Here is a 133,046-nt window from a genome sequence, read left to right as displayed (position 1 = left end):
CACTAACACATTTTGGACACTAAGTTCATGTCTAGATGGGACAAGGAAAAAATAAAAACTCCTCAAAATAGTCACAGCTAATGCCAGAACAGCAATACTTGCAGGGTCCCTAACTGAATATTTTCATTCTCATGTTGTATAATCATGCCAAATTGGTAGCCTACTCTCCAAATGCTTGACATTGTAAATGGATAATTTCTAGGGGCCCATGAGATAGCCCACCTCAGATGGTGTCTGTTTTGCCATACGTAGAACCCAAGTTTTAGCTTTTGGAAGAAGGGCAAACTCTAGAAGAAGAAGAAGAAGAAGCTTTTGGCATAACACATACAAAAACTACAGGTTGGAAAGGAAAATACTAAAGCAGCATAAGTACTAAAAACAAAGCAAGAGATAGATTAACATAATAATCATTGTATGCACAAGTGGTTTCCTCCTCTTCCTCAACAGTCCTGCACTTATACTGGCTGATACAATAACTGAAATGCATATCCTTAGGCAAGAATCATCAAAAACTTATTATTGGGTATGTGATATATTCTGTTCTAAGGAGGCGGGAATTCTGTGATAAGTTTGGGGTGGGGAGCTGGGTGGTGGTGCAATCTGCTAAGCACACAGAATCACATGGATTCAAGACCCCACTCCACACCTGCAGGGGTCTGCCTCAGGAGCAGTGAAGCAAGTCTTCATGTGTCTATCTTTCCTCTCCCTCTCTCAGTTTCTCTGTCCTAATAAAAATTAGAAAGGAAAAAAATTGAGTGTTGTTTCAGTAAAGTACTTAAAACTTTCATGTTAATATATTCAATAGTGGATATCTTGGGGATTTATATTATGGAGAATGCAAAGCCTAGTGATTTCATTGAAAGACAAAGCACATTTTCTAATGACATCAAATATCGCTTACCATTTCCCATTCAGATTCAACTTAAAACATAGTGTTTAAAATAAATGTATCTCTGATTACATCTAACTGGAAATGTAACAGAAATTTTCTCAGAAGACCCTCATACAAAGAGATTCCCAAGGGTGTGATGGTGTACTGCTGAAAACAGAGGGCAAACCTCATCTCTATGTTCCCTTTCCTCCCCACTGCTTACATTTGCTTCTCATAATCATAAAGCTAAAACTAAAGGATTATTACTTATAGAATGCATACTACTACCAAGTGGCACCAATCCCATCTTAATTGTAGTTATATGTAAAAAGTAAAAGCTTCAGGTCTCATTGCACTACTTCTTCCTATATAAACATTAACATAAGAAAGGCCTTTATAATCATGGATAACCTAACACAAACAATAAGTATTCAATGTTTCCAGTTTGCTATTTATTTCTCATAAGTTTTATGAAAAAGAATAAAACTTGCAGTATGTACAAGATGTTGCTTACACAAATGCCAGAAAGGGAAGCAAAATGAACAGTTGGGCCATATGGCAGTGAGCTGACAGCATAAAGAAACTAGCTCTGCATGTGCAACCAGGAACATCTTGAAATATACCAGACATATGTGTTTTAGGAAGAAGACTGAAGTGTTTCACAATAAAAGCAGGACAAAGTGAACCATGAGAGTTGAATAAAGTTTTAATTAAAAATGGATTTGTAGCCTTCAATGTGAATATCCAATATGCTTCCCAGATGGATTTTATATTTAAGTTTTATCCAAACCAAAAAGTAAGTGAGACAAATAAAGCTTCTGAAAATGGCACAGAGGCTAAAATGTATGTAAACAATAGAGGGTTCTAGTACAAACAAGGAAGAAAAGTATCATCCATTTTCTGCTTACACATTGCGTAAGTACATCACATGACACTCTACCTTTGGTGCAGAAATGCTTTTCCTTGGTTTAAATATACAACAGACGCAATTAGGAAGTGACCTAAATATCTAACCACAAAGGGATGGTCACACTACTTTAGGGTAAATCACTGTAATATTAGCCACTTGCATATGTGTGTGTGTAGTGTTGGAAAAATGAATAATTTAGCTATTAACATTAAAAAAGTGAGATATAAAATTTGTAGAAAAAATTCAACTCTGTGGAGATACATAGAACTAAATACTTGGTAGAAATGCATGTCATATTGCAATCAAATGTTTAAGAATATTACTGTTATCTCAGGCTTTACTTTCTTGAATACTTCTACCATCTTATACCTTCATGTGGTATTGTATTTTAAAATCAAATATTAATATTTGGAAATCTATATTAAAGATGAAATATTATGTGGAACATTAATATAAACCACCAATTCTAAGGTTATTAGAATACATGTTTGATTTATATCAATCTTAATGTCTAGATAATAGTGTCCCTTATCTACAAACTGTAGTTCCTAGTCCAATGCTAGAAGAAATTATTCCTAAAATTCATCACATATAGGCAAACACTGGATAAAACACAGACCTGTAGTAGATGAAAATATTATGTGTACAATGAATGGTTATTCATTTTTTATCTTTCCTTAACAGCAGCAAAAAAATTCTAAACCATAAAAGGCAATCGCAAGCTCCTCCCAATGAATTTGAACAGCATAAGTTATCTAAGAGTATCTTAATGCCAAGGCATACTTCCATTTAACAAAATATTTAACTTTATAGGTTCAGCTAAGGCTTGAGTTATATGTGACATTTTTTTCTTTTCTTTTTACCTCCAGGGTTATTGCTGGGGCTCAGTGCCTTCACCATGATTCCACTGGTCCTGGAGGGCATTTTTTTCCATTTTGTTGTCCTTGCTATTGTTGATGTTGGATAGGATAGATAGAAATAGAGGAGGGAAAAACCTTCACTGCTTGTAAAGCAACCTCCTTGCATGTGGGGAGCCAGGGTCTCTAACCAGGATCCTTAAGCCGGTTTTTGCGCTTCGCACCATGTGCGTTTGACCTGCCTGGTCACCTTTTCGTGACATTTTCAATTGGATCAAAAGTAAATTCAGAAGGTCTTTCTTACAGCTTCTGACAGTTTCATATCACTTACAAGCCATATTTATTTATTGTCAATAGCAATTGATATGTTCCACAACATGAAACTTTAGCTCTAGGCAAGCCATCAACTCACTGCTTTCTACACACTTCATTTAAATGTTATCTCCACAGCTTTTTGTCATAGCTCATTTTTTCTAAAATACTTCTTTCCCTCCTTACTTAGTCCAATTCAATTTATGCTGAAGACTAAATTTGTCTTTCTTGTTATTCATATCCCACTTTTAGATAAATGACTTAGTTCTCTCCACCTTTGGGATTTTTACCAACTCACTCTTTAGCAATTGTGGATCCTTTGTGATATCTTACTGTGCTTTTTTTTTTTCTCAAATAATTGTGTCATCTACATCGAAAGTATGTGAATAACACTTGAGAATCAATGCTATGTTTTATGTCCTAGAGCTTAACATGTTGAACAGTGAAAACTGGTTGGAGAAACAAAGACTACAAAAATCTGACCTGTAAATCTTTATGTGACCATTGGGGTGTCAGATATATTTGCTTAATGATACTATGAGAATGTGATGACATTATCTGAACACCCAAGTCTATTTCTGGTATGAAGAGAGAATTCAAATTCTATGGTTAAGTTTCTTGATGTTATTTCAGTGTACATCCCATCTTTATCTCAGACCCCAATTTCACCATACCCCATTATTGAATCATACTGCATCTCTGGCAGAGTACGCTATACTTCTTTCATGTTCATGTAAGATCCGATGCCTTGTCTCTCCTCTTTTGGATAAAAAAAGAAGAAAAAAATCATCCTTTAGGATGGAGGTGACTGACTCTCTATAGTGACATCTTTCATTAAGGAAGTATTTGTTCCTCATATCCCTCATATACTTATATAGTTTGTATTTATCACAAGCTGTTGCCATTTGTTTGTGAAGCCCAGGTATATATATTTGTCCACTGTCACTCACAACATCTAGTTCACAGCAGGTACACAATGTTTGTTTAAAGAATGCATAAATAAATAATCATGTGAACTGCTTAGGCAAAGGAAAAAGAAAAAATGCTGGTAACTCAGGGCCTGGTGGGGTGGTGGAGCACCTGGCAGAGTACATATTATAAGGTACAAGAACCCAGGTTTGAGTCCCCAGTTCCCAGCTGCAGAGGGAAGAGTGCTACAGGTCTCTCTCTCTCTCTCCTCTCTCTCTCTCTCTCCTCTATCTTTTCCTTTCCTCTCAATTTCTGGCTGTCTCTTTCCAATAAATAAATAGATAATTTTTTTTAAATGTTGGTAACTTAAGATCAGCCATGAGATATTTTACTCACATGTAAATCAAGAGTCAATGGTTATTCTTAGAGTTCAAGACATTTATGCCTAAAGTTAAATATAGACAACAAAAAGGAAAAACTGTGAAGATGTCAAAAGAAGAAACATAAGTCCACAAGCCATCTTACATATTCTTTATCTCAGAGATAGCCCTAAGTAGGTGCTAGATTCTTGGTCTTCAAACATAGACAATCACCTTAGTGAGACTTACAAATGCAGTTAAATTCACTGTATCAAGATCTCCAGAGGTTGAGCTAAGAAAACTATAATATGCTTCCTGAGTGATTCTGATCAATCAGGACTCACAACCATCGAACTTAAACAAGTCAAAATAGTCAAGCACTTTAAAAATATATTTTATTAATGAGGTCAATATTAGGTATGTCTTTAACATTATTTCTGAGTACTATACCAAGGAAAAGTTATTCACTACTTATGACCATTTCTGATGCTTGGTGGAAACTAGATCACTGAGTTCTTTAAATCTCATGGATTTTTTTTTTCCCTTCAAGGTTATTTCGGGGCTTGGTGCCTGCACTACAAATCTACTGCTCCTGGTGGCCATTTTTTTTTTCGTTCCATTGTATTGGATAGGACAGAAGGAAATGGAGAGAGGAGGGAAGACACAGAGGGGAAGAGAAAGATAGACACCTGCAGACCTGCTTCACCACTTGTGAAGTGACTCCCCCATAGCTGGGGAGCCAGGGGCTCGAATCAGGATCCTTATTCAGGTCCTTGCACTCTGTGCCACGTGTCCTTAACCTGCTGCAGTATTCGACCCCCAGACAATCTCTTTTCTCCACAACCTTGCCAACATGTCATTTCCTGGTTTTTATTAGTTATTTAATACTGAGTTACAAAATTATGAGATAACAGGGGTATAATTCCACACCATTCCAATCACCAGTTATGTGTCCCAATTCCCTCCACTGGAAACTGTAGTCTTTCTCTTAAGGTCACAGATATGGGTTGAATATTGTTCTATTTTTATTATTATTTATATCGTAGTACTTTTAAAAAATCAAATAACCACACAGTTCTTTATAATAAGTGAAAGAAACTGATTTCTTGATTTGTGTCTTAGTTAAACTCTGACTTCAAGAGACACTTAACCCATACTTTGAGTTCTCTCATTTGTAAAAATGCAGTTTATAGTACATGCCCTACACAATTCACAAATACATAATATAGAGCTAACAAACAAAATGGCATATAAAAGTGCTTAAGATTGTTAACAAGCAATATAAAATATGTTATTAATATAATGATGTTTAATATATTTGTTTTTTCCAGGCTTCCATGTTTGGTAGATAAAAAATAATCACTAAAGTCCAATATTATTTTGCTTCCATGTCCCCACAATAAACACTTGAAAATACTTCCTAATTCAAAATCTGGCATCTTTTCTTTCATCTGGCAAAACAATACACGCCCCTTGGATTTCCAGAATTGAAATGACTTTGTTTTTGTTTAAGATTCTCAACAAAATCCTTTCCAAATTATGCACCTTTTATGCCAAAACACATTCTTTATGCAGCACAGCTGTGGGGATGTATCATATGCGAACAACTGATGGGCCTCAAAATAGAAGCAGGATAGCATGATCTTTCTGTTCTTTAAAACATGCAGAATAGTTTAACATCTTTTTGTTGATTAGAGTGGTAGATTTCTTTTCAATATTAATGTTTCACTAACAGAATATTATGAAGAGCAAGAGGAAAGGAACTGTGCTAAGAAATTATCTAAGAAAATATGTTTTATGTGAGTCCAAAAAACAATCATTCCACTATCATCATCATTGCAACAGTAGATATATAATAAATTAAAACATTTAAAAAGTCCTTATTGAGTCTTAAGTATTGTTTTAAACTTGTTAACTAGTTTAATCTTTATAAGAGCCCCAGTGTACTGGTAGTATATTTTCATTTTACAGACGACAAAACCAAGATACAAAGGTACCAGGAATGGCTGGGGAGATTATTGAAGTTATATCCTTCTGCCTGTAGTTCTGTCTCTCTTCCAATAACTCATTTCACTCTCATATAATAAAATAAAATCTTTTACAAAATATGGTTTATTTTTAAAAATGGTTAATTTTTGAACTAGGAGGTGACACAGTGGATAAGGTTATGAACTCTGGAGCATTAAGTCTGAGCTTGATCTTTGGCATCACATGTCAAAGGGATACTCAATTTTTCCATCTCCCTCACATTCTTAAATCTTCAAAATAATGTTAATTTTCCTAATATCACAGCTATAAAGTTTATGATGGTGGGTTTTGAAATTAAGCAGCTTAATTCTGAAAGCTGATATTTAACAACTACATTATTTTTCTGAACAGTGAATGAATCATATGCACTAAATGCATATGATTTAACACTTAATGCTTTTGCATTGAGCTACCCTAGTAGTGAGATGCTCACATATCCAGTCTGAGATTACCGATACCTACATTTTCTCACAGATTTGTAAAAGTCAAATGAGATAGGGCCTGTGGTGGCATACCTGGTTGAGTGGACATGTCACCATGTACAAGGACCTGGGTGTTAGCCCCTGGTCCCCACCTGCATGGGATGGGGAGACAAGTAGTTGAAGTAGTGCTAAAGGTCTTTCTCCTTGCTCTCTCTCCCACATCTTCCCTTTGCCTCTTAATTTCTGTCATCATCCATTAAAAAATATAAAAAAATAGGGGCTGGGTGGTGGCGCACCTGGTTAAGCACATGTATTACAATGTGCAAGGACGGGTTCAAGCCCCTGGTCCCCTCCTGCAGGGGGAAAGCTTTACGAGTGGTGAAGCAGGGCTGCAGGTGTCTCTCTATCACCCCCTTCCCTCTTGATTTCTGGCTGTCTCTGTCCAATAAATAAAGACAATAAAATTTTTTTAAATATATAAAAAATAAGATAAAATGCATTTAACACATATTGTACTACTTATTTTTCCCCCTCCCATCAAGGTTTTGGTGGAACATCACTCTGCCACAATTAATTACTCCACTCCTAAAGATTTTTTTTCTGTCCAGATAAAAAAGGTGAAAGCCAGAGAGGAAGAGAGCCAGAGTGAAGGGAAGGCCACTGTACAACTCTGCGACTTGTGAAGCTTTCCTTTATGCATGTTCACATATATGTTCCCATATATAGAATCAAGGTCTTTGCTTACTGCTAAATGTGTGCTCTACCAGATGAGCTATCTCCCGGCCAGCATATGATCGCTTTTAGTATTAGTTTCATGGCTGGATGGTAGCACACCTCGCAAAGTGCACACATTACCACACAAGAGGACCCACCATAGTCCCTGATGCCTCTCTGCAGGGAGGCAGCTTCATGAGCTGTGGTGCAGTGCTGCAGGTGTCCATGCTTCTGTCTTTCACCTTAGTAGAAAAAAGGTCATCCGGAGTAGTGTTGTTGTACAAGCATGGAGCACCAGAGGTAATTCTGGTTTCATAATAAGTAACAGCAGCTTCAATTCCTTGTTATTTCAAAACCTAAAGATGATAAGGTGGGGCTGAGAGGTAAAAAGGAAAAAAAATCAACCCAAAGCATTTAATATATAATTCTGTTCAATAAAGCAACAAAAAACTTCACTCCTGTAGCTAGTCATATATTATAAAAATTAGAGAGGAAGGCAGGCATTCTCTTCTATGGGGCTCATTTGTGTAAATCAAAAGTTAGAACACATACTATAATTTAAAATACTATTTAAAAAATCTCCACTGCAACAGCTTTGCTTAAATATTCACAAAAATACCTGGTATACTAATATTCTTGGTCAAAAGAGCCCTCTATCTATACTGAACAGGTTGGCTACCTTGGATGGCCAGAAGATATACTTATTCAATCCTTGAGTCAAAAATGCACTGCTTTGTGAATAACAAAAGATAAGACCTTGAAAAGGAAAATATTTAAGACTTATCGGGACTAACAAATTTGCATTTCACAGAGTAATTTAAATTTCACTGGAATAAAAGGTGCTTCAAACACTTACAGGCAACTGTTTCCTTGATCCACTGCCTGCCCCACTATTATTAACCCTTGGTGTAGCAGCTGACCTAGCCCTCATCACCTGAACACTATGTATTCTAGTTTAGCCAAGTAGTAAACAAAAATAAGCTTTCATAAGACTTGACTTTCTAAAATTAATTTAAGAGTACTCCTGGGCAGATAACCCCACCAATGTGTCCTAGAGCTCCATTCCGCCAGAGCCCAGTCCCACTAGGGAAAGAGAGAGACAGGCTGGAGTATGGATTGACCTGCCAACGCCCATGTTCAGTGGGGAAACAATGACAGAAGCCAGACTGTCCATCTTCTGCACTCCATAATGACCCTGGGCCCATACTCCTAGAAGGATAAAGAATAGGAAAGCTATCAGGGGAGGCAATGGAATATGGAGTTCTGGTGGGGGGAATTGTGTGGATTGTACCCCTCTTATCCTATGGTTTTTGTGTCTCCTTTTTATAAATAAAATTTTTTTAAAAAAGAGCACTCCTTAAAACAACAACAACAAAACAGATTTCACTATGGCCTTTTCAACAGACAAGCCATTTCATCTTGAGAAACTTGATATAACATTTTTTTTCCATTTTTATCTTTTTTGACTCAACTTATAATAAAAATCTTGTCAGGTCTTCCCATTTCTTTCAAAAGGTTAGATAAGAGACACTTGCAGAAAAGTGTTAGGCTTTGCACAGATTTTAGTGGTCATTCAAGCAGTCATCAAGAAAAAAACATATATATGAGAAATTCCAGCTGTGTTCTATAAAGTAGAACATACTGATGGGACTGGATGGTGACTTGGTGCCTTCCACACATAAAACCTTGGGTTCAATCCCAAGCTCCACACTGGAAGCTCCACAGGTCATACCAAGCATGAAAACAGGCAGAACTCTGTAAATGCTCATGTGTTTTGGTACCTCTACCTCTGTCCTTCACACTGCCTTCCCTTCACTTTCTATTTCTAAAAATACAGAATAAAAAATTGGGTCAACCCTGCAGTTTATCAGTATCCTATATGTTTGAGATCCTGTGTTCTTTTCTGAACACTGTATTAAAAAACAAAAACCAAAAACAAGGTCTAGACCAATAGAAGGGGAAAAATACTAAAATAAGATAATTAATAATTCAGTTTTCTAAGTGCTCTAATAATAATATTCTAGACTATGGGGCTAGGGATACAAAGATGATAGAAAATTGAACAAATAAATGTTAAGAGAGTCTGCACAGAACATGATTATCGTTTGCAACAGTATTTACTGATATTATGGATTTAAGATATTTCACATATCACAGCTTGCCATATAAAAACCGCTAACAAAAAGTTTAAAGTTCAAGAATTAGATTATATATTTTCCATAATACAAAAATAAGTCTGATGTACAGCATGTTAAGTATCTTCTCCCATTTTGTAAGAAGTCTGATTGGATGGAAGTTTCTTTTGCTGTGCAGAAATTTTTCGATTTGATATAGTCCCATGGATTTATTTTTGATTTTGTATTATTGATACCAATAAAATGTGGATGAAACACAGTGCTGCTAATATTTTCTTCTAAGTATTTGATAATTTCTGGTCTAACATCCAATTCTGGAACATCAGTTTGGAATTTACTTTTGTGTCTGGTGACATGTAGTGGTTCAGTTTCATTCTGCATGTTTCAACCCAATTTTCCCAACATCATTTGTTGATAGCTTGTTTTCAATTTCACTTGATTCTAGGAACATTTTAATTTCTTCTTAATATTTCCTCTTTCACCAGTAGTTGTTAAGTAGTATACTGTTGAGTTCCCATACTTTGGGACTTTTGCTAATTTTTGGTTGTTAAGTATTAGTTTGATTCCACTGTGGTCTGAGAAGATGCTTGGGATGATTGCTCTTGAATTTGTCAACACTGTCTTTGTGGCCTAACATACTGTCTATCCTTGAGAATGCCCCATGTGGACTCAGATTCTGTATTCCAATTTCCTGGGGTTAAGGACACTGGAAATGTCAAATAGTTCTAGTATGTCTATCTTCATTTAGTTCTGTTTATTCTCTGCCTAGATATTCAGTCAATTTGAAAGAGAGAGGTGTTGAATTATTTTTTTAATTATCTTTATTTATTGGATAGAGACAGAAATTGAGATGGTGGGAGAGATAGAGAGGGAGAGAGACAGAGATACCTACAGTACTGCTTCACCACTCACAAAGCTTTTTCCTTATAGGATGGCACCAGGGGCTTGAACCCAGGTCCTCGTGCATTGTAACATGTGTGCTCAACCAGATGTGCCACCACCCAGTTGAATTCGCTTATCATACTTGTGTTGCTGTTGATACATTTTTGTAGCTCATTCAATGTATTTAGATGCCTTTACAATGGATGCACAGATGTTAATAATTGTTGGCTCTACATTGGATGCACAGGTGTTAATAATTGTTAAGTCCTCTTGGATAACTGATCCCCTGAGCATTATGTAAAGTCCATCTCTATCTTTTTTTTTAATTTTTGTTTATAAAAAAGAAACACTGGCAAAAACCATAGTATTAGAGAGGTTCAACTCTACACAATTCCCCCTACCAGAACTCTGTATCCCATCGTCTTTTCCTATTCTTTATTCCTCTGGGAGTATGGACCCAGGGTCATTATGGGGTGCAGAAGGCTCCTGTCATTGTTTCCCCACTGAACATGGGCATTGGCAGGTCGATCCATACTCCCAGCCTGTCTCTCTTTCCCTAGTTGGACAGGGCTCTAGAGGAGTGGGGCTCCAGAACACATTGGTGGAGTCATCTGCCCAGGGAAGTCACATTGGCATCATGGTAGCATCTGGAACCTGGTGGCCTCTCTATGTGTCTGATATATAAATAGCTGATCCTGGCCTTTTTTTGTATGGTCCATTAACTTGTATGATAACCTTTCACTTTAAGTCTGGATTTGTCCTGTTGAGTTAGGTGAGATTCCAGCAGACAACATATGGTTGGGTTGTGTTTTCTGATCCATCTTTTTACTCTGCATCTTAATGGGTGAATTCAGGCCACTGACATTTACTGATAATGTGGATTTAATATATTTCACATATCACAGCTTGCCATATACAAAATGTTTTAAGACCAAGTTTAAAGTTCAAGGATTAAATAACTACTATATATTTTTCCTAATACAAATATAAGTCACTCAATTCTCCATGATAATTACAACTTTATGTGCTAAATTAATTTCAATTTAAATGGAGTTCAAGTCAATATTTTTTTAAATTAGCATTTTATAATTAACCAAAGATGAGGTCAATGACAAAGCATTACCTTGTAGCCAACTCTTCAAGTTTGCAAGCCAAGTTTATTTTTTTCTACTTTTTTCTTTCCTTTCATTTACTTTCTGGTAAATATTGGGTAGCTGGTTGTTCTTTAAATCATCACAGGTTACAGAGATGGTTGTCTTAGAGGGGGTGGCGCCTTTATTAATCAATAGATTGTCCAGTGTCTACTAAAGAGTTCTGTAACATTTTACTTTCCTTTCTGGTTTCAAGCATCATCTAAAGGAAGGAGACTACTTTTGGAGAACATATGGTACCTATGAATACTCCAAAGTGCTAAACTAAAGTATGATTTCCTTATTCTTTTATGAGCCTTTGCACACTAACAAAGGCTATTTTCTGATTCTCATTGTGCTAAAAGATACTAGGTACTAGAAGAAAGTCCTGAAAATAAAATAATTCTATCTTTAAAACTCAACTGCTCACATTTTGGACCACTGTTATTTCTAGTTCATTGTTAAACATTTCAGGCAAACATTTCTTTCAGAGAAAGAGTGAATGACTACACAAACTAAAAGGAGGACTATTCTTATGAGCTAAGAAATATAAATAGCTCTTTTCTGAGAAGAAAAATGGAAGAAACTACTAGTTCCAATAGCTTTTTTATTTATTTTTTATTGTCACCAAGATAGGGCTCAGTGCCTGCACTACAAATCCACTGCTTCCAGCAGCTATTTTTCATTTTACTCTTTTAAGGTTGGATAGAGAGAAATTGAGAGCAGGCAGGGAGATAAAGACAGAGTTAGAGAGAGAGACAGAGATAGATATAGACATAAAGAGGCACCTGCAGACCTACTTTACCTCTTGTGAAGTCTCCCACCTGCAGTTGGGGAACAGGGGGTTCCAACCCATGTATTTGAGCTTGATAATGTGTGTGTTCCACTGCCAAGCCCCCAGTTTAAACAAGTTTTAAACTCTTGGGAAACTAATTTCTGAAAACTGTCATTTTGCTTATTGTCAACAAAAGTAATCTGGTATTAATTAAATCTTAACCAGACAAGATTATCAGTTAAGCAGCTAATAAATGATACAAGAAGGTAACTACGGAAGAATATTTGATGACAGAACTGATACTTGGATACTGTTGTTGGTGATATAAAATGCATATATAAGAAACTCCTTTCTAAGTAGAAGTTGTTATTAGGTTGCAGAGAAAGGATTTTAAAACAGTGTTCTCTTCTGTGGTAAAAGAATAAAGTTTGTCTTTTATAATTTGTCATTTAAAGCCATGAAATTATTTAAGTCTCACTACTATATTCAACCAAAATACCTAATGAAAAAATAAGAGTACAGATAATAGCTCATCACATCAATCTTTTTCATTGACAAGTTGACATGGACATTCATGCTTTCATGGATGGTTCTCAAAAGCTTTCCTGTGTATGAGAAACAGAACTGCAGGCCTTCTTATATAAGTTCCTGTACAGTTTATCCATGGTGTTCTCAAAGATGGGTCGATGGGATTTTCCTTTACAAGAGACTGCCCTGTTGGACCAGTATTCACCATCATCCAAATGGAGAGTGCCACGTGGCCGTTGAAATGAGCTAAAAAAAAAGAAAAGAAATTGAAAAAAGTATTTAAATGGTTAAAAACAAGGGTGGAGCTAAATTAGAAGTAGTAGTGCTGACACCCCAGAACAGTGACCACTCAGCACCACCTTCCACTGTTACTTCCGCTGGATGTGAGTGTGATTTGAGGGACAGGAAGTTGGGTCTGCAGTAGTCAGTTTAAGAAATCTCTGAAGGAAGAAGAGAGAGGCTGTTCCCTTGGAGCTGCTGAGAATTCTGGGAGCTGAACTGGGAATTTCCAGGGGAAAGGCTACAGAGTAGCAGCAGCTGAGTTTCCCTCCTCTCCTCTCCTCTCCTCACCCCAGTCAACTAGAAATACCAAAAGAAATCACCTAGAACTGCAACAAGACAGGGTTAGAACTACTTTGGGAACCCACCAAATCACCAATGAGTGCAAAACACGTGTGGCTCATGGACAGAGAGAAGCCTAAGGAGGGATTCCTAGGGCTATAGCCCATATCTACTCCTGAGCAGCTAGTAACAGTCTGGCAGTTAGCCAGTTGAGTTTTACCAATAAAAAGACTGCTGAAAGCAACTAAGTTTCACCAAATGCAACTGTGAGTCTTCACTGCTACTGCCCCTAGGATAATGGAACATCAGCCAGGAGGCCCTATCATGACATGGGGGGAAGAGAACTGGCCAGGAAACTCAGGAGAAGATCTATACCCCAAAGACTGGATGTGGGGCTGTATAGTGAGAGCCTTTCCACATTGTTCTTCTGATGAACTGAAAGACACAGTGAATAATTGCCACAGAACCCACAGAGTATAAATGGGATTTGTTTGGAATCTCATAGGGCAAAGTAGTATTGATAGCTTGGCTCTAGCTTCTGGAAGAGCAGCTGAACTGAGCCTGGGGATTTGGATCCTTGGGGAAAGGGAGTATCTTTGCATAACCACTGTGCTATCTCTCCCCCACCCTAATTTATCTCTTGTGGTTAGGAGTGAGTGATTAAGCTAAAAACCCTACTTATAGTTAAAAAGCCCTCAGGCTCCCATAGCCTACAGTGAAGAAAAAGAACAAAAGAGACTTTAACAGCCACTGTGCTTCAATTCAGGGGTTGAGATAATATTGAAACAACTGTTAATTTCTACAACTGTGAACTCTTTATGTACCTTACTTAGACACAAGTCAATTCAGGCAAGAGTGATCAGTAGACTGAAAAGTACAGAGAGAGGGACCTCATAACACATTATATACAATGGTTAAACCAAGAAGAAACATTGGAGAAATGAACCAGGACAAAAATCTCAGCTAAAAGCCCCCAAAGGTAGAAGTACAGAAGAATGAGGTTAACACCAAAGGCTAACTGAGAAGTTAGTTACAGGAATGAGGAAAGAGTTTGCAAGTAAAGTCATCAGAAATGGGGAAATAACAAATGAGACTCTGAAAGAAAACACTAACTATCTCAAGGTAATCAGAGAGCTGAAAGCCGAAATAGCTGAACTAAGAGCACAACTAGCTGAACAAACTAGTACAGTATCAGAAAAGGGTAACAAAATAGCTGAGCTACAGAAAAAAACAGAGGGGAGAGAGAATAAATGAGTCGGAAAGTAGAATTAGTAAGATCAAGGATAAATTTGAGGAAACTAAGAAGAAAGCTCAAAAGAGATTAAGAGATACTGAAAACAGAGACGTGGGATGACTTCAAAAGAAATAATATATATTCATTACTTGCTTATCAGAGGAAGAAAAAGAGGGAAGGGAAGAAAGCATTCTACAGGACATAATAGCTGAGAACTTCTCCAGTCTAGACAACATAAAAGACATAAAGGTTCAAGAAGCCCAGAGGGTCCCAAACAATTGATCCAGACTTAAAGACACCAAGACACATCATATTTGGAATGGAAAGGAATAAGGATAAAAGAAGGATTCTGAGGGTTGCAAGACAAAAATCAAGAGTCATTATGTTAAAATTTTGCTTCAGACCATACCCATTACAAACCAAAACAAACTGAGGCCAACACAAGAAATAGATTAAGTTGAAGTATTTATTCACACAAGCACATAGAATAGTCAGTAAAAAGACACAAACTTACACAGGTAAAGACACAGGGGGCACAGCTGAGGGGTAGACACACAGGAGGGTATCAACTGAGAAGCTCACAAGCCGGAATGCCAAAAAGCCCCATAGCTTGTAAACTGTTTAGCCCTTCTTCTTCTAGCGTTTGCCCTTCTTCCGTAGCCAGTCAACAGGTCAGGTTGAAAGCTTTCAGGAGCTGCTTGTTGCTGGCTTTGAAAGTGACTGGGATCCATGTGGATTCAGTCGGCTAGGAAGGATCGTCAGTTTCCCCAATGAATTAGCCCTAAAAACTAGGATCTCTTATATCCTCTGAGATGGAGGCATTCATTCTTATCTAAGGTTCATTCTTATCTAAGGGGATCAGTGGTTAACCAGACAGTGTCCCCTCTTGCAGCATGGTGCATGGGTAAACATTCACATCCTGTATATATAGGCTAAACGAAAAGGTAGTAATCTCTGGAATTCCAGCCTCTTCAAACAAAAGGGTAATAAAAATCTCTGGAATGCCAGCCTCTCCACAAGCAGGGTAAACCACCACTTAACAACCCTATGGTACCTACCTGGGTTTAAGCATCCCCCTTGTAAACCTGAAAATATTTTCCTAAACCCTTCAGTTGGCCCTGGTAAGGGAGGGGGGTTCCTTAACTTCCCCTCACCTGTGGCAGCTTTGGCTCTGAAATGGAGAACTTTAAAGAAATTTGTTCAATAAACTCACTTTCTTACAATTTACAGAGGAAAACACGTAATACTAGCAGCAGATGCAACAGATTCTCCACAAAGACACTAAAGGACAGAAAGGAGTGGCAAGATATTTATTGAGTGTTCAATGAGAAAGGCTTTCAACCAAGACTAGTGTATCCTGCTAAACTGTCATTCAAACTAGATGGAGGAAAAAAAAAACCTCAGACAAGCAACAGTTGAAGGAATCAACTATCACCAAGCCTGCCCTGAAAGACATTCTGAAAGGTCTCCTATATACAATCAGAGTACCATAAATATGCCATATATGAGAACACTCTATTGGCATTAAAACATCTTCATTCTCTAATAACAATTGTCAATGGCCTGAATTCGCCTATTAAAAGATGGAAGATGGATCAGAAAACACAACTCAACCATAACCTGTCTGCAGAAAGCCCTCCTAACTCAACAAACACAGATTCAAATTGAAAGGATAGAAAACTATCATAAAAGACAATGGACCACAAAAAGGGAGGGATAGCTATTCTCATATCTGATATTATAGACCTTAAAATAAATAAAGTTTTAAAAGATAGGGATAGACATTACATAATGCTCAGAGGAAGAGTCATACAAGAGGTCTTAAAAATTCTTAGCATCTATTCACCCAATGGGAGGCCATTTGAATACATCAAACATCTACTGAAAGATCTACAATAATATATTAACAGCAACACAGTAATAGTAGGGGACTTCAACACCCCACTCTCTCAATTTGACAGATCATCCAGACAGGAAATCAATAAAGAAAAAAGGGAGATAAATGAAGAGATATATAAACTAGAACTATTGGACATTTTATTCAAGTACATCTGAGTCATTCTCAAGGATAGACCATATGTTAGGCCACAAAGACAACATTAGCAAATTCAGGGGAATTGAAATCACCCAAAGCATCTTCTCAGACCACAGTGGAATTAAGTTAACACTTAGCAATAAACAAACAAAAAAAAAATAGGAAAAGTACCAAAAAATGGAAACTCAACAGTACACCACTTAACAACTACTGAGTCAAAGAGGAAAGGAAGAAATCAAAATGTTTCAAGAGTTCAATAAAAATGAAGACACAAGCTATCAAAATATTTGGGACACACAGCTAAGGCGGTACTGAGAGGGAAGTTCATAGCCATACAGCACACATTAGGAAGTAAGAAAAAGCTCAAATAAACAACCTGATTGCACACCTTAAAGACTTAGAAGAAAAAGAACAAAGGAACCCTAAAGCAATCAGAATGACAGAAATAACTAAAGTTAGGGCACAAATAAAGAATATTGAAAATAAGAAAACCATACAAAAGATCAACGAAAGTAAATGTTGGTTCTTGAAAGTGTAAACAAAATCATCAAACCATTAGCCAGAGTCACAAAACAAAAAAGGGAGAAAACCCAAATAAATCAGATAGTAAATGAAAGGAGATAACACAACAGACACCACAGAAATTCAACATATATCATGAAAGGTTTCTATGAACAACTATATGCCACCAAGTTAGAGAGCCTGGAAAAAATGGACAATTTCCTAGATACCTACAAACTTCCAAAATTAAATGAAGAGGAGCTAGATAATATGTACAGGCCCATCACAGCCAACAAAATTGAAACAGTTATCAAAAACCTTTCCAAGAATAAAAGTCCTGGACCATATGGTTTTACAAATGACTTCTACAAAACCTTCAAGGAAGAGTTAATACCTCTACTTTTAAAAGTCTTCCAGAAGATTGAAGACACAGGAATACTCCCAGCTTCTATGAAGCCAGCATCACTCTGATACCAAAAACAGACAGGGATACAATAAAAAAAAAAAAAAGAAAATTACAGACTGATATCTCTGATGAACATAGATGGTAAAACATAGAACAAAATTCTAGCCAACCAGATACAACAGTATATTAAAAAGATTGTTCATCATGACCAAGTGGGATTTATCCCAGGGATACAAGGTTGGTTTCATATATGTAAATCAATCAACATGATCCACCACATCAAACACAAGACCAAAAACATTATGGTTATATCAATAGATGCAGAGAAAGCCTTTGACAAAATCCAACATCCCTTTATGATCAAAATGCTACAAAAAATGAGGATAGATGGAAAGTTCCTCAAGTGGAACCCGTATATAGGAAACCTACAGCCAACATCATACTTACAGCCAACATCATACTTAATGGTGAAAAACTGGAAGCATTTTCCTTCAGACCAGGTACTAGACAGGGCTGCCCACTATCACCATTACTATTCAACATAGTGTTGGAAGTTCTTGCCATAGCAATCAGGTAGGAGCAAGGAATTAAAGGGGTACAGATTGGAAGAGAAGAAGTCAAACTCTTCCTGCTTGAAGATGATAGTATACATAGAAAAACCTAAAAAATCCAGTAGGAAGCTTTTGGAAATTATCAGGCAATACAGTAAGGTGTTAGGCTACAAAATTAACATTCAAAAGTCAGTGGCATTCCTTTATGCAAACACGAAGTTGGAAGAAGATGAAATCCAGAAACCAATTCCTTTCACTATAGCAACAAAAATAATAAAATACCTAGGAATAAACCTAACCAAAGAAGTGAAAGACCTTTATACTGAAAATCATAAGTCACTACTCAAGGAGATAGAAAAGGACACAAAGAAGTGGAAAGATATTCCATGTGCATGGGTTGAAGAATTAACATCATTAAGATGAATATACTACCCAGAGCTATATACAAATTTAATGCAGTTCTCATTAAGATCCCAACCACTTTTCTTTTAGGAGAATATAACAAAAGCTACAAATGTTTATCTGGAACCAGAAAAGACCTAGAATTGCCAAAACAATCTTGAGAAGAAAGAACAGAACTGGAGGCATCACACTCCCAGATCTCAAATTGTATTATAGGGCCATTGTAATCAAAACTGCTTGGTACTGGAATATAAACAGATACACTAAAATATTGAACAAAATTCTAGCCAAATGGATACATCAGTATATTAAAAAGATTATTCATCATGGCCATGTGGGATTTATTCCAGGGATGCAAGGTTTTTTTAATATACATAAATCAATCAATGTGATCCACCACATCAATAAATGAGAAAAAGGGCTTGGTGCCTGCACTACGAATCCACTGCTCCTGGGAGCCATCTTCTCCATTTTGTTCCCTTTGTTGTTATTATTATTGTTGTTGTCATTACTGTTGTTGGATAGGATAGAGAGGAGGGGAAACATAGAGGGGGAGAGAAAGACAGGCACCTGCAGACCTGCTTCACCACCTATGAAGTGACCCCCCAGCAGGTGAGGAGCCAGGGGCTTGAACCAGGATCCTTATGCTTGTCCTTGCACTTTGCACCATGTTTGCTTAACCTCCAAATTAAATCTTTATCGAAATCTTTATTTTATGGATATATGGCAGTCTGCTCAGACTATGAGAAAAAAAAGCCACAAAGTAAGACCTGTGATTTTGAAGAATAAAATAATTATAAAATAACTGTCCTTTGGTAATGAAACAATCACACATATACACACAAACAAACATTAAGATTCAAAAAGAATATCAGAAAAGAAAACACAAGTAGAACCTGAACTGGAGTTGATGTATTGCACCAAAATAAAAGACTTTGGGGTGGGGGGGGGGAGAGTACAGGTCCTGGAAAAGGATGATAGAGGACCTTGTGGGGGGTTGTATTGTTATATGGAAATCTGAGAAATGTTATGCATATACAAACTATTTTATTTGCTGTGGACTGTAAAACATTAATCCCCTAATAAGTAAAAAAAAATATATTCAAAAAGAAGAGAGTAAAAGCAAATAACTGTGGTATCACAAAAAGTAGAGGATTGATGGTGTTATATGTCCAGTAAGAGTGCCATATCTGGCAAACCAGAAACTAAATTCCAGTTAAGCTTTTTTTTTTTTTTTTCTTAAACCAAAGCACTATTCAGCTCTGGCTTATGGTGGTGGTGGGGACTGAACCTAGGACTTTGGAACTTCAGGCATGAAAGTCTCTTTGCATAAGCATTATGCTATCTACCTTGTCCTCCCAGTTCAATCTTTTATATCTGTGGAACAACAGGCAGTTTAGTTAACTGTTGGGTCTCCGCTTCAATAACTGTAGTTTTGCAGCCTTGTTTTATAAATCAAGAGAAAATATATAATATAATGGCTGCCTTGCCCATAGACATGACTAAGTGTGAGGCACTAAACTACTAGGTATTGTATATATCAATAGCTCTTGATAACCCTATGAATATAGGAACTATAGAAATTGAGACTGGGTCATGTAATTTGAACTAGCTTTTGATCAAACAATCAGTCTTAAAAATTTTTTTGACATGGCCCAGTAAGTGGTAAGATGACTCCTAGTTACCTCAATAAAATTCTTACACATATATAAGCATGTGAAAAATGTGCATAACTGTCTTAATAATGGTTAAAAATCAGAAGCAACCTAAGTACTCATGCATAGTAGAACAAATAAAATTGTGGAATATGCATAAAATAGTATAGTGTACGGCAGGAAAAATAAATTACAATTTTCAACATGGGTATAATGAAAAAGCCAATTAAGAGGATAACAAAACAAGATTCAAATCTAATAATTACCTATAGATAATTCAAAACTGGGACAATATAACAAAGCTTACTTCTGTTTGGTTTTCATTGAGGAAATTCTGTTTTCCAAAATAACTGACATTTTAGGAGTAGGATTTCACACCTCTTCAAAATGTTAGCACACTTTGCCCAACACTAGGCACTGGAGTCCCCTTTGTTTCGAACCCTGCTCTCTAACCATAGATAAGTTTACCAGGGGCAAGATCAGAGGACTGGGTCCAAAGACAGTAGTGCATTTTCATTATATGAATTTTTTTTCTTTTAGAGAGATACAGAGAGGAAGAGGCAGAGAAAGAAAGAGACAGTAAAAGAGATTACAGCACCAATGCTTCCTTCAATACAGTGGGGGCCAGATTTGAACCTGGACTGCGTATATGGCAAACCAGCTTCTTATCCTGTGAGTTATTTCACCTGTTCTCAGAGGTCTTTTTTTATTTTGTTTACTTTTTCTTACGTTTTTTTCATTAGTGAACTTAGGAAAGTTGAAAAAGTCATATAGTAGCCAATGTTATAACATTAAGTAGTTCAGGGTAAACTTTAATTATATACACAGATAACTAAATTTTTATAACCCCTTTTTCTTTTTTGCTTCCAGGTTTATTGCTGGGGCTTGGTGACTGCACTATGAATCCACTGTTTCTGGTAGCCATTTTTTCCATTTTTGTTGTTGGATAGCACAGAGAGAAATTGAGAAAGGAGGGGTTATAAAAATTTAGTTATCTGTGTATATAATTAAAGTTTACCCTGAACTACTTAATGTTATAACATGGTCGAGTAATATGGGGGATGTCATTTGTATTAAAATATCCTGAATGAACTCACAGACACGTAGATTCAAAAAGACAGTGAAACATATTACAGTTGTAGACAGGATGAAGGACATCACCATTAGTTGACTACACTTGCTGTCCTTAAAGTTTTCAGTAATGTAAATATTTAAAATAGCGTTTTAGATAGTTATAATAATTACCAACATATAACTATTATTAACTCTAAATTCCCATCAAATTCAGCAGACTTTCTAAATCAGGTTACTTTTAGACTATGAAAAACAGCTATATACAAGTATAAGTGAAGGCCTTACCTATACTCTGGGTCACTGTCGTAGGCAGGGTCTCGGTATAAAAGACTTCGTTTAATGTCCAGTTCATCTTCTTTATCTGGGTCTCTCTCATCCTGAGAAATTAAAATATGTTTATTAATTCATATCATAATTAAAGTAATACTTAGATTTTTTCAAGGTAAATGGTTTTCCCTACCCTTGTTACAGGAAACTGAGTGAAATGTTTGGATTTTTTTGGAAAGAAACAAAAGGCTAAATGAGACTTCACTATTCAGTTCACTAAAATTAATATAGTTTTATTATATTTTGCTAATAAATTTATCAAAGACAAGGCACCAGTAGATGTTTCCTTAACAATGAATTAAGAGGAAAAGATACTGTGTCAAGGTATGTGATATGTATTATCTCCCACATTGTTATGTGAACTAAAATATTGTGCCTGTGCTTTGAAAGATAAGTGTTGAAGGTAAATTACACAGGAGCAAGCATTCAAACACATATCTATGATTACAAAGGGAAAGATTTAGAATTATTTGCATAAGCCAAATGAATCACAAAAGATCAAAATGAAAGACAAGGCAGTTGGAAATAAAACACATGGCATTGCCTCAATTTACAGCTCAGCTTTCCCCCCCCCCCCACTATTCATATAGGAAATGGGATTCCAAAGAGATGGCTTTGTAAATTATATTATTCATGTTTAATTATGACCTTTGATGTAACTGTATATAATTCAGTAGCAAATATTCTTCTCAATTACTTGCCAAAATTCTTGTGCCTTAATAAAGCAGGAACAAAAATAAAGCAAACTTAGAATAAAACGAACTAGTGAGCACATATATGCTGTCATAATCATTATCATTAGTAAGAGTTTATTCACTCTATGTAAGACATCAGATTACATAGATTATGAAGAAAAATGTTTTTAATGTATTTATGGCATGCATGAAATTGGAAAGAGAGCAGTCAAATATGAGCAATAAATAATAGGGCACATTTAAAAGTTATGGGTAATGTGATTATCTATCTACAAATATTTATAGCTTTTTTAATATTTTATTTTATTTATTTATTCCCTTTTGTTGCCCTTGTTGTTTTATTGTTGTAGTTATTATTGTTGTTGTCGTCGTTGGTGGATAGGACAGAGAGAAACGGAGAGGAGGGGAAGACAGAGAGGGGGAGAGAAAGATAGACACCTGCAGACCTGCTTCACCGCCTGTGAAGCAACTCCCCTGCAGGTGGGGAGCCGGGGTTCGAACCGGGATCCTTATGCCGGTCCTTGTGCTTTGCGCCACCTGCGCTTAACCCGCTGCGCTACAGCCCGACTCCCAGCTTCTTTTTTTTAATCAGAACACTGCTCAGCTCAGGCTTATTGTACAGGAGAATATTAACCTGGGACTTGGAGCCTCAGGTATGACAGTCTCTTTGCATAATCATTATGCTATCTACCCCCTTTTCATTTATTGCTTCTAAATTAATTGAACCCTGTCATTATGAATTCAAATAATTTCTAATTTTTCTGTTTTCTCAACATATTTTGGTTTATAGCACCACAATTTTTGTTCAAGGTATCTGCACATTCAGAGAGTCAGGGCTTGTATTAGGATAAGGCTATGGCTGTGATACAGAGAAACAACAAAACTTTTGATAATTGTGTGAGAGTAGGATGACAAAACATAGCCAGATTCTCAGACACAATATTGACATAGGAAGGTGCATAAGACTGACAGGTATAAAGCTAACCCCCAAATATCTGAGAAGCAAAATGGATGGCCTCATAGTCTTAATGTGATTAAAAGATAAAGATCTGGGGACTGGGAGGGTTAAGTGCACATGGCACAAAGCTCAAGGACCGGAGTAAGGATCCTGGTTCGGTTCGAGCCCCAGGCTCCCCACCTGCAGGTGGGTCATCACGAGCAGTGAAGCAGGTTTGCAGGTGTCTGTCTTTCTCTCTCCGTCTCTGTCTTCGCCTCCTCTCTCTATTTCTCTCTGTCCTATCCAGCAACAATGACAGCAATAATAATAATAACAACAACGATAAACAACAAGGGCAACAAAAGGGAAAAAATAGCCTCCAGGAGCAGTGGATGCGTAGTGCAAGCTCCAAGCCCCAACAATAACCCTGGAGACCAAATAATAATAATAATAAAAATAAAATAAAATAAAAAATAAAAATAAAAAGCTAAAGATCTACGAGGATGAAGAGACCTAAAAACACTAGTGATAATAACTTAAGGACCTCTAACTATCTTTAAATTAGAGGCAAGCAAGATATCAATAAGCAAACAAATCTGGCCTTTACTCAAGCAAGGGTTATTTTGTGGGAAAATGTATTTAGCATTTTTCCTTTTTTTTTTTTTTTAAATAGAGCAATCTAGAGAGGTTAAACTGAAAATTGAAACTGAAAGGTCCTCAAACCATATGCTTGATGAAAACTTGATAAATTTGGGGGCTATGCCAGGCTGTAAGCAAATGCACAATAATACAAAAATGACTAAAAATCAAAGTTAATATGCCAATCAGGTGATACTTAAAAGAAAGTAGGAAATCAATGAAAATTGAAAGTCTTGAAAAGTATGAATCAAGGAAGTTGAGCAGTAGCGCAGCGGGTTAAGCACATGTGGTGCAAAGCGCAAGGACCAGCATAATGATCCCGGTTTGAGGCCCCAGCTCTCCACCTATTGGGGAGTTGCTTCACAAGTGGTGAAGCAGGTCTGCAGGTGTCTTACCTTTCTCTCCCCGTCTTCCCCTCCTCTCTCCATTTCTCTCTGTCCTATCCAATGATGACACCATCATTAACAACAATAATAACTACATCAATAAAACAAGGGCAACAAAAGGGAAAATAAATATTTTTTTTAAATAAGTGAATAAAAAAAGTATTAATCAACACTCATTTGCCCTCATTTAAACAACAAGATGTGACAGAGAAACCAGCTGACATCTTGGTGAATATGCAGAATTGGTGTCACAAATAAAGAAACAGGACTCAACTATAAAGATAATGAAGTCTGAACCTTCCTAGTATGGAAATATAAAGAAAACAACTTAAAGTTTCTGATGAGCAGGACAAAAATAACCTCACCTTCTTGGTTCTAATTATAAAATTTCCAGCTTTGGACCTTCCAGTCTGAAAGGCATTGATTTAAAATCTGTACAGACTGGGCTGTGGCATATCTGACAGGTCACACATATCTTTAAGGACTCAGGTTCAAGTCCCTAGTCCCCGGCTTCAGGAGGAATGCTTCACAAGCAATGATCCTACAATACCACTCCTAGGCATATATAACCAAATGATATGAAAACACTAATACAAAGAAACAAAAATACCCTGTGTATGATATGTACAAACATACATAAAGCTCAAAGCTGTTTTATTCACAGTTGATAAGGAGTGGAAGAAACCCAATGCTCACTGACAGATGACTAGATAAATTATGAGGCAAATATTCAATGAAGTACTACTGTGCAACTTTAAAAGATGATATTGTGTCCTTCAGGACAAAAAGGATGGAACTGGAACTGATGATGCTAAGTGAAGTAAGGAAGTGAGAGATAACTACTGGATAGTTTTGCTCATATATGAAGTATAGGAATGAATAAACTAACTAAAAAAAATTAGGACCAGGAGGCTGGGCAGTAATGCAGCGGGTTACGCGCACATGGTGCAAAGCTCAAGGACTGGCTAAGGATCTGGGTTTGAGCCCAGGGTTCCCAACCTACAGGTGGGTCGCTTCACGAGCAATGAAGCAGGTCTGCAGGTGTCTATCTTTCACTGTTCCTCTGTTTTCCCCTCTTCTCTCCATTTCTCTCTGTCTTACCCAACAACAATGACATCAATAACAACAATAATAACAACAACAAAACAAAAAATCCATGGGCAACAAAAGGGAAAAAATAGCCTCCAGGAGCAGTGGATTTGTGGTACAGGCTCTGAGCCCCAGCAATAACCCTGGAGGCAAAAAAAAAAAAGTACAAAAAAAAAAATTAGGACCAAATCTCTAAGACTTTGTGAAAAATATAGTGGTTGTCATTGGGGAGTGGGGGCCATAGAACATAGAGGCTGTGGTTGAGGTGTGAAATTATTACCCTATAATCTTATAAATCATTACGAAATTGCTAATAGAAAACAGAAAAATAATTAAGAAAACCATCTACCAACACAGACAGCTATATATCCTTGAGGAAGAATTATTCATTGACTTAGATAAGTAATTAAAATGTGAATCTTTTCCTGTTTGCATGTTTGCACTAAAAAATGGGAGTAGACTAAGTACTTCATGAAAAAACAGTATACATGCTCAGTTTTGGGGGTTGCATGGTCTTTGTTCATACTTATCTATATTGATATAGGCTAAGAACACCACAAATAACATATAATCAAATAAGCCTCTATAGTCTAATAAAATTTTAAAGAAAAAAATTGTCAGTGTGCTGACTCCTACAATAAAAATTAGCTCATGAGTGTTGAAAACAAAAACAAGCCAGATTCAAAAGAGGACAAAGTTGTATATTTCTACTTATAAAATGTACAAAGCCAAACTCAGCAGACTGATAGATATTACAATACAGCGAGTGATGTGATGAATGAAACATAGTACCAGAAGCAGTTCTGTAATGCTGGTATCCTCATGGCTCTAACCTAAATACTATCCGACAAGGGTTCACTTAGTGAGAAAAACCAGTGTTTTATATATTAGTATCAAAGTATATTATAGTGAAGTATAGTTCCATAAATGCTTCAGAAGCAGAATGTATTAAAATATCTAGTATAGAAGTAATAATAATGAAAAAAAGCAAATGGTATGTATCTGATGAAACAGAATGAATTAACTAGATAGTCCCATGAATGACTACTATGAAGAAATGGAGGCCAATCACCAAGTCACAAATAAATGTTGGTAATATCTGTGGAGGAGGAAAGAACGGGAAACATTAAGGCATCTCATAAATTACATAACTCTGAAATAAGATTGTCCACTCATAACCCTCATGACAGGAGGCAGCTTATCCATTAAAGAGTGCACTTAAATATTTGGCAGGACCCAGGTTTGAGTGTCAGTCTACCACTTGGGAACACTAACAGGAAGAGTCATGAGCAGTGGAGCAGCACTGTGATGTCTCTCCTTCTCTACTGTGATGTCTTCTCCTTCCCTTCCTGTCTTAAAAAAAAAAAACTGAGCAAGAGAGAGAGAGAGAGACAGAGATAGACAGAGAAAGAGGAAAAAGAAACAAACACCCCTCCAAGATCTGTGAGATCTTGCAGAAAAAGAAGCCTGAGTGAAAAGATTGAAGATTCTGGTTGAAATGAGGGTGGGGACAGGGAATGCATACTGGTTAGGGTGGGGTAAGGAACCCCACTTATGAATAGTAATGAGGTTTTCTCAATTCCATAGTGATGAGTACAAAGGGTTTACAGTATGTTCTGAAGGATCTGAAGTAGTCTGGGATCCATTAACTCTCAGAACTAACATGCCAAAGTCATCTTCAAGATAAAATTCTACATTGAGTAGAAACATCTGGGCGAAAGAATACAAATTGAGCAAGGAGATAAAAGTAAAGGAAATAAGAACTTTCTATATAAATGTTGGTAAGGGAAAGACAGCCAGGAAATGCTGGAAACTAAGCTGACACACTGTGGAACAAATGATGACAACAGAAAAAAAAAAGCATCTAGAAAAGTTAATGGAAATCATGTGTACCCTCTAAAAGCTCAGGAAATATAACTTTAGACACAAAATAATGGCAAATAAGTTAAATTTCATAAAAAGGTCTTAAAAGTGGAGGGAGGTATAAAATAATGAAATCTTCAAAAAAAAAAAAACATGTTAAAAATGCCTACCAAACAAAACATGTCAATATATTTGAAATACAGTATTGTTTTTCTAGCAAATTGGTCTTTGACCTGGAAATTCGTGTGTGTGTTTAATACTTAAATTTTGGTGACAATACCAATATGAGTTATGGTGCTGATTATTTGAAGTTTTTTAGCTTACTTTGTGCCTCTAGTTATATTTTTTGTGAATATATTCATGAATTGTAATTTATTACACTTGTTCACACCTTAAATTCCTCTTTTTAAAAGGAGCTCCTATTAAATATACATATATTATGTTTTCTACACCTTCAAATTCTTTCCATGTCATCATTTCATTTAAAATTTATTTCCTTCAGTTTTCTTAAAAGTATACCATCTTATGAACTTTCAGATTTTGAGGGAAAATTACGTTGCAACATGGCTTCTGTGAATTCTTGTGCATGCTCATCCTTATGTAGAATATTTTCATTTTACATGAGTCAGATTGATCTATATAAACAGTAAATTTTTGACAAACTACAGTGTAAGACTTCTGGTACTAGAACATAAAAGACATTGACCCTTTGGTCTTCTCTTGTCATATCACTTATTATTGGGAAGCCAATTGTCCAGTCATAAGAACATATATATTACATATTTTTTTATTGTTTTTTAAATTTTTTTATATTTATTTTCCTTTTTGTTGCCCTTGTTGTTTAACATTGTTGTGGTTATTCATGTCGTTGTTGTTGGATAGGACAGAGAGAAATGGAGAGAGGAGGGGAAGACAGAGAGAGGGAGAGAAAGATAGACACCTGCAGAACTGCTTCACAGCCTGTGAAGCGACTCCCCTGCAGGTGGGGAGCTGGGGGCTGGAACCAGGATCCTTATGCGGGTTTTTGCGCTTTGCGCCACCTGCGCTTAACCCTCTGCACTACCGCCCAACTCCCCATAGCTCAATGGAATCTCTCTGTCTCTCTTCCTCTCTATCTCCCCCCCTCAATTTCTCTCTATCTCTATCCAATAACAAATAAATTTAAAAAAAAATTTTAAAATCCAAAAAAAAAATTAAAATAAAGCCAAAGTTTTATTTTTCATAGAGAAAACAGTAATAACACCCCATGAGATTTTTTTCACTTTATAAAATAATCTTCATTGTATTACAACAGATAAGAGATTATAAAAGAAAGCAACTAAGATTGACAGGCTGATTATCTCTTGCTGTAACATGGGCATAACCTAGGTTTAAGCCCAGCCTTCCTCTCCCAGCCCTCCTCTCACTTATGGAAGTTTCAGTACTGTGGTGTTTTTCTATCTCAGACTTCATATCTGAAAAAAAGGCAGCAAGTATTTCATATCTGAAAAAAAGGCATCAAATATTAACTAAATGTTTTCCACATTCCATCGCCATTCTAAGCATTTTATATATGCTATTAGTACAAGGAACCTATCAGAACACTATAGAGAAATAACTTTTAAACATATTCCATAAAAAGCCTTCATGAAGGAGCACTGAATCCAATGACTAATGTACAATAGCTAAGAAATGTTTAGCAAGATGATTAGCAAGGCTTACTAATCATTCCGTAAGTATTAAAATTTAAAATGCAACATTTCCAGTATATCACATATGTTTCCTGATTTATTCTTATATTTATTTGAAAAAAAATCTGCCAGTACTTACTTCCCTCACCCCAGGGCAACTGATCACCTGATGTTATCTTATTTGTTTCTTCAAAGAAGGTCCTGACCATAAAGTTAGACATCTTAGTAGTAATTTTCTAAAGTAGGGATTTCCAGCTACAGTGAGTGCATATGTATTTTGGACCACAAACTGTTTTGTTTTGATTTGATTTGAATTAAATGAAATAGGTTTATATAAAATTAGTATTTTAAATATAATTAGAAAATGTAAAACACAAATCAGAACTTGGACTAGAGTTGGTGTTTTGCATGAAAGGAAGAAAGAAAGAAAAAAGAAGGAGAGAGAGAGAAATAAAGAAGCAATTACAGAAGCCAGACCTTCTACCTTCTGCAACCCTCAATGACCCTGGGTCCATGCTCCCAGAGGGATAGAGAGTGGGAAAGCTATCATAGGAGGGGGTAGGTTATGGAGATTGGGTGGTGGGAATTGCGTGGAGTTGTACCACTCCTACCTTATGTTTTTGTTCATTAATCCCTTCTTAAATAAAAAATAAAAAAAAAGAGAAAGGAAGGAAGAGGGAGGGAAAGAAAAAGAAAAGAAGGGAGTCCCGTGGTAGCACAGTGGGTAAGTACACATGATGCAAAGCACAAGGACTGGCGTAAGAGACCCCGGCTCCCCACTTGCAGGGGAGTCGCTTCACAAGCGGTGAAGCAGGTCTGCAGGTGTCTGTCTTTCTCTCCCCCTCTCTGTCTTCCCCTCCTCTCTCTCCATTTCTCTCTGTCCTATCCAACAACGAACAACATCAACAATGTTAATAATAATAACCACAACGAGGGGATGCATTGGATCGACCTTCTCGTGGTGCATCCCGTGAGTACCCATTCATTGGGGAAACTGATGATCCTTCCTAGCCGACTGAATCCACATGGATCCCAGTCACTTTCAAAGCCAGCAACAAGCAGTTCCTGACAGCTTTCAACCTGACCTGTTGACTGGCTACGGAAGAAGGGCAAACGCTAGAAGAAGAAGAACCACAACGAGGCTACAACAACAAGGGCAACAAAAGGTGGAAAAAAAATGGCCTCCAGGAGCAGTGGATTCATGGTGCAGGCACCGAGCCCAGCAATAACCCTGGAGGGAAAAAAAAAAAAGAAATAAAGATTATTGTAAAGATATAATGGAGATAATGGGATGATACAGTCACAGCATCTAGCCTCTGATATATATTTAATAAATTTAACCCCCCTGTAGCCAATTTGCTTTTGTCTAGACAGACAATGGCATTTTCTATTTATGATTTTTATTCTTACAGTTAATCATGTGGTGTGCCACATTATCATTTTACTCTTTTACAGCCACTTACTAGTCTACTAAATAATCATTAGATAACTTGATTTTGAAATATTCCCAGTGCTTTTGTTGTCCGGGAGGTGGCACAGTGGATAAAGCATCGGACTCTCAAGCATGAGGTCCTGAGTTCAATCACCAGCAGCACATGTACCAGAGTGATGTCTGGTTCTTTCTCTCCTCCTATCTCATTAATAAAATATTTAAAAAAAGAAAAAATGGGAGTTAGGCAGTGGCGCAGCGGCTTAAATGCTCGTGGCGCAAAGCACAAGGACCGAAATAAGAATCCCGGTTCCAGCCGCAGGCTCCCCACCTGCAGGGGAATGGCTTCACAAGCGGTAAAGCAGGTCTACAGGTGTCTTTCTCTCCCTCTCTCTGTCTTCCCCTCCTCTCTCCATTTCTCTCTGTCCTATCCAACAACAACGACATGAATAACCACAACAATGTTAAACAACAAGGGCAACAAAAAGGAAAATAAATAAATATAAAAAATTTAAAAAACAATAAAAAAAGAAAAAAATATCCCCAGTGTTTTTCATAGTGCCAGTTATAGTACATGCAGCTATTTGGTGGAAAGCTTTATGATAAAGACAAGAGGAAACATATCACTATTTTTAAAAGAGTTTGTGTTCAAGTTATTCTTAGTGTAAAACAATTTAAGCTGTTATCATTAGTGATCAGCAGAAGCCGCCATGCAAACTTGTTTCATTTACGGAAGTCAGGCCAGAGATCTTTTACTTATGAGGAGTAGTATATTGTCTATTTTTCAGGCATTAGAAAGTTGCATAAGCAATGGTACTAGTGCTAAGATTTCAGAGACAGATGAGCTAAGAGTCTGCAGCTGTCTCCCCTCACCCCCACCATGGATGGATTTTGAGTATAGAAGGTATAGAACAAATGTTGAAAATCTGGGGGCCAGACTGTAGAGTACCAGGTTAAGCCATATAGAGTGAAGCACAGGGACAGGGCTCAAGCCCCCACTCCCTACCTTCAGGGGAGTTGCTTCACAGGTGGTGAAGCTGGTCTGCAAGTGTCTATATTTCTCTCCCCCTCCCTGTCTCCTTCCCCTCTTCTCTCAGTTTCTCTCTGTCCTATCCAACAACAACAGCAACAAGAACACTGGAAAAAAAAGATGGCCAGCAGGAACAGTGGATTCATAGTGCAGGCACTGGCCCCAGAGATAACCCTGGAAGCAAAAAAAAAAAAAAAATTGTTGAGAATCTATACTTTGTTCAACTACAAGTCCACTGCTGAAGGAGAAAAAATCCTGCAGGGTTTTGAGGGTCTTACTTAGCTAAATGGACAAACTTAAAAATCCAAGAAGGCAAAATCCAGCGAAGCACAGTAGGTGCAAAACTGAGTTGACTGTTCCCTCCAGATACTTGCATAATATATAAAGCTGTACAGGATAAAAAGACAAAAAACTAAGCAAAAAGTCTCTAAAAGGATAAGGGATTTTGTGCTGTCCTGGCTGAGAAGACAGTAATTACATATAGAACTGACGAAAGAGGAGGTACCTGTAACCAGACAAACTCTTAGTTAAAAGTACATACAGCTGTGATTATAGTTTACCTGTTAAATTTCAATTTTCAGAAAAGTAGCAATGATAAAGAGTTCTAGTACACAGGAACACATGACTTGGGTTTTCTTCATGTAAAAGTCTTATATTATCAAGATAGATTTTACCAAAGAAATTAAGTACAACAATGAACTGAAATGCTGACCTTATTTGGATTTCACTAGTTTTTTTTTTTTTCATTAAAGTACTTTTGCTCCCTGGGAAACTGTATTTAGTCATCATCTTTCATCACCTCAAATCAAATTTTTGACAAGTTTCCTTTCTTATTTGTTTTATATGACCTTCATAGTTTGAAAGAGTACTCATCCTGTATTTTTTTTTTTTTTTTTGGTAAGAAAGCTACTCAATGTATTTGCTTATGCTTAGAACAAACTTTTAGGTTTTGAAGAATGATATCAGAGAAGATATTTAGCATCACCTGTGAGCTGGTAACACACATAGGAAACTATTCAGTCATGAAAATCAAGGAGGTTCTAATATCAGCGTTAACTGAAGGCATCTTGCTAAGTAAAAAGTAAACGGAGAAAGACAAATAGTTGACCCAACTGTGGTAATAATTTTACAATATATGTAGATAAAATTACATACACGGGAGTTGGGTGGTAGCGCAGTAGGTTAAGTGCAGGTGGCACACAGCGCAAGGACCAGCATAAGGATCCCAGCTCAAGCAGGGGAGTCGATTCACAAGCAGTAAAGCAAGACTGCAGGTGTCTGTCTTTCTCTCCCCCTCTCTGCCTTTTCCTCTTTTCTCCATTTCTCTCTGTCCTATCCATCAACAATGACATCAATCATAATTACAACAATAAAACAAGGGCAACAAAAGGGAATAAATGATAAATATAAAAAAACTACGCACATACATATATCATTAAATTAGCATTCCTTTTTAAATATTTTATTTATTCATTTAGGATAGAAACAAAAATTGAGAGTGAAGGGGGAAATAGACACCTGGAGCACTATTTCACTGCTTGTGAAGCTTTCTCCCTGCAGACAGGGGAATAGGGCTTGAACTTGGGTCCTTGTGCATGGTAATGTGTGCTTTCTACCAGGTGTTCTACTGCCAGGCCCCTCCTTTTATTTAATGTCTTTGACAGCTTGCTTCATTTTGGTTTTAATTTTCTAATAGAAATTTGTAATATTATGATTACTAAACATATTTTCATATTACTTAGTGACATATCCATGCAGATATTTTATTCATTTTTGACTGGGCTATTTTCTTATAATTGAGCTTAAAGAGTTATATTCATTTAATCTAAATACATGTCTCTAATCATGAATGATTTTCTAACAGTTTCACTCAGACTATGGTATGTATTTTACTCTCTTATCATCACGATGTAGGGGGTAAATAGTGGCATACCTGGTTAAGCACACACATTACAGTGTGCAAAGACCCAAGTTCAAACCCCTGGTCCCCACCAGCAGTGGGGAAACTTCCTGAGTGGTGAAGTATATCTGCAAGAGTCCTGAGTGGTGAAGTATATCTGCAAGAGTCTATCTCCCCCAAGCCTCTCAACTTCTCTTTCGATACAATAATAAATAAAAGTTAAAATTAAGAAAAAATACCACAAAGTAAAAGATTTTAATTTTAATGACATTCAATTTATTGCCATTTTTTTCTTTTAAAAATTACGTGCTGGGTGTCATAAAAGTCATTTCCAAACAAGTTATTCACTTACTGTGCCCATGATCTACTTTGAAGTATATGCCAGGGCACTTTTTAAAATGTTAATTCAAATTCATGTTTTGAAAAGACAGAAATGCAAAATTTCTATTTAATTGACTTTGCACTCTTGCATATTTGATACCAGTCTCTAGTGTAGACAATAATACACATTAGTTATTGCTATACTTTATAGTAAGTCTTAAGATATAAGTGGTTGGTTCTTCAGCTTTACTAGGCTTTTATATATATTTGTTTTTTCAGAATCTTATTCTTTTAAGTTTCTTTACCCTTTCATATAGTTACTTTGTTTAAGTGACTGGTTCATGCGTGTTTCCTCAAAGATGTCGAACTCTGATGCCTGAGTTGCACAGCAGATGTCATCGGCATAGATGAACTTCCTTGAAGAAGTTTCTGGGAGGTCATTGATGTAAATATTAAATAGCGTAGGAGCCAGAACAGAGCCCTGGGGGAGGCCACTTGAGACAAGTCTCCATCTGCTAGACTTGTCACCCAGATGCACCCGGAATCTTCTGTTTTGGAGAAGAAATGATATAGTGTTGGCCACCCATGGAGGCAGGCATCTTGAGATCTTGACTAGGAGACCACGGTGCCAGACCGTGTCATAGGCTGCTGTGAGATCAACAAAGACAGCACCCGTCTTTAAATTCTTCTGGAATCCATTTTCAATGTAAGTTGAGAGGGCCAGGGCTTGTTCGCAGGTAGATCTTCCTGGGCGGAAACCAGCTTTGGCGAGTGATAGGAATTTTTCTGTAAGATGAAAAATACGTGACAGAAGCAGCCTCTCAAGGAGTTTGTAACACACGGAAAGGAGAGAAATTGGTCTATATCTGGCGGCCAGTGTTGGGTCTTTCTTTGGTTTCAAAACCGCTATTATCTTCGCACGACACCAAACTTTGGGCATAGACTCAGATTCCAAGATGTGGGACAGGAATGAGGCGAGCCACTTCTTTGGCTTAAGAATGAGTTAAGAATGAGTTCTGGGGTGATGTTATCATAGCCAGCAGCTGTTCCCGGTTTAACCCTCTTCAAAGCGTCTTCCAGTTCAGACAGTGTAAAGGGAGAGAGTTTTGCAGATGGACCAGATAACCGGAAGTGGGATGACCACTCGTGGGAAATTTCTCTTTTCCAGACTGGGTCGATCTTAGCACGTCCAACTTGAGTTAGGTGACTGGCCACTGAGTTTGGAGATACGGGAGGATGGGAGACGGGAGGGGGTTGGCTACCGGCACCCAGTCTGTGAAGAAGCTTCCAGGCCTTCCTACTTGAGTGGGTGAAGTTCAGACTTTCCGTGAGTTGTTGCCAGCGGGCTTGGCGTGCTGCATCCAGGGAGGCAATGAGATGGTCAGCCACATCTGGGTTGCCCGACTCATCATACTGCTTTAGTAGTTGCTCGCATTCAGCATCAAGACAAGGCATGTAGTTAGCACGTCTCCCACGAGGAATGGCTTGGGAAGCTGCTTTGAAGATGGCTTGGCGGAAGCGCCTGTAGGAATCTTCAGAGGGGATAGAGTTAATTGGAATTGCAGGAATAGATTTGTTGGTAAGATCACTGAACAGACGCCAGTTTGCTTTCCTTAAGTTCCATCTTAGTTTCTTCGAGCACAGAATCAGTGGGAGCTGGAGACCAATGTGGATGATAGCTGGGCGGTGATGACTGTGCGGGAGGATCTTGAGAACTTGTCTCGTAGCGGGAAAGGCTTGGCCATTGACTGTGCTAATCCAGCACAGGTCAGGTGAGTCTTTATTCCATCTAGCACTGTGAAAAGAGCCTGGCTGTTTGGGATCGCATAATAGGGAGAGGTCATTCGCTGAAGCCCAGTTGGCTAAGATAGAGCCATCAGCACGAGTGGAGGAATATCCCCAGTCTTGGTGATGACTATTAAAGTCTCCAACGTAAACAGCTGGGTGATTCAGGCTAGGCAGGACCTCATTATCCCATGAGGCACTGGGAGGCTTATATACCTTGACGAGCTGAATAGTTCCAATAGTAATGGAGTCGTAGAAGGTCGAAGAGGCCGTATGGTAAACGTCCACAAGACACGATTTGGCGTAGATGGCTCGGCCGTGTTTAGGATGGAGATTATAGTATATTAAATTGAATCCACTGATGGTGAATCGAGCAGCTTCATCGACTGCTATATGTGTTTCTTGTAGGCATATAACATCTGCCTGATGCTGTATCGCCAATTGACCAATAAGAACGCGTTTGGCAAAGGACAGCCCCTCAACATTAAGTTGGAGGACCAACAGCTTGAAAGCTGTCAGGAGCTGCTTGTTGCTGGCTTTGACAGTGGCCTCCCCCAGGGCTCTGTTATGGCTCCTACGCTATTTAATATTTACATCAATGACCTCCCAGAAACTTCTTCAAGGAAGTTCATCTACGCTGATGACATCTGCTATGCTACTTAGGCATCAAAGTTCGACATCCTTGAGGAAACACTCACGAAAGACATGTCTCTGATATCTGATTACTGTAAAAAATGGCGACTAATCCCTAGCACTGCAAAAACGGTATCATCTGTTTTCCATCTACACCATGCCTCGGCCTCGCGTGAGCTTAATGTGCAGCTTGACGATACGAGAATCCGGCATGAAGCCCAGCCAATCTATCTTGGCATTACTCTCGATCGCACTCTGTCATTTCACAAACATCTCATAAAAACTGCAGCAAAGGTGGTGCGAGGAATAACATCATTGCAAGACTGGCCAGCTCCTCATGGGGCGCGAGCGCTTCCACACTACGATCATCATCTCTGGCATTATGCTATTCCACTGCAGAATACTGTGCCCCAGTATGGTTCCGTAGCCCCCTTTTCCACTTGGTCGATTCCAAATTATATTCCTCCATGAGGATAATTTCTGGAACCATCCATTCCACCCCGGTTCCATGGCTGCCAGTTCTTAGCAACGTCGCCCCACCAGATATTCTTCAGGATGCGGCATCATCTAAGTTCATTTCCCACGTCTACGCTCGACTGGACCTGCCAATATACGCGGATATCTTCGCCCACCCTGTCCAACGCTTGACGTCTCGTCACCCAATCTGGTCCCCTACGCCTACACTGAACTTCTCTGTTCCAGACTCTTGGAAACAGAGTTGGCAGTCAGCTGAGGTAAAGAACAAACACCTCATCACAGACCCCTGCAAGCATCAACCCGGCTTTGACCTAGCACGTTATGATTGGGCCCTCCTCAATCGGTATCAAACAGGCCATGGCCGGTGCGCCGCTATGTTCTATCGCTGGGGAGCCAGAGACGACTCAAACTGCCCCTGCGGCTCCAGACAGACTATGACCCACATAGTCAATGACTGCCACCTCTCCAGATTCAAAGGAGGTCTCGAAACTTTACATCAGGCTCAACCTGACGCTGTTGACTGGCTATGGAAGAAGGGCAAACGCTAGAAGAAAGTGACTGGTTAATTTGCTTCCAGGGCTTTTGCTGGGGTTTCACACCTATATGATTCCACCACTTTTGACAGATGGCTTTTTAACTTATAGAATGAGACACAAAGAAGGGGAGAGAGACAGATAGGATGAGAGACACCACAGCTCTGTTCTACCACTCATGAAGTTTTCCTTTGTAGATGTGCTCTCATGTAGTGGTCTGGCTTTGAACTTGGGCTCCTCATGCATAGTACATTGTGTATGTTATGTGGTGAGTTATCTTCTGGCCTCCCTGTATTTTATTAATGTTTGTGAGTTCTAACTGTTTAACGTAACTGCGTTTATTTCCTAAGAGAGTTTCATATGAAAGAGAGTTAGAGGGAGCCAGGTAGTGGTGCACCTGGTTGAGCACCCATATTACCCATGTTCAGTGACCTGCAGGGGAGAGTGGAGGTGGAAGCTTCATGAGCAGTGAAGCAGGACTGCAGGTGTTTTTCTCTCTCCCTCTCTCCCACCCTCTCCCAATCTCTCTCTGTCCTATGTAATAAATAAAAATAAGAGAGAGGGGAAGAAAGAAAGAAAAGAAAAAGGAAAAATGTCTATCAGGAGTGGTAGATTCCTCTTGTAGACACCAAGCCCCAGTGATAACCCTGGTGTTCCCCAAGTATGATGGCAAAAGAATAGTGAAAGAGGGCCTCCTTGCTTATTCTCAACTTAAGGAAAAGATATTGAGTATTTCATAATTAGATATGCTTTTAGCTAGAGATTTTTCTCAGAGATACACTATGTGTTTTCAGAAATCGCTATCTCAATTTTACTACAGAATGATTTTCACGAATGGAACCAAATGTTAAGGGATTTTTCTGAAATAGCACACAATCACTTTTTACTTAATTGGAAAAATGAATATAAAATGTATTTCTGGAATGAGCCCACTTTATGATATACTTTAATTTTTACATACTCCTAGATTTGATTTGCTAATATGTTGTAGAGAAATTTTTGTATATAGATTATCAGAATTTTTTATGCATTTCCCCCTTTATTTGTAAAGTAGTTGCTTTTTCCATTAAAGTAAATGGCACCATAAAACAACTTGAACATTTTTCCTTTATCTATTTTTAGTAATTACTGAGACTGGAATTTCTTTTCCTTAAAAGTTTGGGAGACCTTACCCTAGAAACCATCTGGGCCTGATATTTCTTTTAAGGAGAATTCTTAATTTAAAAATTCAATTTATTTTGTAGGTACACAACTACCACTTCCTTTAAAGTCATTTTTGGTATGTCTTTTAAGATGTTATCAAAATTAGGTCTTTTCCTGCCAGCGCTCATATTCAGTGGGAAGCAATTACAGAAGCCAGACCTTCCACCTTCTATACCCCATAATGATCCTGGGTCCATACTCCCAGTGGGAAAAAGAATAAGGAAGTTATCAAGGGAAGGGATTGTATATGGAGTTCTGGAGGTGGGAATTATGTGGAATTATACCCCCCTATCCTATAGTCTTGTCAATATTTCCATTTTATAAATTAAAAAAAATGAAATGAAAAAGAAAATTAAGTCTTTCAAGAAGTTTCAAATGTTTTTACAGTGTAAACATAGCAACAGACAGCAAACTAGAACACATTTCAAAGTAGGAGGACAAAAAAAGAATTTAAAAACATGAAAATAAACACAGGATACATATACAATACAGTCTAAAAATATATGTGTAATGAAGTCCAGAGGGAGAGCAAAAAGATAAGATATTGGGGGCAGAAACAATGTTTAAAGGAAGAATGGTTAGAGGTTTTCTAAACTGATGAATAGCGATGCAGAGATATAAGAAGTTCTACAAATGAGAGAATTAATCTAATTAAACTTCATTAGGTTATAATATATACCCCACTAGGTAATTAACATTTAGTAAATCTCAAATGTAACAAACATGCTATGTCAAAGTTATAGTGATTGGCTTTTCAACAGATTAAAAAAAATGGAAAAAGATAATGAAATGGATTCTGTAAAGTGCCAACAAATTACCAATAATCATAAAATTTTGTATCCAGTGAAATTGTTCTATTTATTATTAAAGTTTAGATGATTTCAAAAAAAGTCAAACGAATTCAGAGAAATGACAGTGGTTTGAAAAGAATTTAAACTTAAGGAAATTCTTTAGGCAGAAAATTGACCATAGACCCCAGAAAGGAACATGATATTGCAAAAAAAGAATGTTTAATAATAAAGTAAACATATGTTTAAATTGGATAACTACCGGGTGGGGAGAAAGCATAATGGTTATGCAAAAAGACTCTCATGCCTGAGACTCCAAGGTTCCAAGTTTAATTCCCAGCACTACTCCAAGTCAGCTGAGCAGTGTTCTGGTCTCTATGTATTTCCCTCTCTCTCTAAAATAAAAAATAAAAATTGGATAACTTCTCAATACAAATAAACCTAATTTGTGTATTTTATAAGGCAGAATTAAAATGCAACAGAATAACAAAGAAAAAAGGCTAAAAGTTTTATGTCCCATCTGGTATTACTAAAGAATTTAAAAATCATTTGCTATATGATCACGCTATATGATCATGACCAATAACAGAATAAAAACAGCTTAATAAAAAGAAAAAAATGACAAATGATCACAGTAAAAAAATAAATAAAAAGGAAAGAATATAGACTTAACCAAGGAGGGTAACAAACAACCTAGATAAAGATGAAAAATGCTCATTATCAGGGAAATATAAATGAAGAGCACAATGAGGTACCACCTAGAACATGGGAGGACATGTGAAAATGGACTATATTCAAACAACCAGAAACAACAGGGGCTATCTGGGGAAAAAAAAACAAAACATACACTTTCGGTGGGAATGTACATTGGTCCAATTTCTATGAAAAGAATTTGGAGATTTCCCAAATTATTAAAAATAGATATATTATATGATCCAGCAAGCCTACTCTGATGTATCTATCTGAAGAACGCAAGTCACTAATCCTAAAAAAAAAAAAAAAAATCTCTAGAAGAAAGCATAGGGAAGTTTTGAAGGAAATTAAAATTCTTAAAAATTAGAGTGATGTATTACATTACTAAAAAAGAAAAACTTTCAGATCTATTGGACTGTTAAGAGAAAAGGCATGGAGTAGGAAATATAAATTGAAAAACATGTGGCCAAGAACTCATATCAAAAATCTATTCAATAATTTTAAATCAAAGTAGAGAGTGCGGCAACCCAATACAAATATGATTAAATATCTTGAACAGACATAACAGTATATGTACTGTGAGGAGAGTTGTAAGAAGATAAAATTTGAGTTATAAGTACTAGGGATCATATATATATATATATATATATATATATATAGTCACTATTGCTAATAACAATGTGATATAATATGTAAGAACATTAGAAGGAAATCCAGAGATTTCTAATCACAAAAGTATTTTTTTAATTTTTATTTATAAAAAAGAAAAACTGACAAAAACCATAGAATAAGAGGGATACAACTCCACACAATTCTCATTACCAGAACTCCGGATCCCATGCCCTCCCCTGATAACTTTCCTATTCTTTATCCCTCTGGGAGTATGGACCCAGGGTCATTATAGGGTGCAGAAGGTGGAAGGTCTGGCTTCTTTAATTGCTTCACTGCTGAACATGGGTGTTGGAAGGTCGATCCATACCCCTCTCTTCTTGATTTCCCACTGTCCTATCAAAACAAGAATGGAAAATAAAACAAAACAAAGAAAATAATGTCCAACAGGAATAGATTCCTAGTGCTGGCATCGATCTCCAGCAATAAACCTGATGAGGATATATATATCTGGAACACTGTTTTGACTAAAGGTGAGCAAAAGGAATTATAGGACAAATACATACTTAGCATATGGTTGATGTCACGAGCATACAACAGAATAAGTAAACTCACAAGGGACTGTGGGAATGGGAAGTTATTTAACCAAGTTCAGCCCTTTTGGCTCTTTTCTAGCCTCTGTTTTCCTGCTTGCCTCTAGCCTTGTCTCAGTCTTCTCCCTGGACCTGATGCTGCCAAGTTTTCCCTAGGACCTGCATGTGTTGTAGCTGAACAATGGTGAACTAAATTTAAAAGTTTCATGGTTCCTTCCACATGTCTAGCTAACCTTTTCCTTATATTTTCCCAGGATAGTTTTTATTTATTTTTTAAATTATCTTTATTTATTACATAAATAGAGCCAGAAATAGAGGGTGAAGGGGATGATAGAGAGGGAGAAAGACAGAGAGACAACTGAAGCACTCTTCCCCACTTACAAAGCTTTCCCCCTGCAGGTGGGGACCAGGGGCTTGAACCCAAGTTCTTGCACATTGTAATGTATGCTCAATTAAGTGCACCACCACCTGGCCCCATCATCATAGTTCTTATGTTCCTAATAAACCCCATAGCAAAAGCCCCAAAGAAGTTTCTTTTTACAATAGAGAATGATAAGTACAAAATGACTTCATGACTTCACTAGTAAGTGGAACTTAAGAAACAAGGTCAGAAAGAAAGTGAAACTTGGACTGGGTATGGTGTATTGCTCCAAAGAAAAGAATTCTATGGAAGAAAGTGTAGAGGAGAAGCAGAAAGGGTGTTGTGTTGTGTTGTGTTGTGTTGTGTTGTGTTGTGGTGCATAATAGTGGAAACCAACCTAATTTGTGCACATTTTCTATTGGTATACTATACTTTGAATATGGAAACTTAAAACTGTACAAAGTGATGCCAATGTCATTTGATACTTTTAAATCCCATGACAAGCCCTATACATGACACTCATGATAAATGACTTTAAATTAACAAATGAAACAATAAATCCAACACAACACAGGGCCAAGAGGTAGGACACTCAGTTAAGTACACATATTACCATGTTCAAGAACCTGGGTTCAAGACCCCAAGCCCCCCACCTGGAGAGAAGAAGCTCAGTACTACAGCTCTCTTTCCCTCTCTTTCTCTTCCTTCTTTTCTTTTGTTAAAATATTTTACTTATTATTGGATAGAGACAGAGAAATTAGGAGGGGAGGAGGAGGTAGAGAAGGAAAGAAACATAGAGACATCTGCAGTCCTGCTTCATCACTTGTGAAGCTTTCCCCTGGCAGGTTGGAACCAGGGGTTTGAACCTGGGTCCTTGCGCATGGTAATGTGAGTACTTAACCAGGTGCACCGCCACCTGGCCCCTTCTCTTTCTTCCTATTTTCCCCATTCCTATTGACTTCTGTCTCTATAATACACAAAGTTAAATTTTTTTAAAAAGGCAAACATAAAAAGTGTATGCAGTTATTATTCCCCTGTCCTTCATACTTATTTTCCTTATCTCAGAAAATACTATATTGGTGTAACTATTATGTTGATGTTATCTAATATTAGCTATGATAAATTTGATCTGCTCTTTTCCTAGTTTTTTCTAGAGTTGAGGTCTTTGGTGTGTATTATTTCATTCTCAAGCTGACTAGTCAATGATAAATACATATCGAAGAGAAAGGAAGAGAGAAAGGGAGAGACACTACAGTAACCGAGCTTCCCCTGGGCTGCCATATCATCTCATGGAATCCTGGGACTCAAACATGTGTCATACCCATGCTGAGGTACTCACACTACCTGGTGAGCTATCTTTCGGTTCTCTTCTTTTAAGAATTTAACATGAAAATCAGTTGAAAGCTTCCTGAAAATACAATTATCTCACTCTCTCCCTCATTCTACCATTTAGGATCAAATCTATTTGTAAGAAATCAGATAGCCTGATTCATATTTTGATGGCTGTGAGCTAATTATCACAAAGTCACTACTTACTCTTTATGACATATCACTAACAGTGTTTATATTTCAGGTGCATAATGACTAAAGTTAAACAGGAAGCTAGATATATTGCCTTAAGCAAAATGGAGGTTACATCTCTGTGTGTGTGTATGTGTGTGTGTGTGTGTGTTTCTCTCTCCCTCTGTGTGTGTGAATTTTCCCTTTTTAGTGATTAACTATTAATTATTAAAAGTTTAAACATTTTCCTTGCACAATAATAAAGAAACATTCAAAGAAAATTTGAGAAACTAACATATATATGTCTTTGATGAGCCTGATGTGATTTCAAGACATTCTTTACCCGGTCATGGATCTCATCACAGTTTGAAGGTGCACACCAGTCAGAATGGAATCTGCAGACAGGAAAAAAAAACAAAGCTTACTTAGAGCAAGAGAAAGGCAGATTTTTAAAATGACATTTCCATATGCCCATGTAATAATATAGAGAGATTAAAGATATTTTCTTCCTTTGACCAAGAATGAAAGCAGATATTAAATCAGGTACTAATTCTCAGCTGTAGTAAATAACAAAGCTCTTGCTTTATTTTATTAAATAACATAAATGTAATTTATTATGAATAAACATTAAACTAAACAAAAAATTTTTAGAGAGCATGCCATATCTGGGTATTTTAAACCATGCATTTTAAATTTTGTGTATAAATAAGGTTATATATTTTCACATTAGGATGATAATTCCATGTATACCACCTTAAAAACTAGTTATTTGCCAACAATTTAATGATACTCTACCTTTATAAACACATAAAAAGGAAATTTTATAAAATGAAATAAAATGTTTGTGCTAGTTAAGAATATTATTTAGAACCCAATCGTGTTCTTATTTCTTTAGAATGCATAAAAATTGAATGATCCTCGGGGTGGGGGGGGGCTGGATGGTTGAGCACATACATTATAGTGAACAAAGACGTAGGTTCAGACTCCCAGGAACCACATTCAGGGGAAGCTTCATGAGTGGCGAAGCAGTGCTGCACATGTCTTTCTCTCTATGACTTTCTATCTCCTTTCTCTCAACTTTTGTCTCTACCTAAAATAAATTTAAAAATGTAAAGTCGAATGAACCCCTTTCACAGAGATAACCGCTTCTTTATACTAAAAGATAACTGCATTTTTTAATGCTGTTATTGCTATAACCAGGGTTCAGTGCCTAAACTATGATTCCACACTCGTCTTTTTGCTTTTTGCTTATTTATGTTTCCTTAGAGAGGCGATAGAAATAGAGATGGAGAGAGAGGGAGAACAGATAAAGGGAAGCACCATTCAGCACTGGTGAAAATGTATCCTCTGCAGGTGGGTGGCGCTTGACCTTGGGTCCTCATGCCTGGGAATGTATGCATTTTATTCTGTGTCATCTCTCTGCCAAGTGTACTTTTTTTTTTTAACTGAAAAATAGGAAAATAAAACCATGACGTTTATTAAAGTCTGAATATTGCAACTAAGAAATAAAACAACCATTATTCTTTCTGAAGTTTTCCCCTAACTTATAACTGGTATGAGTATTAAGTGCTTTATGTGTCTTATACAAGGAGTAATAAAACTTTCTAGATCCGGGAGTCGGGCGGTACCGCAGCAGGTTAAGCGCATGTGGCGCAAAGCGCGAGGACCCACGTAAGGATCCCAGTTCCAAACCCGGGCTCCCCAAATGCAGGGGAGTCGCTTCACAGGCAATGAAGCAGGTCTGCAGTTGTCTTTCTCTTCCCCTGCTCTCTCCATTTCTCTCTGTCCTATCCAACAATGACAACAACAATAACTACAGCAATAAAACAAGGACAACAAAAGGTAATAAATACTTTTTTAAAAAAATTAAAATTAAAAAAAAAACTTTCTAGATCCATCTGATTAAAATGCACCCATATGAAGTTCGTTTAAAAATAATTACATAATAAAATGCTAATAAATTACTTAAAACTTTGCCAACATTTTCTCCCAATTTATTCACAAAGTCATAATTTTATATGCCTTAGTTTATATAAACTATTAAAGCACGACAAAAGATTTACATGTCTTAAAGAACATAATAGTTACCATCAATTATAAGTAAGATTTAATGTTTTTTAGTATATGTGCTGCCGAAGCGAGCACAAGATTTAATGTTTTTTTAATATTTATTTATTCCCTTTTGTTGCCCTTGTTTTTTTTTAGTTGTAGTTGTTGTTGTTATTGATGTTGTCGTTGTTGGATAGGACAGAGAGAAATGGAGAGAGGAGGGGAAGACAGGAGGAGAGTTAAAGATAGACACCTGCAGACCTGCTTCACCGCCTGTAAAGTGACTACCCTGTGCAGGTGGGGAGCTAGAACCGGGATCCTTACTCAGGTCCTTGCAATTTGCGCCAACTGCGCTTAACCCGCTGCGCCACCCGACTCCCAGATTTAATGTTTTTTTTTCTATCAGGTTTCTCTGGGCTCTGCACAAGTACTAAGAATCCACTGCTTCCTGGTAGCTAGTTTTTCCTTTTTTTCTTTTCCCCTCCATTTTATTCAATAGGACAGCCACAAATTGAGAGCGCAGGAAGACAGACAAATAGGCAGACAGACACCTGCAGACCTGCTTCATCACTTGTGAAACATTCTTCCTGCAGGTGGGCTTCACCCGGGTCTAGAACAGGGGTTGTTGCGCAGGTCCTTACACAGAGTACCACGTGTGCTTAAACAGGTGCGCCACCACCTGGCACCCAGCTAAAATTTAATTTTAACCCTTTAGAAAAGGAATTGTTCTGCACCTATGCAAATATTTTGGCAGACCTCATTTGTTACATATGTAAGTGATCTTGGAAAGCCCATATAAATATGCAGCTTCAAAAGGATCTCTTAAATGATACTATGGGGTAGATCCACTAGTCTGTGCTGTGGTATAAGAAAAGATTGCTAAGCAATCTATATTTAAAATAAAAGGCTTAAGTTTGATAAAAATGCCAGGACCCCTTGAATGAGACTTGCTAGAATCATTTTAGTAATAACTCTACAGCCTAATATAGATTATAAGCCATAATATTAATATTTCTACTTTGAGGAGAAAACTGCTTCTAAAATGTAACAGGATGAAAATTGAAATCATTTGATGGTATACTAACTCAGAATAAACAAGAAAAAAAAACTTCACTCTAAATGAAAGAAATTCATTTGCTTAGAACTACTAAAATAAAATTTTTTAATTATGTTTAATCATACACATGGTTAAGGACAGAATTTTATAACAATTTTAGAGGAATACATTGAATTTATCCCCACCTTAACTTCCATAAGTTAAGTTTTATGTTCTGTCATACTTACAGTATAGCCTGGGACACACAATCTACATTTACACAGGTTTTATTAATTCCACAGGATGGGAAAGATACCCTACAAGTGGTGGGTAAGAATGCTCACATGTATCTTTAGAGATAGGAAAATGTGCCTGTGATAAGTCCTATAAATCAGGATCTCCCACCCCCCAAAAAAGTGATAAAAAACAACTCTATAAATATATTGCTCAGAGACCTAAAAAAATACATTTTAAATTTTGTATGCAAGAACAGACAAGATGACTTTGCTTATAAAATATGTCTAAAAGATTTTCCTCTATAGGCTATATCTGGATCTTCTTTTAAAACATTAAAGTAGAATGTTGTACCTCAAAGCTAATAAATATCTATAAAATGCTCCATATTAAAATTTCAATTATCTGGATGAATTAAAAAAAACTTGTCAGTGTTTTTATCTCAACCCTTTTCAAGTTATAGGTGAAACTCATTTTTTTCTAGCAAAACCCTTATCTACTTCCAGTATTCAACATCAAAATAAAATGTTAAGTGCCATTATCTATTCTAAACCACAACTGTTCTGAAATCTGAAAAAAAAAGGACAGTTGATTTCAGCTACCCTCAGCGAAGAATTACTTTTTAGTGTTTTATTACTGATTTACAAAAATTTGAGATAACAGAGGTATAAATTCACACCATTCCCACCACCACCAGAATTCTGTATTCCCATTCCGTCCACTGGAAACTGCAGTAGCTCTCCCAAGAGCACAGATACAGATTGACTATATATATATATATATATATATATGTGTGTGTGTGTGTGTCTGTGTGGGTGTGTATACATATATACATCTATATATATATAGATGTATATACATTTTTCTATGGCCCTACCTTCCCTTCTTTTCTAAGTTACACATACACCTACTACTATTTCCAAACCTCCTTCCTTTATTCCTCTTCCCTTTCTGGGTCTTGAGGTCTCAATGGAATCGGAGATCAAAGCACTCTGGTCATCTTCCCCTAACATTTCTCCCCCTCTGAGTATATGAACCAGCATTCTTTGGAAGCACAGAATGGGAGTTCTGGCTTCTATAATTGCCTCTCCAGCTGATGGGGATGTTGGCAGGTCTATCCATACCCTTAACTCTATTTCTATCTTTCTGTAGTGGGGTAGGGCTCTGGAGAGGTGAGGTTCTGGGCTTCAGTACTTTATCAACTCACTGATGGCTAATAAACTCATTTTCTACTTAATTTTTTTATAGAGGCATGGTAAAGAGTGAAAGAGACCACAAAACAAAAGCTTCCTATAATGGGGTGGGGGCTGAGCTCAAACCTAGTTATGTACATGGCAAAGCTGCACTCTGTCCAAGTGAACTATAGCACTCTATCCAAGTGAACTATTTTACCATCCTAGTTAGCAAACTCAATTTAAGAGAACTGGGAAGGGACAGAATATCCAACAGGACATATTGTGTAATACAGTCTACACAGAAACTATTTAAGGAGGGTTCTCAAAAATGAGTCATACTGGACAGTCACTTCACATGCATTACTACTGCTATCTATTTTTCTAAACACACTGTTAAAAACTTAGGATAGAAATGGAATTACCTTTCCCTGAGAGAAGCTCGATTTAACACAGGGCTTGCTGAATGCTTTGGTGTGGTTGATGGTGCTGAATGTACGAGTAAGGTCCTTGCTGAATGCTGAGGCTTGCTACATGTCCTTGAACTCAAATAGTCATCACATCTTTCCAAAGAGTCATCAAATTCTCTCCCATGGGGTGTCCTGATAACCTGTTTAGCAATTAGATATATAGTCTCAATAATACTATAATTAACATTAGACATCCAAACAAATTTTTCATAAGTTTAAAAAATGTAGAGGGATCATGGTAATGTTTCAGTGTTAAAGAATAGAACTGATATGCTTGAGAGCCTGGGCTGGATCCCTAGTGCCATATCAAGTGATGAAACAGCCAATATAAGAAAAAGTGTTAATGCTATAGTTTCATTAAAAGGTACATACATCTCTGCAGCAGTTATAAGCATGGTAATATTAAACACATCTTGATTTTCCATCACACTTACATAAAATTTACAAAATTTCAAAAATCCTATGCATGTTTAAGTAGGGGTGGGGTAAAGGTAGGGGGTGGATATATAAAACAAAGAGCAAATAAAAGGATAAGGTAAATTAGTCAGGAAGCCAAACAAAACACCTAGCACTCAATTCATTCTTCATTTGTTTTGGGGACAGATGAGTAAATCAGGGAGTGTTCCTGGAAGACATATAGTAAAACTGACATTCCAGTGAAGAAGTAAATTTAAAAAGACATATGCAACTTTAACGATGACTCTTTAGTCACTATCAGGCCATTCCACCAGCAGGGGCCCTAATAGGGAAATCCTGAGATTCCAAAACAGACTTGATGGGCCTAGACCTCAAATAAATCCCTCTCTCCATTGTTACTGGTAATTTCTATCAGGAATAACAAAATAGACCCCTCTGTGGGCCCCCATAGGAGTTTTCCCTCAACTTGGATCAACAATGGTAGAGAATGTTCCATCCTCCAGAGGGAGGATAGACAACATATTCTATGCTACACCTGAGGAAGATGGGTCAACACTGGGCCAGCATGGAATGTTCCTACTCATGACCACAGAATGTGAACTCAGATCTATAGGGATGCAGAGGTCACACAGGCTCCTAAGCTAATTATGGGGCCCAGATCACATCAAATCGATGGTGTTTACAGTTAACAATACTTATACCCTTTTCCCATATTAGGGAGCTACTCTCTTCCTTGATCCATCTTTCTGGTCCTTTTTGCAGCTATGACATCATCTCCCCAGACAATAACTTGGATCCACCTGCATATCAGATTTCAGGCTCAGGAAAAAAACAAAACAAAACACTAGTATAGCTACAGGCCCTTTGAAATATAACTAAAATATGCCTACTAGCTATCTACACAATGGAGGGTATACCAACACTTCATCTGCACTATTCCAGGCTTTAGGTCCATTATTGTTCAACAATTTGTTTGGCTTTGTATGTTAACTCTCTTTTCAGCCACCAGGTTCCAGATGCCATCAGGATGCCAACCAGACTTCCCTGGACAGACAACCCCACCAATGTGTCCTGAAGATTCGCTTCCCCAGAGACCCACCCTACTAGGGAAAGAGAGAGGCAGCCTGGGAGTATGGATCGACCAGTCAACGCCCATGTTCAGCGAGGAAGTAATTACAGAAGCCAGACCTTCCACCTTATGCATCCCACAGTGATCTTGGGTCCACACTTCCAGAGGGATAAAGAATAGGAAAGCTATCAGGGGAGGGGATGGGATATAGAGATCTGGTGGTGGGAATTGTGCAAAGTTGCACCCCTCTTATCCTATGGTTTTGTCAATGTTTCCTTTTTATAAATAAAAAAATTATTTAAAAAAAAGACGTATGCAAAAAAGCGAAAAGCTGGACCATATAGTAAGTCAAAAGATGGAAAGGAAATAAGCAGGCAAAACCAGGGGTTCATCCCTCTGGAGAGAGAGAGAGAGAAGAAAATAAATCAGGAAAGATTAGAAGTAGGTGGGGCTAGGGGTATATAGGCAAAGAACTGTAGTTTGTCTGTTTGTTTTAACTTTGCTATTGTGCCAGGGATTCACTTGTCTGAATTAATTTTTAAAAAATATTTTTATTAGCTTTAGTTATTGGATAGAGACAGAGAGGGAAGGTGGTGGTAGAGAAGGAGAAAGACAGAGAGACAACTGCAACACTGCTTTACCACTCACAAAGCTTTCGCCCTGCAGGTGGGGATCGGGGTCTTAAACCCTGGTCTTTGAACATTATAACATTTGTGTTCAATGGAGTGTGCCACCAGGCCCTCTAAGTTAAATTTTTTCCAGAGAAAAACCAGTAGGAAGAAAGAAAAAGATACCCCAGTGTCTTCCCCAGTGAGGTGAGAGTCAGCTCAAGCCTGGGTCCTGTGCAAAACAAAGCAGGCATTTTATCAAGGTAAATAATCTCACAGGCTCTAACTATATTGTTAAAGGCCTCATACCTAGTTCTATACTCCATGCTCTCAGAATTTGTTTTATTGTAGGACATACAACTAAAAAAATAAATACAAATTATTGTAATCAAATTAGGTGGTAAGTACCTGAGAACAAGGAGAGAATTGTGGGGAAGCATAGACCTTCCACCTTCTGCACCCCATAATGACCCTGGGTCCATACTCCCAGAGGGATAAAGAATAGGAAAGCTATCAGGGGATATGGAGTTCCAGTGGCGGACTTGTGTGGAATTGTACCCCTCTTACCCTGTGGTTTTTGTTAGTGTTTTTATTTTATAAATAAAAACAAAACAAATAAACAAACAAAAAACTACCATTCCATTAGTGAACATATATGGGAAAAATTTAAAATAAATCACTAGAAAATTAAATTCAGTTTTGTTAAAATAAAGAACACATGAACAAGTTGGGCTTAGTCAAAGATTACCAAAGTGGTTTGTGAATAGAAAATCTATTAAATCACTATAAAATCATGATCAAAAGATGCTGAAAAGACATTCAACACATCAACTCATAATTTAAAACAGGTACTTTTTCATATAAATCACGTCAAATGAAACTTCCTGAGCTTGCCTATAGATATCTAACAAAGATCTCCAGCTAGTATAAGGGTGGCTTTTTTGGCCTCTATCAGGCCATTCCATCACCAAGGGTTCTAGACAATAAATCCTTGGATTTCCCCCATAGATACAATGAGCTTAGAACTCTAATAGATTGCTCTTTCCACCATCACTGGTACATCCATAGAGAACATCATCATAAGCTCTTCTGTGGGCCTCTTCAGGACCACCCACACTATGATCTAGCAATGATAGGGTGCCCCACTCTCCAAAGGGAAGCTTGGTCATCCTACCATGCCACTGCAGGAAGATTGGTTCTGAAGTAAGTGCAGCCTAGAATGTTCCCAGTTGAGCATGGACCGACCAGTTAACGCCCATGTTCAGCGAGGAAGCAATTACAGAAGCCAGACCTTCTACCTTCTGCAACCCTCAATGACCCTGGGTCCATGCTCCCAGAGGGATAGAAAATGGGAAAGCTATCGGGGGAGGGGGTGGGATATGGAGATTGGGTGGTGGGAATTGTGTGGAGTTGTACCCCTCTTACCCTATGGTTTTGTTAATTAATCCTTTCTTAAATAAAAAAAAATTAAAAAAAAAGAATGTTCCCAGTTATGACTATAGACTATAGGCTTCAGTTTGAGAGGGATGCAGAGGTTACACAGGCTTCAGGGATAACTATGAATAGATATGGGCCCTGGGTTTAGATCACTGTGATAAAAAGTTAGTTGCATTTATATATTTTCTTTAACTTTGTGAGCAACTCTTTGCCCTAATCCTGCTTCCTAGTTCAATGTTCAGCTCTGACACCATCTTCCCAGACAATATTTCTAGTCCACCCTCATGTTAGCTATAAAGCTCAAGAAAAGATTAAGACAGAGGCCCCTAGGAACCTGGCTAAAATAGACTTCCTAGCTTCCTTCCACCCTAAATTCTCAGTTCATCTGCTCTGTCCCTATTTTTTGGTTCCTGTTTATTTGTTCTGCTTTATATATTTTACTGACTTTCAACCATCAAGTTGCAGATACTACTATGAATCCATCCTGGGTAGAGGACCTCACTAATGCCTCCTTGAACCTCACCCCTCTATTTCTCTACCCAACTAGAGAAAGATAGAAAGAGGCTAAGGGTGTGGATCGACCTGCCAATGTCCATGTCCAGCAGAGAAGTAATTATAGAAGTCAGAACTCACACCTTATGCAACCCAAAAAGAATTTGGATCCATACTTCTAGAGATGTAAATGATAGGGTGAGTAAACCAGAGGGCTCTGTGCCCCCATTCCACTAGGACCCAAAGTGTCACTTTGCTTATATAGCATCTTTTTAAAATTTCTTTATTTATAAAAACGAAACACTGACAAAAACTACAGGATAAGAGGGGTACAACTCCATACAATTCCACCACCAGAACTCCTTATCCCATCCCATCCCCTCCCCTGATAGCTTTCTTATTTCTTATCCCTCTGGGAGTATGAGGAACATCTTTTTTTTTTTATATTTCTTTATTGGGGAATTAATGTTTTATATTTGACAGTAAATACAATAGTTTGTATATGCATAACATTTCCCAGTTTTCCATATAACAATACAACCCCCACTAGGTCCTCTGTCATCCTTCTTGGATCTGTATTCTCCCCATTCACCCACCCCAGAGTCTTTTACTTTGGTGCAATATGCCAATTCCAGTTCAGGTTCTACTTGTGTTTTCTCTTCTGAACTTGTTTTTCAACTTCAGCCTGAGAGTGAGATCATCCCATATTCATCCTTCTGTTTCTGACTTATTTCACTTAACATGAATTTTTCAAGGTCCACCCAAGATAGGCTGAAAACAGTGAAATCACCATTTTTTATAGTTGAGTAGTATTCTTTTGTGTATATAGACCACAACTTGCTCAGCCACTCATCTGTTGTAGGACACCTGGGTTGCTTTCAGGTTTTGGCTATTACAAATTGTGCTGCTAAGAATATATGTGTACACAGATCTTTTTGGATGGGTGTGTTGGGTTCCTTAGGATATATCCCCAGGAGAGTAATTGCAGGATCATAGGGTAGATCCATTTCTAGCCTTCTGAGAGTTTTCCACAGAGGTTGGACCAATTTACATTCCCACTAGCAGTGGAGCATCTTGTTTTTATAGTATCAATGAAAAGGAATCAAATATAGAAAACATCAGAGGAAACCAGGCATAGTTTCCCTAATCTGAGAGGGAAGAGGAAAAAAGGAGAGACACTTGGTAGTAGTAATAGGTGTAGGGGTGAACTAGATAGGAAATGAAGGGCAGGAATAGATGACATAATGGTTATGCAAAGAGATTCTCATGCCTGAGGCTCTGAAGAATCCCAAATTCAATACCCCCTCCCCACTCCCCTGCAGTACCTTAAGCCAGAGCTTACTTAGTTCTCTGGCAACCAAAAAAAAAAAAAAAAAAGGTGAAGGCAGGACCATTGGAAATAAATGGATATAGATATATAGTTATAGTCTAAGCAGAGTCGGGCCTGGTTAGTACTTGGATGTTACAAGATCAACTTGTATTGATGACCTTGCAAGAACTACTGCATTTTTGTTTGTTTGTTTGTTTGTTTGCCTCCAGGGTTGTCACTGAGGCTTGGTGCCTGCACTATGAATCCACTGCTCCTGGTGGCCATTTTTTCCATTTTGTTGGATAGGACAAAGAGAAACTGAGAGGGGAGGGGAAAGAAGACGAGACACCTGCAGACCTGCTTCACCACTTGTGAAGTGACTCCCCCTTCAGGTGGGGAGCCAAGCGCTTGCACCAGGATCCTTGAGCTTCATACTATTTGTGATTAACCTGGTATGCAGTTTTCAGTGGAGGGGATGGAACACAGAACTCTGGTGGTCAGAACTGTATGGAATTATGCCCCAGTCACCTTACAGTTTTATAAGTCAATATTAAATATTAAACAAAAATATTTTATAAAGAAAAATGAATTTAAAAAGAACTAAAGTAAATAAAATGTTAAAGTCTACTGTAAAAAAAAAGAAAAAATCATACATGCTAATCCTCAGATACCATTCTATAAAAGACAGAATTAAGTACATATACCACATTAGTCTATGTTGTAATGTATTAGACTATGATGCAGAAGTAAATTAAGTTTGAAATTAATGACTTAATAAAGTTTCACTTTTCCTTGTGCTCTATAGTAATATAGAAATTAGCAAGAGAAATCACATTTCACCAAATGATCCAAACACCAATGTTGATGAGATATACTAATCAACTTAATGCTACATCAAATACATCATGAGTACTGGCTGGAGCTAGCAAGATAGCTCAGCTGGATAGGGTGCTTCCTCTTTCAAGGGTACAACCCAGATTTGGGCTCTCACTGTAGGGAGGGGAGCTTCCATGCTGTGGTGTGTTTGTGGATTGGAGTGGTAAAGCCCTAGGAACAACTGAGTAAAATTAAATTAAAACATGAGTTCTTGATGTCACCTTAATGAGAGCTTCTATTAATTTTTTCTCTGATCCACCCTGGAAGGGATACACATACTTTGCATTCACACTGTGATGATTAGAACTAGGACCCCTGTAACTGCAAGAACACTTGAAAATGCGGGAAGAGTAGAGTAAGGGCATCAAAGTAAAAACCCTGTGGTGAGGGGGAGGGTGGACATTCGGCTTCCTGGGGTAGCTGGGGATGGGAGGGGTCATATTGTAGTCATATAAATCACTATTTAATATGAGAGGAGAAAAATTGTATATCTCGAACTTTTTAAAACACAGACTGAGTCTTTTTAATACATAGGCTGAGTCTTTGATATGTTGACTCTCTCAAAACCCTATACCAGGGAGAACAGAAGCAATCGGTGACACAGCTACATACAAGATGTTGGGTATTGTACAGCAAACCTTAACAAAGGGACTTTTCAGAGTTAACCCAATTACCAAATAATGTGATGATAACAATAACTATCCATTGTCTTCTTGAACCCTAAGACAGCAGGAACCTCACATTTCCACTATAGAGCCTATATTTCCCCCAGTCCTGGAACCTTAGGGTAGGGTGCACTTTCCTGCATGCTTCTCTCAATTCATATCAAATAATATTGCATCCGCCAATCACAACTTAATCAACACAACGAGTGCCACCTCAGCATGCTTCACTTCAGACTATGTCCAGAGACTTCAGGTGTGTAATGACAACCCTTCAGCTTCATTCCTCAGGTGAGATCGTTCCTTTCATAGTATTTTCTAATTCTATTCCAGGTGGTTCACTTCCTAACAAAGTTCCAAAACCTAGATGATATAGACCAGGTCCCCTGAGATAGAGCATATGTTCACACGTATCCATAAGCTAGGGCAAATATATATAAACCTGAAAGCAAAAGCACACAATAGTCTGCAGTGAGTACCCCCCCAACACTTCATCTGCACTATTCCAGCCTTTAGGTCCAGGATTGTTCAACAATTTGTTTGGCTTTGTATGTTAACTCTCTTTTCAGCCACCAAGTTCCAGATGCCATCAGGATGCCAACCAAACTTTCCTGGACAGACAACCCCACCAATATGTCCTGGAGATTCGCTTCCCCAGAGACCCACCCTACTAGGGAAAGAGAGAGGCAGACTGGGATTATGGATAAACCAGTCAACATCCATGTTCAGTAAGGAAGCAATTACAGAAGCCAGATTTTCCACCTTCTGCATCGCATAAAGACCCTGTGTCCATACGCCCAGAGGGATAAAGAATAGGAAAACTATCAGGGGAGGGGATGGGATACAGAGAGCTGGTGGTAGGAATTGTGTGGAGTTGTACCCCTCTTACCCTATGGTTTTGTCAATGTATCCTTTTTAAAATAAAATAAATTAAAAAGGAAAATGAAAGAAGAGATATGAATAGTTGTAATATTTACAACTGCATCCACTGTTACCACTTTCATTGAACATGACATTGAAGATCCTAATAAATGATGAAAAAGAAATAACTGGGGCTAGGTGGTGGTGTACCTGGTTGAGCACACATTTTGCAATGTGCAAAGACCCAGGTTCAAGCCCCCAGTCCCCACCAGCAGGGGGAAAGCTTCATGAGTGGTGAGGCAGGGCTGCAGGTGTCACTCTGCCTCTCTCCTCTCTATCTCCCCCCTCCTCTCAATTTCTGGCTGTCTCTATATAATAAATAAAAAAGATAATACAATTTTTAATGAAAGAAATAATCTGAAAGGCATATATAAAATTCAGTATTTGTCTATATGGTTTCTTACGTTAAAATGATTCAACACTTACAAGAATGTTATACAAACGTCAGTTTCAAGCCAATATATCAGTAAAACACAAAACACTTAATTTGACACAAAGAACCCCAGTAGATTTATATGGAAAAAATCTAACAAAAATCTGTAACACACTAATGAGACTAAATGTATTCACATGACTTAAATAGCAGGAAACTGAGGCCTACCTAACTCACCATAACTTTTTTTTTAAAATACAAAAAAGCCTTTGTTGTTTTATTGTAGTTATTCGTATTGTCGTCGTCGTTGGATAGGACAGAGAGAAATGGAGAGAGGAGTGGAAGACAAAGAGGGGGAGAGAAAGAGAGACACTTGCAGACCTACTTCACCGCCTATGAAGAGACTCCCCTGCAGGTGGGGAGCCAGGGGCTCGAACCGGGATCCTACTCCAGTCCTCGCACTTTGCGCCACATGCGCTTAACCCGCTGTGCTACCTCCTGACTCCCTAACCATAAATTTTTACCCTGGGTTCTAGAAAAATTCCTGCTCAGGAAAATAAATCAGTAAAAAACAAACGAACAGCACCAAAAAAGCAAATGACCCCATCCAAAAATGGGCAGAGGATATGAACAAAACATTCACCTCAGAGGAGATCCAAAAGGCTAACAAACATGAAAAACTGCTCTAGGTCACTGATTGTCAGAGAAATGCAAATTAAGACAACACTAAGATATCACCTCACTCCTGTAAGAATGGCATACATCAAAAAGGACAGCAGCAACAAATGCTGGAGAGGATGTGGGGACAGAGGAACCCTTTTACATTGCTGGTGGGAATGTAAATTGGCACAGCCTCTGTGGAGAGCAGTCTGGAAAACTCTCAGAAGGCTAGACATGGACCTTCCATATGATCCAGTAATTCCTCTCCTGGGGTTATACCCCAAGGACTCCATAACACCCAACCAAAAAGAGGTGTGTACTCCTATGTTCATAGCAGCACAATTCATAATAGCTAAAACCTGGAAGCAACCCAGGTGCCCAACGACAGATGAGTGGCTGAGAAAGCTGTGGTATATATACACAATGGAATACTATGAAGCTATCTAGAACAATGAACCCACCTTCTCTGACCCATCTTGGACAGAGCTAGAAGGAATTATGTTAAGTGAACTAAGTCAGAAAGATAAAGATGAGTATGGGATGATTCCACTCATCAACAGAAGTTGACTAAGAAGATCTGAAAGGGAAACTAAAAGCAGGACCTGATCAAATTGTAAGTAGGGCACCAAAGTAAAAACCCAGTGGTGAGGGGTAGACATGCAGCTTCCTGGGCCAGTGGGGGGTGGGAGTGGGCAGGAGGGATGGGTCACAGTCCTTTGATGGTGGGAATGGTGTTTATGTACACTCCTAGCAAAATGTAGACATATAAATCAGTAGTTAATATGAGAGGGGGAAAATCAATTGTATGTCTTAAAGTTTCTCAAAACACAAACTGAATCTTTTTAATATATAGGCTGTGTATTTGATATGCAGACTCTCTCAAAAGCCTAGACCAAGTAGATTAGAAGCATCCAATAGCACAGCTATATACAAGATACTGGATACTGTACAGCAAACCCTAACAAAAGGACTTTTCAAAGTTAACCCAATTACCAAATAATGTGATGATAACATTAACTATCGATTGTCTTTTTGAACCCTAAGACAGCAGGAACCTCACATCTCCACTATAGAGCCCCTACTTCCCCCAGTCCTGGAACCCTTGGATAGGGCCCACTTTCCCGTATGCATCTCCCAATCCATATCAAATAATATTGCATCCGCCGATCACAACCTAACCAATGCAACGATTGCCACCTCAACATGCTTCACCTCAGACTGTGTCCAGAGACTTCACGTGTGGAATGACAACCCTTCAGCTTCATTACTCGGGTGAGACCTTTCCTTTTATAGTACACTCTAATTTTATCTCAGGTGGTTCACTTTCTAACAAAGTCCCATAACCTAGATATACACCAGTTTCTGTGAGAGAGAGCTTATGTGCACACGTATCCATAAACTACTGCAAAATACATACCTGAAAGCAGAAGTACACTAGTTTGCAGTGAGTACCTCCCTAACACTTCCTCTCCACTATTCCAAGCTTGGGATCCATGATTGCTCAACAAATTGTTTGGCTTCGTATGTTAACTCTCTTTTCAATCACCAGGTTCCAGATGCCACCAGGATGCTGGCCAGGCTTCCCTGGATTGAAGACCCCACCAATGTGTCCTGGAGCTCAGCTTCCCCAGAGACACACCTTACTAGGGAAAGAGAGAGGCAGACTGGGAGTATGGACCAACCAGTCAACACCCATGTTCAGCAGGGAAGCAATTACAGAAGCCAGACCTTCTACCTTCTGAATCCCTCAACGACCCTGGGTCCATGCTCCCAGAGGGCTAGAGAATGGGAAAGCTATCATGGGAGGGGGTGGGTTATGGAGATTGGGTGGTGGGAATTGTGTGGAGTTGTACCCCTCCTACCTTATGTTTTTGTTCATTAATCCTTTCTTAAATAAAAAATTTAAAAAAACAAGCAAACAAACAAAAAAAAACATTATTTTCTTTTAAGACATTCCCATAAGTTACTTACTTAACCAGCTGTCTGTTCATCAGCTCCCTCTTTAAAACAATGGGTTTTTAATTTGTGCAAACAATCTCATCTTAGTATAACAGACCCCTCAACTGGATAAATTTCATCCTCATCAGATTACAGTTTACTTATAAAGAATTGCTTTATGTCAATGACTAGTGTAATTTTGTGAGGGTAATGTTAGTTCTTATAATTTGAATACTGAACCTCCTTAACAAGAGTTTGCTTCGGGAATTCTTATCACTTTTAGAAAGCAACAACAACAAAAACCCTTTCCTGGGAAGCTGCCTATATTCTGTTGATATGACACAGGTTCTAGACTAGCCAACACATCAATGGGAAAATTTCTGTGATGTGGTCTGTTATTCTCCCTTCCTCTGCCCCTGCCTTTTTCTAAGTGAAAATGTCTTCCCAGAGTAGTAAAGCTCTGGTGACAATGAAAAGGAAAAGTCTGATATTTTTTAAACAGAGGAAATTTTTTTAGTACAGCTTGGCATTAAAAATAACAATTGCTTTAATGAGTTGAAGAGCTATCTCAATGGGTAAGGTGCATGCCTTGCCATACACACACCCCAGATTCTAGCCTCAAGAACACATGTGAGTATAACTGGCATAAGAAGTACTTCAGGTGCTATACTGTCTCTATCTACCTATATGAATGAATAAATAAAACAAACAAAAAGCTGGAAGTGGCAAAATAACCCATGTAAGAAGCTCCAGCAATACACACACACACACACACACACACACACACACACACACACACACACGGCTTTCTTTAAGAACCCAAACATTGTGAGCATTAATTCTAAACTTTTATATTAGAAATTTTGTTTCCTAGGTCCTTAATTCAACCTTAAAATACTGGAGCCTACAAGCCATAAAGATAGCTTAGCCTATATAATGGGAGAAGATATTTATAAATTGCATATCAAACAAATGGCTATTAACAAAACCAAAAACAAACAAAACCTCAAAAATCTTCACCAAAAAAGAAACCTAATGATCAAAATGATCAAAGTAACTGATTATCAGAGAAATGCAAATAAAGCCAACAATGACATACCAATGTTCACCTGGGAGAACATTTCACATTAGAAAGGACAGAAACAATAGGTGTTGGCAAATTGGAAAAAAAGAATCCTACACTCCCTACACTGTCACTGTTGATAGGAGTATCAATTACTCCAACTCTGGTGGAAAGAAATCTGGAGATTTTTCATGATACAAAGCAGACTACCCTATATAAGTCAGCAACTCTTAGGGATTTATTCAAGGAAAATAAAAACCTATCAAAAAAAAATCTCTGTACACCTAGGTTCATAGCAGCCCCAAATGGAAGCGATCAAGATGCCCAATGACAGATGAGAGGCTCAGAAAGTTGTAGTTTTGAGAGGCTCAGAAAGTTGTAGCTTATATGCATAATGGAATGTTATTCAGCTGTTTAAAATGATGCCATCTACTCCTTCACCTCATCTTGGATGGATCTCAAAGCTGTGATAAACCAAAAGGAGAAAGACAAATCCACTTATAGGTAGAACTTAACAAAGAGAGAAAACAGAAGCCAGAAACTGCATCTTTAGTTGGGTGTAGTATATTCCACCAAACCAAAGAACTCTGAGGCAGGAAGGGGGAAAGACAGGAGGGAGTGGGGATAACATTAGAGACCCTTTGTGAGATGGTAGAGATGCACCTGATTTGGGGGTGGGAGTCTGTGTTCAGACACATCACGGGAAGATGAGAAATTGTATCCATGTGTCAACAATTTCTCTAAACTACTATCCCCCAATAATATGATTTCTAAGAACAAAAGAAAAAAATAGAGCACCAGCTTGAATGCTTGAGACCCCAGAGTTCTCAGGTTCAGTCACCTGTAATTTATACTAGAGCTAAGCAAGGCTCTGGCCCTTTCTGCCGCCTCCTCCTCATTCTCTCTCTCACATAGTAAACAAACAAATATTTGATAATAAATTACTGGAGCTTAAGTTCCAACACTCTAACTACCCTCAAATTTTTCCATTTCAGAGACAACCAGTAAGGCTGGGAAGGTGGTGCTCTTCCTTACTGTGTTATGTCGTAAGTTTAATTTTACAGAGTATATCAGCAAATTATTACGATGATGATTTTGTTTTATTTTGGTCATTTGGCACTTGACACTTCTGGGCATCAAGTAAGATCCAAATAGGATCTCCATGCTGTCCTAGCTAGGACTTTGAAATTAGATATGTGTTCCAAAGACTTAAGTCTCCCTTCTTCAGGAGGTATATCTCTCTGGCTACAATGTGAACTAAGTGACTACAGGCATTTTGTTTGTACTCCAGTTTTGTTTTGTTAAAAGAATTACTTTATCTTCTTGGAACGTGAAGCACTAGTAATTATCCAGTAAGTTTTGAAAATCTGTGAAACTCTAACCAACCAGAATTTCTATTAGCTAGTCATCCTCTCCTCCTTATTTGTAGATATGGTCATATGTCTAGTTCTTGTCAATGTCTTGACAATAACTAGTCATATGGCTTTAAGTCATTTCCAAGATTTTAAGAAGCAGATGTGCCTTCACACATACATTTTAATGTTAGTGAAGAATGAATATCTGTTAAGATTCTAAAACACTAGAATTTGTAAGAACTCCATCAGTATTACCTAGTGGATAAGTTAAGGCAAAAAAGAAATACAAAGTAGAAATATAAACATGATTTGAACATAAATGATAGTGACAACACAATGGAAAGAGTGAGCTTAGGTGCAGTGGAAAGAACTTATTACCAATGCTATAGAATTTCTAAACAAAAGACTATAAATGATGCAATCAAATGATATTTAAGTGTACACAAGACACATGAGCTTGCAAGCTAGTGAGAAAAGAATGGAAAAAACATTGATTTCCAAGTATCCAGAGAGATGTATGAATCCTTTATTCTGGTAAGTCAAAGAGGGATCCACCGGAAATGTTGAGGTAATGTTAATATGTGAAGATATTTAATGTGATGTAAAGCTACCATAAGTCAATGGCATAGTCCACATGTGTTTCGTAAGTTCTCCTAGAGCCAATTCAACTTCTCAATTCCACTAGGATGGCATACTAAATCTCTAAAGAGGTAGACATTTCCACACTTTTGTGAAAATTCTCATAAATGTTTTAAGAATGATGATTAAAGAAGCAGAAGCAATGTTCATTTGAATGTCTAGTAGTGAAGAGATTATAATATAGGGAGAGTGATGAAGAGGTATGTTATTTCCCAGAGTTTAGAATAATCTATTTGGTCATATACAATATAGGGATAAAAAAAAAAATCTTGTCCAATTTATAAGACTAGCTATAATCCAGTAATGTTTTAAATATAAAAGAAACTTTGAGGGGTCAAGTGGTGGTATATCTGATTAAGTGCACATGTTATAGTGTATAAGGACCCAGGTTAAAGCCCCAGGTCCCTATTTGCAGGGGGGAAGTTTCACAAGTGGTAGAGCAGGGCTTCAGGTATCTCTCTGTCTCTCACTCCCTCTATTTCCCCCTGACTTTCTATTTCTGGCTTTCTTTATCCAATAAATAAATAAATATAATAAAAATTAATTTAATAAAACATCAAGAACCACTCATCAGACCAAAAATTGCTATTTTGGTATAAAAGGAACATAAGAATTTTAAAAAATTGAAACTAGAGTTTCATACAAATATAAATCAATTTTATTGCTATGATTTTTGTCAGAAGAGATAGTTCCAACAACAAAGAAATCAAAGGTGCCAAAGGTAGTAACTCGGGAGGTTTCACAGTGGTAAGAATATTGGACCTGCAAACATAAGGTCATGCATTTTATCCCTGGCACTGCATTTATCAGAATGATTTTTTGCCAGTCTCTCTCTCTCATTGATAAATGAGTGAGGGGCCGCCAGTGGTAGTGCACCTGGTTGAGCGCACGTGTTACAATGCACAAGGACCCAGGTTCGAGCCCCTGGTCCCCACCTGCAGGGGGAAAGCTTCACAAGTGGTGAAGCAGGGCTGCAGGTATTTTCCCTCTCCCTCCCTCTCTATCTCCCCTTCTTGATTTCTGGCTGTTTCTGTCCAAAAATTAAAGATTAGAAGAAAATTTTTAAAAAATAATTCTTAAAACAATGAATTTTTAAAAAATGCTAAAGGTGGGGGTCGGGCGGTGGCACAGTGGGTTAAGCGCATGTGGCGCAAAGCGCAGGAACCTGCGTAAGGATCCCGGTTCGAGCCCCCGGCTCCCCACCTGCAGGGGAGTCGCTTCACAGGCGGTGAAGCAGGTCTGCAGGTGTCTATCTTTCTCTCCCCTTCTCTGTCTTCCCCTCCTCTCTCCATTTCTCTCTGTCCTATCCAACAACGAATTGCGTCAACAAGGGCAATAATAATAACCACAACGAAGCTACAACAAGGGCAACAAAAGGGGGAAAAAAATGGCCTCCAGGAGCGGTGGATTCATGGTGCAGGCACCCAGCCCAGCAATAACCCTGGAGGAGGAAAAAAAATGCTAAAGGTATGAATATTATTAAGAAAAATGGAAGAAAAAGCAAATATTAAGAGAAAGACTGATATAGAGATGAAGAAGACTAAGAACAATTCAACAGCTGACAGTATTTTTCTTGACAAACTAACATTTGAAGTCATATGTCAAAAAAAAAAATTGATGGGCCAGGCAGTAGTGCACCTGGTTGAGCACACAAATTACAGTGCACAAGGATGCAGGTTCAAGTCTCTGCTCTCCACCTGCAGGGGGAAAGCTGCAGGAGTGCAGGGCTGCAGGTGTTTCTCTATCTCTCCCCCTTCCCTCTCAATTTCTCTGTCTCTATCCAATAATAAAAAAGTACATACTATTAAAAAAAAAGAAAAAGGATTTATAATGAATTATCCTAGCTATTGTACAAAAAGACATTACAAAGGCATGAAGAACATGGGTACTCATTTATTTGCCTGGTTTTCTTGTGGGTACTATCTGATGATCCTCTTTATGACTAAGAACTCCAAACTTAACTATATAAGAATGTCAGCATCTGGTATGTTTTCTAGAGTATTCACACTTGAGCATCTATATATTGAAAGTGATATATTCACAGTGTATACTAGTGGTTTTCAAATGCCAAACCTTGGATAGATGTTGAGAGATGCATAAAATTCACCTGGAAAGTTGTTAAAAATTAACAATATCTACTCTATTTCTTAATTCATTTTAGTAGACCTTAGAATGATTTTTTTGTGAAGTTCCACACCTAAATGAGTCTGACACTAATATATCTAGACTCAGACTTTGCTTTGATTCATCACTGTTGCTTCTCTCATCTATCAAACTTAAAGCATAGAAAAGTATTGTTATTCAGTGTCAGTAAGCACAAAATGTCAAGTTTTTTTTTTTGCTTTTACTTTACTTTGCTCTGTTTTTCCACATATAATGACACTTCTCATCAATAAGCTCTCTCTGAAGGCCAGAAAATATAAAATTAAGGCAGTGCCTATAAAGATGTAGGCCGTAAACTACTAGAGTCATGGAAAAAAAGTTAACATGGTAGCCAAAACATTTTTAAACATATGTGTTTTATATGAAACATGCCTATGTACTAAAGCATTATCCTTTCAATTCTCTATCAGAAATCCTCAGTTCATGGGTGTTGGTTATGTCAACACCTTTTTATAACTTCTCATTTTATTTTAAAGAAGAATATGCTTGAGAGTCTTTGGGTAGTAACAGTTACCTAGAAAGAATTTTCCAACTTTGTCATTTTCAACCTACTTCTAAAGGTTATCATGAATTTAAAGTATATGACATTGATTTTTCATTTGCACTGAATAGGTAAATAAAAAGATAAAAATGAAGTATATAGCATAAATTGCACACAGCTATGATGAAATTGCCATGTGAATGATTGAAATTAATATTTTCAAATGAGGCATTACTAGTGTAACAGCCAATGTTTCCATCTCCTTGTTTTTCACCTACACCCTTCGATTTTCTCTCCCTCACTCTTACATTTACACTAACATATTGGATAAATAATCAACCCCAATGAAGAAGTAAAGTTTATATTTTACTAATTAACATAGCTAAAATAATGATATTTCATGATATGATAGTTATTTTTGCATTTATTAACTAGTGTAATAGATCAACTGTGTCTAAATAAATAAAATGTATTTATTCATTTAAATTCGTTAAATAAAATGTATTTATTCATTTATCTGCATAGTAGGGAGAATTATTTTGCAATTCATACTACATACCTTATAGTCCTTGGGTCGGTAGCAGCCAGCATGAGCATGATCTATAAAAGGATGTTAAAAATTAAAGTATATATATTTTAAAATGTTAAAAATTAAAGTATATATATTTCAATAAAGAGAAAATTTAGTTTCACTTCTCATACTTGCTGTCATAAGATTTTATAAGTACTACTTTCATTACAGTAGCAGTTTCTGACATTTTTCAGTTGATAAACCAATTTGTATACATGAAATAGTTTAAGGTTGATAGTTGTTTGATAAAATACAATTCAAAGATACAGGTATTATTGTCAGACTACAAATGCCTCTATTCTCCATGTTAGGCTCAAGTGTCTGTAATGGAAGCAAGTCCAGCATTAGAGAGTGGTAACATAATGTCATTGTTAATAAGCATAGCTGTATTATAGAACTAGTCACAGAAATTCTCAGGGATAACCCTGAGCATACTATTGATACTTACTTCCAAGTCTCAGGTTCTCCCTAATGTCTCCTTTTCCTAATATTGTTTTAAATATCATCTAATGCATGGATATGAGGCAATAAAATATTACTACCACCACCATCATCATCACCACCAATCTAATTTTTTGTCATCACTGGTATTTCATAACTCTAAGCCACCAAATGTGTTGATAGAAAGATCATATACATATTTGGCTTTGGTCCAGATAGGTTAATTAATTTGTGTTTCTTTGAGTCTTCATTTTGAATGGAGACAATGCTAACTTTACCTCAGAATCATTATGATAAATTTACTATGTTCCTAGCATAGCAACTCTAACATGGTAAATTTCAAAATTATTCCACATCTCCCCTCTAAGGCAGAAAGCACTATACTGTAGACACAGACTTAGGAATTTATTCATTACATAGATGAATCAAATTTTAAGAACCAGTTTTAAGTATTACAATCTCTGTTATATGACAGGTTAATCAGAACTATAATTGATAATACTTTCTTGTACATTCTAGTTAAAAACATTCTTAGCATTCTTTATTTGATCTTCTCCAATTACTTTGCCTGAAAAAGCAAAATGGCTACACAGGCACTAGCCATATGTATTAGCTTTATTTCATGATATAGACTCTTGTTATCCAAGTATTGGCAACCATTACAGAGGATAGTAGTAATAATCTATATTATTCAGGCCAACTTAATTTAATGTAAGATCTAACTTCAAGTATTTTACAAAATTAAAAATAAAAATAAATCAGTCTAACTCTGCTTCATTATAAAGTATAATGTGAAGCATAGCCACAAGTAGGAATAAAATAATAACATATTAAAACTAACTTTTACAACCTCTAACTGAGTTATATACTTTCTGCTTTCCATACCCATTTATAAACTTACCCTAGCTCAGACTGATTAATAATTTTCTTTCATTTTTACAAATTAAGGTATTTTGATCTGAGCATTTGATTTAAAATGCTCACATATAGTCACTCTTACCAAAACAGTTAAGCACTACCTCTTTATCAACTACATAAGAAAAGTTATGACTCGGTATAATAAAATACTTAATATGTATTTCATTTAAGTAATGCAAATTTGAACAGCAATGTATGAAAGAGCAGAGCAGGGATCAACAGGATAATTCACCTGAACAGTATGCACAGGGCCCAGCTTAGAGACCAGCATCCACCACACCAGAGGAAGTTTGGGCTTTGCCTCTCACCCTCTCTGTCTCTCTTTTTTTCTCTTTCTTTTCTTTCTTTCTCTCTCTCTCTCTCTCTCTCTCTCTCTCTCTCTCTCTCTCTCCCTCTCTCCCTCTCCCCCTCCCTTCCTTCCTTCCTTCCTTCCTTCCTTCCTTCCTTCCTTCCTCCCTCCCTCCCTCCCTCCCTCCCTCTCCTTCTCCTCCTTTTTTCTTCTACCAGAGCACTGGTAGAAGAAAAACTCTGGCTTATGGTGCTGCAGGGAATTAAGCCTGGGACTTTGGAGCCTCAGGCATGAGAATCTCTTTGCATAACCATTATGCTATCTACCTCCTCTCTGTCTCTTTCTATCTGAAAAAGTTGGCCTGGAGCAGTGAAACTTTTTTAGGAAGAGTTCACACACAAAAGAATAGACTGGAAATGAGATTAAGAACTCATAACTTGCAAAGACAAACAAAACACTAAAAGCAAATAAACAAATTTTAAGACTTTTTGAGAACTATGGTGGTTATCTTTGGAAGGTGGGAAGGTAGAGACACAGAATTTTGGTGGTGCACATGTTGTAGAACTACATATACTGTAATCTTACAATCTTGTGCCCTACTATTAACAAAAAATAGATTAAATATGCAGGCGTTTAAAAAGGTCTTAAGATTGAAGGTAAGAAGGAAATACTTTCTAAAGGAGAATACTCAACTGGGCCTTCATGAATGGGCTGTGATGACGAATATGAAAGAGCTAGTTCAAAGTCATTTATAGTTGTGAATATAAGCAATTTATTTAGATTTGAGGCTCCTTCAGTAGAATGGGAATAAGTAGTAGTGTCTAAGATTCTTGAGACTGCCATGGTTATCCACTGAAAAAGTATTTAGACTACAAATTTGCAGAAAACATACATTCAGTAAAGTTTAGCTTATTCAACACCCTCATGAAATAGGTGACATTAACAAAATGGTATGTCCTCCAACATGTAAATACATAAGCCTTAGCCACCAAAGTGTTATTTTTATATTTGAAGATGGGATATTTGAGTGGCAATGATGTGTGAAAAGGGCAAAAGTGCAAGTTCCCCATGATGGAATTAGTGCCATTTATAAGCTATCAAAGAGACTGTGCTCGAGTCAGCGTTTCTTTCTCTTTGCCTCTCTCCAACTTCCCTGTATCTACAATCTAAGTATATATATATGTATTAGGGAGATGGCTCAGAATTATCATGTAAGTGCAAGGACCTGAGTTTGTTTTTCAGCACTGTAATAAAAAAAAAAAAATCTTACAGACTTTACCTTGTAACACTGTGGAATTATTTGGGCCATATTATCACTTTCATCAGATTTCTCACTTTTAAGATGAAAATGTCTATTCTGAGACTTCCCTCAAATACATTTTGGAGATAGGTAGTTTGCTTTTAAAGGTTCACAGCTGGAGAGGAATTATGCAGCAGAATGAATAACACCTCCAGTCTCACCCATTTCTAAGTTAGGTGATATTTTATATGAAAACTTCAGGTTTTATAGTTGATAGTGAAATGAATTCAGAGTTTGGTGGATGCTGGGATAAAATGACCATATTTGCAAGTGAGAAGGTTATGAATTTTGAGGTACCAAGGTACAAGAACATTATTGACTGAATATATTTTCTCCTCCAGACTGGCATGCTGAAACCCTAACTCACCAAAGGTAAATGGAAATGAAGGCTTTTAGGGGTGACCAGGGTTAAATGAAGGCATGGAAGTGGTGTCTGCATGGTGAGATCAGCACTTTCATAAGGAGAGACCATAAAATTTGCATGTCCACATGCTCTCTTCTCAAATTTATGGATCAAAACTAGTCAAATCCACATTCACCTGAATATTATGACCAAATAAAGTAGTAAAAATGGTATACTATATAAACCTAAGTTAGACAAGCTAACAAGAAAATGTTAAAAAATAATAATCCCATTAAAAATGAACCCTGATACATATGGCAGTATCATAGCAGTGGATAAATTTTCGATCTCTACATCTCTCTCTCTTTCACTGAGCCTACAATCAGTGACGTTATTCATCCAAGAAGTCTTGGCTCCAAGAAAAGAAATGCTATGCTAAGACAAATGATAAGATTTGACTTAAGCTTATGGACTTGTTAATAACATTTTATTGCTAACTTCTATTTTTTGATAACTGCTTCATATAAGAAAATATATGTACATTCTCCCTTAGGCTTCCATAACAAAATTACTTAGCTATAGTCACTTAAACAATAGGAATGCATTTCTCAGAGTTATGAAAACTGGAAGTCTAACATCTGGGTGCTAGCACAGTCTGGTTCTAGTAAGAGTTCTAATGTTAGGTTAAATATAAGTTGTATCCTCACATGGCTGAGAGAAAGTAACTTTCTGGTGCCTCTTTTTGTAAGTAATCTTGTCAAGAGGGTTTCACATTTGTGATCTCCTCTCAACCTGATTATTCTCCTAAAGACCCTATCTGTAAGCACCATCATATTGGAGAGTAAGCCTTTAGAGTACGGATTTTAGAGGAACACAATTTAATCCATAGTCATGTTCTTAAAAGAAAAAAAATTTTGTAGTGGTCTGGCAGGTGGTGCAGTGGACCAAGTATTGGACTCTCAAGCACGAGGTCCTGAGTTCAATCCTCGGCAGCACATGTACCAGAATGATGTCTGATTCTTTCTCTCCTTCTGTCTTTCTCATTAATAAATAAAATATTTTTTTAAAAAGTTTTTAAACAGAGATGGATATAGGTAAGGTGAAAACAATAAATTCTGAGAGAAATGTACATGGGACAATTTGCACTATTTACAATTTTCCTATAGGTCTGAAAACATGTTAACACAAAAAGGTAAGGAAGCACTTTGTCACTGACTTCTCTGTCTTTACATTTACATAGGCTTCAGTTAAAAGTTACTGGAAATTATAACATTTCTACAGGCAAATATATAATAAAATTACCAAGAGAAATTGGTAATAAACTGGATTCCAAAACTTCTTCTCCCCCCCAAAAAGTCTACATTTAAGTTACTTTCAGTTTTCTTATCCTTAATGCATATTTTCTAAATCCAAAATTTTCTTCCAAGATGAAAAACAGTAAAACATCTGTTCCTAATGTCTTATAATCTACTATTTGAGGCAGAGATGACTTAGTAATTACCACATCTATCTCTCTGTTAATGCTCAAAGCACAAATTAAATGAGCACAAATTCAGAGTGTGCAGAGGAAAATGTTTTATTTCCCCACTTCTAAAAAATAAAAAGGGCTATATACCATAGGTTAGAAAAAGAGACAGAATTCATTACGTCATGATTATATATTTTTTCACTTTATCTCATTCTTCCTCTATGCCTTTGTCTCATGTAGTAAATCAACTTAAAAGCTTTTTGTAATTGCTTACTGAACTAACTAGTCAATGCTGATAGACATCAACACTCAAATATCTTTTAATACATGTCATTAATTTTCTTCATAAAATCATCTACATGTTGAGTTTAAGAAACAACTCATCTTTTAGGATCAGGGCTAAAGATGAGAAAAATTCTCATACAACAAATTCTAAAGGGTATAAATAGTAAATACCAAATTCTAGGCATAAATAGTAAAATTGCCTATACTGAGCACTGATATTTGTTTGTTAAATGTCCAGTGCAAGGACATTTTACATGGTAGCATTTACGATGCTACTAGTAAAGAGGTTATTTGGGTCAGAAGACAGAAGATAGCTCACCCTTATAGAGTGTGCACATGAGGTCCCAAGATTGAACCCTGGTACCATGTGGGGAGGTGACAGCACTAGAGGAAGTTCCACAGATGGTGGAGTTGTGCTGTAGTGTCTCTCCCTCCCTCTCTCTGTCTCTCCATACCTGAAATAAAAAGAATAAAAATTTTGGTCTGAAGTGGTAGAATTTCACATGCACAAAGCCTCAGTGCCAGAAACTAAATAACATAATAAATGCATTGAAATGTTTTGTTTAAGAATGACCAACTTATATACACGTTTCAAAGCAAGTATTCCAATATATTTCCAAAACTCATAACCTTGTGGCTTTTTTTTTTGAAAGTTTATGCCACAAACTAATTTGTATATGTTAAAATAGGGGGAGTGGTTAAAATTAGAGTCTTTGGCAAAATAAAGTTCTTTTTCTTGCTAAAATACATACAATCTTCATACCCTAATCAATTTCTGAGTATCAAGGAAAGATTATTTGAAATAGTACATAAATTCTATTACATTAGTAAGTGTCCCATGATTTATGAGTGTCCCACAAGCTATAAAATGAAGCTTTACACCAATATTTTTTCAGTAATACAGCAAAGTTCCAATTTTTATGAATGGGTGCCAAGTTAAAGACTTGGCTGTTGCCATGGCAACTAAAACAATGAAGCGTGATCACTTGTAGCTCACCATTGTGCATCCTGGGCCACCCATCTTTTTCACAGTCTCTGCCAGAAGGTCCAAATAAATCAGCCCTGGGACTTGGGGGATCAACCTAAGAGAAGAAGAATTTCAAAGTAAAAATGTATTGAATTTGTTTGAGTCCCATGGCTGGTAAACAGACCACTTATTTCTAGGTTAACATGATCAGCATCTGTATAGTTCAGGCACATTGCAAAATCAACTTGATTGAGTATGTCTCCATTTTCAGATTAAAACTAAAAAGACATCTTTATATTTTTGGGCCTAACTAAAATGAACATCTCTAGAGTTGAGATTTTCAATACGCTATTGCTTAGACTATTTCCCATTACAAAATTGAGGAGGGTTGTAGCATGCTACATTTAAAAAAATTAAGTTAGTCATTTACCACTGAGTTCCTTGGCATGTGAATTTTTTAATTCAAACAGTGTCATCATCTGTCTATGTTCAAGGTCCAAAATACTGAGACTTTTACAGCTTATAGATAATAACAATCAATCAACACTTTTAATCTAAAATTAATTCAGAATTATATAAATCTGTATAAGGATAGCTCTATTCATCAAAACAGTGGCAGACAGTCAGGCAAACTAGTCAAATTCTTAGAAGAAAGAATGTTTTTCCCAGAGGTTGAAGGCAAAGGAAAAGTGTCGCTTAATACTACAGTATGGATAAAGCTTGTTATTATGCTAAGTAAAATATGCCAACCACAAATGGACAAGTATTGCCTAATACCACTTACATGAAGAACTTAAACTAGTTGTTTTTTTGTTTTTTTTAAGGGCATGAAGCCAACAGTGGCAGACAGTCAGGCAAACTAGTCAAATTCTTAGAAGAAAGAATGTTGTTCCCAGAGGTTGAAGACAAAGGAAAAGTGCAGTTGTTGCTTAATGACTATCAAGTTTTAATACAGCAAGATAAAAAGTTCTGGAGACAAATGACTGTGATGATTACACAGTAATGTGAATTTAACTGTATACTTAAAACCATTATGTATATGTTACCACAATTTTAAAAAATTAAAAAGATGAAAGTAAAAAAGATAAAACAGAGAATGAAAAAGATTGCATATCCCTGGCAAGGTCTAAGAATCCTAATATAGAGTTGAGGAAAGTAACCGACAGATATTCATGCCTGAGTCACCAGAGGGGCTAGCTTCAATCTCCAGCATCACCACACCAGAACTGAGCAGCAGTGCACTGGTTAAATAAAAGAGAAAATCCTAAATATAAACAGAAAATTTAGAAGTCAACAAAAGACAAACTACCAGTTAAAAAATGTAGTAAAAGACTTGAACAGACATTCTCTAAAGATATACAAATGGCTAACAAGTACAGCAAAAGATACTTAACATCATGAGTCATTGGAAAAAATACGAAAAACACTATAAAATGGGTTTCACACCCTCTAGGATATATATAAAAGCAAACAAAAAAGAAAGCAATTTAGAAGAGGTGGAAGATAGCTCACCAAATAAAGCACACAAAGACCTGGAATGAGGCACAAAGACCTGGAATGAGGCCAGTGGGGCCAGAGGTGCTTTGAAGATGGTAGCGATGTTTTGGTGTCTTCTCTCTCTCAATAAAAATAAATAAAAATAAAAATAAATAAATTCAAGAAAAGGAGAAGGAGAAAGTGGAGGAAAAGGTTGGACCCAAGATTCTCAGCAGTATCATGTATGTGCATGACCCTAAATTCATTCCCCAGCATACAATTTCACAAATAGAAATTAACCATTGTTAGTGGAAACACTGATAAATTCAATAGTATAACCACTATGGGAAAGTCTGCCATTTCCTACATAAATTAGATACAAAATTACTGTATCACACAGCAATTCTACTACTAGATAGTAAGACAATCATACATTAAAATGAATATTTGAACAAAAATTTGGATATGATATTCACAGAGGTAATCTTTACATAATAAAAGCATGAGAAAAACAAATATTCATCAACAGGTAAATAGATTAACAAAATATGGTACATATGTAAAAGATTCAAGTAGCAATATAAGATACAACATGGATGAAATTAAAAATTATCCCACTGAATGAAACCCAGATAAAAAGGCCAAATGAAACCCAGATAAAAAGGCCAAAAATTATATGTTTCCATTTACATGAAATGGCAGAACAGAAAGATTCACAAAGATAGAAAGTAAGTGGTTGCCAAGTAGTGGGAATGGAGCTCTAAAGAGGACAGCATCTTCACTCAGCATTTTGAAAAAGTCTTAACTACTAAATAGTGGCACCTGTGCACAGTAATACACATGCACTTCTCTTTCTTGTTACCAAAGTTACCACTGAGGTTCCAGTGTCAGCACGACTCCACTGTTCCCAATGGCCATTTATTTTAATATAGGATGTGTGAAGATAAGAGACAGAGGTGTGAAGAGGAGGAAAGTGCAGAAGGAAGTGAGCTGTAGCACAGCTTCACTGCTCATGACTCTTCCCCCTCTTCAGATAGGGCCTGAGGACTTGAACCTGGGTCCTAGTTCATGGTAATATGTGCATTCCACCCTGGTTCCATGGCTGCCAGTTCTTAGCAACATCGCCCCGCCAGATATTCATTGAGATGCGGCATCATTTAAGTTCATTTCCCACATCTACGCTCGACCAGACCTGCCAATATATGCGGATATCTTCGCCCACCCTGTCCAACGCTTGACGTCTCGTCACCCAATCTGGTCCCCTACGCCTACACTGAACTTCTCTGTTCCAGACTCTTGGAAACAGAGTTGGCAGTCAGCTGAGGTAAAGAACAAACACCTCATCACAGACCCCTGCAAGCGACAACCCGGCTTTGACCTAGCACGTTATGATTGGGCCCTCCTCAATCGCTATCGAACAGGCCATGGCCAGTGCACCCGCTATGTTCCATCGCTGGGGAGCCAGAGACGACCCGAACTGCCCCTGCGGCTCCAGACAGACTATGACCCACATAGTCAACAACTGTCACCTCTCCGGATTCAAAGGAGGTCTCGAAACTTTACATCAGGCTCAACCTGACGCTGTTGACTGGCTACAGAAGGGCAAACGCTAGAAGAAGAAGAATGTGCATTTTACCAGATGAGCCATGACCCTGCTCCCAATATGAATATAATTTATAACACTGGATCATAACCTTTAATGGTACACTTTACATTATGGGTGTCTTAGCAAATTTAAAAAAATCACAACCCCTTGAAATTAAAAAGAAAATAAAAAGTCATTTAACTCATCTGGGATGGTTGGATGGTTCTACCAGTTTAGAAGCATGTTAGTTGATTTCTTGAATTTTTCTACAAGATTAATTTTCATAATGTATGTAAAAAGTGTTAGCTTTCTACATATGCACACACCAAATTGAATTTTTGTTCACTGATTTGTTTAGGGTTTTTAAAATCATAAATGGCTATGGGCTCAGGGGAGAACTTATCTATGTTTACAGATATAACCAGAAAAAAATGGTGAGACAGCACAATAGCTATGCAAAAGACTTTCAAATCTGAGGCACCTAGGTCCCAGCTTCAATTCCCAGAACCACCATAAGCCAGAGCTGAGCAGTGCTCTGGTATTTCTCTGAGTCTTTCTTTCTCTGTGTCTCATTAAAAAATATTTAAAAAGAGGAGTCCGGACGGTAGCACACATAGTACTTAACACAAAGTTCAGTGCAAGGATCCCAGTTAGAGCCTCCAGGTCTCCAACTGCAGGGAGGCCACTTTGCAAGAATTGAAGCAGGTATGCAGGTGTTTATCTTTCTCTCTCCCTGTCTTCCCCTCCTCTCTCAATTTCTCTTTACTATCCAACAACAGCAGCAGCAACAATTAAAAAGGAATGGTTGCTAGGAGAAGGGAGTCATAGTGCAGGCACTGAGCCCCAGCAATTACCCTGGAGTTATATATTTAAAAAGAAAGAAAAAGAAAAATACAGATGTAAGCAATTTTTCTGACTATAGGCTTAGAAGTACAGATTTCATTGTGTACATTGGAAGGGTCAGAGGGAAATTATTATTCTAAATAAAAATGTCAAGGTTTATTTCAAGCAGTATCTTTACAACACTGATGCAAAAATTACTCTATTTAAACACTAAGAAATGATATCATATAAAAACATTTCATGAGCAATTATTTCTGTAAATAATTGTTACATGGTTAAACCCCCCAATCATTATATTTTCTACATAAATACTTTAAGTGTTACTAATACTTCAAATTAGACTCTAATGTCTTTTCTTTTTTCCTTTTCCACTTTGTATTTTTAATGTTTAAATGTTTTATTAGTGATTTAATATTGATTTACAAGATTATAATAGGAGTATATGCATACAATTGCCACCACCAGAGTTCTGTGTCCCAGGCCCTCCACTGAAAACTTCCCTAGTGTGCCTTTTCTTTTCAATTTAATTTGCTATTGTGAGGATATATAAAAGCAGTGGTATTTTGACACTGCCACCAATCAAGCAAGCAAACATCTGGATGTTGTTCAAACCAATAATAGGAATAAAATATAAGAGCCTACAAATCAACTCTGTAAATATGGCAAATGTAAACATAGTAATCTTGGTAGTTAAAATACACAATAAATAATAAAATTAATAAAAATACATTATTGTCACTTAAAAGAATAAAAGATTTAAAGTCAAATGGTAACAATGAAATGTTAAAGTACATCTGAAATTTTTAAAGAAAATCACACACACACATACACACACATTTAAGCTTGCAGAGGCTGTATTTTCAAAATGCCTTATGGGACCATCAACGACTATATGTACATGTTTACAAGCTGTTTTAATTTTATAGGCTGATTTTTTTATTTTGAAATTTAGTATTTAATACTAAAATAAGTACTGGCATACATATTTATTAAAATATTAATTTGCAAGGTTTTGCCAGAGAAATGCTTTTTAAAGTAAAAACTAAAAATTCAAGACACTAAACACTCAGTTTTTTCTTCTAAGTATTCTGACAGACCCTTAAAGTTGCTCAAAGTCTATTTGACTATCATAAAATTAGACCATATCAAAAGCAGGCTTCTGTATAGAAGGATTAAAATGAGGCTATCCTTACGTTAACTTCCCTTATTTTCAAAAGTCTTTCTATCTCCATCAAACAATAATGTGCTTCAAAGATTCATCATGTAAGATTTACCTAAGGAACATAATCTCAAAGGAAACATCCTTTCTATTATAGTTTTTAAAGACATGGGGCAGAGGAGTCTTCTTCCAAAGAAGACTTGGTCATCTTTTAAAATTGTACTCTGAGCTCTTTTTACTAACATCATTTATAGCTAAGTTCAATTTATACAGTTATTATGCTGTCCACTGTATAAGAAGAAAGGAAATGGCTACTTAGACGATTTAATATGGCATTCACAATGGAGCTTGATCTTCAAGTATAAAGACTGACAAAAGAATTTGCTTTTATTCTAAGTTAATTTTCCAATTTAGATTGTTGAGGCAAACATAGCTCTTGAATGAAAATTATTAATATAAGCTAGAGGTTGAAAGAAGTCTATATATAGCAAACCTACAGCCAACATCATACTCAATGGTGAAAAACTGGAAGCATTTCCACTCAGATCAGGTACTAGACAGGGCTGCCCACTATCACCATTACTATTCAACACAGTGTTGGAAGTTCTTGCCATAGCAATCAGGCAGGAGCAAGGAATTAAAGGCATACAGATTGGAAGAGAAGAAGTCAAACTCTCCTTATTTGCAGATGACATGATAGTATACATGGAAAAACCTAAGGAATCCAGCAAGAAGCTTTTGGAAATCATCAGGCAATACAGTAAGGTGTCAGGCTACAAAATTAACATTCAAAAGTCAGTGGCATTCCTCTATGCAAACAATAAGTTAGAAGAAATTGAAATCCAGAAAACAATTCCTTTTCCTATAGCAACAAAAACAATAAAATATCTAGGAGTAAACCTAACCAAAGAAGTGAAAGACTTGTATACTGAAAATTACGAGTCCCTACTCAAAGAAATTGAAAAAGACACAAAGAAGTGGAAAGATATTCCATGTTCATAGGTTGGAAGAATTGACATCATCAAAATGAATATATTACTGAGAGCCATCTACAAATTTAATACTATCCCCATCAAGATCCCAAGCACATTTTTTAGGAGAATAGAACAAATGCTACAAATGTTTATCTGGAACCAGAAAAGACCTAGAATTGCCAAAACAATCTTGAGAAAGAAGAACAGAACTGGAGGCATCACACTCCCAGATCTCAAACTGTATTATAGGGCCATTGTCATCAAAACTGCTTGGTACTGGAACATGAATAGACACACTGACCAGTGGAATAGAATTGAGAGCCCAGAAATAAGGCCTCACACCTATGGACATCTGATCTTTGACAAAGGGGCCCAGACTATTACATGGGGGAAAGCAGAGTCTCTTCAACAAATGGTGTTGGAAACAATGGGTTGAAACATGCAGAAGAATGAAACTGAACCACTGTATTTCACCGCATACAAAAGTAAATTCCAAGTGGATCAAGGACTTGGATGTTAGACCACAAACTATCAAATACTTAGAGGAAAATATTGGCATAACTCTTTTCCACATAAAGTTTAAAGACATTTTCAATGAAACGAATCCAATTACAAAGAAGATTAAGGCAAGTATAAACCTATGGGACTACATCAAATTAAAAAGCTTCTTCACAGCAAAAGAAACCACTACCCAAGCCAAGAGACCCCTCACAGAATGGGAGAAGATCTTTACATGCCATACATCAGATAAGAGTTTAATAACCAACATATATAAAGAGCTTGCCAGACTCAACAACAAGACAACAAATAACCCCATCCAAAAATGGGGGGAGGACTTGGACAGAATATTCACCACAGAAGAGATCCAAAAGGCCGAGAAACACATGAAAAAATACTCCAAGTCTCTGATTGTCAGAGAAATGCAAATCAAGACAACAATGAGATATGCAAATAAAGACAATAATGAGATATCACTTCACTCCTGTGAGAATGTCATACATCAGAAAAGGTAACAGCAGCAAATGCTGGAGAGGGTGTGGGGTCAAAGGAACCCTCCTGCACTGCTGGTGGGAATGTAAATTGGTCCAACCTCTGTGGAGAACAGTCTGGAGAACTCTCAGAAGGCTAGAAGTGGACCTACCCTATGACCCTGCAATTCCTCTTCTGGGGATATATCCTAAGGAACTCAACACATCCATCCAAAAAGATCTGTGTACATATATGTTCTTGCAGCACAATTTGTAATAGCCAAAACCTGGAAGCAACCCAGGTGTCCAACAACAGATGAGTGGCTGAGCAAGTTGTGGTATATATACACAATGGAATATTACTCAGCTATAAAAAATGGTGACTTCACCGTTTTCAGCCTATCTTGGATGGACCATGAAAAATTCATGTTAAGTGAAATAATTCAGAAACAGAAGGATGAATATGGGATGATCTCACTCTCAGGCAGAAGTTGAAAAACAAGATCAGAAGAAAAACACAAGTAGAACCTGAAATGGAATTGACATATTGCACCCAAGTAAAAGACTCTGGGGTGGGTGGGTGGGGAGAATACAGGTCCATGAAGGATGATAAATGACATAGTGGGGGTTGTATTGTTAAATGGGAAACTGGGAAATGTTATGCATGTACAAAGTATTATATTTACTGTTGAATGTAAAACATTAATTCCCCAATAAAGAAATAATTTTAAAAAAAAGAAAAGAAAATTATTAATATAAGCTAGAGGTTGAAAGAAGTCTCGGAATAACATTTTTGTGAAAGAAAAGATTAGATCAGTTTCAAGTGGATGGGTTTAAGAGAGTACATACATGTCTGATCACAAATGGAGGTTTATCTGTTTCTTTTTTGAATTCATAGGGCCCCAAGTTTAAGTGTGCCAGCCTCCGCCTGGTGTCTTCTGAGAGCTCACACATGCGCCTCTTTGTGTAGGGTGATGGGGAGTGTGATTTTGAAGATATCGTGGGCTGTTCGTAGTTTTTTGCATTTATGCAGTATTTATTTCTCTCAGGTGATTTGGATTTTTTCTTCTGTGTTCTTGGAGTTCTGTTTTGCAGTTTGCTGTTGGATTTTTCAGCTGGAGCTGTATGGTAAATAAATTTATCCTAAACATAAAGAATAAAAATTAACTTAGGCAGAACAGATATTTTAAAAATGTAAATAGAGAATAACTTCAGCAAGTACCTTAAGGCACACATAATCTATTAAAAATAACTAAATCAGTCTTTCCTACCTGTGTAGGACTCTGGGGGAGGTTAAATCATGATAATTTCCTAGATGTAGACTCTGGGGGAGGTTAAATCATGATAATTTCCTAGATAATTCTTAGTTTATGAGTTAATAAAGTATAATGTCTGAAACTACCTTAAGTCTAAAAAGAACTTTATAAAAACTAAAGTACAATACTTATCCATTCAGAGACCTTATGAAAATGAGAGAAGTTGCTTTTCAGTGTACACAATCTCAGCACAAATACTTATTTATCATCAAGTATCCAAACTACTGACAACATAATTTAAGGAGATTTTGTTTAGTAGTACTAAAACACTCATGTACATAAACTCAATTCTACAAATATTTCTACAGGAGACTATTAAATTTATTTTTTCTGCTATAACTATATACAAGTATATAATGTGAACAGTTTAAAAACAGCATTATATTTTCATGAAATGTATTATATAGCTTATACACAGGTCTAGGATTTTGAGATCTCTTCCAAATGGTAACTTTCAAGTTTGGGTTCCAAAAGACATGTTATAAACTTTAATAATTGCTATTCTAATTATTATATATCTATTATCATTATCTAGTAAATGATAATTCTAATTTCTGGGTTAAGATAACATTTAATTAAATAGCCTCTACCTTTAAACTACTTAGAAGTTGGACATTAAGTAAATGAGACTTTACATGCATTATCTAGAAATGGATATTTTTCAAGATTAGGGAAAATAAACAATTGAACATACATACATACATATATATATATATACATATATATATATATATATATATATATATAGTGGTTTTTTTTCTGCTAAAAAGAGATTAAACAAGGATGGGAAAGATACAACAACACTGAAGTTTCCTCCAGTGCTATGGGGATTAGGATGGAGCATGACAAGGCAAGGACACTATCCAGGTGAGATATAGTGGCAATACTCCATTATGATAATAATAATAATAATAATAATGCTTATTATACTGTTATCACTGAGATACTAATCAACTGGCTTATGGCCATGCAGGGGATTGAATCTGTGTCCTCCAGTGGTGCCTCAGGCATGAAAGTCTGTAGGATAGACCACTGTGTTATTCCTCCCAACTCCACAACTGAATATCTGTAAATGTACTTTTAACAGTAATAATTTAACAATAATGATATAAGAGGTTGAGTGTTAGCAGACTTGGTAGACTGTTTTTGTTACCACGTGCAAGAACCCAGGTTCAAGACCACGATCCCCACTTGCAGGACAATGCTTCACAAGTGATGAAAAAGTTCTGCAGGTATCTCTCTTTCCCTCCCTATCTCCCCCTTCCTTCTCAGTTCTGTCTCCATAAAAAGTAAAAAAAAATAAAGCTAGATAAGCTTATTAAATAAAGGCTTTTGGGAGTGGTAAACATGTCGTGCAGGCAAGAGCCCCAGCAATAACACTCATGATAATAATAATAATGATAGGACCAGGTGGTGGTGCACCTAGTTGAGTGCACATGTTACAGTGTACAAGGACCCAGGTTCAAGCCCCGGGTCCCTACCTACAGAGGGAAAGCTTTGCAAGTGGTGAAGCTGGGCTGCAGGTGTCTCTCTTTATCTCTCCCTCTCTATCTCCCTTACCCTCTTGATTTCTGGCTGTCTCTATCCAATAAATAAAGATAATAAAAATTTAAATAGGGAGTCGGGCTGTGGCACAGTGGGTTAAGCTCAGGTGATGCGAAGCTTAAGGATCCCTGTTCAAGCCCTCAGCTCCCCACCTGCAGGGGAGTCGCTTCACAGGCAGTGAAGCAGGTCTGCAGTTGTCTTATCTTTGTCTCCCCCTGTCTGACTTCCCCTCCTCTCTCCATTTCTCTCTGCCCTATCCAACAATGACGACATCAATTACAACAACAATAATAACTACAACAATAAAACAAGGGCAACAAAAGGGAATAAATAAATATTTTTTAATTTTTTAAAAAAAATATTAATAACAGAACCTCCATCTCTTCATGCCTAGTCCTTTTCCCATTTGCTAAGATCACCTACACAAATAAAGATGTGAAGTAGATGGGAGAAGAGTCAAACATTTTTTTAAGTAGATAGGAAAATGTACTTTTCTAACTAGAAAGATAACTCTGTAAATATCATACAGACCAGAAGCAAAGGACTGGTTTATGATCCTTCTTTTATATAGAGCTCCTGGTGTGCTTCTGGACCATCTCCTATCTTGTTTGACGACTTCAATAGTAATTCAGAATTTTCTGCCTTAGCTCACTGCATCCTCTATGACACACACTGACTCACAGAGGCAAGAATGTCAATACATGAAAGATCTTTGAGGTTACATAAAGTGTTCAATGGATATTCCCAAGGTTTGGACTTTGTATCTCCTAGTTTTGTTTTCATCTGTTTTTACTTAATTTAAAAATTCATCACCAAGCAGACACAATGCAGGTCAAGGTCTGACAATCCCATTGCTTACCGAAATTTCCCCCCCAGCTTAATTTTATCTTCAACCCATTCTATTACTAGTTTCCCTTACCTCCTCTGTCTCCAGATCTCTTTCTCCCAGATGAACAAACATTTTTTTTTAACAGGTTTATCAGGAAAATGAGAAAGAATACAGATTCATGCAGCAAGAGCCAGGACCAGCCATAACCTCCTGGGGCTGGACATTAACACTTTTTGCTGTCTACAACTTGCTGCTGACTGCTCCCTGGCCTGGCCAAAGTGGTGCCCAGGAGGATGTATGCTTGGGTTGGTTGGACACAGTTCAACCAGACAGGAGCTAGTGCTTGCATCACAATGGGACTGGTGGGGGGCAGGTGGGCCTAGGGGTTTGGGGCCCAAGCCTACTGAAAGTGTGGGGAAGAACCTCAAATATTTTTAACACCTCTAACTTCCAGATTCAGATTCAAACATAATCATCTACTTCAGTAAAGTTCTAAGGTTCCTTCTTACACACTTTTGATAATATGAAAACTAAAGTAACTAACCCTGTGTTCTTTATAATAGCTTTGAGTGCTGAATCAATTCTACAACCATGCATTCATTACCTAACATATTTCTGCTCAATGAAACCTAGAATGACTACTTCTTGCCACACTGGAACTTTAAAACAAATTTTCCGGCATAAGAATCCCGGTTCGAGCCCCCAGCTCCCCACCTGCAGGGGAGTTGCTTCACAAGCAGTGAAGCAGGTCTGCAGGTGTCTTTATCTTTCTCTCCCCCTCTCTGTCGTCCCCTCCTCTCTCCATTTCTCTCTGTCCTGTCCAACAATGAACGACATCAACAACAATAATAACCACAACAAGGGGAACAAAAGGGAATAATAAATGAATATTTTTTTTTAAATTTAAAGATTTTATTTATTAATGAGAATGACAGAAGAAAGAGAAAGGACCAGACATCTACTCTGGTACATGTACTGCTTGGGATTAAACTTGGGATCTCATGCTTGAGAGTCCAATGCTTTATCCATTGTGCCACCTCCTGGACCAGCAGAATGACTGTTTATGACTGTAGCTATTGACCAACAGGATAATATCACATGTGACACAGGGAAAGATTTTTAAAATGACTCTACTACTCCTGAAAACTTTCCTGCCACTATGTGAGTGAGTAGATTACAAATTCATCAGCTAGAGGGTGTGGGTAGATAGCATAGTGGTTATGCAAACAGACTCTACTGTCTGAGGTTCCAAGGTTCCAGGTTCAGTCCCCTACACCACCATAAACCAGAGATGAGCAGTGATCTGGTAAAAAAAAAAAAAATCATCAGCTGGGTAATGAAATGTTTTGAAGCAAGCACCCTAACTGAAACCAAGACAACTGCCAGAAATGTAAAGTCTTTCCTGGATTAAATGCTGACGACTCCCAACACGTAAGATTAAGTCACCCTTGGTCATTCTAGTGTAGTTAGGCCAGATCAAACAATCACCCAGACAATCCAAAATTTTATAAGAAAAAATTTTCAGTCACTGGGCCATTTTTTTAAAAAAAAACGTTATACAGCAAACATTACCCAGCAAAGATAATAAAAGGAAACATTAATAGAATTACTTTTAGTACTTAACTATTTAATAAAATCTAGTTGGTCATAGGTAGAAGACATAAATAATTTTGTATTAGACAATAGTAACTTTTCAATCCATTCAACTGATAACAAAGCATCTAATTTGAAAATAATCCACGAAAAAGAATAAAAATTATTCTCCAAGTCCACAGGTAGAGCCACTACTCCAGCCAGAACTTGTATAAAAATTATTTTTAGTGTTTGTAAACCTAAATAATTTTATATGGTTTATTTCAGTCCTCTCTTGAAAACCAAAATTAGTTCTCTTGCTCTTTTATTTGAATCTGAAAATGTTTTATATGTGAATATTTTATATTCTATATTTATATATGAAAATTTTTTATGAAAATGCTTTACAGTCATAACTTTAGCTGTAATTAATATCCACTTGGAAAAAAGAATGTTTTCAAATAAGATTAAAATTCTGGCTGGTAAAACTCATACTTTTAATATAAATTACATACTATATTACTTATGTTTCAAATATCTTTTATTTCGACCCAATTATTTTAAAAATCATAACCTAGTAATACTACTTCCATTTTTATGTTATGCGCAAGGCATGCTACATATATTGCCCTATCTTTAAAGAAGCTTTATGAAGAACTTGTCCCTTGTGCCCTGTTTTTTTTTTTTTTTTTTTAAGCCTGCCACCAAGGTTATTATTGGGACTAAGTGCCTGCACAACAAATCTACTACTCCTGGAGCAGCCATTTCTCTCCCTTTCCCTTTCCTTGTACTCCCATTTTTCCTTTCACTTTTCCTTCCTAACATGGAGATATTCAAAGGGGTGAGAGACAGGAAGATACCTGCAGCCCAGCATAAATACAGACCTTCTGTTCTGCTTCACCTCTTGTGAAGCTTCCCCTGCTGGTAGGGACTGGAGTCTTGAACCCAGGTCATTATGCACATTAAGATGTACTCTACCAGGTGAATCACTGTTCAGGTACCCAGATGTCTGATTTTAAAGCACACTTTCTTTTACCATTGTCACGAGGGCCTCTCCACTCTGAGCTGACTTTCTCAGATAGAGAGACAGAAGAGAAAGACTTACTGCTGGGGAATTATGCAGATGCAGTCACATCTGCCAAGCTGTCCCATTTCAGTGAAGAGTGGATTCAAAGCTGGGTCATGTGTATGGCAAAACAGCTAGTACACTATTTTGTTAGCTGTACAGAATACTTTATTGGTGGTCTGGGAGGTGGCGCAGTGGCTAAGGAACTGGACTTTCAAGTATCAGGTCCTGAGTTCGATCCCTGGCAGCACATGTACCAGAGTGATGTCTGGTTCTTTCTCTCTCTCCTCCTATATTTCTCATTAATAAATAAATAAAATATTTTTTTAAATAATACTTTATTGAACACTGCCTGATACTAAAGCCTATTTTCATACATCTCTGTAAAATAAAAAACATGGAAGTAGTGAATTCCAAAAGGTGGAAGAATTTTGCTAAAGGTTTACAGAGGAAAGGTTAATTCCTAAATCAAGTGAAAATACTTATGGGATGTCAGTTTTACATTAGAAAGGACTCTTCATCCAAGCTATACATTTATAACATAAATCCTGTCTGTAGGTATGAGATACTTCAAATAAAAAAGGGAGGTGGAGGGACTCTACAGTTCTATACACCAATCTAAAGATATAACTCAGAATGGAGAGAAAATATTTTGAATACAGCTAAAGCATTTCTAATAGTTTACAAATGTGGACAGTGTCTATTTCAAGAATATTTCTATTTCAAGCATCTTGATAATTTTATAACCATATTTGAGCTTTATTACCTTAACTCCTTTTTAGCATCCTCAGCAAATTCCCACTAAAACTGAATCAAAACAGAAAATGAACACCCCACTCTCTCCATGATAGGTCCAGACCTGCACTGTTCTAGTCCTTTGAGCTTTAGAAATTATTGGCTTTTCTCTACAGGCTGGTCAGTAGCCTGCTCACAATGCCGCCACATTGATGCCTAGCCATTATGAGATAACCTGTGGTCAAGGTAGCAAAGTAACATTGGTAACTCAGTAAGATGTTAGACCAAAATGGAATATTAAATTCAGAAATCTCAGTTTATTATAGGTAATTTATACAAATATAGATGACAGTTGGGCTGGAATATCCATTTTTCTCTTATTCAGATAGTACCAGAATGGTCACCAAACTGAACAACAGCCCCTTAACAAATTAAAAGGCACTTAAGAAATCATATTTCTTGAGTATCAGTGTGCTCTCCTGAAAAACTCTGGTCTCATTAGCTTAAAAGTATCCTTTGAACTCACAGTAAATTCCAATAAGTTTTATAGTAGTTTCCAGTCTAGTCTGGGGTACTTCTTGACCCCAATATCTTTCTGGCAATTTGATTTCTTTGATTTACAAAAGTGACCCTTGAAGTTAAAAGTAATAGTAAGTGATAGCAACTTGAGACAAACTCTTTGGTGTACCGAGCTTGTTCTCAGTGTATTACAACAGAACCAAAGTGCTACATACCTGCATACCCTTTTAACTTAAATTGCAGACTGAAAAAACACACAAACAAAATAAAAGAATAAAAGCACTAATAGCCTAATGCTCATAGCTTTGAACACATAAGCTAAACCATTAAGTACTTAAATATTTTAGCATAGATCATTTGAAAAGTACTTCACAAACATAGATGTCAAAATTGTTACCCTGTTTTTATTTTCTCAAATATGATTATGCTAATAATTATGATGATTTTTGGTGCGGATTATAGAGTGATTTTTTTTTCTGCAAATAAAGAAAATGATTATATACTTGAAAGAATGGTAAGTAGGTTATCTTTTTTTTTTTTTTTAAGATTCCACATGTGGTTAGTGAATATCACAAAAGTCAACTGAAATTCAATAATTGTTTTGAACCTGAGCACGGCACTTCCTTGAACTTATTAGACATTCAGTAATCACTGAAGTTGTAGAAAATTCCAGCTTTGGAGCAATTCCCTGAGGGGAGAACAAAGGGTATTATTATTATATTATTATTATTATTGTTATTATTATTGAGATATTTAACTTAAAAACCATACCCAGTCAATAGCCTGCCTATATCAGTGGTAAAAATATGACCTGAAGTGACAAACACCAGTCAAGCTTCTTTGTTAACATCAATTTCTTGCAAGGGTAAAGACAGTATAATAATGTTTAAAAGTGAGTAACAGTTTCACTGCTTATAATTTAATTATTAGTGGTAATATAGCTTTTGGGGAGTAACTTTTTATTTATTTTCATTTTCTAGTATTTCCTTGTCAAATTATTTAAGATTCCTATTGTTGTCAACTGGGCTTCAAACACTCCAAGTCAACTTCTTCATTCCTATTATCATCCTTGGGACCACCACTTTGAAGTCTTCTTTAGTAAGTTTACATTTCTCTATTGCTCTTTCTTAGGTTTCTGTTTTGATTCATCAGTGCAGGTCTTCGCATTATGTTGTGAGAACCTAGGCAGGAATCTATGCACAAGAGGGCCAGGAGTCAGCAGTGTTAATAAATGACTCTCATTCCCCAGCTAAATCTGCTGTTTGCTAAGGGTAGGTGGAGTGCTCTGCCTGGAATTTGCCCTCAGTGCCTTTGTTATGGAGATTGAATTCCAATATCAAGTAAGCTAGTTCTGCTCTCAGCAACATTTGCAGAGGTTTAGCTGGAAGGAAGCTTATATAACTCACCCCTAGACTAAAGCCTCTTACATCTTGCTTCCCATTCCAGTGTTCTAAGTGTTGGGTCTTAAAGGATTGGGATTCTGAAATTTTGGTAGAACCACTCTAATGCTCCCCAGATTAAAGTTTGATAGTTTTAAGAGGTCTTTCCAATAGCAGTTCGTTGTCAGATGGTAGAATTTTTTTTCTTAGGAAGAGTGTCTCTCTGTATCATCAGGAACATCTTATACCTTCCTTTAGAAGCATGTTAGTCTGTGCATATTGCTTCATGTTTTTGTATAAATTTGCTGTTATCACTCAATCATGTGATTCTTGTTGTGCACTTCATCAGGAAAAAAAAAGTCAACCTTTAATCCCTTAATAAAGAAATTTAAAAAAAAAGTCACACACTTCTCAACCACTTGCTCCTTTAGAGGTTGGCTTGGAAATCTCTGTTTAATTGCATTTTATCTGAGACAACATCTTGATCTGAAATTTTAACAAAATTTTTTACAGTCACATATTCAAATTCCCTATAGGACCATATATTCCTTAAAGTATCCTGGAAGGAATTCTACTCAAATGATTACACTCATAGATGAGATTTATGATACAAATTGAGTAAAAAAGACAGGTGGAAACATAAATAAACCCTTGCTGTATACTTGCAGACTTGGGTTTGCTAAAAGGGAAAGAGCAAAATGGACTACCATGGAGAAAGAGGCAAAGTGTACTAACTTCTATTTTGGCAAGATTTGAGACTGTACACCCGAACAATAGTCTTAACAAACAGTATCTCCTCAGGCTGGGGAGATAGCATAGCGGTTATTCAGAAAAAGCTTCATGCCTGAGGTTCCAGGTTCAAAATAGCAACAGAAGTCAGAGTTTAACAGAACTCTGATGAAAATAAATGAATAAAGAAAATAATTTTTTTAATATTTATTTATTTTCCCGTTTGCTGCCCTTATTGTGGTTATTGATGTTGTTGCTGTTGGATAGGACAGAGAGAAATGGAGAGAGGAGGGAAGACAGAGATGGGAAAGAAAGACACCTGCAGACCTGCTTCACTGCCTGTGAAGCAACTCCCCTGCAGGTGGGGAGACAGGGGCTCGAACCAGGATCCTTATGCCAGTCCTTGTGCTTTGTGCCCGGTGCACTTAACCCACTACGCCACCGCCTGACTCCCGAAAATAATTTTTAAAACTTTTGGGTTGGAAGGTGGTGCAACCAGTTGAGCAGACCTTATTACAATGTGCAAGGGCACAAATTCAAGCCCCCAGTCCCCACCTAAAGGGAGAACGCTTCACAATTGGTGAAGAAGTGTTGCAGGTCTCTCTCTCTCTCCTTCTCTACCTCCCCCTTCCCTCTCAGTTTCTGTCTGTCTCTATTCTATAAATAGATAAAAAATATTTTTTAAAAATAGTTACTTAAAAAAACCTCAATAAAAAGAAAAAAGATTGCCAAAATGAAACAAATTTGTTATTTTCAGCTATAAAATAGGAATTTTCATAAATAATTTTGACACCTTTGTGTAGCAGTTTCCTGTTGTACATCTTTCTATCTTACTTTGCAATATGAAGAAAGAAGAAACCAGGCAGTTCTTAAAATGCTCTAAAAGTGTATTTAGATAATTCATCCTTTTCATTAAGTAATTTTTTTATATCCCATACCACTGCAGATGACTACGTTGCTAAAGTTCTGTTTTCCATGACAAGTATTCTTTTTTCTCCTAGCTTTTTTAATGTTTATTTATTTATGTTTTACCTTTTGTTGTCCTTGCTTTATTGTTGTAGTTATTGTTGTTGTTGTTATTGATATCGTTGTTGTTGCATAGGACAGAGAGAAAGGGAGAGAGGAGGGGAAGACAGAGGGAGGGAGAAAGATAGACACCTACAGACCTACTTTATTGCTTGTGAAGCGACTCCTCTGCAGATGGGGAGCCTGGGGCTCGAACCAGAATCCTTAAACCTTTCCTTGCACTTTGTGCCATGTGTGCTTAACCCGCTGTGCTACCGCCTGACTCCCTCTCCTAGCTTTTTACTTTCCCACAAGCACACATCTGACAGTTTCTTTAAGGCTTTTCAAACTTTCACAAACATGCCAACAAAACTATTCCAGTTTCTGCCCTCTCTATAGAGCTGCTCTCTAGAGTCCTTACAAAACGAGAATGAGAGCAAGGAGGAAGCCACATTGCATTTACTGGCCTGGTCTCAAATGTCTAATATCTAATATGGTCACTTTATCATATTGCATCCAAGAAAGTCACTTCATATAGTCTATACCCAGGAGGAGTAGAATTAAGCTCTGCATTTTCAAAACTGAAGTGCCAAATCGGGGGCCAGGCAGTGGTGCACCTGGTTAAGCACACACATCACAGTGCACAAGGACCTGGATTCAAGACACTGATTCCCACTTGCAGGGGAAAAGCTTCATGAGTGGTGAAGCAGGACTACAGGTGTGTCTCTTTCTCTCTCCTTCTACTCTCTCAATTTCTCAGTCTTTATCCAATAATACAAAATAAAAAAAGATTTTAAAAAAGTGCCAAATCATATCTACACTTGAACTGCAACTTAACACTTTATCTCTCCTAAAATATTGCTGGCTACATGATAAATATGTAGTGTTTTAGCTATTGTTTTTATTTACTTCTCAAAGGATTCTCCAGGTAAACTGAATAGAATATATAAATGTATATATATATATATATACAAGTATGGATATTTGTGAATACATATACCCCCTTAATAGTCCAATATTATATGAAAGTAACTCAAATTAAATTAAGGGGATCTAAAATGGCCTGTTATATTCTAGCATATATAACTTTTAATTCTTTTGAAAGGATTTTAATTTAAAATCATACTTATTTTTATCATTGCAGGTACAATGATAATATTTTTTGATGATTTTTAAGCTATTAAAATTAGTACTTAATATTAACTCTAAAAGTTAGGTTATAAATATCTGTCCAAATTCCAATCAAAACAAAGGTTTCCTACATTGGAACAGCAAAGTCTTAGTTTTTTGAAGATGACATTTTCAAGAATAAAGCTATTTTTAAAACTTCTAGCAAAAGTTGAGGGAAAAGGTGACAGAAACAGCTATCATGTATTGTAGCTTTTAGGTATGGAAAAGAAACAAAAACAAGACAGCTCATCAAAAATGGAGAGGCTTATGCTGAGTCCCACAACCAGAGAATTGATTTGACAGGTTTTAGCTCTCTCAGAGGTGAAATGTTGGAGCAATCAGTCAAATATGCCCCAACCAGTGTTCATTAACTTAACACCCCCATATGCCCTACCTTTTTCCAAAAAATAAAAAGTACCCTTATAGTCAATTTATGTATTTACTTTGATCCAGAATAAATTTCTCTGTTTCTGCTCCTTTCTAACTCTAATAATATTTCTTTCACTTTGTGTAACACTTGATAGCTTGCATTACCTTTAAGTTTGGATAGTACTTGACTATTTTTGCACTCAAACTCAAAATTATCTGTACATATCAGTTTACCTTCTAATTATAGTACAAATACATACTATATGAACATGTAATCAAGCCAAATTCCTAATAAGGCATATCAGTTTGTCTATTTTTTACTATTATGGATTTTGCTACACATGAACATTCTTAAGATAATATATCACCAAGATACACACTTAGAAGTTCACAAGTTTGGGACTGAGGAGACAGCATAATGATTACACAAAAAGACTTTCATGCCTGAGGCACTAAGGGTACCAAGTTCAATCTCAAGCACCAACATAAGCCAGAGCTGAGTAGTGCTCTGGATGATCTGTTTATCATCTACCTACCTATCTACCTATCATCTATCTATCTATATCTCTGTCATTAAAATAAATTAAAAAATTTAAGTTCACAAGTTTCAAGAATTTTTATCTTTATAAATATGAGATGATCTCCCTCATGGGTAGAAGTTGAAAAACAAGAACAGAAAGGGGAAATACAAAGTAGAACTTTGGGTTCAGTGTGTTACAAAGGACTCTGGGGAGGATGGAAGTAGGAAGCGCTTTCAGGTCCTGGTACATGATGGTAGAAGGGGACCTAGGCCGGGTGTGATAGTGTTTTGCAGACACCTATCATGGTGAGATGAGAGATTTTACTCATGTGTCAACAACTATACTTACTATTAAACACTAATCCCCCCCAAAAAAGCCTTTGTCTTTATAGAATAATTCTGAATTATGATTGTTCCAATTTATATGGCAGAACAGCATATGAGAGTTTTGGTTTTCTTACTTTTGATACTGTAATACTTATTAAGTTTTTACCAATCTTATAACTATAAAAATGAAACCCCTTGTGGTCATTTTAAGTTAGATTTCCGTAAAGTCAATTGAACGCCTTTTAAAATGCTTACAGGCCATTCTTTTAGGAGAAAGAAATAGAGAAGAAAAAGACAAAAAAAGTGGGAAGGGGAGTCAAGTGGCAGCACAGAGGGTTAAGCGCATGTGGCGCAAAGCGCAACAGGCATAAGGATCCCAGTTGGAGCCCCCGGCTCCCTATCTGCAGGGGAGTCGCTTCACAAGCAGTGAAGCAGGTTTGCAGGTGTCTTTCTCTCTCCCTCTCTGTCTTCCCTTTCTCTCTCCATTTCTCTCTGTCCTATGCAACAACAATGACATCAATAATAACTACAACAATAAAAAAACAACAAGGGCAAACAAAAAAGGGAATAAATAAATATTTTTTAAAAAGAACAGTGGAAAGAAAAGAGAAGGGAAGGAAGGAAAAGTGAAAAATCTGAAAATGAGGCAAAACAATGCTTAAGTTTTGTATGAGGAGATAACTGGGTTTTGTTAAAGTACTTTCACTTTAATTTCAGTCTGTTAAAACAACAGGGTAATTGTATAAATGAATTATGCTTTAAAACAATAAAACAATGCATTCATTTTTCATGTCACAGACATTAAGGATTATGTGGCAGTTTCTGGCAATCATGCCTCATCACAGATTAGTTCAGAAAACAGAAAGCACTTACTCGAAGACCAGAAATCCTCCTCATGGTAACCTGGCGATTTGAATCATGGTGTCCAGAAATTTGGTTTGGACCCGGAAACATGAAATCACGTGTATTTTCATCATATGTAGATAGTGTTTCACCCACTACAAGAAAGATAGCATATGACGCAACTTTTAGTAAAATATTTTATTTGGAAACAAAAATCATTAAGCACCATATTTGTAATACCTGACACCTTACTGAAATAACTTGCCTCAGGATTATAAAGATATATTTTTCCTTATGAAAAGAGAATCAAAATAAAGTTATGTTAAATGCATCAATACATTTTCTTATCAGAAATATACTAGGTATTATTGTGACTCTCACTTTAAAAGAAGAATATTCATAAAAATTTGATGAGCTCCTATCCAGTCCCTAGAATAAAATGTCATTGGGAACAAACCAAGTAAGTGACATTGACACATCTAACTTTAGTATCATCGTGAAACTCTTTTCTTCTTTCATTCTTTTTGACCTGCATTATGTAGTATACATGCTACAGAGAAAACTTGACACTTTCTAGAACTTGTGGTTACAAGAATTAATAATAATCAAAAAATCACATTACTATCAATAAAATATACCTCTCTATTTCCCTTTTTAAAAGAGTCACTTAATTTATTGAGGTAAAGAGACTAGATCACTGCTCAGCTTCGGTTCTGGCAGGGATTGAACCTAGGACTTCTGGAGCCTCATGCATGAATGACTCCTGTACAACTACTCAGCTGTCTCCATGGCTGTAAGTTTCTGTTCTTCACATAAAGTAAGAATATGATTGATGGAAGCAACAACTGACATAAAACTATCCTCATTAACTCTAGCTATACCAGGAATTTGTAATGTTTACTAAACAGTTAACATTGTATTCTCCTCTACTTGCACTATCCAAACCTAAAAGATGGCTATTTTATTAACAGCAGCATGTTCTTTTAGAAAAAAAAAAAAAAACTAAAGTCAATGCTAGAAAAGATACTATTTATTTTACACTTTATTATTTATTCAAATTTAGAATATATTTCTTAGTTCTAAAGATATTTTACTTATAGTGACCCCATCCTAAAAACTCAGCTTTTTTATTTGATGAAGTAGGGGGAAATACGGAAAAAAAAATTGACAATCTCATTGAAATGGGTTTATATTTTAATTACCTTATCAAAAGCTAATACAGTACCTGGTGGAACTAGCTGAATCAACTCAAACAGTGCTGTATCATCTGGAAGTTTAAAGAAAAAAAAAATTCTTAAACATGTTAATAATATGCAAAAATTATCCAAAAGCCAAAGTAACTAATGAGTAAATTTTATGTATGTCTTTACCCTAGCATATATATGGATACACAGGTTCCCAGTTGATATATTGATATCTCTTATGACTTCATTGCTCACTCTGCATTTTTTTTTTTTTTTTTTTGTCACCAGGACTATTGCTGAAACTCATTGCCTGCATGAGAAATCCAGTGCTCATGAAGGCCACTTTTTTCTCTTTCTTTTTTTGGTGGTGACAGAGAAACTGAAAGGGAAGGAGGAGATAGACAGACAGACTCCCTGGCAGTATTGCTTTACTTAGCTTAAGAGCTTTGCCCCTGCAGGTGGAGACTGGGGAAGTGAACTGTCTGCTTTTTGAAGTCTTAGTTATTGTGGAATAGATTTTGGTTTACACCAACTTTGAGAAATATGTATAAAAATGTCTAAAACATACCCTAAAGTCACACTTGCATAGCTTCTCCCATTATCAACATCATTCATAGGAATGGCACATTACTAAAGATTAGCCTATACCTGATGTGTCATATCACCCAAAGTTCATAGTCATGTGTGTGGGGGGGTGGGGGGGTGGGGGGGCGTGTGTGTGTGTTTGCTTTTTACCACAGAGCTACTAATTCTGCTTTATGGTGGTGCTTCAGATTGAACCTAGGAGCTCAGAGATAAGATGAAAATCACTTGCATAGCCATTATGCTATTCACCTCATCCCTAGGGTCAGTCCCAGTGATGTATCAACATATTCTGTGAGTTTGGACAAATGTTAATGACATAAATTCATCATCATAATATCACGCAGAGTGTTTCCTTGTCCTAAAAATCCTTGTGCTCTGCCTATCCATCTCTTTCCTCCTGTTCAACTCCCCAGGCCTCTCCACAGGCACTGATATTTTCATTGTAGTCATAGTTTGTCTTTTTCAGCACGTTATATAGTTGGATTCATACAATGTGCCATTTCAAACTGATTTCTTTCACTTAGTAAGATGCATTTGGGGTTCATTTATAGCTTTTTTCCCAGAACTTGATAGTTCATGTGTTTTTATTATTGAAAGATATGAATAATTCCTTCATTGAATATGACCAACTGATGAGGAAAAAAAGATGCTGACATAATTTGTTTTTAAAAGTTGAGATAAATTCTAACAAAGCCAACATTGATAATCTCCAGTGAGAAGAAACTCAGAAAGTTAGTCATGCATCACTTAATGTTGCCTAGGTTAATGGTGAATTTAACAGGCTCTGCCATGTAGCCTATCTGAGATGTAAGCTATACCACTTAGGTTTGTGATTCTATCCCACTATGTTTACAACCCAAGAAGGAAATCACTTAATAATGCATTTCTCAAAACATATCCCTGTCATTAAGCAACACATGGCTATAATAAATCCAGGCGCTTCTGACACATAATTTCCAAAAATATTTTAGTCCTTTGCATTTAAATGTGAACAGATGGTCAATAATTGAACTAGATCCACTACTGTGAAAGGGACAAGGAAAACACCAATAGAAAATAGCAGTAGAGGAAGTAGAGTTTAGAAGCCACTTATCTCCCCATTAAAAATAAAGAGAGAAATTACAGAGCAAAGCCAAAAGTTTAGAGATAATAATTACAATAAAACAAGGTGACAGGCTATCCTACACACACACACACACACCCCAGTTAAGCAGATAACTAGTCACAAAATCTGCATTGTAACAGCATCTCTGCAGGACACAGAAGGATGTTGGAGTAGAGGACCTGGGAAGAGAACCCCTAACTAATCATCCATTATTCACTATAAAGTTCATTAGATCAGTCTGAGAAAAGCAGCTAAATGAAGGAGAGGGATTGTTTACACCAATGGTAGGTAAATTGAAAAGATTCAAAGAAGCTAAAGTAGTTTCACAGCATTCCATAGAACTATAAGGTAAGAGCTACAAAAAAACCCTCAGGGCTCCCAGGCAAGTTAGAGCTCAAGAAACTATTAATAAGCACCTTAGAGAGTAGAATTCAAATTAAACAGTACTGACAATACTATGTTTTATTGACTGTAAATAAGAAGTCCAGGCCTTGTGCCAGTAATTAGCATACAGCTGACATCATTAGCATATGGCAGACATTACATACTGAAGGGATTTAAGGAAGAATCTGGCGGAAACAGTTCCTTTTGCTTTTTGCTTTTTTACCTTTAGCCCTTTGTCCACACTCCTGCTTGCCCTTGGTTCCTAGTCTGTCCCCTTGCTTCTCCTGGACCCATGAGCCATGAAAGCTGAGTGCTGGTGAAAGGTAACTCAGGACTCATGACTCAAGCTGCATGGCAGGCTAGCCTTTTCTCTTTAGCTTATTTCCCCTACCTCAGTTTTAAAGAATCTAATTATAAACCCCAGCAAAAAAAGAGCCTTATTATTTACAATAAAATAGAATTAAAAACAAAACTCAAAAGAGAGAACCCTGAAAAACAAAAGTAGATTGGAACAGAGGCAGAAAATGGTAGAAAAGCTTCAAGCCATCATGCTTTGAGTACTATATATGGGAGCTCAGTGGAGCTAGATAGTCATCCTAATTCACACTATCTTCTAAAATTTCTGAAAAATATTCAAATAATATCTCTAGCTCTACCCATTTTGTCCCAAAGGACACAATATCATCTGTTTTAGATTGCAGAGTATTATTTCATGGAAAATATATCCCATAACGTCTTTAGCCAGTCATCTGTTGATGGGCAGTTAGGCTGCTTTCACTCTTTGGCTATTGTGAATAATGCAGCTATGAACATAGTGGTACATATATTTCTTCTTTTTAGAGTTTCAGAGCCCTTTGGATAAATTACTAAGAGTGCTGTTGCTGGATCATAAGGTAATTTCAATCTTTCTCTTTACACTAAATAAAATACGGGGGTCCGGCGGTGGTGCAGTGGGTTGAGCGCATGTTGTGCAAAGCGCAAGGACCAGCGTGGGGATAGCGGTTCGAGCCCCCGGCTCCCCACCTGCAGGGGAGTCGCTTCACAGGCGGTGAAGCAGGTCTGCAGGTGTCTGCCTTTCTCTCCCCCTCTGTCTTCCCCTCCTCTCTCCATTTCTCTCTGTCCTATCCAACAATGAACAACATCAGTGATGGCAATAATTACAAGGCTACAACAAGGGCAACAAAAGGGGGAAAAAATGGCCTCAAGGAGCGGTGGATTCATGGTGCAGGTACCGAGCCCAGCAATAACCCTGGAGGAATAAATAAATAAATAAATAAAATACATATGTAAAAAATAAAAAAGATATTAAGGTCAAATACAAGCCAAGTTCATGTTTAAGCAATGGACAAAAGGGAAAAAGAGAAAAAAAGTCCCTGCACTGGAATCCGTTACAAAGACATTTTACTAACTAAAACCTGTTTGTAAACTAGGGGAATACTGATATGTTGAAGAATCACATAAATCAGAAACTGCAGAAAAGGACGGCATAAATCAGAGAGAAGCAGAAATAGAGGAAGTCATTTTCAGAAATTAAGATTAAATGAAAGAAAAACACAATGGATAATATCATAAAAGAAGTAGAAGGGAAATGTTTAAATCAAAAAGACTCAAAATGAGAAATGATATAGAATAAGCAAAACAGGGAGTCGGGCTGTAGCGCAGCGGGTTAAGCGCAGGTGGCGCAAAGCACAAGGACCGGCATAAGGATCCTGGTTCGAACCCTGGCTCCCCACCTGCAGGGGAGTCGCTTCACAGGCGGTGAAGCAGGTCTGCAGGTGTCTTTCTCTCCTCCTCTCTGTCTTCCCCTCCTCTCTCCATTTCTCTCTGTCCTATCCAACAACGACGACAACAACAATAATAACTACAACAATAAAACAACAAGGGCAACAAAAGGGAATAAATAAATAAAATAAAATATTAAAAAAAAAGAATAAGCAAAACAACCAAATACACCATAATAACAAACCTATCCTCATGAAGCAAAGGATGGTAAAGAAAGAAAATAGATACTAAACAGAGTATATAGTTCAGGAAACCTTGCCAAAACGGTAGTACATTAGAATCAAAGAGGATATTTTGAAGCTTTGAATATCACATTGTAAAAGAGAAAGAGAGAACATAATATAGTAAAATTGTTAAACTTAAAAAATAATTTAAAACAATTTCAGGAATTAGGCAAAAATAACTCATAAGTAAAGAACATTGAACATGGAGAAAATAATTTAAATACCCCAGGGAAATTAAGGCTAAGTAAAGTAAAAAAAATGAAAATAATAAAATAAACTATGAAACTAAGCAAATGCAAAAGTATCAACTCAAACAAAAATATAAAACATCTTGAAGGGAAAGTCATCTAGTATGTATCAAATGGTTCAAGTACAGGTGCTTTTTATGTGGTCATAACAATCTAAATCAAAATTGTGATATAAATGCATCAAGAGGAAAAGATAACAATGCCCATAAAATTTTTAAGTCTTTGTTTTCCATAAGAGGAGAGATAATGTCTAGAACTTCAAACTCAGAATGCTTTAGTTACAGCATAAGCATGTTACATAGACCGAGATGAGTACAAAAAAAATTTTCAAAGTTAAAAAGTAGCGTCTAGGGGGTGGGAAATGATGGAGGAGATGAATGCTAGAAGACTGTTTATTCTTATGAATACAAACAATTTTGTCGTCTATACCTCTATTATAAAGGAAAATACCTCTACAACTGAATACAATGTAAATAACAACCAAATTTAAAAAGCTTAAGACATGAATATTGAATAATTATATAAACATACTTACACAGGTGTGTATTGTGCGTGCCTATCTATAAATGCATATAAACATTGTATCTGAGATCAAAGTCTACAAAATAATCAAATTAGTGCAAAATTAATTCATAAAGCTAAAGGAAGAAAAAAAAGGAGTGGCCCTTTCATAAAAGATCTAAGTAAAAACCAAAATGCCCAACTCTAGCCAAAACTAATCTGAAGAGAGTTAATTGTTAAGTAGGACACAGACACTGAGATGTTATGTGGATATATAGTATTGTCTGGCATTACTATTGCCTACAACTTAGATTAAAGAAAGATTTATCTGTTAACAAAATGTTTTCCAACTATAATTAATTTTCAATTCCAACAAGATAGCTAAAGGTGTTGGGGCCTCACAAGTGCTAACACTCTCAAAAGATATATAAAGTTGAAAAAAAAAGGATGTAATTAGGATTTTTAAAAAATATTTTGTCATTATACTATAAACCCTCTGAATTCAACAACGATACAGTGAATAACTGCCAGACAAAGTGAAGTAATGCAATGGACAATATAGATAGCAAAACTACTGAAGTTCCTCAGTTTTAAAGAAATGGATGGGAGCCAAAGGGTTAAGTGCAAAGACGCAGATTAAAAAAATTAATCCAAAAGCAAACAGGATCATATATCACAATCAATTAAGATACATACTAGGAGTGAAATGTTGGTTTAGCATCAGAAAATTCATTTATATAGTAAACCACATTAACAAATTAAAGGGAACATGTGGTCACCTTAATACAAATAAAAAGCATATGACAAAACTCATTAGCCATGCATTAAAAAAAAAAAAAACTCAGTTAAAAATAGTTCTCTACGGGGCCAGGTGGTGGCGCACCTGGTTGAGCACACATGTTACAGTGCACAAAGACCCTGGTTCGAGCTCCCAGTCCCCAACTGCAGGGGGAAAGCTTTGCGAGTGGTGTAGCAGGTTTGCAGGTCTCTCTCTCTCTCTCTCTCTCTCTCTCTCTCCCTCTTTATCTCCCGTCCTTTTCTCAATATCTGGCTGTCTCTAGCCAATAAATAAAAATAATAAAATAAATAGTTCTCATCTTCTATTAATAATAGAAGATATGATAAAGATCTTCTAAAAAGATAAAAACTATAGTTAACATTACAGTTGATGAAAAAAATGTTTTCTTTCAGGTATATATTTTGTCTTAATTTATGGATACATGTGAACATATATATGACCTATCTTATAGAACCTGGTCTATATCTAGGTCTTGGGATTTTGTTAGGAAGTGAACCACCTGAAATGGAATTATAGAACCCTATGAAAGGAAAGATCTCACCCTAGTAATGAGGTTGAGGGTTGACATTCCACGCCTGTCTTCTCTGGACACAGTCTGCAGTGAAGTATGCTGAAGTGGTACTCGTTGCATTGATTAGGTTGGGATCAGCAGATGCAATTAGATATGAATTGAGAGAGGCATGCAGGAAAGTGAGCCCCACCCTAGAGGTTTCAGGAAATATAGGCTCTATAGAGGAAGAGGAAGGTTCCTGCTGTCTTAGGGTTTAAGAAAGCAATAGATAGTTATTGCTATAATCAAATTATTTGGCAATTGGGTTAACTTTGAAAATCCCATACTTAGGATTTGCTATATCATACACAACATCACCATAATTTATGCCCTTTGAAATTATTTGTATTTAGCTGTTTTCTGCTAATACCAAAACAAACAAAAAAGATCACTGCCTTTCACTGCTGCTTTTCAACATACTGAAGGCTCAAGTCACAGCAGAAAGACAAAACATTTGAATGTTTACAAATTAGAAAGTAAAACTATCATTATCTGGAGACCAAATAATAATTCTGTATGAAAAAACTGACAAAACAACAACAACAACAACAAAAAAAGACACTATCTGAATTAAAAACTAATTTGGGAAGTCCAAAAATCCAAGACAAATGGGCAAGATAAATTTGACTTCTATAGAATGTCAACATAAAATAAAATTAAGAATATTCAAAATAACATCAAAAGTACCAGATACTTAGAAGTAAATTTAACAAATAAATGCATTTTTGCATATTACAAACTCAGAAACACTGGTGAAATAAAGTAAAGGTCTTTGGAGTAGGGCATCAAAGTAAAAATCTCTGGGTTGAGGGTGAGGGTGGATGTTCGGCTTCACTGGGGGAAGGGTGGAGAAGGGGGGAGAGGGGACACAGTCTTTTGGTGGTGGGAATGGTGTTTATGTACACTCCTATTAACTTGTAGTCATATAAATCACTATTTAATTAATATGTGAGGGGAGAATTGATTGAATGTCTCAGACTTTTTAATGCACAGACCATAGACTGAGTCTTTGAAATGTTGACTCTCTTAAAAGCTTAGACCAGAGAGAACAGAAGCAACCAGTGTGACATTACTCTATAAGACACAGTTCTATACAAATAATGTCAAAGGACATAAATTATGGTGATATTGTGTATAATACAGCAAATCCTAACAAAGTGATTTTCAAAGTTAGCCCAACTGCCAAATAATCTAATTACAGAAATAACTATCCACTGCCTTTTTAAACCCTAAAAAAGCAGGAACGTCTTGCTTCCTCTATAGAGCCTATATTTTTCCCTGTCCTAACCCTAACCCCTTAAGACAGCAGGAACCTCCTGCTTCCTCTATAGAGCCTATATTTCCACTAGTTCTGGAACTTCTAGGGTTGGGATCACTTTCCTGCATGCCTCTCCCAATTCACACCAAATGATATTGCATCTTCTGATCCCAACCTAATAAACACAAAGAGTACCACCTCAGCATGCTTCATTTCAGATTGTATCCAGAGATGTCAGGTGTGGAATGTCAACCCTTTAGCTTCATTACTTGGGAGAGACCTTTCTTTTCATAGGATTCTCTAATTCCATTCCAGGTGATTCACTTCCTAACAAAGTCTCAAGACCTAGAGATAGACCAGGTCCCATGAGATAGAGCTTATGTTCACGTGTATCCATAAATTAGGGCGAAATATATACCTGAAAGTAAAAGTGCACAGTAGTCTTCAGTGAGTCAGTATATGCAGCAGCAAGTAGAAAGATCTAAAAAGACACCATAAAGTTCCAAATGAAACAGTATCTACTAAAAAAAAAAAAAAAGGAAGAAATAGTATCTACTTAGATTTAGATACCCTCCTCACTTACTTCCTATTATACTTCCCTCACTCACTCCAAAGCTAATCTTATCAAAGTAAAGACTGCAAAAGTTGAATAAGGGCAAGAGGCTGGCATTTAAAAAAATATATTTTATTTATTTATTAATGAAGAAGAGAGAGAGAGAGAGAGAGAGAGAGAGAGAGAGAGAAAGAAAGAACCAGACATCATTCTGGTACATGTACTGCTGGGGATTGAACCCAGGACCTCATGCTTGAGAGTCTAGTGCCTTAGCTACTGCATCACCTCCAGGACCACATAGACTGGCATATTTTAACTATGACTCTTTAGTCACTATCAGGTCACCCCATCAGCTGGGGTCCTAGTCAGGGAGTCCTGAGATTCCTGACTGGCCTAGACCTCAAATAAGATCCCTCTCTCCATTGTTACTGGTCATCTATATCAGAAACAACAGAATAGACCCCTTTATGGGTCCACATAGACCGTGCACTCAACGTGGATCAACAAAGATAGAGAATGTTCCATCCTCTGAACAGAGGCTGGACAACATACTCTATGCTACACCTGAGGAAGATGGGTCCTGATATTGGGGCAGCTTGGAATGTTCCTACTCATGACCACAAAATGTGAGCTCAGATCTACAGGGATGCAGAGGTCACATAGGCTCCTAAGCTGAGTATGGGCCCGACAGCATATCAAATAGATTGGGTTTACAGTCAACAATATTTATACACCTTTTCCATATTTGGGAGCTACTCTTTTCCCTGATCCAGCTTTCTGGTTCTTTTTCCAGCCATGGCATCATCCAGACAATAACTTGAATCCACCTGCATATTAGATTTTAGGCTCAGGGAAAAAAGAAAAAAAAAAAAACTAGTACAGTCATGCACTCTTTGGAATATAACTAAAATAGGTCTAGTAACTATCTACAAAATGGAATATTTTTTATTCCCCCAGCTCTTCAACTGCACTACTCCAGCTTTTAGGTTCATGATTAATCAACAATTTGTTTGGCTCTATATGTTAACTCTTTTTTTCAGCCACCAGGTTCCAGATACTATTATGATGCCAACTGTATTTCCCTGGATAGACAACCCCACCAACGTGTCCTGGAACCCTGCTTTCCCAGAACCCCACCCCACTAGGGAAAGAGAGAGACAGGCTGGGAGTATGGATTGACCTGTCAATGCCCATGTTCAGCAGGGAAGCAATTACAAAAGCCAGACCTTCCATCCTGCACCTCATAATGACCCTGGGTCCATACTCCCAGAGGGATAAAAATAAGAAAGTCATCAGGAGAGGGGAGGGGATACAGAGATCTGATTGTGGGAATTGTGTGGAGTTGTACCCCTCTTATCCTATGTTTTTTGTCAGTGTTTCCTTTTTGTAAATAAAAAATAAAATAAAATAAAAATAAAGGTCATCTTAACAATTACAAAAGCCAGACCTCTCACCTTCTGCACCTCAAATAGAATTTTGGTCCATACTCCCAGAGTAGAAAACAATAGGGAAGATTCCAGTGGAGAGGGTGGGATATAGAAGTATGATGGTGGGGACTGTGTGGAATTATACCCATGTTATCTTATAATCTTGTAAATCAATATTAAATCAATAATACATTTTTTAAAAAGATCATCTTAAAAAACAGAACAACACAGCATATTCTGATGTCTGACAACTTATGAAGGCAATTCTTTCAAAATTTATCTCTATGTTTAGCATTTTACCAGTACTATTCTATTCAATACTATTCCTATCAAATCTCCAGTTGGCCTTTAGGCAAATGTTGATAGAGTTAGCAAAACAGCTCATTTAGTGTACTTTTTGCCATGTTCATTACCCAGGTTTGAGAACAGCCCCTACTGCATTGAAGGAAATTCAGTAATTGTGATTTCTTTCTTTCTGCCTCTTTGTCTCTTTCAGAAAAAGTCATCCAGGAATGACGTAGTGGTGGTCCAATAGTAATGATGATGATATAATCATATAATCATAATTATTATGATAATGATGATAGTAAATTTTCACATCCTATACTCTAAAATGTATATGAATGCAAAGAGCCTGGAAATGGTATAAAAAATCTTATAAAACTTACTTCAAAACTTAATGTTAAGCTAGAAAATACATCTGAAGTAAATCCTAGCATTTATTGTCCAGTGGTTTTTTTAATAAAGGTAAAAAGGCAACTTGAAAAACAGAATAGTCTTGTGAGCAAATGATGTTGGAACAATCAGCCAAAAATTAAAAATAAAAAGCAGACCTTTACCGCCTACCACAAACAACATTTAACACAAAATGAATTATTGGATAAAACTATAAAATTAACAAAATGATAGGAGAAACAGTTTGTGACTGTGGGTTAAACAAATATGATACAGTTACAACACTAAAAGTATTAGCCATAAAAGAAAAATAATAAACTGGACTTCATAGCTTTGTTTTTTTTTAAAGGCACTATTGAGAGGGCCAGAAAGATAGTACAGTATGTACTAATCTTTCATGTCTGAGGCCCAATAGGTCCCTGGCTTAATCCTTCACACTACCATAAGCCAATGCTGAGTAGTACTCTAGTTCTCCTCTTTCTCTCTCCTTCTCTCCCTCTTCTCTCTAGTTCTCCTCCTCCCTCTCACTCTCTCTCACCTTCTCCATTCTTCCACTCCCTATCCCCTCCCTCTTTCTCACTAAGTTAGTAAATATTAAAAAAAAAAATCACTAAGGGGCCAGGTAGTAGTATATGAGGTTGAGCTCACATGTTTCTATGCACGAGAACCAAGGTTCAAGCCTAAGGTCCCCACCTACTGCGGTTGTCTTTCTCCTTCTTTATCACCCTCTTTCCTTCTAATTTTCTCTCTGGCTTATCAAGTAAAAGGGAAAAAAGGAAAAAATGGCTGAAAGGAGCAGTGGGGTCATCATATAGGCACTGAGAACTATGGATTACCCTGGTGGCAAAAATAAATAAATAAATAGATTTAAAATACAACACTAATAAAATAAAAAAGGAAACCATACACTAAAAGAAAATCACTAATTTGATAAAAGACTTAGATTTAGATTATCAAATAAACAAACAAAGATCATACTCAATAAGAAACAAATGACCCAACTCAAAAACAAGGAAAGAGTCTGAGGTTCTGATCCCCACCTGCAGGGGGATGCTTCATAAGCACTGAAGCATTTCTGTGTCTATCTTTCCCTCTCTCCCTCTCCCACTCCTTTCTCAATTTCTGTCTTATCAAATAAAATATAAAGAAAAAAAGAAAAATGAATAAGCATCTTACAAAGATATAGATGTCTACACACACACACACATCATTGCTACTAAAAACATGAAAAAATGCTCAATATCAATAGACTATAAAAATGAAAAACAAAAATTAGGGAAGCAACAATTACACAGTCAAAAAATGACTAGATTGCAGAATACTGACAGTATCAAAGTATTGGAATGATGTGAAGAAACATTTCTTTTGAAATGTAAAATATTATACTAACATTGGGCAATAGCTTGGTAGTTTTCAAGTGTAACCTATCATGTATCTAAAAATCCACAAAATATTCATAATAGCACAAAAGTAGAAAGAATCCTAAAGTCCATCAAATGGTGAGTGGGAAGTGGGGAAGTGTCACAAAACAAAATATTAATCATTAGTGAAAAGGACAAAACTACTAATGCATGTAGTGACATGAATAAAACTCAGACATTATTTTAAATGAACGAAAAGAGGCACAAAATACTATATATTTTATTATTGAATTATATAAAATTGCTAGAAAAGAAAAAATTTTTTAAATGGTGGTTGGTGACTGACATCAGAGGATTTTTGAGGAAATCACTCTAAATTGGATAGTGGTAATGGTTTACAACTGTGTGTTCGTATTAAAATTTTCTGTATGTCATTTTACTATACTTACAGTGACTGAAATCTGTGATATGGCTCACTAATTCTTTTAAAGAAAGGAGAAAATAACCTTGCCAAATAAATAGCCATATTGCTGATAAGGGAAATTTTCTCATATAGAAAAATAGTCCAGTTATTAATATAGAATTAAGAGTAAGAATTAAGAGTCTCTTAAAAATATATAATGTAACTCGCAGTGAGAAGATGTATCTCAAAGGATATTAATGCAATTTGATGAAGAACTCTGTGACTGAAGAGTCAGGCTGGAGCTTCTTGGAGCCACATAATCATAGAACTTCTGAACTTCTAAAACAGTTAGATATTACATGCTATTTAAATGATATAATGTAATAAGTACACAGTAACAACTATAAAAGAGTATTGCCAAAAATAGACCTTAATCTAATAATACATCTATGTCTCATCAGTTTATATACTACAAGTTATAAACAAAATAAGACTTTAAGAAAGAAGTCAGGCAAATTCAAACAGCAGGACATTCATAAGGACCAGATTTTCCTAACAAATTTATAGCTTTTCAAAAAGTGAGAGGCAAGAATTACAGAAAAAAATATATACAATGTTCAGTAAACCACATCTTAACAAGATTTTCTAATTTTCACAAGCCAAATGCAAGAAAAAAAATCCTCCTGGGGGGAAAATGCATAGCTAAATATTCAATATCCTTCATAAAATATCACTAGTTTTGTTAGGTCTGATAACTGCATGGCGACTATGCACAAAACTTATTTACTTTCAAACAGTTCACCGTTGTTTGTTTCTTTTTAATGACAGGGTGACTACATAAAACTAGCAAAATGTCTAAAGCTGTTGAAGCTAAGTAGCACATATGAAACCTAATTCTATTCTTTCCACCTTAAATATATATGTAGCTTTCATATTTATACAGTTAAGGGCTAATGAGATATAAAAATAATTTTAAAAAAGAGCCACAAGATCACAAGAGATAACAAGGGTAAAAGGTTGCTGTGGAAGTCATCTGAAAACAGGTACTAAGTCTTTGAATATTATATAAGAACAGAGCTGAAAGGAGTAAGCCTTTGGAATAACTATAGTTAAAGCCAGGTGTAGAAACATTAAAAAGAGGCATGCCAATAAAATGAGATATAAGAGAAAGACTGAATCACAGAAATCAAGGCAAGGACGTTTCCAGGTAATGGACATAATCATTAATTACTCTTGTTATCACCCTAAAAATTTAATTGACTTTGTAATATGCAATGTGAGGACTCAAACTCAGTACCTCCTGATTGCAAGCTTTTCCCTCTATTACTGAGCCACCTTCGTAGACGTATTTTCATAATCTAGGATGTGCAATTTCCCACATACTGGGCCAGATATTCAGGGGGAAAATTTTTTTGTTTAACCACTGACACCAAACTGTCACCTAGCTGGTTCACCTCAAGGGAAGATAGATATAAAAAAAAATAAAATAAAAATAAAAAACTTAGATGTTGGTACTGAACATGTAGAGTTATCTGGAGAAGAGTCACTTAACTAGGTTATAAGTTCTTTTTTTTTTTCTGTAGGTGTCTCCCTGTTCCCCCCCTCCCCCCCGCCTCTGGCTTATGGTGGTGCAGAGGCTTGAAGCTGGGGCTTTGGAGCTTCCGGCATGAGACTCTGTTTGCATTATGCTATTTACCCTTCACCCTGATAGAAATTGAGAGGGAAACAGATAGGGAGGGAGAGAGAGACCTACAGTCCTGCTTCACTGCTTATGAAGCGTCCCCCCTGAAAATGGAGAGCAGGACTTGGATCCAGGTCCTTGTATATGGTAATGTGCGTGTTCAACCAGGTGCACTACCACCACCACCCCCCTTTTTATTTTCACCAGAGCACTGCTCAGCTCAAGCTTATGGTGGTGCTGGGGATTGAGCCTGGGACCTCAGAGCCTCAGACATGGAAATATTTGCATCACCATTATGCTATCTCCCTGGCCCTCCTTATTTAGTAATTTTTTTCACTTTATCAGGGGAGTGGTTAATGGCTTACAGTACAGTTGCTGACACATTACTGTCTCAATAGCCCAAGGCCTTTTTTTTTAAATTTTTACCTCCAGGGTTATTGCTGGGGTTCAGTGCCTACATTACAAATCCACTGCTCCTGGAGGCTATTTTTTTCCTCTTGTTGTCTTTGTTGTTTATTGTTGTTATTGCTGTTGTTGTTGTTGGATAGGACAGAGAGAAATGGAGAGAGGAAGGGAAGACAGGAGGAGAGAAAGATAGACACCTGCAGATCTGCTTCACTATTTGTGAAATGACCTCCCTGCAGATGGGGAGCCGGGGTCTCAAACTGGGATCTTTATACTGGTCCTGAGCTTCATATGCGCTTAACCCACTGTGCTACTGCCCTGCCCACTAGCCCAACACCCTTTACAACCCCTCTTATTCTTTTACTTCAGAACAGTCTGTTTTGTTTTGTTTTCTCTTTCTATTTTTTATAAGTTCTTTGAAGACAACATAATGAGTCAACTCTACTTCTCCCACTGCACAGATACTCTTATGGTTGCAGGTTCCAGCTGTGTAAGTCAAAACAAGTTCTGGGAGGATGCAGAAGTTAAGTGTAAATGGAGTGGTTACTACTATGGAGACCGAAGTTAATTAGACAAATATAGTGATCTCTGATGACTTTCTAATTAAGGGGCTAGGCAGAGGCTCATCTGGTCAAGTGTACATATTACTAGGCACAAGGACCCATGCAAGGATCTGGTTAGAGTCCTCTGCTCCCCATCTGCAGGGGGGATTCTCACAAGACACATAGCAAGTCTGCAGGCATCTAGCTTCCCCTCTCCTTCTCTACTCTTCCCCCCCCATTTCTCTCTGTGTCCTATCCAATAAAATGGAAAAAAAAAAATGGCCACCAGAAGCAGTGAAGATTTTTAGTGCCAGCATGGAGCCCCAGTGACAACCCTGGAGGAAAATAAAATAAAAATAAAATAAATTTTTAATTAAAATGATGAATGATGGAACTCCAGACTTTTATCTTCAAAGCCTGAAAAGCTTGTTCCCAAGTATATAACTTTACATTTCTAATATCACAGTTAATTTTGCCTTCTTTTAAAATTTTTTTCTTTATAAGCTTTTTTTAAAAATGTTTTGTTTATTTTATTTTCTAAGACAGAAAGAAATTGGGAGGAGAAGGATAGATAGATACCTGCAGCACTGCTTCACCACTTGTGTAGCATCCTCCCTGCAGATGGGCACCGAGGATTTGAACTCCAGTGATTGCACCTCCACCAGGCCCCTAATTTTACCTTCTTAGTGTTGATGCTTCCCTAATGTTTTGAATACTTTACTACAAACTACAATCTTAAAAGTGTGGTTCAAGTAACATATTGAATGCAGTTCTAAATGCAAAAGCATAAAAATTCAAGCTGCCATTACTCAGCATTCTAATATTCACTGTCTTGGCTCACAAAAGAGTTATAAATATATATTATTTATTCATGAGGTTAAAGACATTTATTTGCTGGGCAAGCCCCACCAAATATGAGTCTCTTTCCTTCCATTATAAGCATTTCATTATCATTTTCAAGTAAGTATTTCATATGCCAAAAACAGAGAGAGTAAAAAAATTGCAGTCTTTCTATAACACATATACTTTTTAATTATCATTTCCATCCAGGTGCATTCTGAAATTCTAAAAGGTTTCTAACAAAGTCAAGGCAGTTTTTTTTTTTAAGTTCTTATTAGACTGATTCAACTGACTCAAAACTGAAGAGCATAATTCTAAAAAAAGTCTCAGAATCAGGAATTAAGAGGTTAAAAACTTACATTCAAGCTGTGCAACCACATCTCCAGGGTCTACTGCTTCAGGGAACACCTAACAAAAAGCAAGGGAGAAGGAGTAGGACGGAGGGGGAAAAAAAAAAGTGAAAGGAAAGATTCATATCCAGTAGTTTTTATTTTTCCCTCTCAATCCCAAAATAAGATTTTCCCAGCCTTAGAAATTTCTAATTCTATTGACAACTGTTCCTTCATCTTTGATTTCCATATCACTACGCAAGATTTTACAAATACACATTATAACTGGCTCTGTCTCCCTCACCGTCTTCACATGGTATGCTTCTCTTCCTTACCAGGGACATACTTCTCAGCATTCTTTCTGTTCCCATTGTTCCTTCAATTTGTTAAGCTTATTGCCAGCAAAACACCGTAATATTTTTTTTTTGCTCTCTGCTTAGAAATATTTTCTTCAAGATCTTTGAATAACTGATACTGTGGCATAATTCAGATTCATAATTCTCTGATATTATTGCCTTCTCTGATTGCCCTTGACACTGAACAGTCTCTCAGCCAGAGAGATAGTTCAGCAAATACAGCATGTGCCTTGTCCTCTGCGTGGATCAGATTCCAGCCCTAGTACTGGGGAAAGGATGTGAAGATGGGAGGCAAACAGACAGGCAGGAACACAAACAGGTCGGAAGAAAGGACAGAGAGAGATGAGAAAGTAATCAAAAAGATAAATACAAAGAAAAAAAGTGAGAAATACAATTGCTAATAATTAAGGAAAGCACTGGTTTTAGAGGAAAATGGCTTATGGAAAGAAGTATCAGGCCAGCTGGTGGTGAACTTGGTTAAGCGCATATATTGGGTCTACACTGCACATGCACAGACCCTGGTTCAAGCACCTGTTCCCACCTGCAGGGGGACAGCTTCTTGAGTAGTGAAGCAAGTCTACAGGTGTATCTCTGTCTCTTTCCCTCTCTATCTTCCCCTCCCCTCTCAATTTCTCTCTATCTCTATCCAATTAAAACAAAAATCAGAAAAAGAAAAGAAATAAGTACCACAAGATGGTCAAAAGCAAAATATGAACTATCCTTATTAATGTATCTTCTGTTTTTATGAAATTAGATAGAATTCAAGGTTCTATGTTTTACATAAAATCTACTAATACCATTTTATGAATAAACTAATCCATCATAAAAAATAGACACTGATTCAGTGGATTATATAATAAATATTTATTTTCATATTTCCAAAAAACTTTTGAATTAAATCTGAGTAAATAGTCAGAAACAACAATTTGTCTTCTGAGGCTTTATTCAAAATTTAAAACTATTTGCTTTTTTCATGTGTTAACATTTGATCTGATATTCAAACTCACCTTTTCAAACACCATTCTGGCATTGAAGACCAGAGGAAAAGTGGCTGGGACACATTGTGTCTTTTTATATTGGCCAAACACACAGATGCTAAGATAGATATCCTCCTTATCTTTCAGCACCACTCCTGGACAAGTTACCTGAAAGAAGTTAGATAGATTAATGTAACTGTTTTACAAATCTTCTAAATTATTCTGTGAGAAATGACTTATCAAAAATTATACAAATAGTCAGAAAGGACAGTATCAACAAATGCTGGACAGAGTTCAGGGGTAAAGGAACACTCCTGCATTGTTGGTGGGATTGTAAATTGACCCACGCCCTGTGGAGAGCAGTCTCAAAAGGTTAGAAATGGACCTACCCTATCACCAGACAATTCCTCTCCCGGGGATATATCCTAAGGAAACAAACACACATACAACCAAATAGGTCTATACATAAACTTATGTTCATAATAACATAATTTTTAATAGCCCAAATTTGGAAGCAACCTAGGTGTCCAAGAACAAATGAGTGGGTAAGAAAAGTTGTGGTATCTATACTAAATGGAATACTACTCAGCTATTAAGAGTGATGAAGTCACCTTCTTTACCTCATCTTGGATGAAGCTTGAAGGATTCATGTTAAGTGAGATAAGCCAGAAAGAGAAGGATGAATATGGTATGATCTCACTCACTGGGAGAACAGAAAGTAAAACACAAAGTAATAGTTGGGCTGGTAGTATAGTGTAACAAAGCAAAGAACTCTGGGGAAGGAGGGCAGAAAAGGGGTTGAGGGTGAGGAGGCTTTCAGGCCCTAGTACATGATGATGGACCCAGTTTGAGAGAGAGAGTATTTTGCAGACACTTATCTTGGTGAGATGAGAAATTGTACCCATGTGCCAATGACTGTATTATAAACCATTAACCTTCCAATAATAAAGTAAAAAAAAAATACTAATATCTTAAGATAATAAAAATAAATGCATATGGAGAAGAGCAAAGGAGAAACATCTAGTGATTACAGAGTTAAATAATGTACTTTATAAATTCTAGTCCTCTGAGAAAGCTATGCTATTCCATTTGGTTATTTTTGTCAGATTTAAAGCTGTATGTACTGGCTCTTGGGACAGACACTAATAGTTTTAAACAGTCAGCCTTAGGCTCACACTTCATGAGAAATGCTGACATAAACTTATTCAGCATCATTTAATCACAAAGAATTAAGACTCAACAAAAAAGAAAGTACAAGAGTAGAAGACAAAAAAACAAACATGGTAAAAGCATAAATCTGACCTCTAGAACCTACTGTGGTCCATAGATTTTCATCCAGAGTAGTATGAAAGTTTCAGAACAAATGATCTATAAGTTCCTAGTCCAGTCAAATACTTTTTAAGTTTCACTTATTTATTAATGAGAGAGTAGAGAGAACCAGAACATCATTCTGATACATATGAATATGACACTGGGGATTGAACTTGAAACCTCATGCTTGAGAGTCCGACATCTCATGCATTGCAGAACCTCCTGGACCACCAAAGAAATATTTCAAATATGAAATTGCATGTAGCAATTATCACGATTGACAAGAAAGCATGGGTATAAAATGGGTGGTTTCAAAAATTCACATAGCTTAATCTCCCCAGCCTTTTTCACAGTTCAGTGGAAAGTGATCAGTGATCAGCCATATCCATTAAGATTAAAAAGTTTCTCCAAGATTCGAATCCAACAGACCCACAAACTGCATGCTACAGAGTAATAATACTACACAGTATTCCCTAGTAAACCTAATCAGTATAGACATTGTGTTGTTCTCTGAATACACACACTGCTTTTTTGTCTCACTTTACATTATCTGGATTACTTGTCTATACTACTCCATCCATCTTTTCCATATTTGCTCTCAGCACCCACAGATGCTTTTTATCAGTTTCTATCTCCTATACAAACTTCTCTTAATTCACAAACTATCATTAACCTTCATCTAATTTAAACATGTTTGTGAATATTTTAGAAGCTAGTTTTCTTTTTCTTCCTTTTTTTATTACACATTTATTTATTTATGGGAGCAAGACAGAGAAATCAATAGGAAAGGGAGAGGTAGAAGGTGAGAGAGAGAGAGATCAATATGGGAAGCACTGCTTCACCACTTGTGAAATTTCGCCCCTGCAAGTGGTGACCAGGGCATGAGCCTTGAACATTGTAACAGGTGTGCTACCACCTAGTCCCATAAATATTTTAAATTCAAATACCATTGTACACTCCTTATAAGGTCCTAATTATTGTGACCACGCACTTTGAGTACATCTCACCTCATTTATTAAAGTGCAAATTATCTAGGGATAGAAACTATCTTTATCTCATTCCTGTATCCAAGTATCATAGACTTTCAATGTTAAGAGGAAACCTAGACAGCATAATTGCTATGCAAAAAACTTTCATGCCTGAGGGTCTGAGGTCCCAGGTTCAATCCACAGGACCACCATAAACCAGAGCTGAGCATTGCTCAAGTCTTTGCATCTCTATTTCTGTTTCATTCTCTGTCTCTATCTCTGACATCAACTTAAGTAAAATAGAAAAAAAAAAAAAAGGAAATCCAGTGATTATCTTTATAACTTTATAACCCCTCTGTCTTCCCTTCCTCTCTCGATTTCTGTCTTGTCCAAGAACAACAACAGCAATAACAACAATAGCAGCAACAACAATGGAAAAAAGACAGACTCTAGGAACAGTGGATTCATAGGCTTGCCCTAGGGATACATTTGCTGGAGGCAAAAAAAAAAAGATTGTATAACAATTGAGTCAAAATTACCATGTAAAATGAAAGTAAATACATGCAAAGTGCTTAAAATAGTACCTAGCATAGCATTCATTCAAGCATTTTGAGAGTACTTACTTAAAACCATTTGTAAAATTAATTTAATCTACTTTTAACTTTTCATTGTAGCTAGTAAATTTTTTAAATTACAATCTTGGCTCTCATATTATATTTCTGTTTAACAGTACTATTTTAAATGTCCTCACTGGAAACTACTGAGTCTCTTTCCAATGTAATATGTATGTGCAAGAAGGCATGAACTGCTTCTTTGTCTACTTCTTCAAATGCTGCTAGTCTCTAAAGGAATTTTCATGGCAGCTTTCCAAAAGGAAAGCCAAAAAGAATGTAAATCATCAGATGCAATAAACAAGAAGCAAATATCAAGCAGTTAACTTAAACCAACCATATGAGTTAACTACATGAATGTAGATACTCATTGCATCTTATTAAAAGGTAGAAGTTCCCACTCATCAACAGAAGTTGAGTAAAAAGATCTGAAAGGGAAACTAAAAGCAGGACCTGATCAAATTGTAAGTAGGGCACCAAAGTAAAAACCCTGTGGTGAGGGGTAGACATGTAGCTTCCTGGGCCAGTGGGGGGTGGGAGTGGGCGGGAGGGATGGGTCACAGTCTTTTGGTGGTGGGAATGGTGTTTATGTACACTCCTAGCAAAATGTAGACATATAAATCAGTAGTTAATTAATATGAGAGGGGGAAAATCAGTTGTATGTCTCAAAGTTTCTCAAAAGACAAACTGAATCTTTTTAATATATAGGCTGTGTATTTGATATGCAGACTCTCTCAAAAGCCTAGACCAAGTAGATTAGAAGCATCCAATAGCACAGCTATATACAAGATACTGATACTGTACAGCAAACCCTAACAAAAGGACTTTTCAAAGTTAACCCAATTACCAAATAATGTGATGATAACATTAACTATCAATTGTCTTTTTGAACCCTAAGACAGCAGGAACCTCACATCTCCACTATAGAGCCCCTACTTCCCCCAGTCCTGGAACCCTTGGATAGGGCCCACTTTCCCGTATGCCTCTCCCAATTCATACCAAATAACATTGCATCCGCCGATCACAACCTAACCAACACAACGATTGCCACCTCAACATGCTTCACCTCAGACTGTGTCCAGAGACTTCAGTGTGGAATGACAACCCTTCAGCTTCATTACTCAGGTGAGACCTTTCCTTTTATAGTACACTCTAATTTCATCTCAGGTGGTTCACTTTCTAACAAAGTCCCATAACCTAGATATACACCAGTTTCTGTGAGAGAGAGAGCTTATGTGCACACGTATCCATAAACTACTGCAAAATATATACCTGAAAGCAGAAGTACACTAGAGTTTGCAGTGAGTACCTCCCTAACACTTCTTCTCCACTATTCCAAGCTTTGGATCCATGATTGCTCAACAATTTGTTTGGCTTCGTATGTTAACTCTCTTTTCAGTCACCAGGTTCCAGATGCCACCAGGATGCTGGCCAGGCTTCCCTGGATTGAAGACCCCACCAATGTGTCCTGGAGCTCAGCTTCCCCAGAGACACACCCTACTAGGGAAAGAGAGAGGCAGACTGGGAGTATGGACCGACCAGTCAACGCCCATGTTCAGCGGGGAAGCAATTACAGAAGCCCGACCTACCTTCTGCAACCCTCAATGACCCTGGGTCCATGCTCCCAGAGGGATAGAGAATGGGAAAGCTATCAGGGGAGGGGGTGGGTTATGGAGATTGGGTGGTGGGAATTGTGTGGAGTTGTATCCCTCCTACCTTATGGTTTTGTTCATTAATCCTTTCTTAAATAAAAAAATTAAAAAAAAAATAATAAAAAAATAAAAGGTAGAAGTTGACATATTAGAGGGGGGTGAAGCTAAATGCTATATACAGTTCACAAAACTAAAGACTCTAACCCTTTCAAGATAAAGGCATGGACAGAAAACATTTTGAGAGTGGGTGTAAACACCTTAAAAAATCAGCCACTGGACACATTGGTGGGGTTGTCTGTCCAGGGATGTCTGGCTGGCATAATGCTAGCATCTGGAATCTGATGACTGAAAGGAGAGTTAGCATATAAAACCAAACAAGCTGTTCACTAATCATGAACCTAAAGGATGGAGTAGTGCAATGAAGAGTTGGGAGGTCTCCGTTTTGTAGATAGCTAGTAGGCATATTTTAGTTACAATCCAAAGGGTCTGTGGCTATATTAGGCTTTTTTTTTTCTTTTTTCTTTTTCTTTTTCCCCTGAGCCTGAAATCTGATATGCAGGTGAATCCAAGTTATTGTCTGGGGAGATGATGCCATAGCTAGAAAAAGGACCAGAAAGCTGGATCAGGGAAAAGAGTAGCTCCCAAATATGGAAAAGGTGTATAAATATTGTTGACTGTAAACCCAATCTATTTGATATGCTGTCAGGCCCATACTCAGCTTAGGAGCCTATGTGACCTCTGCATCCCTGTAGATCTGAGCTCACATTTTGTGGTCATGAGTAGGAACATTCCATGCTGCCCCAATATCAGGACCTATCTTCCTCAGGTGTAGCATAGAGTATGTGGTCCAGCCTCTGTTCAGAGGATGGAACATTCTCTATCTTTGTTTATCCAAGTTGAGAGCAAGGTACTATTGGGGGGGGGGGGAGTACAAAGAGGTCTATTCTGTTATTCCTGATAGAGATGACAGGTAACAATGGAGAGAGGGATTTATTTGAGGTCTAGGCCCATTATGTCTGTTTGGGAGTCTCAGGACTCCCTGACTAGGGCCCCAGCTGATGGAGTGGCCTGATAATGACTAAAGAGTTATCATTAAAGTATGCCAGTCTCCTACCCTTATTCAGCTTTTGCAGTCCTTGCTTTGATAAGGTTAGCTTTGGAGTGAGTACGGGAAGTGTAATAGGAAGTAGGTAAGGAGGGTATCTAAGTCTAAGTAGGCATTATTTCATTATGAACTTTATACTGACTCACTGCAGACTATTGTGTACTTTTGCCTTCAAGTATATATTTTGCCCTAATTTATGGATACATGTAAACATATGCTCTATCTCATGGGATCTGGTCCCCAGAACCCCACCCCACTGGGAAAGAGAGAGGCAGGCTGGGAGTATGGATCGACCTGCCAACACCCATGTTCATCAGGGAAGCAATTACAGAAGCCAGACCTTCCACCTTCTGCATCCCACAATGACCTTGGGTCCATACTCCCAAAGGGTTAAAGAATAGGAAAGCTATCAAGGGAGGGGATGGGATACGGAGTTCTGGAGGTAGGAATTGTAACCCTCTTATCCTATGGTTTTGTCAGTGTTTCCTTTTTATAAATAAATTAAAAATAGAGAGAATAAATAAATATTATTTTAAAAATCAGCCCCTATATAAAAGCAATGTGAACACTATCAAACACACTGTCAGAATAAACATGTTAGCACTCTAGAAATTAACCAGAGATATATAATAATCTGAGGAAGACATATTTAAAAAAAATAGCTGATTTTGGCAAAAAATACAATTAAGTTTTTTAACATACTCTATTACCAATTCCCTATACTCTGTCTTGATTATATCTTACTACCTTTCAGCTACCAATTTGCAGATGCTATGATTCCATTCTAAACTCCCTGGGCAGACGACTTCATCACCTTTCCAGAGCCCTACCTCACAAGGGAAATATAGACCTGCCAACTTGCATGTGCAGCAGAGAAAAAACTACAGAAGCCAAAACTCCCATCTCCTTAACCTCATAAAGAATTTCATCTATACTACCAGACGGGGAGAAATGTTAGTGGAAGATGACCAAAGGGCTTGGAACTCCAATTCCATCAGGACCCGGAAAAGAAAAGGAATAAAGAAAGGACATTCAGCAGTAGCAGTGGGTGTAGATGTGACTTAGAAAGGAAGAGAAGGCAGGACCATAAGAAAAATCGGCAAGTACATATAAATATATATAGATATAGAATAATCAACTTGCATCTGTGACCTTGGGATAACTACTATAGCTTCCAATGGAGGGAATGGGGACACAGAACTCTGGTGGTGGGAATGGTAGGAAATTATACTCCTGTTATCTCATAATTTTGTAAATCAGTAATAAGTCGCTAATAAATTAAAATTAAAAAAATTTAAATCATCTTAATTATGAAAACCAGTAGTGGGGGCTGGGCGGTAGCATAGCAGGTTAAGCGCACATGGTACACAGCACAAGGACCATGTACATGGTGCAAAGCGCAAGGACTGTCGTAAGGATCCCCACCTGTAGGGAGGTCGCTTCACAAGCAGTTAAGCAGGTCTGCAGGTGTCTCTCTTTCTCCCTGCCCCCCCCCCCGTCTTCCCCTCCTCTCTCCATTTCTCTCTGTCCTATCCAACAATAGCAACTATAACAATAAAAACCATAACAAGGGCAACAAAATGGAGAAAACGGCCTCCGGGAGCAGTGGATTTGTATTGCAGGCACTGAACCCCAGTGATAACCCTGGAGGAAAAAAAGGAAGGAAGAAAGGCAGGCAGGCAGGCAGGCAGGCAGGCAGGCAGGCAGGCAGGAAGGAAGGAATAGGAAAGAGGCCCAGTAGTCTCACAGTCAGTGTAGAAGAGATTTAGAGTTACCTCTAGGGGAATTCTCATCGTAGACGTCACAGTACTTGGAAACTTCCACTGAATGACTTTTCTTTATTTGACAGAATCAAATAAAGCTTATTCATAATGGATACCCCATGTCTCCCATCTGATCCCAACTATTCAAGTTGTTTGTAAAAAAAAATAATAGTTTAATACCACAGATAACTCAGACACTGGTCATAATGGGGACAAATAATTTGATGACTTAAAAAGAAAAACAGGAGTTCAAGATGTGTGTATATTATTTTTCAGATTAAATGGTAAAAAGATTAGATTTATTTAAGTGGACCCTTTGCTCCAAGATGCAGAGCAAACTACATTCTCTCACAAAGATAGAGAAATTTACTTCTCATTAATACTGTCAATGATTAAATGCAGATGGCTTGTCTACCTTCTTATTCCAGTACTTTTCCCAATCTTTGTTTGATATTCAGTGGTAAAATAGTTAAAGAAACCTATATATTATCAGATGGTAAACACATGTATCCTATACAAAACAGAATAGAGATGAGTCCATAGTCCTGTATGTCACAGTGTACGCTGTGCTTGAATACACAAATATAAACTGAAAATACATAATCCTTGTGGGCAGACCATTCAGACAAAGCAAAAAAAATGAAAATGAAGATATGTCAGAGAAAGTAAAGTTGATTTCATAATGGCAGAGAAAGTCCTCCATCCAACAAATGAAATAAATTATTTTCAAGTAGAGAAATTTCACAATAAATGTGTAAGTAACCAGACACAGAGGGAAATTTCAACTGAAATAACTTGTATCATACAGACTTCACCTCATTTAATACTTTAATGAAATTAAATTTAAATAGCACTATAAAAGATGGTGTGTGGAGGGGTGGTTGTGTATGTCAGGGGATAACATAGACCTTATGCAACTTGATACTAAAGTAAACTTCTAAATAGTTCAAAGCTAAAGTAAAAATTATAAGACTATAAAATGCTTATAGAGGCAAATCATTTAATAAAGATGATATTATCAATTCTTTGGGATGACAGTTAAACAGCACTTATAAATTAACCAAGTCCCTTGAAGGATATTACAATGAGAATAGTACTGAGAGAGACATATAAGAATGAGAATATAAAATTCACAATAGTGATTAGCCAGAGGGAAGAAGAGAGGAGGGTTTCTATTAGAGAGTGAAAAACACAAGAAGCTTCAACTTTTTCTGTAAAATTTTACTTAAATTGGTAGGTGGGCACATGGGTGTTTATTATGTTACATCTTGTAACTTTCTGTATATATGAAATACTTCAAAATAAATATTTTAAAAATGAGAAACCTAAAACCAAATGAAATAATAATTTGACACATAAAGTTAACATGTCATCCATGAACACAAATAAAAGGTCAAAAATAAGAATTTAGGCAATCAAACTCAGTAAAAAAATAATAAAAAATACAACTTGTTTGAAAACTCATAGGAATGTAAAGAGAGTAATAGCACATACTGTGCCCTCTCTTACAGAGTATGGTAGCATTGTAAAATGTTATCATTAGACTGAGAAGACAGTCAAGGTAATTCAAAGATCATTTTATTTTTAACATTAGTAACACAGCAGAACTCTCTTAACTCAAAAATCCCACAGCCATTATTATACTAAGTTGAACTATATTAAATCACAATGCTTTTTAAATTTAAAATAGTATAATAACATTAATTAATTTCTTAGGAGTCAATCTAATACTTAGTAGTGAAGCTTCAGAAGCACAACTCAAAAAAAGACAATTTGTGGGCCAGGTGGTAGCACACTCAGTAGACAGCACCTGTTGTCATGTGCAAGGATCCAAGTTCAAAACCTTGGACCCCACCTGCAAGTGAGAAGCTTTACAAGCTGTGAAGCAATGCTGTAGGTGTCTTTCTCTCTCTCCCCCCTACCTTCCCTTTCAATTTCTGTCTCTATAAAAGAAAAAAAAAATGATACCAAGAGTAGTGGATTAACCATGCCAGCACTGAGCCCCAGCAATAAACCTGATGGCAATAAAAAATTTAAGCCAAAATATATATGTGGGGTACATTTTTTTTTTTACAATTTAGCATTATTTTAAGGATTTTATTCAAGTACTAAGTCGGGGAAAAAGAGATAAATAAGAAATGTCAAAACTATTGTTATTTGCAAACATTTTTCCACAGTGAAAATCCAAACAACTACTAGAACTAACCTAAGATCTCAGAAGTGCTGTTTAGTATAAAATGCGAAACAAAATCTATTCAAGAATGTTTATTGGAGAACCACTTCTAATATCCAGAATGAAAATAATGCGAAAATGTCCACCAACAAGACAATGAATACAGAGGAAGTGAATATATAACAACAAAAGAGTATGCAAGAAGGGGCAGAAGATAACTCACTGGACAGCATACATTTTTAACATGTGTGAGAAGTTGGGCTCAAGTGCCCTACCACCACATAGGGACACTATTCAAAAGGGAAGCTTTCAAAGTGGTGGAACACTGCCCTGATAACTCCTCTTCTTCTTCTTTCATGCTCAAGTTGGAAGCTTAACAAAAGAGTCTGCAAGGATCAGTGGAATAATGAAGGTATGAAGCCCCAAGCCCCAAGTGAAGTTCTGGCAAATAATAATAATAATAATAACAAAAGAAAGGGAAATAGAGAGAGAGTTAGAGAGAAAGAGAAACAGGAGGAATGGAGGGAGGGAAAAAGAAAAAAGACATGTAAATGAATAGTAGGTATATAAGAAGCACTCAATATTACTTATCATCATGAAACTGTAAATCAAAACCATTTCCAAAATGTGAAGAAATAAGTGTTGGTGTGGATATGGGTAAAGGGAACTACAGAGTACTGTTGGTAGGAACGTAAACTGGGTACCTTATGGAAAACATTATAAAGCTTCCTCAGAGTATGAATGGAACCACCATTTCAGCAATTCCACTACTGGAGATAGCAATATATATATATATCTCAAAGGAATTATGATCTGAATCCCAGAAGTATGTCTTAATCCCATGTTCATTGTAACATATAATAGTAGAGAAATAAGTCAGAGATAATCCAATATTGTATGACACCACTTACATGTGTAATATAAAAAGACAAGCTCAGAAACTAAGAGTAGAATGAATGGTTATAGGGCTGGGGTGAGGAAAATGGAGATATCAGGCAAAGGCACAAATATTCAGTTTTAAAATTAACAAACATGGTTATTATACACAACATGGAGATTATACTTAATAATAACATGCAACTAACACTTAAACAGCATGGGTTTGAACTGCTGATAACTGCTGATACACTTATATACTGACTTTCTTGCAAACAGATAGTATAAACTTAAGGTATTATAAACACAGCACAGTGATATAAATATTTTCTTTTTCTAATGACTTTCAATAATATGTTCTCTTCACTAGTTTACTTTATAGTAAGAATACAGTATGTGGGGCCAGGAGGTAGGGCACCGATGGAGAGCACATGTTACCATGCACAAGGACCCAAGTACAAACACCTGGTCCCCAGCCACAGTGGGGAAGCTTCATGAGCAGTGAACCAGGTCTGCAAGTCTCTCTCTCTGTCTCTCTCTCTCTCTCTCTCTCACTCACTCACTATCTCTCTCTTTCAATTTATTTATGTCCTATGAAAGAAAGGGAAAAAATGAAGGAAAGGAAGGAAGGAAGGAAGGAAGGAAGGAAGGAAGGAAGGAAGGAAGGAAGGAAGGAAGGAAGGATGACCACTAGGAGCAATGGATTCCTTATGTAAGACCTAGCCTCAGTGATAACCATTGTGAAACATATAAAATGTAACATTTACCCTATCAGTGAAGGAATAACAGTATTCAGGATTTTTTTTCTTATAAAATTTAAGGTTTATAGCAGCCCAGGACGTGGTGCAGTAAATAAAACATTGGACATATAACATTGTTCTCCAAAGATCCACTGAGGCAAGCTACATTTTGTTTCTCAGCAATATTTTTATCACAAGTCCATTAAGGAACACAAAATGTGTTATGTAACAAAATATTTGAAGCTCACTATGTTTTTGTTCTCATATTACCAAAGTATGGGATTTTTATTAAACTAAGACAGCTGCAATAAACAAATAAACATTTATTTGGGAGTGTAGAGGGACGAATGGAATGCTATTCCAACAAACAAGAAAATGAAACATCTTTTAAAAATTTTTTATTACCTTTATTTATTGGATAGTAACAGCCAGAAATTGAAAGGGAAGGGGGTGATAGGAAAAGAGACAGAGAGACCCCTGCAACAGTGTTTCACCACTCGCAAAGCTTTCCCCTTGCAGGTGGGGACTGGAGGCTTGAACCTGGGTCTTTGCTCACTGTAACATGTGCACTCAACCAGGTGTGCCACCACCAGGTCCCTATTTGTACTTTAAAAAATACTTTTATTTACTTATTATTGGGTAGAGACAGAGAAAAATTGAGAGTGGAGGAGGAGGTAGAGAGGGAAAGAGACAGAGAGACACCTACACCCCTGCTTCACCACTTGTGAAGCTTTTCTCCTGAAGGTGGACCATGGGATGAAACTGGGTCCTTGCACACTATAACAAGTGCACTTCACCAGGTATACCATCACCCGGTCCCAAAACATCTAATTTCTGGTATACAGATTTTGGGAACAAATTAAATGCCACAACAAAGGGAAATATCTGGCCATAAGCAATTACATTTCTGAGTCTGATCTGTTGAAAAGGCAATGCATGCAAAAAGGTTTTCAAAAATATTTCATATAGGCTTTACCTATGACAACCACAACCTGGTAACAACCTAAATAATCATCAAGGAGGAGGATGTATAAACATGTTGTGGTATGTATACACAATGAATATTAATCTACACTATAAAGGAACAAACAACTACATACAGCAATGTGAATGAATTTCCTAAGTATGCTGAGCAAAATAACACACACACTACTTTCTGAATGGCTCTATTTAATATGATTTTCAAGTAATGGGCAAAATAATTTATAGTGATAAAATCAGAACAGTCCTTCCTTCTGATTGGAATTGGAAAGGGTAAAAATAAATTTTCTGGGTAATAGAAGTGATCTAAAATTTAATTGAAGTAATGTTTACACAGGTGTACAAATCTGATGGTAAAACAATAAAGGAAATGTGGGGATGAAAATGTAGAACTACTCTATGTTAAAATGAACTTAAAGATGTAAAAACTGGGCAGGGGTAGATAGCATAGTGGTTATGCAAACAGCCTGAGGCTCCAAAGTCCCAGGTTCAATCCCTTGCACCACCATAAGCCAGAGCTAAACAGGGCTCTGGTTAAAAAAGAAAAAAAAAAAGTAGTATGCAAAGTTTGGTTATACCCTGATATGGAAAAGTTAACTATACAAGTCAAGTCATTTTTGGGTTTAGCCTTTTTTTTTATTTTTTTTAAATATTTATTTATTTATTCCCTTTTGTTGCCCTTGTTGTTTTATTGTTGTAGTTATTATTGTTGTTGTCGTTGTTGGATAGGACAGAGAGAAATGGAGAGAGGAGGGGAAGACAGAGAGGAGGAGAGAAAGATAGACACCTGCAGACCTGCTTCACCGCCTGTGAAGCGACTCCCCTGCAGGTGGGGAGCCGGGGTTCGAACCGGGATCCTTATGACGGTCCTTCTGCTTTGCGCCACCTGCGCTTAACCCTCTGCGCAACAGCCCGACTCCCTCAAGTCATTTTTGGAACAGCAAGGAAAATATGAATATGGGCTTAATTTTCTTAGATGTGATAATGATATTGTAGTTACAGAGAATAATTGCCCTCATTTTTTTTTTTTAGATGCATGTTTAAATATTTAGGACTGGAGTACCATGTCAACAATTAACTGAAATTTTCAGGGAAAAAAGTCTATTTTATATATAAACACATATATAGGCAAACCAAACAAATGTACTATACATAAGTCATGGGATATAATTATTCATTGAATTATTTTCTAATTACCTGTATGTGTGAAACATTTCAATAAAAAAATACTGAGTGAAAAAGATGATGCCGAATTCTACAGAAATAGAGTGATTCCCCTGGATATATTAAATGAAAAAAAAAATAGCAAAGTGTAAAACAATTGTTTCAAAAACAGAATGAACTACTATGACACCATCTCCCCAGACAATAACCTGGGTCTACCTGCATATTAGATGTCAGGCACAAACAAAAACTAGTAAAGTCATGGGCCCCTTGGAATATATCTAAAATAGACCTACTAGCTTTTTCCAAAACAGAGACCCCAAATCTATATTTGCAATATTTATGCCTTTAGGTTCATAATTAGTCAACAGTTTGTTCTGATTATATCTTAACTCTTTTTCAGCCACCAGGTTCTAAATGATACCATGATGCCAACAGGACTTCCCTGGGTAGATGACCCCACCAATGTGTCCTGGAGCCTCACCTCCCCAGATCCCTGCCAAACTAGGGAAAGAGAGAAACAAGCTGGCATAATGTATCTATCTGCCATCTCCCATGTTGAGTGGAGAAGCAGTTACAGAAGCCAGACCTTCCACCTTCTACACCCCATAATGATCCTGGGTCCATATTCCCAGAGGGATAAAGAATAGGAAAGATATCAAGGGAGAGGGTTGGATATAGAGTACTGGGGGTGGGCATGATGTGGAAATGTACCCCATTTACCCTATAATCTTGTCAATATTTCCATTTTATAAATAAAAATTAAAAAACAGAATGAGCAATTTTTATTCAGTTGTATAAAAGAATGTATTGTGAAACTGTGTGCTCATATTACAATAAGAAAGAGGAAGCCAATAAAAATGGTTGTCAACCCCAGCTCCCCACCTGGCTGGGAGTCGCTTCACAGGCGGTGAAGCAGGTCTGCAGGTGTCTGTCTCTCCTCCTCTCTGTCTTCCCCTCCTCTCTCCATTTCTCTCTGTCCTATCCAACAATGACAACAATAATAATAACTACAACAATAAAACAACAAGGGCAACAAAAGGGAATAAATAAATAAATACTAATAATAATAAAAAGAAGTAAAAATGGTTGTCATGTACAGATTTGTAAGACTTTTATCCATTTAGCATGTAAACTATAGGAAATAAGTTTAAGGAGACTATGATGCAGACTATGTAGTTTTGACTTTCATACCATGTAAGTGTGAGAGAGTAAATTAAACTGAAAAGAAAAAAACTGAAATTGAAAATATGCTATAAGTATCTATAATCATATAGTTCCTTTGTCTAACTTTTGTTTCTTCTTCTGATCACCAGTCACTAAACAGTTTTTGCTTTTTTTTTTCCAGGTGTTTCTTTTTTGTTCAAACAAGTTAGCATTTTGTTGCAGATCTACCCCTAAGGAGTTGAGTACTATGCAAATGAGCAGCCAGACATCTAAATCTTGATTTACTTGTAAAAAAGAAATGAAATCAATGATTTCAAGGTTTCTTGAACTGCGAACTATTGTGACTCTGATCTTTGCTGGAAAACCAATACTGAGGAGCAGAAAGGGTGAATAAAATTTTCTCTCTAACCCTCTTGAGGCAGTAGGAATTAACAACAAAGCTCTTCCTCTTAGGAAGTCTGTCTTGGCAGAGGAAAGAACAAAGCAACCAGCCTCTCAGGCAGCTCCATTCGTCAAGCATTAATCCCTGGAGGAAGACACAGTCAGTCACAATGTTTACTGGGGCTGAACTCAGAAGTTTCTCTAACAGCCCACTGCAAAAGTTTTAGAAAGCTCATCTATTCTTTTGCTAAATGAATTTTACTTTTAAAAAATTCAAATATTTTAGCAAATGTAGGAGGGAAACATCTGAAGCTAGGGCTACAGAGTTTCTCATACAAGAGTCAAATAAAATCTACACAGGCTGAAAGAAAAGCTTAGCATGTCTGGGACAAGTCCACCCCTCCTCCTATGCCCTGACCAACCGCCCTTGTTTAAGACCTAACAAAAGCCCTGAAGTCCCTGAAGGGTGTAAAATGTCTCAAAGTCTTGTGATTTCTCTAGAGGTTGTATTTCTGTGCTGCAACAATCTCCTTCTGAAGTGAGGAAGATGCAGCCAGGAAAGAGGGGTGGGGCGGGGGGGCCACAAGTGCAGTTTAAGTGGAGAAGTCTTGCCTGCAGGATGTGCAAGGAGGAAGCTGGAAGGCTTCTTTTGTGTTGCACCCAGGGGAGTGGAGCTCAATATCTAAATATCCCCATAGCTACCCCCCAGTTTTGTTAGGAGGTCAGAAAAGAAGACCAAACTGAAAGATAAAAAGTGAAGGGGGAGAGGGGAGTGGACAATTTTGATTCTGAAAGTCCTTATAAATCTAAAACCGGTTTATTTGGAGCTGGGATGTTCATGTGGAAGGAATGAGAGAAGAGGGAAGCAGTTCAAATATCCGTGGGAGACTTTGCTGTGGTTATTTAGAGAGGAATGAACTTTTCTCATAGGAGGGAGGGGTCCAAATCCCTTCACAGGAAGGAGGATATGTTTTTTGGTGTTTTGTTTTGTTTTGTTTTGTTTCCAAAGTTGAACTTACACAAGTTAGAGACAAAATACAGTTAAGCAAATTGACAGTGGCTGGGGAAAGTTTCCCGTTTTCTCCAACAAGTTTTGAGAGTAAGTTTCCTTTCAAAGTTGGTACCTTTCTTGGAGTGACAAAGAACAAGAGATTCCTCTTAACAGATGCTGGAATGAGGTGAGAGGTGGAGGACGGGGTATGTACTCTGGAGTTCATCTGAAATGAGTTTGAGTCAATGACAAGGTGTTTTATGCAAAGATGAAGCATTTCTGTTACTGGGTGTAGGGATTCTACATTGAAGAAAGAGTTAATCAGAAGTTTGAAAATGGGTTTGAGAAGAATCTACCTGCAGTGACTTTTGAGGAACTCACCCTCTCACCCTTACACACACACACACACACATACACACACACACACACACACACACACACACCCCAAAACTGGAGAGAAGCAGGGTCAGCAACGCTCTAAGAATAATACTCTCACTAAGCTGGGCCAGTAATACTCTTTTCACTAAGATCTGAGATGAGGAATTCACAGTGAAGTCCACTCCAGCACCCATTGCAAGTCACTGAACTTGGCAGATGGGGAGCTGCTCCTTGAAGTGATTTAAAAGTAATCTGAAGAAACGCAAACTAGAAGTTGGGGGGAGAGGGGAGGTGAAGAGAGCTTTGCTGGGGGTCTGGTCTCTGCCCGGACTAGCAGGATATTGTGGTTTGAGGAACAGGCCGAGGTTGACACCCTGGGTCAGAGCGCCCTAGGGGTGGATCTGAGGGTGAAGGAAGCTCTGCGTGCACTCGGGTAAGCTGAGACGGGCAGAGGCAGCGTCTGCTCTGGGTCTCAGGGACACCCAGGCACATGTTGGGGGGCATGGCGGGTACTTACAGAGCGGATCTCCAGCGCCAGGGCGCATTGTAGCGCCTTCACCTTCGGCATCCGCGCAGGGTGGGCAGGCGGGGTGGCACCCCGGCGGCGGGCCCGAGTGAGGAGAGGAGACGCGGGGGACAGGGAGGAGATGAGGTGGCGGCGGTGGCAGCAGTGGCCCCCAGGCCGGGGCCCGCGGTCCAGCCTGGGTCCCGCCCGAGTAGCAGCAGTGCGCGGGGCGTGGACTCGTTGTCATGGCAACCGGGAGGGGCGGGGCCGGAAAAAGTCCAGAGGGGACGCTCAGAAGCCACTGCAGTTGGGGGCGGGGCTTCTCCAGGAGGCGGGGCTTCCAAAGGGCCTGGGGCGGGGCAGTTGTTCTATGACGTCAGCTGTGGCTTCAGGGCAAGATAATGGAGAGAACAGGTGTTTGGAAAATGGGGACAGTGCACAGCTCAGATTATACACCATCACAGATAAAACAGAATCTAAGAGACTAAGCCTTTTGGTAACGTGGTTGCAGAGTAGTATTCTGGTGTGTGTGTGTGTGTGTGTGTGTGTGTGTGTGTGTGTGTGTGTAGTATTCTGGTGTGTGTCTGTGTGTGTGTGTGTCTGTGTGTGTGTGTCTGTGTGTGTGTGTGTCTTTGAGTGTGTGTGTCCATAGTTATCATTGGACATTTAGGTCATTTCCATATTTTGGCTATTTTATGTAGTACAGCTATGAACATAGGGGTATATATATTGTTTCATTTTGTCTCTTTTTTTACTACTTTATTTTTTTTATTGCCACCAGATTTATCACTGGAGCTTGGTTCCAGCACTACGAATCCACCTCTCCCAGCAGCTATATTTTCCCTATTTATTTATTATTTAATTAATTTATTTATTTAATTCTATAGGACAGGGAGAAAACGAAAAAGGGGAGAGAAAGACATCTGAAGACTTGCTTTACCTCTCGTGAGGTTTGGCTGCAGGTGGGAAGATGGGACTCGACATAAGTATTATGTGCACTTAACCCTGTGCTCCACAACCGGATCCCTCAGTTTGTATTTTCATGACCTTTGGTGTGGTATTACTGGATCATAAGTTATTTCCATTTTAATATGCTTAAGGACTCTCCATTCTGATTTCCATAGGATTTACACAACTTTGCAGTCCCACCCAGGATGAGATCATATCATTTGGTATAAATGGAACTGTAGATGATTATGCTAAGTGAAAAAATAAGGAGGTGAACAACTAACTACCAGATAGTTTGTTTCATATGTATAATATAGATGACTAAAGCAAACAAACTTGCAAAGAAAAAAATGGTAGCCAAATTGTCTCTCAAATTTTGTGAGAATTATGGTAGTTGGGGATGGGAGAGTTAAGTGTGAATCACTGCACACAGGATTTTGGTTGTAAATTATACATATCTTGTAAGGATGTGAAACTATACCTCTGAAATATAATTTTGTAAAACACTCTTATGTTACTAATAATTAAAATGTAATTAAAGTCACTTTAGTGTGAAAATATTATGCCTGCAGTAGTGTATAGAACATACTCATCTTAATAACTATAAAACAAATATCAGTGCATCTAATTCCAGATTAAGACACAGAACACTGCCAACACTTTAGAGGTACCCCCAAGACCCCAATGTCTTCCTGGAAATAATCACTACCTTGGTCTTTCTTCCAATGCTTTCCTTGACTTTCTGAATACTTTTGATGTTTATGTGTGCATTCCTAAGCAAGATTTATTTTCTGGTTTTGATTCAATATTAACAAAATTAGTATCATCTGTATTCTTCTGAAACTTGTTTTTCTCATCCCCTTCCCTCTCGATGTCTGGCTGATTCTATCCAATAGATAAATAAAGATGATAAAAATGTATCAAAAAACAATATTATAAGTATTCTAGTCAGTGTTTACCTATACAAGGGCTAGAGTAGATGTAGGTTGACTTGAGTGTTAGGCTTTACATGTGTGGGACTGGAATAATTAGTAATAATGTCACAACACTTTCAAAATTAGTTCTACCTATTTATGTTCTTGCAGAGTATGTGAAAAGTTCTTATTTTTCCACATCCTCCCCAATAGTATTATTTCTATTTCTAGTGTTAGTTATTTGTGGGTGTATCATCCAGATACTTCATTGTGGATTCATTTTTTTCATCTTTTATTATTAGTGAGATTGATTACCTTTTCATGGCTATATATTAGTCTTCATAATTTCTCTTTTGTGTGTTGTCTTGTATTTCTCTCTTCCTTATTTTGTTACAGTACCTCTCACTGAATTATATAAATAATTTATATATTCTCAATACTAATTCACTATTATATGTGTTGCATATACCTTCCCCAGTGTGTAGTTGGGCCTTTTAAGTTTCCATGGAATTGTGGAGTGAAGTAAAATTCTGTTGTACTTCTGACTATCTGGTATATCTCTACACTGGGAAACTGCTGAGCTGATGACTGCAGAGACCTGAAGTCATAAAAGAAAAAAGGATATAAAATAGTCACCCCTGAGGTGAAGATTTCACACATAAAGACCAGAACCCCCTTTGTCATGTTGTAAGTTACTGCTAGGGGGTGGAATTGGGGTATATGAAGATATACTTCACAGTCTAGTCTTCACCTCTGCAAAAGTACACTCCAGAATAAAAAGAAAGCTTTAAAAGCCCCAGTCCTTATGCTGTCTCCACAAACAGATAACCTCTGACTCTGAAAAATAAGAAACTCCTTTTTTTATTATGCATGACACTTTACTCTTTCAGGGAACTGCAAGTCTCCTTTTTTCTCTTGTACAAGGGTTATGTTTATCTTTCTGTGCATATACTCTATTTGTACCAACCATGTATACTGAGGACCAGAATTTCAGCAGTGGAAGAGCAGCATTCAAAGAAATCTAATGTTCTCCTCACATCTGAAATCTGTTTCCTCTGAATAATCTCACTAATATTAATAAATCTTCAAATTGTTCCACAGTGGTGAGTACTTTTAGTAAACATGGTGAAACAAAAGAGATATTACATATTAGTGTGTGGATATTCTAAGTTTGAATAAAGAATTTGAATGCCACCCAGATTCCTACACTAGTCTACACTCCCACCAACAATGTTCAAGTGTTTGTTTTTTTTTTTTTGCCTCCACATATTACCTACTTTGACATTATCAGGCTGTTTTCTCCAGTATAATAGGTGCTAATTATTATTTCACTATTAAATTTCTGAGATTACTCTTGTATCTAAGCATATCCTTACATAATATTTTCCACTTTCACTATAAACTCTATATCCTTTGCCATATTAAGTTTTTATCTTTCTTGTTTTCATAAGTATTCTTATGATCTATCTTGTGTAATTTAGTTATCAATACCTAAGTTCCATATATTGCAATATTTTCTTCCTTTTTCTTCTGTTTATAAAATTTGTCTAAGATATCATCAGTTAAAGGAAATATCTAATGTTTAATGTAAATCAATCATATTTGCCTTGTGATTCTGATCATTTAAGATGTCTTTCCCGGGAGTCGGGCTGTAGCGCAGTGGGTTAAGCGCAGGTGGCGCAAAGCACAAGGACCGGCATAAGGATCCCGGTTCGAACCCCGGCTCCCCACCCGCAGGGGAGTCGCTTCACAGGCGGTGAAGCAGGTCTGCAGGTGTCTATCTTTCTCTCCCCCTCTCTGTCTTCCCCTCCTCTCTCCGTTTCTCGCTGTCCTATCCAACAACGACGACAACAACAATAATAACTACAACAATAAAACAACAAGGGCAACAAAAGGGAATAAATAAATAAAATAAAATATTTAAAAAAAAAAAAAGATGTCTTTCCCAAGTATTTCCTATATCTACTTCTACTACTTCATAGCTTGACTTTCACATTTTGGTATCTGGTCTACGAAGATTCAATCTTTGTACATGATACTAGGTAGGAATCCAGGATCCAGTTTTATTTGTTAACTTATTGAATAGAGACAGAGAGAAATTGAGACAGAATGGCAAGATAGAAAAAGAGACAGAGAGATACTTAACAGTACTACTTCATCACTGGCCAAACTTTCCCCCTGCAAGGGAAGTGGGGTGGGGTAGGAATGGAAACCAGGAACTTGAACTGGAGTACTTATACATTATAACATATGCCACTACCCACCCAGACCCCGAGGAGCCAGTTCCCCATAAAGAGTAGGCTAGATTTCTCAACTATTTCAACTAAATATTTCACACATTCCCCCACTGGCTTGTGACATTGCCTTCACTGTATATTTATGACTTTCTATTCTATTTTGAACTTTTATGTTTCAGTGTTGTGTTTGTCCTGTCCCATCTGACTTCATAATATCCTGTTTGGAAATTTTTTTTTCTTTTTTATGTGAGAGTGATTTAGCTATATTGCTTCTTTTTACTTTAGAATTAGCGTGTCTAATATCTCATGTAGTGCAATTGGAATTGCAATTGCAATGCATTCAACTCATAGACTAAGAAATTTGCACCTTTAAAATATTACATCATTCCATCCTAGAGGATAAAACTGTTTCTATTTGTCAGATAAGCTTATCTCTTACTGGAGTTTTCAAGATTTCTGAATAAAGAGTCCTCTAAATTCCTAGGAATTCAAATTTTTATAATATGGATAATGGTTTCTTATTTTTGTTATATTAACTATAGTTAGCACATCCATACAGAAATGTTATTCTTACAGATTGATAAGAAAAATCTATTAACTGAATTATTAGAATAGTTTCTATTTGTTTCATTGTTACCATTTTTTTTGCTAGAAGGTAAGCACTGTATTGGATATTAATTACTAATACGGTGAATTATCATACACTTGGTAGTATAAATTAATAAAAATTTGGTATTTTATTACACTCCTATATTCGGAAGTCTATCTTATAGAATTTCTTTCTTATATACATTTTGCTTTATTTTATTTTAAAGATGTATTTGTGGGGCTATGTGGTGGCTCACCAAATGCACACGCTATAATACACAAGGAATGGAAGTCAAGCCCATGACTCCACCAACAGGGAGTGGGAGGTGGGTAGGAGGGACTTCATAAGCAGTGGAGCAGTGCTACAACTAGCTCTCTGTCTCTGTTGCTCTCGCTTTTTCTCTCTCCATATTTCCCTTTATGTAGAGGAAGGAAACAGATATGGCTTCCAGTAATGATAGTTTTGCAGGTATTGGTCTCCAGTGATAATTCTGGTGGCAAAAACAAATGCACAAAAATAAGGCCTGGGGTTGAAGATGGATAGATAGATAGATAGATAGATAGATAGATAGATAGATAGATAGATAGATAGATAGATAGAAATTCTGCTCTGGAATGTGTGGTTCTAGGGACCTGATCTGGAACTTCTAGCCTCTTATGTCTTGAGTTCTATCTATTTGCTGAGTCATTGTTTCCTTGCCTTTTCTAGTTTGCAGTGACCACCAACATTCCTTGATTTATGGTTCACTTCCTCCATCTTAAAAATCAACAATAGGAGATCAGGTCTTTTTACATTACACCTCCCTGACCTACTCTTCCACTTTTATAGAAGTTCATGATTATATTGATGTCACCCAGACAATCTCATTTTTTGAAAGCTTAACTGATTTGTAATTACAATTCCATCTTTAATATACCATGTAAATAATAAGCCCTGTAAATAAGATTCCACAGAGTTATATATGAACATCTTGGAGAATCATTATTCTGCCTACTGCAAGCACCACGAAAAAGAACAATGATTGCATTGTAGCAAAGCAACTATGTTTAAAAATTCATGAGTTTGTAGTATTAATGAAAAAAGAAAAAAAAGATTGGTCATATTTAAATTTGGGAACAATTCATTCTGGAAATTTGATAAGTAAGGATTTCATCCTAAATTATTTGTTTGAGTTATATTTTCAGGTAACTACTGCTACAAACTGGTATAAAAAATTAAAATATCAATGGCAGCTAAAGACAGCAGTCAAAATGTTAACAAGTAATTTTATGATGAGTAGGTGAGCCTGACAGCATTCCAAAACACCAATCATTCTTAGCCACTAAAAAGAGAGACAATGAAACAGTGTGTCCTTGCTGAAGTGATCTAAATTACACAACCCCAAGGTTTCCTTTCAAAACTTTAAACTTGAATCTGACCAGCTTTCAAATCTATGACAATGAACAGGAAGTAAAATATTCAAATTGATTTGTGAAGTAAAACCATAGAGATTCAAACAGCAAAGTAAAGACGCCATTATTTCTTCAACAAATAAATTATGAAGGGGGTAATATTATCAAAAGATAACCTATATATAAAATATTGAGACAATAGGAGAAAATTGAATGCTGACAAAATATCTGATATTCTTAAAGAATATTTTTGTTAAATGCCTTATTTATGTATTTATTTTTATCAGGACTGATCAGCTCTGGATTTTAGTGTTGCTGGGGGCTAAACATTGGACTTCAGAGCCTTAAGCAAGAAACAGTTTGCATGACCATTATGTAATCTTCC

At 37.0% G+C, this 133,046-nt stretch overlaps 1 protein-coding gene across 3 annotated transcripts; it reads right to left on the bottom strand.

Annotated features, from left to right (window-relative positions):
* Positions 1-12,834: 12,834 nt before the first annotated feature.
* SPATA6 (spermatogenesis associated 6) lies at positions 12,835-126,817 on the bottom strand. 3 transcript variants are annotated; one of them, XM_016187358.2, is made up of 13 exons: positions 126,595-126,817; positions 109,847-109,984; positions 108,514-108,562; positions 92,873-92,914; positions 91,678-91,802; positions 85,913-85,993; positions 78,573-78,866; positions 70,749-70,833; positions 64,696-64,736; positions 47,629-47,813; positions 43,056-43,107; positions 21,537-21,628; positions 12,835-13,078 (listed from the first exon to the last, which is right to left on the bottom strand). In XM_016187358.2, exons 1-13 carry the CDS (start codon positions 126,643-126,645, stop codon positions 12,898-12,900), a joined length of 1,416 nt encoding a protein of 471 aa, XP_016042844.1. In that variant the 5' UTR covers positions 126,646-126,817; the 3' UTR covers positions 12,835-12,897. The 3 variants fall into 3 exon arrangements, with proteins under 3 accessions (XP_016042844.1, XP_007521397.1, XP_007521399.1); XM_007521335.3 differs by having other exon boundaries at positions 43,008-43,107; positions 126,595-126,816; XM_007521337.3 differs by lacking the exon at positions 92,873-92,914 and having other exon boundaries at positions 43,008-43,107; positions 126,595-126,816.
* Between the last annotated feature and the right edge of the window lie 6,229 nt (positions 126,818-133,046).

The sequence above is a fragment of the Erinaceus europaeus genome, chromosome 13 (assembly GCF_950295315.1).
Source record: "Erinaceus europaeus chromosome 13, mEriEur2.1, whole genome shotgun sequence".
NCBI classification, from domain to species: Eukaryota; Metazoa; Chordata; class Mammalia; order Eulipotyphla; family Erinaceidae; genus Erinaceus; species Erinaceus europaeus.
This window is presented reverse-complemented; position numbering and strand designations above follow the sequence as displayed.

Excerpts from the sequence above, each read along its gene's own strand:
- SPATA6 (XM_007521335.3), bottom strand. The coding sequence starts at position 126,645 with ATGCCGAAGGTGAAGGCGCTACAATGCGCCCTGGCGCTGGAGATCCGC. Across the intron at positions 109,985-126,594 it reads TGGCGCTGGAGATCCGCTCT|GTAACTTGTCCAGGAGTGGT; the intron begins GTAAGTACCCGC and ends AACTTCTTTCAG. Across the intron at positions 108,563-109,846 it reads CCAGAATGGTGTTTGAAAAG|GTGTTCCCTGAAGCAGTAGA; the intron begins GTGAGTTTGAAT and ends GCTTTTTGTTAG.